Raw genomic sequence first — 130,383 nt, 5'->3', positions numbered from 1 at the left:
CATGCCATAGATTTATTAGAGAGTTCCCAGGTAATGTGTGCCAGTAATACGTATTCTGTGCTTATTATGGAATGGAAGCTTTGTTAGGAACTTTTTTGTACTTGAACATTTTGTTAATTTTTAAATCTTAAACTTATCTTTATGGCAATGGCTATTTCTGTAAGCATAAATTTTGAAGCAATTTTCTTAGAAATTGAATAACCTTGGAAAACAGCTGCATAGCTAGGTAATAATAGGATTTGTGTTAGAAATCAGGTTTCCTCATCTCCAGACTGGAGGTGTGTGTATCAGAAAGTGCTACTCTGTGCACTACTTTTAGACCAGGAGAAAGGTCCTGAGAAAAGCAGTGTTACAGAAGTTTTCTATCACATAGGAGGTGATGAGTTATCAAATATAAATGTACATGAAACATGTAACCCTGCCCAACCCACTTCTACAAATAACTTCTCCAAAATCTAGGAAGGAGCTTAGCAACAAAATGAATTGCTGCCGTGACCCTTATTTGTTCCTAAGTCCTTGGGATTCAGCTGGATATGTGTTTACACATGTACATTACATGTCACTATACATGTTAACACATGCACCTAGTGTTACAACTATTTCACAGAAAGCAGGAAGACTGGGTGCAATTCATTGCCATTACCAGAAGGATAAAAAAGCCTGTGTTGTTAGAATAAGGTCATCCTTGTAGATAAATGTCATGAACTATTTCTGCTGTCGTGCTCTCTCATGTAATCTGAGGGTAAAAAAGAAGCAGGGTTGCCATTGTCTATATAGTTCCTTGTGAAAACTAGTAAAAGATACCTTTTTCTCTGAGCAGGTCTAGCCCCCTCCTATCAAGAATTTTACCCCCACATCTTGGCAGAATGTCTCATTCAGGGTTTAACCAAACACGGTGGCCCTATAGGAGTACTAGTCAACCATATAGTGCTTGAAAGAATTAATGGGGGGGGGTGTCTGCGGTTGTAGCTCAGTAGTAGAGCACTTGCCTAGCATGTGTGAGGATTGGGTTTCATCCTCAGCACCACATAAAAATAAAGGTATGTTTAAAAAAAAAAAAAGCAAAGCAACAGCAGCCTGGGAGAATGGCGCTTACTTGTAGTCTCAGCTACTTGGGAGGCTGAAGCAGGAGATCATTTGAGCCCACTGTGGACACAGTAAAATCCCATCTCAAAGAGAAAAAAAAAAAAAACCATACTTTTAAAAATTGGGACGTTTCACATAAAATTTAACATTTCCTTTTTAAAAATGAGAAGCTGGCAACACTAGTTTAATTCCTCTAATAATCAGCTGGAACCCAGTACAGGTGGTCCCTTTATTCTTGTTTTTACTAATGTGAGTAGTGAAACAATTCAAATAGTACAGTAAAGTCCCTTTTCCAACCTGTATCCCTGTAATTCTTATTTCTAAATGCAGTTATTCTGACTCTTCATTTTTCCTGTTATGTGAAGAGTTTGGGACTTGGAATTTTGAAATTCTCATTTTTCAGAAACACTTCTGCATTGTCCAAATCAATCAATTGCTTTGACTTTTTCATTTCAAATGCTTTGTTAGAAGGGTTCTTTGCATTTTTTTAAAATTCAAAAAAACCTATATACATATATATCGCAGTGCTGGGGATCAAGCCTTGGGCCTTGTGTGTATGGCGCATGTGCTCTAGCAGTCATAAACATTTTCACTTTTTTGAATGCCTTCACAACTATAGTCCTTTTTTTTCCTAAAGGGATATTCAATATAGAGTAGATGATATCTCCATTTTTTAATTCTGGACAGCATCCAGTGGACTTTTAAAATGTCAAATTATTGATTCTGGGGAAAAACATTATTTGGTTTTATTGCAAGGTAAGAAGTATTGGCTTGCTCCTCTCCTGATAAGCTGATTTTGTTGGTGTCTAAAAGTTCATGTGACTCAACTTCTAAAAATTGACAGACAGGCAAAACAGGTATGCTCCACACCCTAATTCTTGCTGTTACATGATCTAAATCAACAGATTAAGGAATCGAAATGTGTATTTCTAGTTTACTTGTGAGATGCTCATTTGATCTGAAAGTATACACAATTTGCTGAGACTTTAATGAGTAGAACCTAAACTAGGCTTGGCAGATTTTGAACAGGAGGAGGCATTTCAGTTGCCATGTTTGCAGAGGTGTTTTATACCAGTGTTTCGTGAGATTGTTTGCAGGCTAAAGTATTTTCATCACATCAGATATTTCAGAATTGGTCTGATACCTACAGTGGCTTACCACAAATATTTACATGCAGGACTGACTGATTTTTAGACATTTCCTCTCAAATTTACTTAATGCATAGGTAAAAACTGATCTCATTCTTTTGGAATAATGTTACAAATTTTATAATTTTAACTGAAAAGTCACAATACTAAATTTTCTGTATTTTCTTGTATCTCTTGGAATGATGACTTTCAAACAAAAATATTTTAAGTAGACATTTTAAAGTAAATGTCTAAGTTAAGATATTTAGTTGCTTTACCGTAATCTTTTAGACTCATAATTTACATCTTAGATTATGGAGAAACTGAATAGCCTTGGAAAATTATGGAGACAAAAAGGTGATTTCAGAAAAAACCCTTAAGGATTGTCTATTTAAATATAGGCTAAACACAGGAATAGTTATTAAATTGATATTTTTGAGCACTTCTGGAGGAAATTAACCCCTGAATGAGCATGACCTCTGTAGAGCAAATGATGTCAAACTGGTTGTGATATGTTTTTTAGTCTAGAATAAGGGAGACATTATAGATAACATGTTAATTCCATCAAGGCTTATGATAATCATTTGGTGTAAACATGAGAAAAAGTCTTTTTGAACTGTTGGTCTCAGTGGTTCATGTGTTGAGGGCATGGTCCCCAGGCCACAGTGCTCTTAGGAGATAGTGGACCTAATGGAAAGAAGTTAGGTCGTTGGGGGCATCCCTCAAATGGGCTGTTGGGTCTGGGTCCCCTTTTTTATGTCTCCATCTCCTTTCCTCTTTCTGTCCTCACTGCCATAAGGAAATAATAGGCAGCATAGGCCTCCTTTGCAATGTGCTCGCAACCGTGCTGTACTGTGCTGTCACCCAAAAGTGACAAGCAACCTTGGAGTGAAACTGTGAGCCAAAACCAACCTTTTCTCCTTTTAATTTGATTCTATCAGGTATTTTATCCCAGTAATGGAAAACTGACGAACAATTGTTACATCTGTGTATATTTTTTGTATGTATGTTTAAATAACTTGGGAGATACTATCCATCGAGCCAGCTCACCATTTGCTCAGATGCCAGGTTCTTCTCACCTAGCAATATAATAGTGAAGAAAATGGACAGTACTTTCGTAAAACTGACATTTCAGTGATGCAGTGCTTAATGAAGTAGAGCTCTGAATTAGAACAGGTTGATGAGGTTGTAGAGTTAAGATTGAGGTTGTTAATGTGTACAGGATGATCAAAAGAAGTCTCTAAACGGACCCTTGTGCATATTGTGGGCTCTGTTTAACAGAAGGATTAACAAGTGATTGAGTGAAATAAAGCCATAGTAACCAGTATCATTTCAAAATTATGTAGATCATGACTGTTTCAGATCGTTGTTTCTAGTTTTCGAAATTTAAAATTGACTAAAATGGAATTTTTAAATTTAAATTTGGAAATTTTAACCAAAAAGGGATTCTCCAAATAAACCCTCATTCTCCATCATAAGAGGGATTATTGGGGGCTGGGGTGATAGCTCAGTCAGTAGAGTGCTTGCCTTATAAGCACAAGGCCCTGGGTTCGATCCCCAGCACCCCCCCCAAAAAAAAGAGGAATTGTTGGGGGGTGGGTATTACAGAGAAAATTGTTACAGAAGGAGGACAGTTTCGCAGACTTAGGGTTTCAATTGATCACTTCCTGAGGAAAGAATTGAAGTTCAATTAAATTCTTGATGGCCAGACAATAAATAGAAGGGAAATTGAAAAACAAAGTAAGTTTGGATGAGGTAAAAAAAGAGATGCAGGAGTTCTGAAAATTGGAGCTTGAAAATGTGTAGAAATTACACCTGGAGCAGTCTTGAGGGGGGAAGCTTGAGAGTCTGGGACAAAAGGAATTCCATTGCTTCAAATCCCTGTTTTACTTCCAGAAGAATCAAAAACCATTGAGTCATTGAGTTACAACTAAATGTTACCTGTGCTAAATACTTGGAAAATTTTGGTGTGGGGGGAAGGAACTATTCTGTGGTAAGCAGGGTAAGGGAAATTTATGGGACTAGAGTAATTAACCATGTGGTCTGTGCCTGGCACCAGGGCCTGTCCTGGACTTGCACAGCCCTAAGAATGTGGGCCTCCAATTTTGCATCGTAGGTACTTTTGTTCTGATCCCTCCCTGATGCAGGGCATCAGGAGTTTACGAGTCTCTTTGACCATCAGAGTTTTCCTCCCTCCCACCTCTGCCTCTTTTCCTTTCCAGAAAAACCTTTTATCTGCTTGCTTTTCCTTCCATAATTAACTTTCAAAGATTTGAGTGGCAACTAGTGTTAATAGGGAAAAAATCTATTTCTCTACTGTACCTGCTATGATAAGAAATTGGTCCATTCTTCCAGCAGTTACCTCAGACCTGGTTGATTCTCTCTGTAGAAGACAGTGGAAAAGAAACTGGGGATAATTTGGTTTGGGCATGTTATATAGTCAAGAGATTACAAGCAGCTGATGAGGTGGTATAGGAAGAGAAGTAACAAAGCCAGAAGAGGAGGGTAAAATAAAAATCAGGTAGCCAGGTGAGGGTGGAGGCTAGCAGGTGAGGAATGGCCATCCAGAAGTCCTTGCCCAATGACATGGGCCAGATGGGTGGATGGTCTGCGTTTCTTGTTGGGTCATTATCCAGGCTTGAGAAGGACTGTCACTCAAAGGCTATGATAGGTGACCTAAGTGACCACTTGGGTGTGCTGAGCCTAGAACAGAGACTCCTTGCAGTAACATGAAAGACTGACAGGCAGTGCTTCTTGTCAAGAGCATGGCAGTGCTGGGCAGGATTGTCGTGGCAGTGACCCATGCCCAAGTAGAACCAACTGTACATCTTAAAACCTACAGATCTGCTGAACACAACACTGATTACTTAACCTCTTTTAAAAATTTTTATTTTTTGTGGCGCTGGAGTACCTTTTCCTTTTCTATCCTTCTCTAATTCAGTGTGTATCCCCCTCAGCTGTTCCGTCCTTGCACTTTGCTCATGTCATTCTCCCACATTTTCCCTTACCAATAAACCTCCATGGGTGCCCTCTTGGAGCGCGCTATTGAAGCCTGTCTATTCTCCGAGCCTTTGCTAAGTAATCTCTTGACTCACTCCCTCAGCTGTGCCCCTCAGACACATTGTGAGCACTCCTTTGCTGTTAAAGTGAATGAAAAGAACTTGGGAGTTTGGCAGACCTCAATTGGATTTCCTATCTGTATATCTGACTAGCTTTGTGATCTATAATAAGCCAATTTCTCTGAACCCAGTGTCTTAATCTGATAATTTGAGAAAACTTACCTTGCAAGTCTGTTGTGTGATGGGAAATGTGTAAGATGTGTGGAGGAAGTCTTTAGGACAATTCCTGGTAGATAGTAGATATCTAGTACACATTGACATATGTTGTTAGTTTTTTCCTTGCTGACACTGAGCAGAAGTGGATTTAGAAAAGAAATCAGGAAACCAGGAGTGGGAGAATAAAGGTAAGATTGGAGACATGTTGAGGCCATGTATGAAGCATATACAGAGCATTCCAAGTTGGCATATGCCCATACCCAAAGGTAAGACAGAAAAGGATCAGATGCCAGAGGAGTCATGAGAGATTGTGCAAGATGCCAGTGACCAGTGGTCCGGGCCAAGATGTGGTGGCCACTGACAGTGCTGAAATCAAGAAGTACATGCACCAAATGTGTTCTTGATCATGGTGCAGTTAAAAAAAAAAAAAAAAACACAGGTAGTATTGTACACCCTTGGCCAAGTCCTGTTCTAGATGTACCATCTCATTTAGTCCTCACGATAGCCCTGTGAGTTAGGTGTCACTATAACTGTTCCCAGTCTAGAGATGAGGATACTAAGGCAGGTAGTTTAAATGACTTGCCTAAAGCAACATAAGTAGAAGAGACTTGATGCCAACCTAGGCATTCTGGCTCTGGAACCCATGTATTTAACTACCTACTGCTAAATATCTCCAACCAGAGATATTGCTATTCCAGAGGTAAACCAAAGGATAGGCAGCTAGCCAAGGGCCAGCCAGCCAGAGTCCTTTATGGTTATTAGTATAACAAATGATTAACATTCCACTTGTGAAGGTCTATTTTTTTCCTGGTCCTGTGCCAACAGATTTCGTCTGCCTTCTCTAAGTCCCATAAATATTATTCAAGTCATTATTGTACTTATAAATGAAAAGGAAGAAATGGGGTGCATGTCCCACCCACTCTCCTGGCCACTGAGGGCAAACTTTTTTTTTTTTTTTTTTTTGCGGTGCTGGGGATGGAACCCAGGGCCTTATGTTTGCAAGGCAAGCACTCTACCAACTAGCTATCTCCCCTGAGGAGAGAGGAGAGAGCTGGTGGTTCCAGAAGGGTGATCTGGATGGTCCAGCTGGGGGGTCCCAAATATTCCCAGGCCAAGAAGACAGACCTGCAACCCTGCCCTTTTCTCCAAGACTGAAGCCCCCCAAGCCCCATGCCATGCTTGTTGCTTTGAGAACAAACTGAGGCTGGAACTTTGTGGTCCCTGCTGAGTTCCATAGGGGCGGCTGTCACACACTTGTGCTCTTGGATGCCCCAAGGCCCACGTCCAGCTGGTCCCTTTTATCTCCAGGACTTTGGAAGATCAGGGGAGGGCTATCTGACTCCAAGTCAATGTCAGGATCAGAAGTGCTATCAGTTCATTCTGCACCTAGAATCCTTTACAGCCTTCTCTATTTTTCCTCATTGCATTCTGGGAGCCCAAATCTGACTTTTCTTGACCACTTTTCATCCCCATGAGTCTTGGGAAGTCCTGTTTTTTGTCTTTCCAGACCAACCCTGCCTAGAGAGGTCAGGATAGAACTACCTCATTTGGCAAATTAGTTCCCAAGTCAGAGAATTGAATCATGGTTCCTATCAGACCAGGAAAAGGAAAGAAAAATGGGGCTCCTGGGATTTTTTTTTTTTTTTTTCATCAAAAGAGAACTACTTTCTCCATTTGTTCCTCAACCCACAATTATCTAACTTCTGATTCAAGGCCTCCACTGAAACACCTCTTGCTGAGATTACAAGTGACTTTCCAGTGCTAAATTCAGGGGACATTTTTTGATGTTCAGCTCACATCCTCTTCTGTACTCTGCTGTGATAGTCACTTCATCTTCCATTGCTTCCAGGCCATAGTTTGTTTCAGGATCATTTCTCTGACCCACTCCCCTGCCCCAACCCATTTGCCTATTTCTTTTTCTCGCCCTGGTCTATAAATGTGGGTCTTCTTCAGGGGCCATTCACAACCCTCCTGAACCTACGTTTTCCTTGGATGATCTTACTACCAATGAAATGCCGGAGGCATGGGGGATGCTACCATACCCTTGACTCCATCAGCTTGATTTGTTTGGGGTTTTTTTGTTTGTTTTAGATAGGATCTTCTGTATTACCCAGACTGGTCTTGAACCTGTGGGCTCAAGTCATCCTTCCCACTCAGTCTCCCTGAGCAGCTAGCACTGTAGGCATGTGCCACCCTGCCTAGCTTACCCATCACCTTAAGATAAAGATTATTTGCATATAGGAGACTTCTGCCCATATAAGCATCTCAAATTCAAGTGCATCAGTTGAACACATGCAGGCTTTTCCTGCACCACCCCAACGTGCCCTGCCCTGACCCACCCCACTCTGTCCTCTCTGTTGCTGCAGTTGAGGTGCTGCCCTCCACCCAGTTACCCAAACACAGAACCTGAAAGTCATGTTTGGCTTCTCTTCTCTGGCCCTCCCAACTCTCTCAATATCTAGGAGCTGAAATTCTACCTCCTGAGTATTTTGAATTTGTCTACTTCTCTCCACAGACAGGAGAGACCTAGTGTCGGCCAACATCATCTCTCATCTAGGTGACCAACAGCCTCGGTCCCCTCCAATCTGGTCTCCTCTGCTTCCTCCATCCTAGTCAGAAACTTTTTAGAGCTCAAATGCAGGGAATACCAAGACCAGATTTCAGCTTTCAGCCCTTCCTGTGACCTTCACTACTCTCAGGATAAACTTGAAGCCCCTCAACAAGACATTGAAAGCTCTCTGTAATTCTGTTTCCCATTTTTCTTGGCACTCCAAACTTGCTCTCCATTTGTGCCAATTTTCTTCTGGTTTCATAATCACAGTGCCTGGCTGGTTTTTTGTTTTTTGTTTTCCCTCCCAGAGTTTAATAACCTCAAAGTCACCTCCTCCAGGGAGCCTTCTGTGATCCCATAGACTGGATTAGATGTTTCGCCATAGTGCTCCTATATTCCTTGTGAATATTTCTGTCACTGAATTTTCAATATTGATTTATGACTATTTCCATGGGTATCATCACTAGTTGGGGAATTCTTGTTGATGGCAGGACCTGTTGAATTCCCAGGATCTAGCAGTGGATGCTTGTTGAATAAATCTGAATGAATTTCCCGAGGTTAAATTGCAAAGAACTTCTGAAACTGGAATCAAACTTTCTTCTACTCTAAAACCCATATTTATTCCACAATTGTATTTGCACATTAGTGTGTTTAAAGTCATTGAAGAGTTGAAGTTTAAGAGGCCAGACTCTGTTATAAGGTTTTCCTTCCAAGTTTCAAAATTGGTTTTAATTTTTCAATAATACATTCACATGACTCAGTCACCAAAAAGTATTAAAAATACCTAGTAAAGAGTCTTATTCCTATTTTGTTTTTCTTTTGCCTCCATAGTTCCACTTCCCACTCCCTTTGCCTTGAGGTAACCAATCTTGTCAGTTTCTTGTATCTCTTTCTAGATTTACTTTTTGCAAATGCATGTAAATACAAAACTTTGTATTCTTTGCTTCTTAAAAAGGTATTGATTTTTTTTAAACTTCCTTACTTTTTCTGAGGTGGGTATTAGCAAAAAGTGCTAATCAGTACCCAGCTTGAATGAACTCACTGAGGGAGGGAGACTTAAAAGAAGACAGTTATTGGATGAGGGAAGAAAATCATGCCTGCTCACTGACCTCTTGGGACACGCAGGGCCCCCAAGACAGAACTTGAGGTCCAGATAACTCCTTCAGGCAGATTCTCAAGCTCCCTAGAGTTACCTTTTCTTTGGAACTCTCCTAGGCCACTCCCCTTTATGCAATATCTGGGTTTGGGCAGAAAGGAGGGTGCTGCAGAGCCCGCCCCTTCTGAGCTGTTTGGGCCAGCTCATCTTTCCAGAACAATTCAGGCTTCACTGCGACTCAGACCTTGCTCCAATCTCTGTTCTGAAGCAAGATGGCTGAGATGGACAGAATGCCTCATTCTGGAAGGAAACGGTTTTCCAGGTCAAACTAAGTCTGCTAAACACAGACCCTCACCAGGTTCTAGAAGGAATCTGAACAAGTTTTATCATGAGGCTTTTCTACGCGTTGATTTCATGTTTCTTCACAGGTAAGTATGAATTAGAATACATCTAGTTATTTGGGCCTTAAATATAGATAGGTTAAGAAGGTGAAAAATAACTTTCCCAGGATTTGGGGTTGAAATACAGGTATAGCACATCTTATGTCTGTTTTTAAAAAGATTTCTCATCTCCTCCATTGGCATCCCCCACATCCCAAAGAAAAGAAAAGGCCTGCATTGTGTTTGGAAACCTCTCTCCTAAGCATCCTCAGAACTATCTAGAAAGACATCATTAAAATAGTCTAAAAGTTGGCATAGCTCTGTGCATTTTGCTTTTTATCTCATTAGCTGATATTACAAGGTGCAACGGAGTTCTCAGTCTATCTGTGCTGATTAAAGTAACATAATTAAGGATTCTAAAAAAACACACATGAATAAACAGACAATTTGAGAACTTAATATTGGGTACAAGACTTGTAAAAATTGGATTTGTCTCTTGGTAATTGCAGAAAAGGTATTCCATAGCATTTTTAAAAACATTTGGTTTGGTAAGATTACAACATTTTCTCTGCTCCACTCCTGGTTGCTGAACCTACCTGCTTTATTGGTCCAAAAACTGCTTTATTGGTCCTTAGCTGTTGGTGTTTCTTCCTGTCAAAATGCATTTAAGAGAAATTTTTAATTTTAATACTGTGAGATACTGGTCACTTTGTGATGTTAGTGGGAGCCTCAAGTTTCTTTCTTTCTTTTCTTTCTTTCTTTCTTTCTTTCTTTCTTTCTTTCTTTCTTTCTTTCTTTCTTTCTTTCTTTCAACACAGAACTAATTATTGTAGTTTATTTAAGTCAGACAATAAATCAGTGCTTAGGCAATTTGCAAATGTTTAGAGCTGGTTTAAGCATCCAACTTGGTGTACCTTCCTAGCCCCAAATCCTTCACAGCTCTCAATTGCATAGCACATGACTTCCAAATTTTGCATGTTCTTTTCTCATGACCCAGTACATTCAGACCCCACCCTGTATTTATTTTGATTCTCATTCTCCTTGAAAATAAATATGGACTGCAGGCAGCTGCTGTCTATACATTCGATCTCATTTCCTCCTCCTGCCCTTTATATATAATTTCCCACCAGAAACACCACCTCCAGTTCTTCTCCCCATCCCAAGCCCATGTCCCCGTCATCATTCCAGGCAGATCATCCTTCCTACAGACCCTTCCCAAAACTCTATCCTTTGACATTTGACCCCATGTGCCCTAGCTTTGCTGGGTTGCTTCACTTTTCAGCACAGAGGGAAGAACCTGGGTATCTTCTCTGGTGTCTCAACCCCCCTAGCACATGTCAAGAATGCTGTTTGTTTGGTAAGTTAGTTGGTTGATTGTTTAGTTTTGGGGACAAAAAGTTGCCAGGGAAACACTCCTCCTCTGAGCCAAAAGGAGAAGATGGGAGGCCAAATAAGAATCAGAAAGGCCAGCATTTTTTAACCTGATGTTTTCTTCATTGAATTCAGTCTTTTGAGTCTTTTCTTAAAAGCCCTGGTTTCAAAAGACTTGGGGGTAAGTGTTCTCTTCTGACACTTAGAGACTTACAGAAAAACAAAAAGAAAATGGTGGTGGAAACCACAAAGATGTCTGAGTCAGAAAGACCCGAATATGAATTTTGGCTTTATCACTCCCTGGTTCAGTGACAAGATCATATAACTTCAGTTTCCTCACGTGTGAAATGGTTATAACAGCCACCTTGAAGTGTGGAGAGTTAACTAAAGTGATGCAAACCAAAGCACTTTGAAGACTTTGGTGATGCCAACAGATGGTGGTTTCAGCAGATAAGTGCTTTAGTCCAGGTTGCTTTTTTGCAATTTTGACCATTTCCTCTGGATTATGCAGGTGCCTGTGATGAATTCTGCAAATTTTAAATGAACTTCTGTTGGTTACTAGGCAACTGAACAGATGGGTAGTTTTGTTACTTTCTTTCATAGAAATCCTTTGCCTTGCTTTGTCCCTTCCAATAACAGTATGATTTAGGAAACTGATACTTCCTACCAGTGATAATAACGACAATAACGACAGTGACAATCAAAATTGCTGTTTCTGTGCTTTAGTTTAGTAAAAGTGTACTCTTGACTTCTCACATCAATCCTTCAAGGCACGTGTTATTTCCCCCATTTCACACAGTAGGAAGTGAACTTGGAAAGCTTCGGTTATTTGTCCAAGTACACATACTTCTAGGAAGAGGGGGAATTGGGATTTGACTCTGGTTTGACCAGCTCCAGAGGATCTTTGCAGTTCTGTGCAGAAAAAACTGAAACGTTAACATAGGCCCCCAAAGGGAGGAGGAACAAAGTAAAGGAAATAGTAGTGCTTTTTCTGATGCATTTGACTTGAAGATCATTGGAGGAAAAGGTGGTGGAAGAGGACCCAAATGAAGGGAGTTGATGTCAGACCCTGTACAGGGAAGAGGTGCAGATTTCTGCCTAGAAAGTTTGCCCAGAGTTTCATGGTGGCAGCCTCATGCTCCCTCCCTTGATCTGACTCGAGATTTTAGGATATAGGTGTTCAGCATAAACTTTAGAGCAGGAGAAAGACTAATTTAAGACAGATGGGAGATTAGGGGGGAAAAAAAGTCAGGCCTAAGCTAATTTCCCCAAGGGACTCAAGACTTGCTTCAGTTATTCTGTTTTCATTCATTTAGCATCTCTGAGCACCAGGTTCTGAGCTGGGTGCTGATTAGCAGAGAGATGAAAAAAACAAAAAACAAAAAAACAGTCCTTTGTTTTCAGATAACATAAAGCCTGCTGGAAAATACACTGAAGTCTTTGACATCTGGAGATGAAATGTATTTTTAATTATTCTTTTGACCACCAGAAGTAAGGTCTAGATCAGTGGTTCTCAGTCCTGAATGAACATCAAAATCACCTGGAGAACTTTTTAAAACATAAGTGCCAAGACTTCACAGCCAGAGATTCTGAATTTAAGATGCTGCCTAGGCATTGGGGTTTTTCAAAACTTCCTGGGTAGGGCTCTTTAAGAGAAGTGGTTGATTACAGGGCTGGACAGGGAAAATACAAGAGGAGACAGGAGCATCCTGTGGTAAGTAATGAAGGGCTCTGAAGAGGATAGGGGAGGTAGATTCAACACCACAAACGGGATTGGATCCTGGAATGGAAAAAGACATCAGTGGAAAAATTGGCAAAATCCACATAAAGTCAGGAGGTTAGTTACAGTAACATACCAACATTGGCTCCTTAGTTGTGATGAATGGGTCATGGTTAGATAAGACATTGGCATTGGTGGAAGCTGAGTGATGGCTATATGAGAACTCTGTGTACTTTCCTTGCATTTTTTTTCCTGTGGATCTAAAATTATTTTAAAAAATTAAAAGTCTATTAATAATAATAACATGAAAAGGGATGAGGGATAGGGACAAGTCAAATGGACCCAGGACTCAACCTGAAAGAGTCCCCAGTGACCAAAGCTGGAACCATTTGAATAATAAAATAATACCAATGTATTGGATTTTAATCATAGAATAAAATAAATAAATAGAATAAAATAAATATCTATGAATCCATACTGACAGAAATAAACAATTGAATTGAGTAATAAACAGTGGAGAAGAAACACTCTTACAGAATTCCAATTAAATAAAAAGTCACTATTAGAACATAACAGCAATTGTTGCAAGAACTCTCCACCAATAAATAGGTGCAAAATTAATATGTGGAAGTCTGAAGAAAAACAGAATATTTACATAGCCTCAGAGCGTCTGTTAATTAACACTAAAGGGGAAATTGATAGCTTGCCTTAACCTAGGGATCAAGATTAACATCACTGGTAAAAAGACATACTGACATCGTGTGTTCCCTGTGAGGACATGGCAAAATGTATAACTTCAGTCAAATCATGTGAAAGCATTAGACAAACCCCAACTGAGAGACAGTCTGCAAAACGGCTGACCAGTACTCCTCAAAAATGTCAAGGACATAAAAGACGAAGACATACTGAGAACAGATTGGAAGAGACTAACTAGATACGACAACTGAATGGGGAATCCTGGACTGGTTCCTGGGGGCAGGGCAAAGAGCCTTAGGGGAAGAACTGGTGACATATGAATAAAGACTGAAGCTTAGTTAGTCATATTCATCAATATTAATATCAGTTTTCAAAATTGTACTACAGTCATGGACACATGAATGGCTGGGTGAAAGGTATGTGGGAACTCGCTGCTATCTTGCAATTCCTCTAAAAGTCTGAAATATTTCAAAATACAACTAATCTGTTCACCATTTTACTGAGCTAAGATCAGGTGTTGGCAGGACTGTGTTCCTTCTGGAGGCTGTAGGGAAGAAGCTGTTTCCTTGCCATTCCCAGCTTCTGGTGGCCACCTGTGTTCCTTGCCCAGTGCCCCCTTCTGTGGTTTGTATGTTCCGCCATTTGTTTAACCATTCACCTGTTGACGGATCTCTGGGCTGATTCCAGTTTGACTATGCACATTCATGTGCAGGATTTATATTTTGAAAGCTTTCATTTCCCTAGGATAAACACCTAAGAGTGCAATTGCTAGGTCAGACAGTAATTGCATGTTTAGTTTTACAAGAAACTGCCCATTTTCTGGAGTGAACGTACTATTTTACATTCCTACCAGTAATGTATGAGGGATCTGCTTTCTGTCTCCTTGCTAGATTTTGGTTTTGTTATTTAAAAAAAAAAAATTTTTTTGCCATTCTGATATCTGTGTACAGTGCTATCTCACCGTGGTGTTAATTTGTATTTCTACAATAACTAATAACATTCAGCATCTTTTCATGTGCTTATTTGCATATGATATATCACCTTTGGTGAAATGTCTCTTCATACCGATTGCCCATTTTCTAATTGGATTGTTTGATTTTCTGCTATTGAGTTTTGAGCATACATTTATTATGTATTCTAGATTATAGTCCTTTGTGAGATAATGGTTTGCAAATGCTTTTCCCCACTATTTAGTTTGTCTTATCATCCTCCTAACAGGGTCTTTTGCAGAGCAAAAGTTTTTAATTTTGATGAGATTTAATTTAAATTTTTTTCCTTTTATGAATCTTGCTTTTGGTGTCAAGTCTAAGAAACTTTTTGCCTACTCCCAAAATTTTTCTATTTTTTTCTCAAGCTTTAAACATTTCACACTGAGATCCATTATGTGCTAATTTTTGCATAAGATGTGAAGTTTACGATGAGGTTCACTTTCATTTTTCCTACAGATGCCCAATTGTTGCAGTGATTTGTTGAATAGATTTTCTTCCATTGACTTGCTTTCATACCTTTGTTAAAAAGCAGTTGGGCATATTTGGGTGGATCTATTTCTGGGACCTCCATTGTGCTCCATTGATCTATGTGTCTATTCCTTTGCCCACACCACACATTCTTAATTACTATAATTCTTGGAATTGAGTAGATTGGTTCCTCTGCTTTATTTTCAAAATTATTTTGAGTTAGGAGTGTATGTAGCTGCTCGACACATGTTCAGCATGCACAAGATCTTGTGTTCAATTCATAGTATACATGCACACACACACAAAAAAAAAGAAAAACAGCTTTGGTTATTCTAGTTCTTTTGCTTTTTAAAATAAAGATTGTTAATCTCCAAACTGATATACAGGTTTCACACAATCCTGTCAAATGATTGTCAAGGTTTTTTGTAACTATCTCCAAACTTCACTATTTTGAATATTCCAATCCATGAATATGGTATGTCTCTCCATTTTTTTAGATCTTCTTTAGTTTCATACATCAGCATTGAGACATTTTCCCCATATCAATCCTGATATATTTTGGTGGATTTGCATTCATGCATTTCACTGTTTTTTGAGTGGTTGTAATTTTAATTTCCATGCATAAGTCTTCATTGCTAATCTATAGCAATATAATTAATTTTTGTTTATCTTGTATCTTGTGAGCTTGTTGAACTCACTTATGAGTATCAGGAATTATTTTTGTTCTTGTTTTAGATTCTGTTGGATTTTCTACATACCCTATTATCTCATCTGTAAATTGAGGGAGTTTTACTTCTTCCTTTCTAATCTGTATTCTTTTGCTTGCCTTAATACAGTAACTGGAATTTCCAGTGTTCTGTTGAATAAGACGGGTGAGAGTGGACATCCTTGACTATTCTTGGTCCTAGTGGGGAAGAATTCAGTCTCTTAAAAATAAAATGCTGGCTGTAGACTTTTAGTATAAAGACTTTATCAAGTTCAGATAAACCCCTTGCACTTAATTTGAAGAGAGATTTGTTCTGTTTTAATCATGAATAAGTGTTAGGTTTTATAAATGTTTTTTCTGTGTCAACTGATAAGATTTTTTTTTTTTAGCATATTAAGCAGGTTTTATTTAAAGATAATAATACAGACTTCTCCCGGCAGGAAGAAGGGGCCATGGCTGATGTTCTAAAGTCCCAAGAAGTGAGTGCACCCTACATCTTTTATAGGTTAAAGTCTCTTTTCTTCTCCAGTTCTCTCCCCACTTATCTCTCCTTCCTGCCTACGTGACTAGGCCTGGTTTTGCATTAAGTGAAAAGCCACGGGGAAGGGGGAGGGCCAAGGTGATTCAGGCAGGTAAGGGCCAAGGGGGCATTAATTAGCAGCTCCTTTCTTGCAGTCCTTGATAAAGGAAGGTAAATTTGGTTATCAATGGGCTCTGGAGCTCCTTGACATTCCATTCTTCCAGGGGCAGTCTCCAACTTCCAGAGGCAGATGGCTTCATGGCTTCATTTCCTGGAATTGACCCAATTTCCTATTTCTACACTAACTACCTGTTCTTAATTCTGGCTTCATTCCCCCCTTTAACTTTAGGAACTCCTAACTGCTGTAAGGAAAAGAAAGGGGGCGTCGATCGTTCTGCTGCTTCGAAACTGGAAGGGGGCAGCGAGGGGCAAGCAGTTTGGAGTTCCTTTTTTAAAAATCAGGTCAATCGAGGGGTCCAAGGTAGAAGGCTGGTTGGGGAAGAGCAGGTCATAAAGGCATCTGGGGGTGGGTGCTTCTATGATAGAAGAACAAAAAGACATGAGTACTGAAATGAGATTAGTTCAAAGTAAATGTTGCAGCATCTGGAACATGCCACTGAGTAGCATGAAAATGACAGAAGTCAATAGTTCCTCACCAGGTGGTGGAAGAACTGAGAAGTTGTTCCCATAACTAGGCCTAACAAAGGCTGGAGAGGACAAGGCCTTTATTTGGGGACTTTAACATTGTCCAGGTTATCAGGAATGTAAACACAACATTTAACTCTTAATGTTATAGATGTCCCCAGAAAATATAGTTAAGCTACTTAATGTCATCTGATTTTTGTAAAATATCCCTTTATTGGTATAACCTGTGTTTAGTAGAGATCTCTATACTTCTGTTACTTAGGGATAGATAATCATTCGAGCAAACATAGATTAAGTCTACCTGTGTAGCTTAGGAAGGTCTGCAGGCCTTATACTGATAAAAACTTCTGACTCTGGCAGTTTCTCTGGATAGTTATCAGGCACATTTGCCTAAGAATCTCTCTTTTGTAGCTTTTAGTCTTTATTCTAGTGGACTAACACAAGTGTACATCTTAAGTTTCATTTAACTATTATTTCTTTTAAATGCCCAATAATGGCTATATTTTGGTTTTAACTGTTTTGCTGGGTGTCTAAGATCAAGCTGGTCAAATTGACCTGGTTCCTGTCTTGTTAAAGAGTCAGCTGAGTTCCCACAGGGATCGCTCATAGAGAACTTAAGAGCGGCTTCTTAGCTCCACCAGTGCCTTTGGTTAGGCAGGGTCTTCTCGATGAGGTGGCTTCCTTTGGAAGCATCAAGGGATGTCTCCCTTTTTCCATGACCCTCCTCTGCAGCAGATGCACTGAGTGATTTTTCATCCTCTAGGGTCTCAACAATCTCCTTGATCAGGAGGTTGTGTGACCCAGAGTTGCAATGCTCCTTAGAGAAGTTCTCTTGTTCGTGGGTTCAGGCTGACTGAGGGCAAAAGATCCAAATACTGGTCTATCTTGCCCTCTGTATTTAATTCCAATCTCTAAGTTTGATCTTAATCATCCAACAAGCCAGTCTCACCAGTCATAAAGTAAGAGTACTGGGCTTTCACTTCAATGTCCATAACTTTACGGTTATTTACCTTTTTATGTAACTGGAATCTGTATTAGTACTGGAAGTTACCACTATCTGTTCTATAGGTGATGGCTTATTATCAAAAGTTACCTAGGTTGTGTGTTCTTGAAGCAGCTACTTCTGCAAAACATTAACAGGTAACAGTTTTACAAAATGAAATTAGCAAGAGTAAAAATATATTCAGCTTGTATAATAGCTATCTTGAATTTTGACTGAGAACCACATTATATCCCCTATTTGAGATCATAGTAATTTTACAACAAAAACTAATCTTTTGACTATAACTTTAAATAAGCTGAAGTCTGACTTACTTTGGAGCCGTTCTAATATGTAGTAAGGTGGGAGGCAGAGCCTTATCTCAGGTAAGGCATGGCTCTTTACAAATCTTAAGTGTTCTAATTTGATGTTGATCTTTGCTTTTTTCTTAAATGTCATTTTAAGAAGTTTTAACTGATAAGATCATGTGGTTTTTCTTCTTTAGCTTATCGATGTGGTGGATTACATTTATTGATTTTTAAATGTTGAACCAGCCTTGCATACCTGGAAAAAAATCCACTTGGTCACGATGTATAATTTTTATATATTATTAGATTTGTATTACTAATATTTTATTGAAGATTTTGCACCTAAGTTCATGAGATCAAAGTTCATAAAAATACTTATGCAGGGCTGGGGATATAGCTCAGTTGGTAGAGTGCTTGCCTTGCAAGCACAATGCCCTGGGGTTCAATCCCCAGGACTGCAAAAACAACAACAACAACAACAACAAAAAAAAACTTATGCAAATTATCTTTGTTTGGATTGGGTTGTATCTCAGTGCTAGAGCATTTGCCTAGCATGTGCAAGGCTCTGTGTTCAATCTCCAGTACTATAAACAAGCAAACAAACAAATAAAATATAATTTATCTTTGTGTGATTTTGCTATCAGGGTAATACTAGCATCATAAAGTAAGTTGGAAAGTGTTTTTTCCTCTTCTATGTATTGAAATAGTGTTTGTAAAGTTGATGTTAATTCTTCTGTAAATGTTTGGTAGTATTCTCCAGTGAAACCATCTGGGCATGAAGATTTAATTCTTGAGGGCTTTTAAAGTATATAAGTAAATTATATTAGGTAATGAACAAATTATATTAATACATTATTTAATTTTATAAAATATAGCTTTACATTTATACAGCTTCATATTCCCAAAATAGTTTCCAGAGAGGAAGGATGTCAGAGGAGACCATGCTTCACCCTCCTGTACCACCCCACCCCCAGATGTCCTTCTTCCTTTCCATCTCTTTGATGATTTCAGAGTGAGGACTAGGGAGGTCAGGAAGCCTCCCTTGTGGGTGCCCCAGGTGTTTCCTCATAGGGCTGACTGTGGTTAGTAAGCGTGAAATGAAGGTGTGTCACCAGTGTCCTACATTAGAGAAGAGGTAAGGGAACCAGAAGCCCCCCAGCCCCATTTCCTTGTGGTAAGAGGTCTTGATAACGAACAGCGGGTGCCAATATGGAGGTAGGCATAGAGGGCCCCAGCTGTCCCCTCATTCCACTGTGCTGTCGATGTTATCACGGTGACTACAACAGCAAAGGGAGGCAGGTGTTGGGCATTAAAAGGGAGTATGTAAAATGGAGAAGAGAGGACTGTATCAAAGGGTCAAGTCTTCACCCTGGGGTTACCTTCAAGGTTGAGCTTTGGAGTGCCCACAGTCCTTAGGAGAGCAAGTTCAGCTTCACGGACCTCTTTCATTCTGAGCGAACCATTCTGGATGCATTGCACATACCTACGTGAGCAGATGCTTATGGTACAGATTGGCTCATGGCCTTGCAGTCCTCCTCAGGTGGAGTCTCTGGGCTGGCTTGGCACCTCTGGACTCACGGCATAGCTGACCTGAACCTGCCCCCCCACCTGGAAGCCGATGCTCCATTTGGCATTGTTGGAGGTCACGAAGGGATGTGCTTTCATGCCAAAGGTTAGCAGCAGCAGGAGAGGAACATGATGAGAAGCTGGCAAGAGCCTGCAAGGGTTTGCCATGAAGGGGTGGGAGGCTCAGATTTATGCAAGTTGCTTAAGGTGACATAGTACATGACTGAGTCAAAGCCTGGATCCAGGACTTGTCATAAATAATGTACCTCAGGATTAATATTCAGAATATGTAAGGAATTCAAACAACTCAATAACAAAAACAAACAAAATCCCCTAAGAATCTGATTAAAAAATGGAAAGTAGATCTAAATAGACATTTATTTTAAAAAAGACATACAAATGACTAAAAAGTACATGAAAAAATGTTTAACATCATTAATCATAAAGTAGATGCAAGTCAAAACCACAATGATTTAACACTTCACCCCTATAAGAGTGGCTATTATCAATCTTGGGTTGTAGCTCAAAGGTAGAATGCTTGCCTAGCATGTACAAGACTCTGGGTTTGATTCCCAGGACAGACAAAAAACAAAAAAAAAAGTCTATTATCAAAAAGATTAAAGATAACAAGTACTGATAATGAGGTGAAAAAAAGGGAATATTTGCACACTCTTGTTGGAAATATAAATTAGTACAGCCATTATTGAAAACTGTAGAGCTTCCTCAAAAAATTAAAAATAAAACTACCATATGATCCAGCAATCCTCCTACTGGGTATATCCAAGGGAAGTGAGCTCAGTATGTTGAAGAGACATCAGCATTCCCAAGTTCATTGCAGCATTATTCACAATAGACAAGGAATGGAAGCAACCTAAATGTACATCAACTGATGAATTTATAACAAATGTGGTACATTCATAGTGGAGTACCATTCATCCATAAAAGGATGAAATCCTTTTATTTGCAACCTCATGGATGGAACTGGAGGCTATCATCTTAAGTAAAACAAAGACACGGAAAGAGATACCTCATGATCTCACTCAGATGTGGAGTCTTTTTGGGGAAAAGTGGACTCATAGAGATTTAAAACAGAGTGGTGGTTACCAGAGTGTGGGGAGAGTAGGAGAGGGGGAGGGAGAGAGGGGAAAGTTTGGTTAACAGGTACTAAATTATAGTTAGATTGGAGAAAGAAATTCTGATATTCTATTGCATAGTAGAGTGAGTATAGATAATGAAAATGTACTGGATATTTCCAAAAGGCTGGAAGAAAGAACCTTGAGTGTTTTTACCACAAAGAAATAATAAATATTTGAGGAGACAGATATGCTTACCTTGATTTGAACATTACACAATATATATGTGTATCAAGGTATCACATGGTAGGTTCCCCATAAACATGTACAATTCTTATATGTTTGTTAAAAATAAGTGCATACATAACATGCATACATAAATAATGGACCTTGGTTTTCTCATTTGTATACTGGATAAACCAATGGTCCTTAGTCCCAGTTTAGTCATGAGGATTAAAGGAACAATCTAGCACATAGCTTGATAGAATATGATAAGATCTTGCTAAAGATTAGCCATCATTACTGTTAATATGCCATCCTTCCACAAAGGCAGAATTATATAATGATGGTAGCAAAAATTTAGCATTAGCACAAGAATGATAAAATTAGAGTTGTTCTGGTTCATAAATCTTTGAGGTCTTTCACTGGACACCAGTCTGAAGCTGTGACATTCCCCACTGTCAGCCACCCTTCAGCCTTCCTCTCTGCCTTCTCCTAGATGGAGTGGCCAGTCTGCCCGCCCCTCAGAACCTGTCTGTGCACTCAACCAACATGAAGCATTTCTTGACGTGGAGCCCAGTGATCCTGCCTGGAGAAACAGTACATTATTCTGTTGAGTACCAGGGGTGAGTGATTTGTTTTTGTTGTTTGAATAATTTTTGGTTCAAGGAGGCCTTGTGAGCCCAGGGATGGATCATCTCCAATGATCTGTCCCCTCTGTGTGAGTGGGCATTGAAAGAGTCAAGGAAGCAAGGAATTGCCCTCTGGATTTGACAGTGAACTCTCTGAGAACATAAATGTGTAGACATACATTTTGGTGTGACTTCTTTTGAACAGTGAGTCAACTGTCCAAAGAGTTTGACCCTGACTTGAGATGGACAAGTAATTGGAGACACAGATCCTTTGGGAATAGAGATCTTAGTTTTCCTGACTATGGTCTTGTACCTAGAAACCGAAACAAATATCCATCCTAAAGATCAGCTGGCCCTGGGGCCAACAAGGCCCTAATCTTCTCTGGGTCTCCAGGCATTTGCAATTGTTGAATTGTGACAGCAGCAGAGAAAGTGCTCAATATATTTCATTAGCAGTGAGTACAAACTGAGCACCTATATGTGTGGAAATTCTTGGCTCAGGATACAATGTTTCTGGATATAGGGAACTTAATATCTGAAGGAGGAGACAGGCGGAAAATACAATAGGTCCATTTGCTCCAGTGTGGTATCCTCTAGCCATAGGGAGTTATTTAAGTTTAAATTAATTTAAATTAAATTACATGTCTGCTTCCCAGTCTCACCGGTCACAGTTTGGATGCTCCAGAGCCATGTGTGGCTAGCCGCTGCCATACTGGGCACCACCAATGTTGAACGCTTCCTTCATCACAGGAAGTGCTACTGGGCGGCAATGCTTGAGGCAACTTTGGAGAGTGATCAGTGCTAGAACACACTAGAAGGCTGAGGTGATAGAGCTACTCTGTAGCGCCTTTATATGAGGTGGTTGGGAAAGGTCTCTCTGAGGAGGTGATGCTTACATCAGATCTGCAGGACAGGAGGGCCCATCCTGTGAACAGCAGAACATTTGAGACAGTGAAAAGCTGGTCAAATGTCCTGTGGAAAAAAGAGGTCAGCATTCTGGAGGAATGACCAGGAGGTCAGGGTGGCAAAGATATCACTTTTAGGGACAGGGTGAGAGAGAAGGCCAGAGTCTTGTAGCAACGGAACAAGTTTGGACTCCATTCTAAGTGCCATAAGAAGCCATGGAAGATGGAAATGTGGTGGTCTGCTGAGGAAGGTGAATAGCTTGAAGGACAGCAAGGGTGGAAACCAGAGACCGCAGTAAGGCAGGGCATGAGGCTGGCTGGGATTAGGGTGCTGACCATGGACAAGGAGAGAAATGGACAGTTTGGGGTTTAGGCCTACATTTCCCCTGGCTGGTGACAAATGTAGTGAAGGAGAATGGATGGTTGGTGAGGGAGGAGAGTGGAGCTGGGGTGGGGAGCCAAGGCTGACCATAAAGTGTGGGAGAATGGAGGGGTTCCCATCATCACTGGGCCTGGGTCAGGGATTGGTATGACCCTGAGCACTCTTTTCCTTGGCCAGGGAGTACGAGAGCCTGTATATGAGCCACGTCTGGATCCACAGCAGTGGTTGCTTGCTCACTGAAGAACCCAAGTGTGACCTCACTGATGACATCACTGCCACAGTCCCTTACCAACTCCGTGTCAGGGCCACGCTGGGCTCCCAGACTTCTGCCTGGAGCACGCTGAAGCGCCCCTTTAATCGAAATTCAAGTAAGGCTCTTTTCTCCTTATGTGCTCCCCTTCCCACGTTCACCAAGACGTTCAGGACCTTTATAGCATTAAAATAATCTTGCAAAGCCAGAATATCGTGAGCACGAACCACCTTACTGATACATGTTAGAAATTGCTGATTGCTTCCCACAGGCTCCCTCTCTCTCTCTGTTACGTTCTTTGGCTTTGGAAGTCACCGCTGACTGTCTCTCTCAGGGTCTGAAGATGGTGGAGACACTGGCATTGGGAATGTGTTCCGGAAATAGGGAGATAGATCTAGGACTACTTCTGACTACACTGATAATCCTCCATTGATCTTACACTCCCCTCTGGTGCCTCATGAATTCCATCTTTACTGACTGTGAACAACTTCATTGTTTAAAAAGATCTATACATTTAATGGCCACTAAAAATAGTTCCTGTCTGTGGTTGCTGGGAGATGACTCTTCTATTGCTGTGGTACCTGGAAAATGATTAAGAAGAAAAGAATCCAAGTAGGTGACCACATACAGTTGAGTGCAAGCGTTGGCCAAGGTCATAAAAGGATGTGCGGATGTGGGATACTGTAGAAAAAAAGCAAGGGAAGGCTGACTGGCTGCAGGCAGCTTGTCAAGTCAGCAGAAGATAGTGATGGAAAAGGGAGGTCTAGGCAAGCTCTGTCTCACACCACGATCCCTCTGGCTGCTGTTGGAAACTGGCCTGGAGGGCAAGCCTGTGCAGGGCGGGGGAAGAGTGAAGAGGGAGTTGCAATACTCCAACTGGTTCGAGATCCATCCCAGCCTCAAGCATGGAGGAGAGGAGGGGGAGGAAAGGAGGAACTCAAGAGATGTGGATGAGTTCGAAAGGACAGGACTTGGGGACCAGTTATTAGGGTAGGGAGGGACGATGATGGTGTCCAGCTGCTGATTGGAGTTGGAGAGAATGCCATCCGAAGCAGAGACACTGGAGGAGCACCTGGTCTTGAGGAATGAGAGACAGCTCTATTTTCTGGGCTCTTTGAGATTGACATTCCAGCAGAATAGCATGCCTAGGATGTCTGATTGGCAGCTGGACGTCAGGATCTGGGCCTCAGTGAGGTCAAAGCCAGAGACACATAGAATAGAGAGTGGATGAGATTATCCAGGGAGAAGATATGGGGGGCAAAGAGACCCCAGAGTCCTGGGAACCTCAGGGTTTAACATGTATATGGAGGGAAGGACACTAGTCAGTGGAGGGGCTGGTGGGTCATGGAGGGAGAATAGGCTGAAGGAAGCCCCTGCATGGGTCCTCAAGAAAGCGACCTCACGGAATGGAAGGGACGACAGTGTGGTTGCTGGGGTGGGGGACCTGATGGAGGAGGGAAGGAGCAGGGCAGCTCCCCCTGTGAAGCAGGTGTGGGTGGGAATGCAGACATTTTGGACCTGCAGGAAGAGCAAGGGGAAGGACCTTTGGTGGCCTGGTATTCAGATGTGGCAGAAGATCCTCTGCTGTGAGTGAGGGCAGAGGAAGTAATGGAACAAGTCAGGGTTACTAAGGAGCTTATGATACTGGGGGGAAATCAGGGCAGTTTAGAGGTGGGGGGGCCTAAGCAAGAGCCTGAGGAAGATGAAGACAGCTTTGAAAGGGAAGCTGGCCCTGTGGAGCTTGAGGGATGTGATTCAAACCCCAGTTCAGTCACTCAATAGCTGGGTCTCTGCCTCCTCATCTGTAAAAGGAGCAATGGGTTGCCTCACTGGAAAGTCGTAGGGACCACATGAGAAGAAATGTGTCAACTACTCAGTGCAGTGCTGACCTATCATAGCACTCAACTGTAGGCTGGTGTTATTGTTATTTTTGCCCTAGGGATACCTGGAGCTGAGAGCCAGAGAACAGAGGAGTGGAGGGGTGGGGCAGGAATAGGATTGTTGGAATGAAATATCAGTAGGAATTTTGGTGCCAACTAAGTGTTCCTCAGTCAGGTCTTCTTCCCAGGCACTGGGAGGACTTGGTGAAAATGGCAGGATCCCAAGCACTGGGGTAGGGCACTGCGACTCTGTCTCTGCCTGCAGTAACCAGGTAGTACCCAGCACCACCTCCCTCTGGTACCTGGGAGATGCCAAGACTAGTGCTGGGGACTAGCAGCTGCTGAAAGACTCGGGTCAAATGGAGATAAGGGAGTGCCTGTAAAACTATGTGGGCAGGGCTGCATGGTCAAGCGTGCCGAGGCGGCCAGAATAAACAGGAAAAGGTCTTGCTGTAGGGGGATCTGAGGAAAGGAGCCCATGCCTGCATCAGAGGGCTCAGGCTGTGGTCTTGAGTGACCCCTGCGCCGTGGAGTCAGCAATAGTGCTGGGGTGGCATGGTGATCTCTGAAGGGTGTTCTCTCTGTCCTTTTCCATTTGCAAAAGACCATTCTGACTTTTCCCCAGAAATGTGAAAAATCCTGTTTTAAGGCTCCCCTGTAGAGGATCTTCTGCCCTTAACCTTGTTGGGAGCAGAAGTTCTTAGCCTTGACTGCATGTTAGAGTCAAGGATGAGCCTGAGAACCATGCAACTGGGACTCATCCCTCGAAAGTCCAACTTGACTGATTTGTGTGCATCCTGGTCACTGGGAGTTCAAAATTCTCCCTAGTTATTGTCCTTTATGTCTGGAATTGAAATTGCCTAGTACAGAGAATAAATGCCCCCCATGGTAGAGGCTAGAAACAGACATGGGCTCAAATTCTGGTCACTAACTATGTGATTCTGGGGAAGTCCCTTAACTTTTCCATAGAAACAGAATAATATTTACCTTCTTAAGTTTCCTGGGTGGATTAAATGAGACAGGTATGCAGAATGCATAGGACAGAGGTTCCTGGTCAAACACCTATCAAAAAATTCTTCTCCGAACTGAAACTTCAGGTCATTTTCTCTAACTCTATCCTCAATAAAGATGGAGGTCAGAGGACCCGATTCTAATCACATGTGACTTGAGAGTGGAAGGGTCAGATATCTTTTCCTTCTGGAGGTTTTCCAGAGGCAGTGCTAGTGGTGCTGTCTGAACGGGTATGTTCACCCAGTTGGCCTGACTTCTCCAGTCTTCCTGTCCCCTACCAAAAGCGATAATGTCTACTTGAGTATGTAATCCCGTTTCATCTTTTCTTGAGTATATATTCTTGCAGAAGAACAGGAATAGAAAACTTTACTGAAGTTAAGAGGAAAAAAAAAAAGAATTGTAGTAAATCTTTGCCATTTGTGTATCATTCATTCATCGTTCAAAAAGCATTTTCTGAGCACCTACTGAGCACAAAAGAGTATTTGTGTACATGTTTCCATGTGCTGTGAAGCTACAATGGGCCCCCTCCCTTCCCCATGGGGGCTGGCTGTTTCCTCTGATGACAAAGGCATGGGGAAATGACCAGGGAAAGGGGTCCTGTCTGGGACTGGCTTTGATTCTGCCCTTGCCTTGCCAACAGCCATCCTCACACCCCCCAGGATGGAGGTCTCCAAGGATGGCTTCCACCTGGTTATTGAGCTGGAAGACCTGGGGCCGCAGTTTGAGTTCCGCGTGGCCTACTGGAGGAGGGAGCCTGGGGCCAAGGTGAGTCAGGCTCTGGGGAAGGAGGCACAGGAAAGCCAGGGCCTGCTGTGCTCATGTCTGGGCGGCTTGAGGATGAACCGCTCTGGGTGAAGCCTGTGATGGGAGAGATGACCGGATGCTGACCATGCCTTGTTCCACTCTGGCCTTGGCTGGGAACATTTTCAGGCAAATCTGCTGAAGTTTGGGGACTGCCTCATGCCCCAAACTCTAACCTAGATTGTCCCATAACTTCTTTTGAATGGATTTTTTTTCTCCCTCCTTAGCTGATCTCCTCAGCCAGTTAGGGGCAGCAGACCAGGGTACTCCAGATCAACTGGGTGTTTTCAAGAGCTTACAAGTCTGGCACAAGCCTCTTGAGGGTGTGTATCTTGGCAGGAACAGAGTGGGGGCAGCCAGCCAGGAGCTGGCTTATGAATAAGCCCATCCAATTATGAGCAGGTAGGCCATGCAGAGAGCCCAGAAGGCGCTGCCCCTCCCCGTGGGAAGTGTGTGAGTGGAGCCCAGCCTCACAAAGGGAGTGTAGAACAAACAGCAGCTGCAGAAGGGGCGGAGCATCAGTGGAAAGTGGGGGACACTCAAATCTGTGGAGCCCCTGTCCAAGCTGAGATGGTGACTCGGCCTAGAGGCCCACGCCCGACAGCACTAGGAGGAACAGGCTTTCTCATAGGTTTCATATGGTGCAATTATGGGTGCTCGCAGAATCCCTGAGCAGAGCTGGCAGAGTCCCCCTTCTCCAGGATCCCTGCCTGTGGTGGGTCCTCTTCCTGTGGCCCTCTCCCCAGCTTACTCCCAGGCCCTGCCCCTCAGCACTCCTTTCTACAAATGCCTGTGATTGTGCCTTCCCAGCCACTCAAGGCCCCTCAGCCTGATGCCCCTCACCCTGTCCTCTCCCCTTTGTCCCCACTTCCAGTTCCAGGTATTCAGTTTCCCAACACCAAAGGAGGGGAATCCCATTGTTCATTCTCCTCAGTCCAAGCTTAGGGGTTGCAGGTAGCTAGCTGGCCTCTGATTGAACCCTTCTCATGCTGGGGGGTATCCAGGTCACTTAGCAGTGTCCGAGGGCAGTGCATGTGCCCCTCCACACACTCAACAGGGGCTACTGGTTGGGAAGTGTCCCCTGGAAGATGGTGGGGGCAGGTCGGGTGGGCAATCACACCAGGTTCCAGCACTTACCCTGTGAGGTCAGGGCTCACTCACAGGACATGGCAATGTCAACCAGGCAGGTGGAGTGGTGTTGGGGACAGGTTGGGGCCTGGCAGGAGGCAGCTTCAAGCCTGGGGACTGAATCTGACACAGCTTCCTCAGATTCTTTGGGATGGAGTGGCTCCCCACCCTTGTGACTGGCAGGGCCAGTGCTGAAAGAGGAGCGTGTGCCCTGAGTCACCGGGGCTTGGCCCACACAAGCCTCTGCAGGCTCAGAGGCCGAGCACAGCCTTGGGCAGGGGGTGAATGTGGAAGGGTGGACAGCTGGGTGCATAGGCAGAGGGCTGGGTGGGCGAGTGGGGAGGCCTGGCTGACCAGCTCACTGCTTTTATGCACTGATCTCTGTGGCAGGAGAGGTCATACCAAATCCTTGCTCTGTCAGATTTCCAACCTTCAGGTCTCTGCCCAAATGTCATCCTTTCAGAAAGCCTTCCTCTAACCACCCTTCTAAACTAGTGCCTCCCTGCACTCTCTGCTCTTTGCTTGGCTTGTTTCTGCATAGTTTTTATAGTCACTGACATGTATTTATGTACTGTCTCCCCACAAAAGCTCCACGAGAGCAGGGACTTTGCCTCCTTTGTTTGGTGCTGTGTCCCTGTTCCTGGAACAGTGCCTGATATTTATTAGGTGCCTAATAAATGTGAAGTGGAAGAATGCACATGAGTGCACACATGCATGAGTGACAGGGAACATTCTGTTCGCACCCCAGAAAGGAAATCCCTGCAGTTTTCCCTCCCTGGCTGTCTTTGCCCTTTCCAGTCCTGCTGTCCTCAGGGAGTAACTGTGTTTTCTGGTCTCCCAAAGGAACAGGCCAAAGTGGTGAGGAGTGGGGGCGTTCCTGTGCATCTGGAAACCATGGATCCAGGGGCCACATACTGTGTGAAGGCCCAGTCCCTGGTGAAGGCCATCGGGAGGTGCAGTGCCTTTAGCCAGGCAGAGTGTGTGGAGGTTCAAGGTAAAGAAGGCCCGCCTGTCCCTTGGGTCCCTGCACAGGTGACAGCCCCTCTTGGTGCATGCTCAGGTGCCTTTGATTCTGAGCTTTCTCTTGATTTCACTTACCTGGGTGGGTTCCTGTGGTAAAAGTGTGCAGGAGTCCATCCTGGGGCTGGGTGGGGTCTCTTGAGCAGCTGACTAGAACACTCTCCCCATGAAAGCTTCCTCCTCCTGGGGCCAGATGTGCCAAGGCTGATGAATACCGCCTGTGATTAGAGGGGGCTGTGGGAGAGGCAGCCAGCGTCCTCAGCCAGCCTGGGAAGGAGGTCCGACACTGTAGCAGAATATAGTTTCTTTCATCTGGAAGGGGGCTTATGGAGAGTCTCCAGAATCCTCTTGTTTCTCCCACCTTTGACATTAAAAAAAAAAAAAAATTGTTTTTAGTTGTAGATGGACACAGTACCTTTATTTTATTTTATTTATTGATTTTTATTTTTGCTGAGGATCTGAACCAGTGTCTTACACATGCTAGGCAAGCGCTTCACCACTGAGCTACAGCCCTAGACCCCCCTTGAAATTTTTGTGGTCTAAAAACTTACATCGCTTGAAAACACTTTGGAAAAAATAAACCAAACAAAATTCTGCATCCTATGATCCTGCCACCCAAATACTACTACATGTGTATGTTTAATCTTTTAGCCTTTTGAATATATAGTACCTTCATATGTTGCAAAAATATAAGCTACACAGGGATATTTTCTTTTCCATATGTCTTCCCCATCCATATAGTTCCTATACCCTCTCCCATAGATATGAACATCTTGCATATACTTCTGAGGACTTAATGCATAGACAAGTAAATGAGAATATACTTATATATGTTGCCTTTCCTTTTAGCACAAATGGTGGCATGTTCTATGCATTGTTCTGGATCTTGTCTTTTTCATTGTATATATCTTATAGATTTTTCCATATTAATAAAGTAGTTCCTTTATCCTTTTTTACTGCTACATACTATTTCATTATTTGTGTATGAAATGACTGATTTAACTAGTCCCCTATTGATGGGCACCTAGTTTTTCCCCAAATATTTTGCTATTATAGCCCATATGCTAATTAATTTCCTCTTATACATTGATCATTTTTCCAGGGCTGGGGATGTAGCTCAGTGGCAGAGTACTTGTCTAGCATGCACAAGGCCTAAGTTTGACCCCCCAATATTGTGAGAAAAAAAGATAATCTTTCTGGTATATGTTTAATTGAAGGATAAATTCCTTCTGGTAGAATGACTTGGATAAAGGCATAGGCATTTAATTTTGATCTCTGTTTTCAAATCGCTCTCCAAAGGAGCATAACCCTTCAGTCATTACCCACATGCAGGAATATACACACTGCGCCTGTTTTCCTGTTTTTTTCAGAAAAAAATAACATATCCATAACATTTCCCATGCAGATTTTCTGATTATCACCTTATACACTAAAAAAAAAAAAAAAAAAAAAAAAAAAAAAAAAAAGCCATATGTCTTGTTTAGAAAACCCAAAGAACACAGAAATAAAAACAAGGTCAGAGTTAAATATTCTGTACTCTTCTCCACACCATTCAGGAGGTTTCCTGAGTGAGTCTGGCATTTATTCTTCCCATCACTGTCTGTGTGATTCCAGTGCTCACACACACCTAGGGGACTCTCCTGAACCTACTGTTCTGTACCTGACTTGTTCTCACTTAGCAGAATATCATGAACATCATTTTATGTCAGTGTATTGGGTCCACCTCAGTTTTTAAAAATGCTGCATAGTAAGCCAGTATATGTACGATCCCCTTATAAATAAGGATATTTTGTGTTCTCTAGTCCTTTGCCTGTATAAACCATGCTGTAGTAAACAAGGGTGCATTGGTCCTGATTCTCATTTTAATAGCTACATTACTAGGCTACCATGCTGGTGAATCCCTTACTTTTGAGTATTTAAATCACTTCCATTTGCTTTTGAAGATGATGTTCACTCTTTTATTAAATGACAATTAACTGAGAACTCACTGACTGTATGCCAAATCCTGGCCCGTGCACTTGGAGGCAGCAGGGAAATCCGTGCCCTCATGGAACCTCCCCTCTGGAGGAGACAGGTGGGATGGTATCAGTGGGTGGCATGTGCCATGAGGAGAATGTACCAGAACATGCCTGGAGGGGTGGGGAAGGCAGGGTACCACTCTGGCCGAGAAGGGGATCTGCTGAGTTTGTTGCTCTATTCCAGATGTTTCCATGAACAGACTGATGCATATAATGGTTTCCTTCCTTGGAATTATTTTTTGGAATTAAAATCATAGGAGTGGATTGAAAGGATGTGAACATTTGTGTAGCTCTTGATGTGCACTGCCAAAATATTTTCCAAAAGCTTTGAAACAATAGGAATGGCCCCAGCCACACGTGTGACCACCAGCTTCTCCACGGCCCCCCGGCTGAGTTTCCCTTCACATTGTGAGTGAACTCCGACCGGGGGCTAAATGAGTTTGTTACGCCAGGTTACACAGAACAGAGTGGGAAAACACCACAGCCCCAGATGCTCAGACCTGGTGCTTTCTGCTACATTTATTTAGTAGAATGATTGTGGGTTTTGGAGCTGGCCCGATCTGTGTGACCTGGGGTAAGTCGCCTGACCATTCCAAGCATAGAATCATCTTATCAAAGCTGAGAAACTCATGCCCATTGTGAAGAACGTCCAGACCCCAGTGTGGAGCTGGAAGGGGTAGCCACATAACAGAGGCTTGAAATAGCATAGTTATTATGTGACTGTTTTCCGGACTCAATATTCTCCTCCATAAGAGGGATCAGTGCCAAGAGCAAATTGTGAAACACTTTTGTTTTCGGTTACCGCCCAGCCCAGTCTGGGGCCTGGCACCCTGCCTTCCTCTGGCAGCTCTGCCATGGACGTGCTAACATGGCTCTTGCCTTCACATATGATGCTCCTCCCTTCCCTTTCCCAAGGAGATTTTAATCTTCCCTGGGGCTTTCTGGAAACCATACCTTAATCTAGAGTCTAAAAAATGGTGGTAATTTTAGTCACCAGGGCACACTTCGCATCTCAGGTTGTTGGCTTCTGTCATCTTGACTGATGTGTGGAACCAACACCAGGAGCCAGGGATGGGGGACTTGGGTTTGGAGGCTCCCCCTTCGCTGTGGGTCCTAAGCATGTCTTGTCCTTCTGTCTTCAGGAGAGGCTCTCCCGCTGGCGCTGGCCCTCTTTGCCTTTGTTGGCTTCATGCTGATCCTTGTGGTTGTGCCGCTCTCCATCTGGAAGATGGGCCAGCTGCTCCGGTACTCCTGCTGCCCCGCGGTGGTCCTCCCAGACACCTTGGTAAATAGGGTTCTTTTTTCCTTTCAGCATGACTCTGACCAGACGTTGCTTGGGCCTTCTTGGGCATGGCACACTTTTTGTGGGTTTTTAGGGTTTTTAGGGACGAGCACTCTGTCTTAGTCTGTATTGCCATAACAGAATACCACAGACTGGGTAATTTATAAACAGTAGAAGTTCATTTGGTTCACAGTTCTGGAGGCTGGGAGGCCCAAGATGGAAGGGCCACATCTGGTGAGCACTGCCTGCTGCGCTGTAATGTGGCAGAAGGCATCGCCTGGGTGAGAGATGACAGCCTCAAGCCCCTGTTTTTCTTTTTCTTTTTCCTCCACATTTTGTGTTGGTGGATTATAGTTGTACACAATGGTATGATTTGTTCTTACCTATTTGTACAAGTATGCAATGTAACAATATATGCCCAATGTCACTCTCCAGCTCTACCCGCTCCCTCCCCTCCTTCCACCCCTTGGTCCCTTTCCTCTACCCATCTCCCTTTGATTTTCACAAGATTCCTCCTTACCTTTCTTTCCCTTCTTCCTCTTTAGCTTTCATATATGAGAGAAAAATATGACCTTTGACCTTCTGGGTTTGACTTATTTTGCTCAGCATAATATTCTCAATTTCCTTTCATTTTCCTGCAAATGACATAATTTCATTTTTCTTTATGACTGATTAAAACTCCATTGTGTATATATTCCACATTTTCTTTATCCATTCATCCATTGGTGGACACTTAGGCTGGTTCCACAGTTTGGCTTTTGTGAACTGTGCTATTATAAACATGGGTCTGCATGTATCACTGTAGTATTGTGACTGATTCTTTAGGATAAATACTGAGGAGTGGTATAGCTGGGTCATATGGTGGTTTCGTTCTTAGTCTTTTGAGGAGCCTCCATACTGATTTCCAAAGTGGTTGTAGTAATTTACAATTCCACTAACAATGTAGAAGTCTTCCTTTCTTTCCACATTCTCTCCAGCATTTATTATTGTTTGCATTCTTGATGGTTGCCATTTTAACTGGAGTGAGATGTAGTTTTGATTTGCATTTCTCTAATTGCTAATGAGTTGAACATTTTTTCCATATATTTGCTTATCATTTGTATTACTTTTGAGAAGTCTGTTTAATCCATTTGCCTATTTATAAATTGAGTTTTTTTGGGGGGGTGGTACTGGGGAATTGAACTCAGGGGCACGCGACCACTGAGCCACATCCCCAGCCCCATTTTGTATTTTATTTAGAGACAGGTTCTCACTGAGTTGCTTAGCACCTTGTTTTGCTGAAGCTGGCTTTGAACTTGCAATCCTCCTGCCTCAGCCTCCTGAGTCACTGGGATTACAGGTGTGCGGTGCCCAGCTGAGTTTTTTTTTTTTTAATGTTGAATTCTTTATATATCCTAGGTATTAATCCTCTGTTAGAAGAGCAGCAACAAAGATTTTTTTCTCCCATTCAATTGGTTCTCTCTTCTCATTCTCAATTCCTTTTTCAATGTGCCTCAATCCCTTCGTGAAGACCAAACCCTCAATCTAATCACCTGTCAAAGGTCCCACCTCAGTGCTGTTGCCTCGGGAGTTCGGTTTCCAGCACATGCTTTTGGGAGGACATATTCAAACCACAGCAATCTCTCATCAGAGGGTCTAGGAGGGAACTCCCTTCTCCAGGGCATAGTCACTGCCCTGAGGTCACCTCTGCTTTCTCCCGGGTCCTGGCATGAACTCGAGAGCAGGTGTTTGCCCTGCCCAGGATGCTCGCCATTTCAGAAGTCATGCACAGTTTTCCTCTTCTCAACTGGCCTGCTGAACGTTCTTGGTCCCTTCCCACAATTCTAACAGCAGCTACATCCAATAACATCTTCCAACACCATATATTCAACTCACACGCCACGGGCATCATGGTTCCCAGGGTAAAGAGCATGTGTGGGAAGCCCGGACTGGGCTGTGCCTTTGGTAGGGGTGGGGTAGGGAGGTGGGGGGCAATTTGGACTTCACAGTGAACTCCCAAAGTCTAGGGGGGTCCCTACCTGTGGTTCTAGCTCTGCACTAGCCGAGGATTCTTATCTTACTCCAGGGAACAGAGACCACAGGTGTGAGTGTCTCTGGAGGGTATAGGTTCCCTGTGCCTGTGTCATGGCCGAGAAGCAGAGCCAGGCCTCCGCAGCTCCCTCATGCTCCAGCTGGCTGCCTCCCCAGATGCTCCCCTGGATCTTTTAACTTGTATTCTGTTTTCACCCCTGGATTTCTAAAGTGGACCAGTTCTCTGAGTCAGTGCATTTCTCTGTGGTGTGCTGTGAGAGATCATTAGTGTCCACTATATCCCAGACACATTCTGGAGCCGCACATCACCGCCACCATCTCCCTTCTCTCAGCCTTGACTTCAGCACAACCTGGCTTCTCTTGGACATTTGTATTATTTGTACATAATCCTCCAAATTTAAAAAAGCGATTTCCGGTCAGCTTTGCAAAATCCACTCATCTTGCCAATTAAACTGCAGAAAATTACCAATCAGAAGTCCTTGGCGATTCTCCAAAATGTCCTTCCAGGTTTGTGTTTAATTTATCTGCATGGGTGAGATGTTACCTGTCCACATCTACAATTCTACACTTGGGATGGTCGCACTCTGAAATGTACCGTGAAGAATTCCTTTCCATTAAAGTTTTTATCACCTTGTAACAGTCAAAGCAAAAGTATCCATGGAAGGAAAATCATATTAATTTGGCCCAGTGTATATTCTCTATTTAAAAACATAATTTCCCCCATGTCTTTCATCCCTAGTTGCTTCACAAGGGATGGGGGGCTTCGGCACCCAAGGGTCTTCCTCTCCTTTCTGTGACTGACTTCATTCTTTCTCTTCTTGCTATCATATTCTACTGCAAGCATAGAGATGGCCACGAGTTAGTAACTCTTCAATGGACCACTCCAAATGTGACCTTGTGTGCTTCAACAGAAAGTGGCATACGTAGGTTCAGATGTTTAGGGGCCAAATAGGTACTAGGGAAAAAAATGTCCATGCAGTGCAATGAATGTAACTCAATAGGGAGAGGCAGGGCCCCCAGGGAAAATTATTCCATCTAAAGAAAGCAGCTGCTTCTTAGCTCCAGAAGGTGGCCACCCAGAGATCTGAGCCAGTGCTGCCAGATCACCAAGATTGTTTATTTATTTATTTTTACAGTGCTGGGGATCAAACCCACCTAGGCATTCACTTTCCCACTGCGCCTGAGATCTCCAAGTTGTAAATAAAAGAAATCTAGAAATCCAGATTGTTATGAGAAATCTCATGATTTTTAAATATTGAAAACTAACTCATATTTTAAAAATATCATTTGGAGCCTTGCTTGAAAGTTTATTGCACAATTCCGCTGTTTAATTTTAATGTTCTAGAGTTGTGCTGTCCATTATAGTCATATGTGATGAATTTTGAAGACAGTACCAAAGATTTGAAAATTTTCAGTAAATTTTTTTGCATGTTAAATGGTAATATTTTGGTATATCGGTTAAATTAAAAAATCATTAACAATAATTCCACCTATTCCTTTTTACTCTTCAAAATGTACTTTAGATTTTAAAAATTGCATAGGTGGCTTCCATTGCTTTCATTGGACAGCACTGCTCTAGGATTGAAAAATAATCAAGCAAACCACTACAGATTCAGGCAGCCAGTGTCCTGACACTCCAACTAGACCAGCAGCTTGAACCGATGGCAGACTCCACGCTAACACTCTTGCTCAGGGAGCCCTTCTTTTGTCTTTTCTTGTTGACCTATGGACACCACAAATAAACCCCTGAAGCTGCCTCTTTAGAAACAGGCTCAAGGGTGATTGGCCAGATGATGTGATGCCTCTAGGGGACGCAGGTGGAGGAGCCATCATGCCTGTTCATTTGTGTGCATGTACTTAGGAGTGATGACCAGAAGTTCAGGGGGAGGTAACTAGAGAAGAACCTAGAGGATTTGTGGAGGTGAGCAGACTAGCAATGGAGTCCCTTTGAAAAGTTGGTATCTGCCTGTTTATAACTAGCAATGATTATGTACTGGGATCTCAGGAAAAATATGAGTAAGGAAGAGACTCCATTTATGAGCACCTTCTCTGGCCTGGGCTCTGTGATAGGTGCTGTTCATGAAGCATCTTAGACCAGTTTCTTGCTCTCAGAGCTCTTTGGTGGAAATGGTTAGGGTTTTTTTTTTTTTGCCAGAATTCTGGGATTTTGGAGACTGACCCAGCAGGGCCTGGAGGGAATTACTTGGCAGTGAACTGGGAGATGATCTCAGCAAATGCTGGAAATCACTGAACTAGGGGTTGGACTTATCTTTGGAATTTTTTAACAGCTTGAATTTTCATCAAATAATCGGGGGGATTTTTGTGACATTCTTTACTATCACTGCTTACTACTAGTGAACCTAATGATGGTTGATGAAAATTAATTTTCAGAAAATAACCAATTCACCCCAGAAATTAATCAGCTGCAGAAGGGAAGAGGTGGATGTCTGTGCCACAGCCGTGCTGTCCTCTGAGGAACTCTTCAGGGCCTGGATCTAGTAGGCTTAAGGAAGGGCCCCCAGACTGGTCTGCAGGACTCAGGAGTCGTGAGGGCTGAGGCTGTGTTCCTGTTTTCCTCCATGGACAAAGGACAAGAGAAGTATGACGAGCCTGCGGTGTCCATGTGTGGAAGCAACTGTCTGCAGCTGAGTGGCTGCCAACAGCCCTGGGGAGGGGTCAGGAGATGTGACTTCCAGACCCAGAGCTGACATTGGTTAGCTGAGTGACCTTGGGGAAAGTGACTTCATTCCTCTGGTCCTCAGATTTCTCATTTGCAGTGGGATGAACTGCTCACCTGTCTCCGCTCTCTGTCTCTCTTCCTACGTATGTAAATACTTCCAGCACTTGCAGGTCGGGAGACCCGTGGCATTGTACGCTGTGATGGGCCAGTGCTGACGGAAAGCAGGACATAAACGTGTAGTAAGAATGACCAGAGTCCACACATGGGTTGGCTTGGGCTTCCCACTTTCCCAGAGGAAATGGAAGAGGAAAGGAAGGATGGGAGCAAGTGTTGATCTTGCTTTAAGTCAAATGCCCGTGCAGAGATGGAGAGCTCAGTCATCCGTGGTGGCTGACCTGGAAGGCTGCAGTCCCCCAACGTGGGATGCATACCAGTGCTGTGGATCCACAGACCGCTGTCAAGTGTGGATCATGCGCACGTTCTGAGGATGGCAGGTAAAACGTGCATGTGATGTGATGAGAGGGCAGGAGGATGCCCATGCTAAGTATCGTCTCTTTTTCCTATGGAGTTGCCAAAGTGCAGGAGTCAAATAAAAGGAGTAGTCTTTTTGGTTCCTGAACAAAATTGGGCTTCAGGGTTTTAGTTACATCATCAGCCTTGGGTCCAGAGAAGCATAAAATACACAAAGTGCCTCCAGAGCCCATAGGCACAGGCTGCCTGCTTTGGGGACAACCTCTGCTGCACAAGAGCCCCAACTGAGTCGAGACAACAGGCTCACCTGACCAGGGTGCGCCTGGTTTTTCCTGGAGGCCCCTTTCCCAGGACTTCTGTGGGGACCTTCTTTTCCTTAAGGCAGCCCGCTTGGGGATCAGATTCTGCCCCTTCCATTCTGCCTGTCCTGGGCTCAACTTTGGAAGCCCCTTCCCACTCCTCTAGTCAACCAGGTGAAGAAGAAGAGCCTGAGGCTGGAGAAGGAGTGGAGGGAGGAGGTTTCTTGGGACTGAGGGATTGATGAGCAAGACCCACGCCTTTTTAACCCCCACCCACTCCCAGGTTGGGAGTCTCTGAGTTGGTTCCTCTCCACCTTCCTGGCCTTTCCAGCCAGCCCGTGGTGGGGACAGTAACCACTTCAACCAGGTGTTTCTCCTTCACAACAGAGCCCCGCTACCCTCTCTCCACCTAGCGGGGTCTCCAGTAGATGGGGGAGGGCTGTCCCCCGGGTTGGCACGGCCTAAGAGCTTTGCCTTTATGTACTTCTTATTGGTTTGACTCCTTTATGGAGAGTATGTGTGAATTTTAAACTTCACCTGAACTGGAAACACATGTCCATTTTATAAAAAAATAAAGACCATACTACTCCATGAGTGGTCCTTGTTCTTCCCTCTTCCCTGCCTCGTTCGTCTGTGGGCATTGTTCCTCTGTCACCTGACTAAGCCCAGAACCAAGAAATGACCCCTGACCTCCCTCTGCTCGAATCTCTCACAAGATTCATCCATTTTTGCTATATAAGTACATGGAAATTTCTCTCCATTCTTCTGTTGTCTCTCCATGTCTCGAACACCTGTGTTTATTGAGCCCCAACCATGCGCCAGACACTGAGACATGGAGGGGCTGACTCCTCTGTAGTTGATGCCTCCCTCCCTCCTGGAGTCTCCTCTCCTCCCCTCCAACTGATTTATCTCTGTCACTTGGTCCTTTAAGCTGGGACACTCTAATGAGTGGATGGCAGTGCACTTTAATTATAACAGGACAACAGCTATCAACTGGGACTGTTCTGGTGGACCAGGAGCGAGGTCACCCTAGTTATAAGGCACAGCTCTGGCCTCATTCCTTCTTCCGGAAGCTTCAGTCTTCCAGATGCTCAGTTACCAGACCCAGAAGCAGGCTTAGCACTAAAGCTGGCTTTCCTCTCACTGTGGTCTTTGGGACCTACAATCTAGCAAAGAGTTGGAGGGCACTGGGTGTCTGTGAGCAGCCCGGGTGGCTTCTGTGGTTCAGTGGTGTCTCCTGAAGCTCTTGCTGCTGCCTATGCAGGAACTATCCCCTAATGCCCTAGAGTCAGACCTAGCTGTCTTGGTTCTGCCTTCAGGGAACATCTACCAATGTCCAATGAAGAAACCCTTCTCCACGAGGCTTATGCTTCAATAGGGTAAGGGGAAAACACCAGCAACGCAATAATAAAAAGTAATATTCAGTGAATTAGCTAGTATATAGGGAGCTTACGAGTCATGGAAAAATGAAAGATAGAGCAGAAAATGGGGGCTGGGAGCTGGTTGCAGCCTTCTCAAAATGAAAGTGAACACAAACAATGGAATCTAAACTATCTGTCGGTAAGTTTTTTCATAATCATTCAGTGTGACAAATTACCAGTGATTCTATAACAAAAGCAATTCTGCAACAAATCTTCAGGGATATGTAGTTAAATGCAAAACTGTTATTCAGTGTTTGTACTGTTAATATTAATAGTGCACTTAGAAAATGTTATTTGCCTGAATTATCAGATAGAGCAAGTAAATTGGGAACCTAGCTTTCAGGATTAGTGAAAAGGATGGTCAGTTGTCGACCTCACAGTCTGAATAAGAACTGTATGCTGTTATCACTGATTCAAACGAGTTAATATGAAGTCACGCTTATATAAATCATGAACTCAAAAGTATTTTGGCTTTTTATTCCTCACTGAAACAACCCAGAAAGTCACTACCACAATGCGCCCTGATTCCCAGGTTTTGGTTTCCAATTTTATTTTTCTACAAGTCTGGGGCTGAAAGGTATAAGGTAATTCTAGAACAACTATACTTTGTTGGGTCATACAACAAAGCCTTAAATAATTGAGTCATTCAAACTTATCCACGACCAATCTACAAAGTGGCTAAAGGTTTAGCAATGTGAGCATCAAGAGAGGGTTGGCTGGCATCAATTGATACATTTGAAGTCATCAGTCCATAATGACATCTAATAAGAGATGACAAAATGAATTTTCAAAGATGAATGGAAGAGAATGTATTTCAATTGTGTTGGGCTTATTGATTCATTTATTGTGCCAATAAAAACTACTAGTAAATGTAAATGCACCTGTCAGAAGGTATTTTCTCCATCACCACCAATCCCTGGCCTCAGTCACCACTCTCTTCCACCTGAAGGCCTGTAATTGCCTCTCAGGCCAGTCTACCTTCAGTCTGCCCACACTTGTCCCCATCCTGTCCTGCCAAGGGGTTCTGTAGCAAAGTTCTTTTGAATTCTTTTTGTAAAGACTTTCTACTACTCCTTCCCATCTCTTTAAAAAGGGTGTTTCTTATTTTCTGCGCCCCTAATTCATCCTTTGGCCAGAGTGACTGTGAGTGCTGGTCCCTTGAGTTTCCAGCGCCAGCTTCTGGGGCCGCCTGGAGGGAGGACCTCATGACGTCCATTGGTGTCTGGCGCCACCTTGTGGTGAGTTCTGGAAAATTCCCTCTGCTGTTCCCACGCGCAGTGAAACTCCTGGGCTTCCTGGATAAACAAAGACTCGAACCAGTTTCCTAGAATGGGACTCGCCTGGAAAACTCCCACGGGCTTTGCCTCTAACAAACCTCCATTGTCAGTAGTGAATTTAGACGTTAGTGGCCTATCTCCTCGCTCAGTGTCTGTCCCTGGCACAGTGGGGGCTTCACTGAGCGCCTGCTCTCCCTCTGTACTGCGCTGCCATTCCCTACTTCGTAAAAAAGGAAGCAAAAAGGGCTTCCTTTGATGTCTTTTTTGCTGTGTGTCCTATTTGCTCCATCCTGGGCTCGGCAGACTTTCTGGGGGTGTTCCTCTGGCTACGGATCACTAGGGGGCGCCACTGTGGTACCTCGTCTGTGAAACTGGGATCTGAGACATCAGAGTTGATCCCAAACTATAGTCTTTTTCTGGCTCCTGGGACCTTTAGGTTCTCAAGCCCGGGAAAAACCAGCTGAGCCTGGAAAACCCACGCTTGCCAGAGGTGAAGGATGAGGCCTGCCGACCGAGGACGGCGCTTCCTCCTTGCCTCCCTCAGTGAGAGGCTGAAACCCCATTCAGGCCTGGAGGAGAAACTGAGCCCCAGCCCTAAAGTCCCGACCCCCTGCTGTGGGGGAGGTTCCTGGTCTTTCCATGGAGAAAAATTTAAAAACGACTTCCAGGTTAAAAAACCCGGAAGCTTGGGAAAACGAGTAGCTCCTGCAGTTTGCTCCTGTACCGAGAGGCCGCGCGCCTCCGGGTTTCACGGGAGACGCCCGCGAGTCTTTCCTCAAGTCGCCTCAGTACAACGAAGCCCACAAAGCCTGCGCTAGGCGCTGGGTTCGACGCCGGGCACCTCCACCAGAAAACACCAGCACCACCGCCACAGACAGAACCAAACCAAACCAAAACAACACAACACAACACAACAACAACCACAGACAGAACCAAACCAAAACAACACAACACAACAACAACCACAGACAAAAATCAAACCAAACCAAAACAACACAACACAACACAACAGTAACCACAGACAAAAACCAAACCAAACCAAAACAACACAACACAACAATAACCACACAAAACAACACAACAAGAACAGACAAAACCCAAACCAAACCAAACCAAAACAACACAACAATAACCACAGACAGAACCAAACCAAACCAAAACAACACAACACAACAATAACCACAGACAAAAACCAAACCAAACCAAAACAACACAACAGACAAAAACCAAACCAAACCAAAACAACACAACAAAAACAGACAAAAACCAAACCAAACCAAACCAAACCAAAACAACACAACAGACAAAAACCAAACCAAACCAAACCAACACAATGCAACAATAACTACAGACAAAAACCAAACCAAACCAAAACAACACAACAATAACCACAGACAGAACCAAACCAAACCAAAACAACACAACAGACAAAAATCAAACCAAACCAAACCAAAACAACACAACAACAGACAAAAACCAAACCAAACCAAAACAACACAACAACAGACAAAACCAAACCAAACCAAAACAACACAACAACAGACAAAACCAAACCAAACCAAAACAACACAACAACAGACAAAACCAAACCAAACCAAAACAACACAACAACAGACAAAACCAAACCAAACCAAACCAAAACAACACAACAGACAAAAACCAAACCACACCAAACCAAAACAACACCACAACAACAGAGAAAAAACAAACCAAAACAACAACAGCAACAACAACAGCAACAACAACAAAGATTAAGCCTCTGAAGAGGTCACATCCCAGAAAGTAGGCTCCCTGGGGTGGTGACACCTACGCCAACCTAAAAAAACTATGGCGTGCTGAGGGTTTTCCCAGTGAAGCCACATCATCCACACTAACTCCTCCTCTGCCTCACCTTAATTTTGAGTTTTGCCACTGGAAATAGACCTCCCTGAGATTAAGCCTAGATTAGGGGGAGACAATGATAGTATTTAATTAATTAATTTTTCAAACTGGAGAATGAACCCAGGGATGCTCTACCACCAGCTGTTTTTTATATTTTTAATTTTGAGACAGGGTCACACTAAATTTCTGAGACTGGCCTCAAGTTTGCCATCTTCCTGCCTCAGCCTCCCAAGTCGCTGGGATTACAGGCATGGGCCACCGAGCCTGGCGCAATTACTATATTTTAAGTGAAGAGTTTTAATTCAGTGGAGAGTTGCAAGTAGATACTTAAATTTAAACTTAAATATAACTTTAAACTCAGTTTTAGTTTATGAGATAATCTCTTTTTCAGTTGAAAGAATTTTTCTACTTACGAAAAGTTGGAAAGTTCTTAACAGTTTAAATTTACCAAATTAAAAGCGATATTTGGAGGCAGCAGGGTATCTATCATCTGCTTGGAAATATGCCCTCCCCACACACAGTGAGGCTGTTAAGTGTAAAAAGTCCAAAATGCATTGGATTTGCTTTTGTTTACCTTACTGACTACGGCTTATTTATTTTTAGCCCTGTAGACTGGCTGATTCTGCATATCTGTGAGGGATTAAACAGTATATGCAAATGGCTTTTTTTTTTTTTTTTCTTTTCTTTTCTTTTCTTTTTGGTACTGGGGACTTGATTCTAGAGGTGCTTTACCGCTGAGCCACATCCCCAGCCCTTTTTAAATTTTTTATTTTAGACACAGGGTCTCTTGCTAAATTGCTGAGGCTGGCTTTGAACTCCTGATCCTCCTGCCTCAGCCTCCCCAGCCGCTGGGATTGTAGGTGTGCCCCACTGCACTTGGCTACGAATTGCACTGTTTTGAAACAAGTAATTCCCTGCATTTCCTTTTTTCCTTTCCTCCTCTCCTGCCTGCCTACCTCCCTTCGTCCCTCTCTTCTTTTATCCTCCTTTTTTTTTTTTTTTTTCCTTAACTTTTCTAAGAGTTTTAAAGCCTGACGGAGTTTGACTTTGGGTTGGCACAGAAAAGCCTCACCCTGAAGAACGGATGGCCTGAGGCGTGGTTCTAAACACGTTGCTGAAAACCGAAAGCTGAACTTTTTTGGGGTGGTAGTGGTGGGGGACAGGAGGAAGAGGGGCCCACTCTTTTCTTTTGACTAAGGACTCATTTAAATAGTCATTTCCCACCTAATGTATTTATTGCAAAATTGGGATTTTTTTTTTGAACCAAATGCTATTTAAAACTTTAAAAAGGCCTGGTTGTTGAATAATTAAAACTAGATGACATTAATTTGCCTTTAGTTCAAAGAAGATGATTTTATGGTTTACTCTAAAGTTACAGAGGCAGCTCTTACAGAATGCAAAGTCAGGAATTTGGGGCCTGATATAATTTATTCCAGGGAAATATTTGGATTTCTCCACTAATACTAAATATCTCCAGCCTAGGTCTGTTGCTATGTGATCTGACTATAAACACTGGGGCCCATCTGGAAGTTGTCAGATTCTGTAGAAATGCTTCCACGTTAACTTTCTGAGATGATATCCAGGTGAAATAATCTGACACATTTTTCAGTTGATGAAAAAAATTCTTCATGATATAATTAGATATATCTGGCTATATATTTTAATTTAAACTTTAAATGTAACTGGTTATATGACATTCTTATTTGGCTTTGTGCACTTTGAATTTTCTATGGAATTAAGGTGATTGGTAATTGTGCTTTCCAAAGACTACTGAGAATATACCTTCTACATGCTGTTGATCTCCAGTTAAAATAAGGATAAAACTAATATACATGAAGTGAAGTCTGATTATTGTTTTACAAGTCAAAAGACAGTTCATAAAAACATTATATTGCACTTAAAATACAGTTTTGGGCTAATCATAAAGAATACGATCTCCCTGTGAGAAAATGAAAAACTTTGACCGGTTTTTGGGAGAATGTCTTAGCTATTTTGTCGTTGTCACTGAATGACTCAACCAGCACAACTGTAGAGGAGAAAAAGTTTATTTGAGGGGCTCAGTTTCAGAGGTCTTAGTCCATAGAAGGCCGGCTTCATTCCTTGGGGCTCAAGGTGAGGCAGAACATCATGGTGGAAGAGCGTGGCAGAGGGAAGCAGCTGGCATCATCAGGAGGCAGAGAGAGTCTCCACTCTCCAGAAACAATATATACACCCAAGCTACACCCCAATTCCCACCTCCTCCAGCCGCACCCCACCACTTCAGTTGCCACTCAGTTAATCTCTATCAGGGGATTAAATCACTGATTGGGTTAAGACTCTTACAACCTAATCATTTCTCCTCTGAACCTTCTTGCATTGTCTCACACATATGCTTTTGGGGGACACTTAACATCCAAACCACAACAGATAACCATTCAATTCTTCACTGTGGACCTTGATGTAACCACGCACAACATGATGTACTGGTTTATTAGGTTGAATATTACAATGGAAGGAAGAGTTTATAGCTCATGAAAGGAGCAAGATAAATTTAAAAACTTGGAAAATAAGAACAGGACTTAAAAAAAAAAAGACCCCCCCTACCTGTGAAAGTAATGTAGGAAAAGATAGATCAGATAAGTGGGGGGAGGACAAAATTGTTCATTCAGCCTGAAATTGTGTGAATCAATCCTGATCTTATCCCTGTGTATCAGCAGCCACTGATGATGAACAGGTGACATGCAACCAGCATGCAGAACTTTGGCCTTTGTGCTGTTGGAAATTTCTCCACCATCTTGCAGTAGGGAGAACACTCTCCAGTGGTTGTGTTCACCTTCTAAGAACTGTGACCAGCTGTTCTGATGCCAGAACCCTCAAACTGAAATAAAAAGAAAACAGTTGAATCAAATCTCTGAACCAGATAAAGACTCACAGAGCCCAGGAGTGAGAGATGAGGAATGACTTTAGAGCAAGGAGAGTTTTTACAAATCCTTTGTGGAGTGCAGTCTGAAAACAAAGTAAGAATTAGAAAAATTGAACTTTATTTGATAACTGAAAAATTTATTGGATTATTGGATAATATTGTAATGCTATGTTAGGACTATTTTCTTTTCAAGTGATAAAAATAAGTAATTATGTTTTTACTTGGTTGGAAATCTAGATTTTTTTTTTTTTAGCATAAGAGAAAAGGAACTACAATTGCAGAATGAAGAGTATGAGTTTTTAGAACTGTACTGGAAAAATCAACATACACTCATGCTTTTAAAAGAACAAAATAGTACATTAAAAGCACATGGCTGGGTGTGGTGGTGCACACCTGTAATCCCAGGGGCTCAGGAGGCTGAGGCAGGAGGATCTTGAGTTCAAAGCCAGCCTCAGCAAAAGCGAGGTGCTAAGCAACTCAGTGAGACCCTGCCTCTAAATAAAATACATAATAGGGCTGGGGATGTGGCTCAGTGGTTGAGTGCCCCTGAGTTCAATCCCTGGTACCAAAAATCAAAAAACCAAAAAAAAATCACATAGATTTTTTTCTCTGTGTCTATTGAAATGGCCATGGAGTTATGTTACTCCACAATCCATTGTGGCTCCCATTTTCTTTCCTTTCACCTTCTTCCCCACTGGGAGTACTTTGGTAGAAATGAAAGATTCCACACAATGAGCTGGAAGTTCAAGGTGAACAAGAACAGTGAACCACAGGGCCAGAAATCAAGAAAACTTAAATAAATCAATGAAATGCAAAGGGCACAGGAGCCAATCTAAAAGGGGGTCCTGCTGGCCAGAGTCAAGATAACTAGAGTATCAGAAATTGGGCACTGGCTGAGGTCAGCTAGCATACAGTAAATCTGAAAAGTCATGAGTCCAAAATGGTGCATGAAAAGAGTGAAAGTCTACAGCAAGTAGTCTAAGAGAAGGTGGAGAGTGTATTTTGTGAGTCTTTTATCAATATTAGTATTATGTCGGTGTCACAAACTCAACTTCAGTGAACGAAACAGAAACTAGGAAACACAATCACACCAAACTCAAGGGGAATTAAGTGGACCGACTTTGTAAGTTGTGACTTGGCGACAGACCATGGGGCTGGGGATGGAGCTCAGTAGTAGAGCGCTTGCCATGCCTGTGAGGCCCAGGGTTCAGTACCCAGCACCGAGGATGGAGTAGGGGAAAGAGACAGGCAATGCCACATAAAATATTAAGATTCAGGGCTGGGTCGTGGCTCAGTGGTAGAGCGCTTGCCTAGCATGTGTGAGGCACTGGGTTCGATTCTCAGCATGGCATATAAATACATAAAATATAATCCATTGACAACTAAAAATTATTTACAAAAATATTAAAATTCAATTAGGATATGTTTGATCAGACTCATGCATTAAGAGGACCCATAAAATTAATGCTTAGGATTTGAGGTTCAATGGATCCTAGCTTCTGACTGGTAGCAGTCCCTGTCCTTTCTTCTGTATATGGAAGATATAAGTATCAACAAAATTGTTGAAAACAATTTTTTGTCTGTCTCGTTTCCACACCATTGATCAAAAAGGAAGTTTTCCCCCAAGAAACAAATGAATGCAAACCTCATAATAAACCCCACAAATTGGCGGGCCAAGATGGCGGACTAGAGGGCGGCTGCATTTCACGTTGCTCCAGGATGCAGGATTCAAAAGAGGAGATAGTGAGAGACTTGGGACCAACTCAAAGCCACCGGGTGAGTCTCTCCCGTTGGGGAGGCGTCCCGGATGGGGCGGTAGCCCCCGAACGCAGGGAATTTGTGAAGTGGAGTTGCTCGGCGAGACGCCCCTCCCCCTGCTGGAGCGGTAAACACGGACAACTGGGATCATCGTAGAGGAGGCAGCTCAGCACAGCGCTTGGACTCGGAGCAACCACTGGGGCTCCGGGCAGCTGCCTGAGGAGGAGCTGCGTGGCGAGCTGTGTGGACGCAAAACGACCGCTTCTGAACACCGGGGGGTTGCTCGGAGGAAGAGGAGAAGCACGGCGGGTCGCTCAGTCTGGGAGTGACTGCATCAGAGCCGCGGGTGGTTGCCAGAGGAGGAGCTGCGTGGTGAGCTGTTTAGACTCAGAGCGAGCGCTCCTGAACACCGGGAGGTTGCCCAGAGGAAGAGGAGGAGCGCGGCGGGTTGCTTAACCTAGGAGTGACTGCATCAGAGCCACAGGCAGTTGCCAGAGGAGGAGCTGCGTGGCGAGCTGTTTGAACTCAGAACAACTGCTCCAGAACACTGGTGGCCTGCCTGGAGGAGGAGAGCAGTGGGACGCTTGGTCTGGGAGTGACTGCATCAGGGCTGCAGGTGGTTGCCAGAGGAGGAGGCAAGTGGTGAGTTGATTGGACTAGAGGCGACCGCTCCTGAACACCGGTGGCCTGCCTGGAGGAGGAGCGTGGTGAGTCGCTTGGTCTCCGAGACACCGCTCCTGAACACCCGGGGGGCTACCCCGAGGAGGAGGAGGAGGAACGGGGCGGGTCACTTGGACTTGGAGTGACTGCCTGGGGCTGCGGGTGGTTGGAGGGAGGAGGAGACCCGAAGTGGGTTGTTTGGACTCCTGGTGACTGCGTCGGAGACCGGGCGGCTGTCCGGAGGAGGAGGTGTGTGGCGGGTCTCTGGGTCTCGGAGCTATTGTGCGGGGCTCCAGGTGGTGGCTCAGGGGAGGGGCTGCATAGCCAGGCTATTGGTGCAGAGCAGGGTCCCAGGAGCTAGGTGGCTTCTTGCTGGAAGAGCCGCACAGAGACTCGCCTAGGGGCAGAGCGAAGTTTCCAGGGCGGCGGGCAGATTCTCTGGGAGAGGCAGCCTAAGGAGACTCGCCTGCGAAGGGTGAGGCTCCCAGGCCCAGGACGTAGGTCCGGGCCCCTGGGATCGTTGCAGAGGAAGACAGCCCAGCCCAGGTGGTAGTTGTAGATTGAGGGGAACCTCTAGGAGGGCACCTGACCAGCGAGACGTCCCCACCGAGTGAGTCTTCCCGGCCAGGGGAGGTTTTCCCACAGGGACGGTAAAACCAGAGACACAGGCACAAACAGGCCTTGCCTCAGCCCGCAGTCTAGTTCCCCATTGGATGACCATTGGTCAACAAGTGGAGGCACCTCTGCCCACTAGCAGGGAATATACGCCACCTGAGGGTCACCACCCCTAGAGAGGCAGCTTTTTCGTGGAGCTCTGCATTATCAACCTCCTCCAAGACTTCAGGCTACTGAAGGATAAGAGGGGATATACTAGCAATCTTCAGGGACATTATAAGTTGATAGAGGAAATCTGCAATATCTTAATGACCCACTGATTCCTGAACAATATGAGAAAACAAGGGAAGAAAATGCCCCAAACAAATCTAGATGTTACATCAATAAAATCCTACGACAGCATGGCAGAAGAAATGACAGAAAGGGAGTTCAGAATGTACATAATTAAAATGATTAGGGAAGCAAACGATGAGATGAAAGAGCAAATGCAGGCATTGAACGATCGCACCAATCGACAGTTAACAGAGCAAATTCAGGAAGCAAAAGATCATTTCAATAAAGAGTTAGAGATATTGAAAAAAAACCAAACAGAAATCCTTGAAATGAAGGAAACAATAAACCAAATTAAGAACTCCATAGAAAGCATAACCAATAGGATAGAACAGCTGGAAGACAGAACTTCAGATATTGAAGACAAAATATTTAACCTCGAAAACAAAGTTGAACAAACAGAGAGGATGGTGAGAAATCATGAACAGAATCTCCAAGAACTATGGGATATCATGAAAAGGCCAAATTTGAGAATTATTGGGATTGAGGAAGGCTTAGAGAAACAAACCAAAGGAATGAACAATCTATTTGAAGAAATAATATCAGAAAATTTCCCAAATCTGAAGAATGAAATGGAAAATCAAGTCCAAGAGGTTTATAGGACTCCAAATACACAAAATTACAACAGACCCACACCAAGGCACATTATAATGAAAATACCTAACATACAAAATAAAGACAGAATTTTAAAGGCTGTGAGAGAAAAGAACCAAATTACATTCAGGGGGAAGCCAATACAGATATCAGCAGATTTTTCAATCCAGACCCTAAAAGCTAGAAGGGCCTGGAACAACATTTTTCAAGTTCTGAAAGAAAATGGATGCCAACCAAGAATCTTATACCCAGCAAAACTTACCTTCAAATTTGACGATGAAATAAAATCATTCCATGATAAACAAAAACTAAAAGAATTTACAAAAGAAAGCCAGCATTACAGAACATTCTCAGCAAAATATTTCATGAGGAAGAGACAAAAACAAAGAAGCAAATCAGCAAAGGGAGGAATTATCCTAAAGGAACTGTCAAATAAAGGAGGAACCAAGATGTGTCAAAATTTTAAATATGAACCAAATGACTGGGAATACAAATCATATCTCAATAATAACCCTGAATGTTAATGGCCTGAATTCATCAATCAAAAGACATAGACTGGCAGATTGGATTAAAAAGAAAGATCCAACAATATGTTGCCTGCAAGAGACTCACCTCATAGAAAGAGATACCCATAGACTAAAGGTGAAAGGATGGAGAAAAACATACCATGCACATGGACTCAGCAAAAAAGCTGGAGTATCCATCCTCATTTCAGATAATGTGGACTTCAAGCCAATGTCAGTCAGAAGGGATAAGGAAGGACATTTCATACTGCTTAAGGGAAGCATAAATCAGCAAGATATAACAATCATAAACATCTATGCCCCAAACAGTGGATCATCCATGTATGTTAAACAAATCCTTCTCAATTTTAGAAACCAAATAGACCATAACACAATAATACTAGGTGATTTTAACATGCCTCTTTCACCACTGGACAGATCTTCCAAACAAAAATTGAACAAAGAAACCATAGATCTCAATAACACAATCAATAATTTAGACTTAACAGACATTTATAGAATATACCATCCAACCAAGAGTGAATACACTTTCTTCTCAGCAGCACATGGATCCTTCTCTAAAATAGACCATATATTATGCCACAAAGCTAATGTCAGCAAATACAAGAAGATAGAGACACTACCTTGTATTCTATCAGATCATAATGGATTAAAGTTAGAAATAAATGAAAGAGTAAAAAACAGAAACTACTCCAACACCTGGAGATTAAACAATATGCTACTATATGATGAATGGATAACAGAAGATATTAGGAAGGAAATTAAAAAATTCTTAGAGGTAAACGAGAACAAAGAAACATCATATCAAAATCTCTGGGACACTATGAAAGCAGTACTTAGAGGAAGATTTATTTCATGGAGCGCATTTAATAAAAGAAGTAAAACTCAAAAAATAAATGACCTAACACTACAGCTCAAAGCCCTAGAAAAAGAAGAACAGACCAACACCAAAAGTAGTAGAAGACAGGAAATAGTTAAACTGAGAACTGAAATCAACGAAATTGAAACGAAAGAAACAATACAAAAAATTGACAAAATAAATAGTTGGTTCTTCGAAAAAATAAACAAAATTGATAAACCTTTAGCCACACTAACAAAGAGAAGACGAGAGAAAACCCAAATCACTAAAATTTGGAATGAACAAGGAAATATCACAACAGACACGACTGAAATACAAAACATAATTAGAAGCTATTTTGAAAATCTATACTCCAACAAAATAGAAAATTTTGAAGACATCAACAGGTTTCTAGAGACATATGAATTGCCTAAACTGAACGAGGAGGACATACACAATTTAAATAGACCAATTTCAAGTAATGAAATAGAAGAAGTCATCAAAAGCCTTCCAACAAAGAAAAGTCCAGGATCAGATGGGTTCTCAGCCGAGTTCTACAAAACTTTTAAAGAAGAGCTCATTCCAATACTTCTCAAAGTATTCCATAAAATAGAAGAGGAGGGAACTCTCCCAAACTCATTCTATGAAGCCAATATTACCCTGATTCCTAAACCAGACAGAGACACATCAAGGAAAGAAAATTTCAGACCAATATCCTTAATGAACATCGACGCAAAAATTCTCAACAAAATTTTAGCAAATCGCATACAAAAACATATTAAAAAGATAGTGCACCATGATCAAGTGGGTTTTATCCCAGGGATGCAAGGTTGGTTCAACATCAGGAAATCAATAAATGTCATTCACCATATCAATAGACTTAAAGTCAAGAATCACATGATTATTTTGATAGATGCAGAAAAAGCATTTGATAAAATACAGCACCCCTTCATGCTCAAAACACTAGAAAAAATAGGGATAGTGGGAACATTCCTTAACATTGTAAAGGCCATCTACACTAAACCCATGGCTAATATCATTCTAAATGGTGAAAAACTGAAAGCATTCCCTCTAAAAACTGGAACAAGGCAGGGGTGCCCTCTTTCACCACTTCTATTCAATATCGTCCTTGAAACTCTAGCCAGAGCAATTAGACAGACCAAAGAAATTAAAGGGATACGAATAGGAAAAGAAGAACTCAAACTATCCCTATTTGCTGATGATATGATGGTATACTTAGAGGAACCAGGAAATTCCACCAGAAAACTTTTAGATCTCATAAGTGAATTCAGTAAAGTAGCGGGATATAAGATCAATGCACATAAATCTAAGGCATTTTTATACATAAGCGATGAATCTTCAGAAAGAGAAATTAGGAAAACTACCCCATTCACAATAGCTTCGAAAAAAATAAAGTATTTGGGAATCAATCTCACAAAAGAGGTGAAAGACCTCTACAATGAGAACTACAGAACACTAAAGAAAGAAATTCAAGAAAACCTTAGAAGATGGAAAGATCTCCCATGTTCTTGGATAGGAAGAATTAATATTGTCAAAATGGCCATAGTACCAAAAGTGCTATACAGATTCAATGCAATTCCAATTAAAATCCCAATGATGTACCTTACAGAAATAGAGCAAGCAATTATGAAATTCATCTGGAAGAATAAAAAACCCAGAATAGCTAAAGCAATCCTTGGCAGAAAGAGTGAAGCAGGGGGTATCGCAATACCAGATCTTCAACTCTACTACAAAGCAATAGTAACAAAAATGGCATGGTATTGGTACCAAAATAGAAAGGTGGATCAATGGTACAGAATAGAGGACACGGACACAAACCCAAATAAATACAATTTTCTCATACTAGACAAAGGGGCCAAAAATATGCAATGGAGAAAAGATAGCCTCTTCAACAAATGGTGCTGGGAGAATTGGAAATCCATATGCAACAGAATGAAACTAAACCCATATCTCTCACCATGCACGAAACTAAACTCAAAATGGATTAAGGATCTCGGAATCAGACCAGAGACCTTGCATCTTATAGAAGAAAAAGTAGGTCCAGATCTTCAACATGTCGACTTAGGACCAGACTTCCTCAACAGGACTCCCATAGCACAAGAAATAAAAGCAAGAATTAATAACTGGGATAGATTCAAACTAAAAAGCTTTCTCTCAGCAAAGGAAACTATCAGCAATGCGAAGAAAGAGCCTACAGAGTGGGAGAAAATCTTTGCCAATCATACTTCAGATAGCGCTAATCTCCAGAATCTATAAAGAACTCAAAAAACTCTACACCAAGAATGTAAATAATCCAATTGACAAAGGGGCTAAAGAAATGAATAGACACTTCACAGAAGAAGATATACAAGCAATCAACAAACATATGGAAAAATGTTCAACATCTCTAGTAATAAGAGAAATGCAAATCAAAACCACCCTAAGATTCCATCTCACCCCAATTAGAATGGCGATTATCAAGAATACAAGCAACAACAGGTGTTGGCGAGGATGTGGGGAGAAAGGTACACTCTTACATTGCTGGTGGGGCTGCAAATTAGTGCAGCCACTCTGGAAAGCAGTGTGGAGATTCCTTAGAAAACTTGGAATGGAACCACCATTTGACCCAGCTATCCCACTCCTTGGCCTATACCCAAAGGACTTAAAATCAGCATATTACAGAGATACAGCCACATCAATGTTCATAGCTGCTCAGTTCACAATAGCCAGATTGTGGAACCAACCTAGATGTCCTTCAATTGATGAATGGATAAAGAAAATGTGGTATATATATACAATGGAATATTACTCAGCCATAAAGAATGATAAAATTATGGCATTTGCAGGCAAATGGATGAAACTGGAGAATATCATGCTAAGTGAGATAAGCCAATCTCAAAAAACCAAAGGAAGAATGATATCGCTAATAAGTGGATGATGACACAATGGGGGGTGGGAAGGGTTAGTGTTGGGGTTGGAGTTGGGTTTAGGGAGGGGGGCAGGAATGGAGGAAGGAAGGACTGTATAGATGGAGGGGAGGGGTGGGAGGGGAGGGTGGGAGGGAAAAAATGGCAGAATGAATCAAACAACATTACCCTATGTAAATTTATGATTACACAAATGGTATGCCTTTACGCCATGTACAGACAGAGAAACAACATGTATCCCATTTGTTTACAATAAAAAAAAAAAACCCACAAATTGACAAACTGGGTAATGAATTTCATTGGTTCAAAGAATGTTTAAATATTTAGCTTCCGTCAGAAGCTAAACATGCTCAGGATGGGAAATGTCCTGGACACTTGGCAGCTAACTAGCAAAGGAAATTTTTAAAGGTTTTTCCAAACTTGATACCAATTCTGAAAGTGTTCATGATATTACCAATATCTACTGTGAAAATAAGAGGAGTTTTTCTAAACTATTCAGTAACAGATGGTGAATTTTGATCTAGTAGGCTAGAGGAAAGATTAAATTACCTTTTCATCTAAAGACAGACTACAGAGTCAATATATGAAGATGGGATCAGAAAGCACAGTCCAGGAATGTGAGAAAACTGATATTATGGAAGTGTGTCAAATAGTGTGTTTGTACCATTATGATTTACTTTTGTATTTCCAAATAAATATTGACTTTTAAAACTAAATTTGGATCCTGCTCCTCCTGCAGGGGTGCCTACCACTGAGCTACATCCCCAGACTTTTTTGTTTTTTATTTTATGACAGATTTTGCTAAATTGCTGAGGCTGGCCTCAAACTTTCGATTCTCCTGCCTCGGCCTCCCAAGTTGCCGGGATTACAGACGTGTGCCACCACTCCTGGCTGTATTCTTTTTCTTAAAGCTGGTGCTGAGTCATTTCAACTTCCCTTCTCACAAGACATGGGGTAGCCCTGCCCGCTGCCTTTGATAGCCAGCACAGCTCTGTCCTCTCTGGCCTTGTGGCCTGTCCTGTGTTGCTTCTTCCCTCTGTGGGTCTGGTTCTTTGTCCTTTCTCAGCACCTCCCGAGGTTGACCCCTCCCAGCCTAACTCCTGTGCTTCGTGACTTTGTCAGCTCCAGGGACCATCAATGACTAACTTACAGATCTGGGTCCCTTGGTTCAAATTCTTTTGAAAGAGAATCTGCTTGAGCCAGTGCTTGGGTTGGGTGTCCATCCTGGGTCAAGGAGATTTTGACTCAGAGGCAGGACCATGTGGTGCAACCCAGGCACAAGGGCCTGCTCCAGATGAGAGTGGGTGAGGAATGGCGGAAGTATCTCTCCCAAGGGCCCCCGTGGTCCAGCGAGGCTGTGTGGAGTGGGAAGGATGCGGTCACTTGTCTTGAACCTTCTCAGTTGTGTGGGTGCTCTCTGGGGCTCCCCTGGAGAGACCGGAGGCTGAGCAGCAGCCCAGGGTGGGTGGGCAGGGTGGTCCCAGTCAGGCAGGGCCTTGCAGGAGAAGGGACCACCCTGATGCAGTTGGTGGCAGAGCCATGAACTGGAGGGTTGACCCGAGGAAGGGAGAGGAGCCCAGTGGCTGCCACCATCCAGGCGAGGCGTCCCCCAGGAGTGGTCAGACCTGTGGTCAGACCTGTGGTCAGGGCCAGCTTCACAGGTACGTGGCCAGCGGGGGTGCACAGGGCCTGGACTCAGGAGGCCTCCTTCGCTCTGCAGTTCAGTGATCTTTGGTTGCTGTTTTGATCCTGTTAACACTTTCATCTTTGAATTCACGTTTTCTAAGAGAAGTCCTATGGCGCTCATGCCTGGACTTGCAGCCTCAGCTCATGTGGGTCCCTGGCGCAGGTTCTCAGCTCCACCAGAATTTGTCTCTTGTCCCCTTCCAATTGGCTTTCCCTTCCCTCCTTCACCCCAGGGCCACCATGGTCTCCATCTTCACAGGGGCCCCTAGGTGTGGGTCCAGGGAGGGTTTGCTGCTCACACATTTGTGTCTTGGGGCATGGTGCGGTGGAGCCCGTCTCCACCCCAGGCTGGCACTACCATGATGTGTCTGAGCCTCTCACCACCCATGATCCAGGTACCAAGGGCATCCCATGTGGAGGTTTAGAGCTCAGGACACCCATCTGCTATGGGTTGGGGCAGTGGTCCACCTGAATGGGAAATGCCTGGCTTGACTTTCCTCAACCCCACCCCCAGGAGAGTTGAGGTGCATTGGCTGGCTGGGGGGCTGGACCGTCATGGACAGAGCCCTCAGGTGCCTGTGGCTGAAGTGCTGCCTTGCTAGTGCCCTCATGCCTGGGGGAATCTTCTCTTCCTCCTTCCATACTTCCCGAATCTGGCTTGTTTTTGCCTCTGGCCAGCTCATGGCACCCCACAGGGACAAGCCATGAAATAAGAATTGCATGATTCCAGTGATTCTGCACACCTGCTACATGCCCTGATATTTGCATTTAAAATTGACATTGCACAATATAAAGATGAGCAATAAACTTTGTACAAATAACTTAAAAACTTCCTCTTTTTCACTTTGAACACTATTAAATATCAAATAAAAGTCAAGCCTAGAAAGGGAAAACGTTTTACATACCTGTGGTGACACATTTTCCACTTCATGCACAAAGGGTCCCACACATTATAGAGTTAGTCCCGCTTTTGATTGACATGCCAGTGAAGGAGCTGGAGCAGCCGAGTGCTGTGGGGACAGGGATGATGAGTTCGTTTTGGGATGTGATGGGTTTGAAGTGCTGGGTGCCCAGAGGTGATAGGAGGAGGGGTCTCAGGACACAGGTGATTGTCAGGGTGTTGGGTTTGCCGGGAGGGCTGTGCCAATGGAGGTCAGCTGAGCGTCCACTGCAGGGAGCTCGGAGGGCTTGGGTGGTGAGGGGTGGAGGGGTGACTGACAGTCTGCTCCTTCCTAAACAGGCACAGGAGGAAAGAGCCAAAGAGAAAGTCAAGGGCAGTTGAAGTGGCATGTCAGAGTCACCTTGGGAATGTTAAGGACAGGTGTCTGCCCTTCACTCCAGAACACTTGAAGAAGGATCCAAAGTGCTTGAGGAAGGATCTCCTGTCAAGGGTTTGGAAAACACTACGAGACTGCTCCTGTCTAGACATGCATCTGTTTAGAGTGGGCATCTCACTGTTCCTTGTCTTACGTTGGGTTCTTGCCCCAGGGAGCAGAGGAGCTTGGACCAGGTGTACGGAAGGGTCCCGCTTGGACTCTGTGGGGTGGGGCCTCTTTCTCCTGCTGCAGGCCTTCTTCCACTCCCCATTGCCTGGATGCTGCAGCCCAGGTTCTGCACGGGCTCTCTCTTCCCTGCCTGGAACAGAAGACACTTCTCAAGGGAGCTGATACAGGGTGAAGCAGCTCAAGATCCTGGACGGTCAAAGAGCCAGAGGCGGCATAGAAGAGGGGCCTAGGGTGCTGTTTATGGGCTTAGAATCCTGTGTTTGAGTTCTAACTCTACCATTAAAAGCTGTGTGATCTTGGGCAAGTTATTTAACCTCTTTGAACTTTAATCTCTCATCTGGAAGATGGGTCTAATAATAATACCTCCCACATCAGGATGGCTAGGGGTTAACTGAGATAATGTATGTGAAGTGCTTAGTGCAGTGGTTGGTGGTGTATGGTTGGTACTCAATGATTCCAGTTGGTGGAACTTTCTGCTGATTGGTCAGCAGCTGTGTTTTCACACAGGGTGACACATGCGTGCTAAGGCCTGGGGGGTGTGAATATATGGGCTGCTACTGTACCTGCAGTTCCTGAGGCTTCCATGTTGCCTCTCTGGGTCTAGATGATCCATTGACCCCAGTGGACAGTGCCCAGGTGCCTCTTCTTGCCCCAACTCCCCTGATTGGTTGTTGGAACTTTGGGGCCTGGGCTGGTGGTGCAACCACAGGAGGGAACAAGAGCTGGTGAACAGCACCTTTGAGGCCCAGGACCTTCTGAGCCTGTAGAAAGAGGGTTTGGCCTGTGTGACATCAGCATTTGCATCTGAGATTTTTATCTGAAAGTCCTGAGTCCCCGCTCAGGTTTCTTGCTGTGAGAGGGAGGATCTGGAGAGGCCTTTGGCACTGTGGCTTTTCAGGATACTGAGCCAATTTGTCCTACATCAGCTTTCATGGAGAGGAAGGTCAGGACAGGGAGGGGGCCATTTCTGCCCAAACCACTCATGAACGAATTCCTCCCATCACAGAGGGGAAATGCTGTCCACTCTGTGGGAAGACTCTGGAGACTTGGGGCTGGGCCACACATCTTGCTTGTCTAGCTCAGTAGTGTCTCAGACATGAATGGAAGACACCTGACCGGGATGGTGGAGTGCGCAAGCACCAAACGGTCCCTGAAATGTCCTCCAAACTCCGAGGAATGACAGGTCTCCCCTCACCCTCTTTGTACTAAGACTTAAAAGTGAACCTATAGGGTAAGTTGATGGAGAATTGAATTATGGAAAAAAATATATTATGTACATCTGTGTTACACTGCTTGAAAAATGTGGTATTTATTATTATTTTTTGCTGGGGTGGGGGTGGTCAGTACTGGGGAGTGAATCCAGGGGCACTCTACCACTGAACTACACCCCAACCTTTTTATTTTTACTTTGAGTCAGGGTCTCTCTAAGTTGCCCAGGTTGGTCTTGAACTTGTGATCTCCTGCCTCAACCTCCAGAGTCCCTGTGATTACAGGTGTGCACCACCACACCCAGCAAAAATGTATTTATCTAGATTAATATATGGTGTTCTTTTCTTGCTATTCCAAATAATGCTGCAGGGACTCTTACATGCTGTGTGAGTATGTGTAGGACACAATCCTGGGTCAGGGGCATGTGAATTGGGAAGATGAATCCCATTTATGCTTTTGATTCTATTCCTTCATTTCTTCTTCATGACCTGACTATCCTGGGATGGATTAAAGAATTATGACTTCAATTTCTCTCTCCCCTTGCCAAGTTCATATACTTAAGCATGAAGTGTTGGTTCGTCTATCCCCAAAGAGCTGGTGAAGCCCCACATTTATTTCCTTTTTCTCCTTTTTTTTTTTGGAATATTTGTCAGCATCTGGACCAGTGGAGTTTGACCCTCCCCAGTGATTTCCCGGGGAGCGCGCAGAACCCGCTGTCGTTCTAGGATCTTCCACTAGGTGTCAGTGGAGGTCTGGGTTGGTGCCGGCTCCGGGCTATGGTTGATTTGGCTTGGTCCCAGCGGAGCTTTGGCGTCCTCTCGCGCAAAATAACAAATGTCGGTGGTGGTGCAGGGCACTTTCTTCTGGAAGTACTCCAGGGAGCTCAGGAGTTTGCATACGAAGCCGAGGGGGCGAGGGGCTTCTGATAATGACATTCAGCGTGGAGCGGAGCCGCTCTTAGGCAGAGCCGGAGTCTCTCCCAGCTTTGATATATGAGATGCTTATGGCGAGGCAATGCGGGCCAAGTGATGCTCGCTCTGCAGGCTGAGGGTGTGGAGTCCTGTGTGGGTTGCGATGCCCGGCACAGCACAAGTGTCGCTGCACAGCGCTGACGAGGGGTTGGAGTGCGGTGGGGACCGCCGGGGACCAGGACCGCCACAGGAGGGCCCCTAGGCTTTCCGTTTGTTCTTAGCATCGCGGAGGTACAAGGTACAAGGGAGGCAGAGCGGCTGCGCATTTCTCCTCAGTACTGTGCTGTAAGGCCACCCAGTCCCCAGGCATTCTTGGGTGAGGTGGCCAGAAGGGATGCATGGATGGATGGACTCCAGGACCCTGACCTTAAACAGTGTTAAGCTCATTGGAGGAGCTCTCCAATCCAGCACTTTATGAAGCTGGTCACACCCTTCCTGGAGGCTGGGCCCGCACCTCAAATTGAGGCCTCTGTAGAGGCTCCTGCGCACTTGGCCTCAGGACCAGTGGGGACAGCGCTGGAAGGAGTCTCCTTAGGAGATGGCGGATTCCCAGGCAGCGCTGCCCACAAAGCAGCCTTTCCACTTTTTTCCAAGTTCTGCCAAACCTCCTCCACTGTCCATTCTATTAGACTCATTTTTTGGTTCAGTTTTAAGGATTCAGCATTAGGTTTGAATCACATCACAAATATGGAATTAAAATTCCAAACTTTTGCTTTAATGTTTAACTCACCTGCACAAGTACCCATGGGCTCTTACTCCTGGGGTCAAGAGAATTGCCTCTTAAGCCTCCATACCCCACCTGTGCTGTTCCTAAACCACAGATGGTTCACCCATGTGGTCACTGCCAAAGTCTGTTCCTGGATGGGTAAATGCTTGTACTCTGCAGAGTGAATTATCAGCTGGCATCAAAGTTATTTATGCAGCTGTTATTCCCAGAGTCTAGCACAGGCCCCAGCCAAGCACCATGCTAGACTTAATTCTCCAAAACTCTCAGACACTCCCTTGCAGCCTGAGTCCCCACTCCACCTTAGGCTTCCCTGCCTCATGACCTGTCTATCCTGAAAACTTTCCTAGCCTCAAGTCTGGATCTTAACAAACTTTTTACTCCAGGAAAGCATGGGCTCCTTCTGCAGACTGTCTACTCTTCTGAGCTCAGCAGATCTAGGACCTCAGGCAGGAGCATGCCTTCACAGTAACACAAAGTTTTTACAATCCTCCAGGGCATCAATGGTAAGGGGTTGTACATCTTTTTTTTTTTTTGCCATACTGGGGATTGAACCCAGGGTCTTGTGCTTGCGAGGCAAGCACTCTACCAACTGAGCTATATCCCCAACCCCGGTTGTGCACCTTATATCCCTGAAGTCCTCTGCATCATCTACTGAAATACATAAATATACATATTTATATAAAATGTATATCTTTAATTGGCATAACTAATAATGGTCCACAAGGGTCCCAAGATGACATTCTATCTCACTATGTGGACAAAAATTCAATCAATATAATTTTTTAGATATTGGACTCACTTTTGGACCTAGTTACCACAAGCTGTTTTTGTATTTGCAGAAGTTCAAAGAAAAATATCTAAACACTGACTCTTTATTTGCTGATTTTTATGAAAAGGCACACAGTAGGCACTTGATATCTGTTTTTAAATTTGTGAATGCTGTGTCTGTGCTCATAGGACAGGTTGGCAACTTGACAGGATAGGTGGGTGGATGGGTGGTGGGCTGTGCTCATGTTCATCCTCCTCACCACCGCCCGCCACCTCTCCCTCCCATCCTCTGCCCTCTTGTCTCTAAACCTGAGCACTCAGTTTGTTTGGGGGTCTTTTTGTTGGTTCCTTGCCCTGATTGCTTAGTGTTATTTGCTGCTACAACCAACAATGAAGGGGCCTTTATACCTATGTTGGGAAGAAGAGTCTTCATTTGGGGTCTGGGGCAACACATGGGCCCCATGGCATGGTCTGCATGACACCATTTACTCTGCTGCCAGCAGCAGAGGGTGGGAAGGAGATTTGTGTGTGTAGGAGGGGAGGGGGATCCGGGAGTTCCGACCGAACCATTTTATACTCCATGTTCTGGAGAAGGAAGTTCACCAATGAATGGGTGGGTAGTCAGCTGGGGGATGGGAGCAGCAGAAGGGCAGAGGATTAGGAAGCACTGGGAATGTTAGACTTATGGACTGGAAAGAATCCTGGTGGTCTGGAGTTGACTCTGGGATTGACTAAGATTCTCTCCTAGTGTCCACTCCTATCTAGAGCTTAAAGTCTGGAGGTGGAGCACACGAGGCAATTAGAGAGAGAGCCTAGTGAAGCCAGGAGAGGGGCGCACAGAAAAGGTGAGAGAGATCCTGGGGCTGAGAGTGGGGCGCCGAGTCTCCTCCCTCAGGCTTTCTGCATGCTGTTTGAACTTGAAGCTGTCAGTGTGCACCTTTTTGAGGCTGGTGAAGAAGCAGAATGCCACCAACCTCTGCTGAGGCTTCCTGTTGCTTTGGAGGCTGGCTTGGCCTTGCCAGTCTCCGCCCCTGTGCCCCGACCCACCTTTCTGGCTTCCCAACATGCGCCTTGTGTCCCTTTCTCTCAGTATCAGTGCTCATCAGGCTTCTGGGCTATTTTCAGGTCAGAAGGCTCAGCCAGGGCTTGAGTGCGGTCCCTGGCCAGCGTTTCAGCCGCCCCATGAGGAAGAAGCTCTGAATGCATCGAGAAGACAGACTAGAGAGGCTGTGAACCTGTCCAGGAGGATGGCATGCATGCAGTCAGAATGCAGAAGTTGTCATTGCTCAGCTGGGTGAGGCCCAGAGAGGTGATGTCCTCAACCTGCCTCAGCTTCTTCAACCCCGGGAGCTTCTGGGCCTGGCTCCGGCGGCTTTGGTTGATTTCAACACTGTTTATCATCGTTCCGGTTTCTGCCTTCCAGTTCGGTAGAATGGGAAGCACTGTTACCGTCCCACCACTGCGTGCACACATTTAAAACTGGTGCGGGATTGTGCGTTACCCTGTGACTCTGAACCCCCCAGGCAGATGGGGGTCTTCAAAGGAGGGACATCACAGTTCCCCCAACAATGTAGCTGGGACTCATTCTGCTGAAGGCTTTCACTGAAACAGGAATTAAGTGAACTGCCTCAGTTTCCCTAGGCTCAGAAGTTCCTGGATGTTGAAGAAGAAATAACCCAGAGAAGATAGGAATATTGGCCCCCACTTTGCTACTCCCAGAACTAAAAGAGCTCATAACCAAATCCTCCTCTTCTCTTTTGGGAGGGGGGAACACCTCCACACATTTTAAAACAGTAATGAAAGTCAGAATCATAACAGACAGTGTGGAGCTAGTTCATCCAGCCTAGTCCCAGCATCCTGGAAATACTGCTGAACCATACTGAACTATCGAAAACTCCTTTCTGAAAATCTCACAAATTGAACTAATGCATGTTTGATGTTCCAGTTTTATAGTTTTATACATCAGGAATGATATGTGGTATGCGTTGACTCTGCAGCAAAACTTTTTTAAAAAATAACAAACAACAAATGACATTCTGTGGTCTCTTTTGCTTTTTTTACTTTTTTTTTTTTTTTTTTTTAACCACGAGTACAATGCACACCGATAAAAAAGATGTACGTGGCATGTATCTGTGATAATAGCCATGGCAAAGGCAGTCTAGGCATATTAACAACAGACTTATCTATGGAGCAGCACCTTATGTAAGATGCATTTTCCTCTAGAGCCAAGCAGCAAAGAATTCACCTACACGAGTAGATAAGTGGCCCCTGGGCCCACACACAGTCCAGCGCTGGGCCCGGAGGCATGGGGCTTCTCACCTACATAATTGGCACAACAAGGGGAGGATTTCCATTTAACACTGCAGAAGCTGACATGTAAATTGGCTCCACAGTCTAGCTGTACTAATGTCACCCAAGTTAATTTCAGTGGCATCTTTCTTTACTCTGGGGGGCAAACTGTGCTTTTGGTTGGTGTCCGTCTGACCAGCCTGGGTAAATATTTGCATGGCAATGGAGACACCTTTTTAGGTTTTGCTTGAATTTAGCCATTCAAGATGTCTTATAAAAGCATTCCCTTCACTCCTCCTGAAAAACATACAGGATTAAATCATGAAGGAAAACTAGGTTGAAACTGACAGATGATCTTGAGTCCCTTCCTTCCTGGTGGCCAGGAGCTCACCAGGTTAGGTAAACGAATCACAACTTCTTCCTCTGGTCTGAGGATCCCTCAGATTACAGTCTTCTCCTCGTCTTCATTGCTAGACTTCTCCAAGGAGTGGTCAGCATTTCTGCCTCCTTTTCGGTACCACCCAGGCACTCCTAATCCCTTGGCATTTAATTTTAACTCCTACTTTATTCAAGTGATGTTTTTGAAGAAAGCAGATCAGATGCTGGAGCCTAGACCTGGTGGCTGTTCCTCAGACCAGTGGCAGGATTTAACCCATGTGATCACCGTATACCTCTTGGGTTGGACCCTCCAAAGATGTCTACGTCCTAATCCTTGGAACCCATGAATCCGTTGCCTTATGTGGCAGGGACTTTGCAGATGTGATTGAGTGAAGAATTTCAAGATGGGGAGATTATCCTGCATTATCTGAGGGGACCCAGTATATCCATGAGGCTCCTGATGAGAGAAAGAGGGAGACAGGAGGGTGTCTGTCACATCAGAGGAGATGAAATGATAGAAGGAGAGGCGGGAGTGATGTGGGGTCACGAAGGGGGTGTGGGTGAGGCAGGTGCCCCAAAATGTGACAAATACAGTGGTATTCTTGGACATATAGACTTATTCTATGAATATTCATTGTGAAAATAATAAGTGTGGGGCCATGAACCAAGAATTGCTGGTAGCCTCTAGAAGCTGGGGAAGGCAAGGAATGGGTTTTCCACTAGAGCTTCCAAGAGGAATGCAGCTCTGCTGATGGCTTTCTTTTTTGGTACTAGAGAAAGAACCCAGGGGCACTTTACTACTGAGCTACATCTCTAGTCCTCCCTTGTTTTGGGGCACCCGGGATTGAACTCAGGGGCACTCAACCACTGAGCCGCATCCCCAACCCTATTTGGTATTTTATTTAGAGACAATGTCTCATTGAGTTGCTTAGTGCCTCACTGTTACTGAGGCTGACTTTGAATTCATGATCTTCCTGCCTCAGCCTCCAGAGCCCCTGGGATTATAAATGTGTGCCACTGGGCCCAACCTAGTCCCTTTTTCTTTGAGATGAGGTCTTGTTGAGTTGCCCAGGCTGGTTTCAAACTTGTGAATCTCCTGCCTCAGCCTCCTGAGTTGCTGGGATTACAGGTGTGTGCCACTGTGCCCGTCTCTGCTGATACCTTGATTTTAGCCCACTAGGCCCATTTCAGACTTCTGACCTTTAGAACTATAAAGAATAAGTTTGCTTTGCTTTAAGTCACTAAGTATATGATAATCTGTTAAAGTAGCAATAGGAGAAAACAATAGAATTTTCAAACTTCCCTTCTCTCCAAATTATTATATCCAAACAACAGAAAATTTCTGCTTTTTCTGCTGTCTTTTTCATTCTGTTTCCTCCTAAACAGGGAAGTTTAAAACCTCAACTCTCTTCTCTTGTCTTGCATTTAGCACTTTAGCAATGAATATTGGCAGGATAAATCTGTACATCTAAGAATATCACTGTATTTGGCACATTTGGGGACACCCGCCTCACCCACACCCTTCTTTTAGAGACTCTTCTTCTGTTCATAGTCCCAGAGGAGTAGACAGCAGGCCACTTGACCCCACATCAGTCATATCTGGTGGGTGTCAGGGTCTTCTCCATCCCTAATGGGGGCTCACTAAGGAACGGGGCTGGCTCAGACAAGATGAGTTGGGCTGATCAGATCCCCACTCTGAGGAGTCTATTACAAGTGACCAACATTTCCTCTTCATGGTTGACATTGGGACAGGAAGGCTGTGGTAGAGTGAGTTGTGTCTGGGTGGCAATTGGGGCTCACTGAAGTTAGAGAGGAAGGGACACTCAGAGCTAGCTGACTGGGAGGATGGATGGGAGCAGAGGGAAGTGGAGAAGCTGAGGAGTCACTCCAGGGTTGAAGAGGTGAGAGTCTGCGTTTTGTCTTTGCCTGGGCCCAGAGTTTTCTGTAATTTGCTGAGACGGTTTGTGTCCTCATAAAATTCTATCTAGTTTGCATGCATTTCTGTTGCTTGTGATCCAAAGTTCCTAAGTAGAATCTTCTTTTGTCCAGTTGTCCAAGCCAGAAGCAAGGGGGTGGGAGAGTCGGCTCTGACTCCTTCCCTTCTCTCTTGCTCTGGAGGCCGAATATAGGAGAAAGAGTAGCACCTTGGCAGCTTCCAAGAAACAGTAGCATTTGAGAAGAAGAATCTTCAAAGGATGGTGAGAAGGAGCAGTAAGAAGCAGGAGGAAAACTAGGAATGCATACTGAAGCAAAGGGAAGGAACAGTCCGAGGCACTAAACGTTATCAGGTCCTAGGCCAAGTGGCTTTTGTTTCTATGTCAATAATAGTTTGAAGTGATTTGAGAAAACAACTATTTTTTTTTTCAAATTTGGTAGCACAAATCAGGGAGCCTAATGAACATTTGGATAAGGGAACACATAAGTCATCCTCCAGTGGAAGGCATGGAGATTCTTTATTAATGCCAACTGCAAAATATGTTCTTAACCATGACAAGAAAAGATGATGTGGGATTTAAACGAGGTCTGGCCCACATAGAGTCCTCAGGGCTAAGCCCGAGTCTTACCCACCACCTACTTGGGGTACCTAGCTTGGCACCTGGCATCCATTCACTCTTTCCACAAATCTTTATTGTATGCTGAGGTGCTAGGCACATAGTAGGCACTCAGTGTATACATGTTGGATGAATTAAGCTGTTTACAAATCATATTCTGAAAATTGTGCATATGAAAAACTCCAAATATACCTGCCTGACAATTTTAGCTTGGGAAGAAGGGACAGTTTATTTAGATGTACAACCGTTTTCTACTTGCCCATGAGAGAATTCAGATTTTGAGCAAGTCTTGAATTGTGTGATAATGACAATACTTAATAAACATTGTTAATCTTGATAAAAATTCATAAAAACACTTAATAAAAATCACTGTTATTGGATGGATTCATACAACTAAAATTGTCCTCTGTGAGCAATTAAAAAATAAGATATAGGGATATCTCTTAATCAAAAAGCTGTTTTTCAGTGCGATGGCTTGAACCCAGAGCCTTGTACATGCTAGGCATGTACATACTCTGCCACCGAGCTAAATCCCTGGTCCTCCTTCATCAAAAATTTTAAGGATAAGTGCCACCTTAGTGTTGGGTTGTGTGTGTTCCTTAGTGAAGGTGCTGTCCCGAATCGTCCCTGTGGATTCCTTTGTCCTACCAAATGAGAATCAATGAGGCTCTGGATCTTTGACTGTGGAAAATAAACTCCCTCCTCTTCTTTGCTCATTTTGGGAAAAAAAAAAAAGAGAAGAGGAACTCTATGGTAAAATGGCCTCTTCTGGAGATTCTGGGAGCTGCAGGGTAGAAATCTTGCAGGTAGCCTGCTTGGGATGGGCTGGAACGCAGCGGAGCGCGTGTCCATAGGAAGCCCTCAGGTTGGTCGCAGCCTGGCTTTGCGAGAGCTGATTAGGATGCAGAGCAGTAATGCAGGCTTGTTCATAGAGCTTGTCTCACCTCTGTCCCCTCAACTCTGCCTCGGCCCATTCCTGAGTGTGAAAGTTCCGATTGTTATCTTGGTTACAGAATCCCATTCCTTGTCTGTTTTCTTTTGCCCTTATCCTCACATTTCTTTGAATGTCCTTTCATGGGACGCCTTGATCTGCTCCCAAAGAAATGCAATTATCAGAAATCAACCTCTCTCACCCATTTCTGCCCTAAGCAGCTTTTGCCCACTGGTGAATTTCACATTGTACTGAGAAAGTCAGCAACTAATACTAATAACAATAAAATATGTTTGTATTTTTAGATGACTTTTTCCACTGGGGACTCCCTGGTGAGAGCCAGGCGCTGAGCAGAGTGAGGGTGTATATGAGCTGGAAATAGAGAGCGAGAAAGAGACCTGGCCGGCTGAAGCCTTTTCTTGACAGCTAATTTCCATTTTTTGGTATCAAGGGGTCTGTGCCAGTAATTGGCATGCAGATTGTGTCTGATGGGCCTGTTATACAGAATAAAGGAATCTGCTAGTTAGAATAAGCCAACCCCAGGCTGATGGATGGGGCATAAGGAGGTCATTGCAAAAGAGAAATTGTGTGTGTGTGTCCCTGTGCGTGCGTGTGTTTCACAAGAATTCCTACCCCCTCCCCTCTCCCTCTTTATCCAGCAAACTCTAATCTTTCATATTGCATTGAGACAAATGTTGCTCTGTTTCTCTCCCTCTCTCTGTTTTTTCCTTGAAGGGATATTTGATGGAACCCACTCTAGGTTTTAATAAAGTATGGGGGCAAAGGAGAAATTAAAGCAGTGTCATGGTTTGTTAGCAGCCCAGGATCGTCCAGGATGGGCCCAGGCTACAAATTATACTCTGGAATTAATTGGCAGAAGGTAGCTGTCCTGTCCATCATTCTTAATCCAGCAGCTATGGGACAGCAACAGGAAAATGTGTGCTGTTATCCATCTCTTTTTTGCTTTGTCTAAGTCATTGGTCTGATTAGTTGGTTGTTTCCTTGGTCCCCACCCCATCCATCCATTAGGCAGGCATTGTGCTAGCTGCTGTTACCTCTTAATGCTAGGCATCCTCTTAAGGGAGGGTGCTCCCAGTTCAGGTGCCAGTCATGGGTCACAGGGGTCAGTCAACAGCAAGACTTCCAATAGCTATGGGAAGCTGCAAGAGAATTTAGCTTCCCTTTTCACAGCTCCGTTGAAACTAAAACCACAGCAGAATTAACTCTTACTAACGCAACTTATGTGTGTTAGACTACTATGGCTAGGATAAGATTTAAAGAAATATAAAGAAGAAAATAGGAGAACCAGCTAGCTTCTGCTCGCCTGTCCATGGTTCCTACTCCCAGGTTACGGTAGATGATGTTGGCTCTTGCTTGTCTGGGATGTGCCAGAACCTTGGTCTCAATGGCCTTGAGACAGTTTGGGGAGTTTCATGCTGTCGGCCCACACTTAGCTTCCCCGAGGAGCCCAGATCCTGACTCTTTGTACAAGGGAGAAGATGTGTTTATTTTCAGTAGACCTGACCCTGTCTTTCTTGGACACAAAAGGGAAGCATTCTTGCATGTTTGACCCCAGAAATCTGTAGGTTATACCTTTCCAAGTTAGAAAGGAGTAATCTCCTGCCTAGTTCTTTTCTCTCTGAGTACAAAACTTGAATTTACCTCAATTGTTAAGATGAATTTTTGAACTTTTATTTACAGTGTTTGTGGCCTTTCCAAAGCTTTCAGACCTTTTATTTGATAGGACTTTTGACAAAAAGGCAAGGGAGACTTTTAAAAGGGCCTTTCTTTCAAAACACATTTGAACAGAATATTATAATTTTAAAAAAGTTTATGTTAACTGATGCATAAAATATAAAAATTATTCATATTAATGGGATACCATATGCTATTTTTCAAACAATTTTTTTTTGTTTTTTAAAATATCTTTTTAGATGTCAATGGATTTTTCATTTTGTTTATTTATTTGTGGTGCTAAGTATTGAACCCAGGGCCTCACGCATGCCAAGCAAGCGCTTTACCACTGAGCCACAATTCCAGCCCTAACATATACTAATTTGATACATAGATTCATAGCATAATGTTTAAATCACGTTAAAACATTTAAAAGGAAATAGATGAGTCTCTCCTAGAAAATCTTTGCTTTCTTATGTTCCATTAGATAATTCAGATGTGTCATTGAGGTTCTAAAACTATCCCTTTGTCTTTTGATCCAGAAGGAGTAATTACTTCAGGCCATCTTCCCCTAAGAATGCCTTAATAGGTGGATTAATAGGTGGATACGGAGGGGTCAAAGTCATCTTTGGCTTAGTCCTACTGCTTTGCTTGGCTCTGCCATTTCTTCTTGTATTGCTCACTCTCTGAGGATAGGGTCAGTGTCTCCTATTTCTTTTTTCACCTCCAATAGCATGTAGGAGAGTACTGTCCACAGTGGTTCTGGAGAGAAAGGAAGGTGGAAGGGAGATGGAGGAAGAAGAAGGAATTGGAGGCTCAGGAATGGGAAGGAGAGGCAGGTGAAATGAAGAGAAGGGGATAGAAAGAGGACAAGGAGAGGGAAGAGGGGAGCAGAAAGAGAAGGGAGCTGCATGGCCACTGGTTCCAGATGGAGCTGGGCCTTTTGCAGACCTGCCAGGGAGTCCCCACTGTCCTAGGATGTCACTCCTGAGCCACCTTCAGGGATCTGGAGATCCATCAGGAGGAAGAAATTGTCTCTGCCATGGTTTCTTTTCACCTTGCTGGTCCCCAGCTTTGCCTTTCTCTGCTGAGGAGAGCCACCTTTCCTCTACCAAGTACACCAGACAGTGTGTTGTTAGATACTGAGTTCTCTGTTTCTCTCTGTCAGACTTACCAGTGTTTGATTTGCAATTGGAAGAGCAAAGTGTGTGTGTGTGTGTGTGTGTGTGTGTTTGTGGCAGGAGGGGGTAAAGGAAGAAGAGGAGGAGAATAAGTGGGTGTCACAGTGTCTGCTCAGGTCACCATCCAGTTAGCTTAGGGGACTAAGTGTGAAGCCCTGTGACCAGGGCTGGGAGCTCTGCAAGACACAGAGATCCCTGCTGGAGCTCGGGTCTCTCTAGGTTGCTAGGTCCAGGGCTGAGGGTGGGGTGGTCCAGGAGTTGATGGAGATGCTAGATGGGACTCTGGGTATCATCTAAGCTGCTTCTGGGACCTGGATCATGAGGTGGGACACAGAGTTGGTAAGGAGATCACTTCCCCACTTCTGCATGGACCCCAGAACTGTGAGGGTAACTGAGGAAACTTATCTCTCTTCGAGAGGATGGAAGGTCCAAGATCAAAGTACTGGAAGAATTGGTGTATGACAAGGCCTAGTTCTTGGTTCCTAGATGGTACCTTCTTGCTGTATCCTTACATGGTGGAAGGGATGAGGAGCTCCCTTGAGTCTTTTTTATAAGGGCACTAATCTCATTCATGGGTGCTTCCATCTCATGATCTGATCACCTCCCCAAGGTCTCATCTTCTAATATCATCCCCTTGGAGGTTAGGATTTTTAACAAACTAATTGTGGAGGGACACAAATATTCAGACCACAGGATGTGAGGAATAGGACACTTGTCAAAAGTGTGGGGTCTCCTTCTAAGGAGGCCTCTTCCAGTGGACTCCTGTAGGCTTCTCCAGAGGACATACCGTATGTTTGATGCTCCAGCCTCGCTCCTGGACATCCCTTAAACATCCCTTCCCCTGCGTTCTTGGGAAATTAAAACCTTGGACAAAGCTCTCAGGTTTCAGGTTGGCAGCATTTTAGGCTCTTCAGTTATTTCTTCACGTTCCTCTTTATCTTCCACCTGGCTGCCATGACTTTTGGCAACTCTGGACGCAGCCAAGACTAGCCCAAGCCTAGACTCTGGGAATTAGAGGCAACTTTGGGAAATCTTTGTGCAAGTCATAAAAGGAGCCTCTTTCTTGGGGGAAAAACCCCATACAGGGTGCACAGAGAAGTGAGGGGAGCACAGGCTGAACTGAGCACCCCTTTGCTCCCTTGTCCAGGTGCCACCCTCGTCCACCTTCCCACTTGTAAAGGGAGCTGCCATTGTCACATGATCACTATGTCTCATTTTCAGTATCATCTTATTACCTACTTTGCACTTAAAAAATTTCTACCCCAAATTTCCTTTGTGTCTGCCATAGGTTTTTAAAGCCTAATTCCCTAAGGGTATGAGTTGATTATTGCTTTAGCCATGTGGCCAGTTGGGTTTTAACTGAGAAAAAAAAAAATTCTTCAGTTATTGCCACAGAAGGAATTTAATGTAGGACATGGTTTAAGCAGGTGATAGAGGAGAAGAGAAGACAAGCAGCGGATGAGGAAATCCAGAATTTAGCACCTGTAGATTGGAGGGGAAGAAGGAGGATATGGTGTGACCACTGACAGTCATCGTGCAAATGTGAGCTGCAGATGTAAGGGCCAGGAGCAACAACCCAGGAGGAGTGTGGACAGAGAAGACTCTTGGGTCTCTTAGGGCATAATTAGGCTGTCATACAGACTCTAAAATCACCTTTCTCCTATCTTCTTATTTCCAAATAAATGTCTGCATATTTTGAATCTGTTAGCCATATTTTCAGTTACTTAGAGATAAATACATCTGATGCAATATTTATCCAAGTTCTAGAAAAGTCTATTTACAATAATAGTTGCATTACATTAAATAACTGCACTTATATTCAACCAACCCTTTTTTTTTTTTTTTGGGTGCTAGGGATCGAACCCAGGGCCTTGTGCTTACAAGGCAAGCACTCTACCAACTGAGCTATCTCCCCAGCCCCCTCAACCAACCCTTTGAAAGCTGAGGCCACAGTGATCTTTGGCTTGGCCTGTGGGGGCAGCTGCTGTTCCCAGGCCTGTGGCGGGGGAACTGGAAGTGCTGGTCAGTGATGAGAAGCTGCTGTGAGAGGCACATTGGGATTCAGTTCCAGAGTCTCCGCTGGATGCCATGATTGGGAGGTTCATTCAGCAAACCCAGTCTCTGTATTTCTGCCAGGGGTCCCCAGGGAAGTCACTTCCATTTTCTTTTGGCCAGTGTGCATGCAGGGCATCCTGACTGGCCCACACAATATAAACACACAATTATAGTATTTATCCTGGAAATTCCCCTGAGCCTTAAATTCAACCATGCATTCAAAGATCTCCTCTCCTTTCTCTCTGGTTCTGTGATCTAAGAGCAGTGAGTTAATGAAAAGAGAGATTCCTCGAGGCAAGGCCCCATCTCCTGTCTTTGCTGATGATTGTAGACTGTGGTTGATTTTGCTTGTTTATTGTGAGCTCTAGCGGGGTATCTGCAGGAAGTGTGTCTTGCAGATGTGAAAGGACCAACATTTGTTATAAGAACTATTTAAAGGTAAGCTCATTTTGCTTACCCCCTAGGTTCAGTTTTTCTTTGAACAAACTAGGCTCAAATATTCCACAAACTGGTGGAAATTGGTCTGGCAACAACCAGAGAGTAAACACTTTTGGAGGAATTTGATATTCTCCTTCACCTTTTGTATTTTATGAAGTTTTTAATACTTTGTCTCACAGTCATTTAGTGATCACTCTTACTTTACATTTTATTAACCCAGGACATGAAAGTTAGCAAGTTTACATAATTGTCAACATTATCATCATAGAAAAATGTTTCCTATTTGCCAGGTACTGAACTAAGCACTTTACAAAAACTAACTCATTTTAATCCACACAATAACCTTATGGATAACTCTCAGCACCTCAGAATGTGACCTTATTAGGAAGTAGGGTCTTTATAGAGGTCATCAAGTTAAAGTGAGGCTATTAGGGTGGATCCTAATCCAATATGAATGGTGTCCTTGTAAAAAGGGAAAATGTAGACACGAAGATATGCATACAGGGAAGATGATGTGAAGGGACCCAGGGAGAAGGTAGCCATCTATAAGCCAAGCAGAGGAGTCTGGAAAAGAGCCTTCCCTCGTGGCCTTATGAAGGAACCAACCCTGCTGAAACCTTGATCTTGAACTGCTTGTCTCCAGAACCCTGAGGCAATAACCACGTGTTGTTAAAGGCGCTCAACTTGTAGTACTTTATCTGGCAGTTGTAGCAAATTAATACAGTAAGTACACTGTTATTACAATACTTTAATTCTCATTTTCAGACGAGGAAGCTGAGGCAGAGAGGAGAAGCTACTAACCTAAATTTACAAAACCCAGTAGAGGACTGATTCCAGTCCCCTGGGTGGTGGGTGGTTAGGGTGGGGTTCTAGCTTCTTAGGCACTCGAATGTGTGGGAAGTAGTTAAATCCAGGACTGAATAGTTAAATCCAGTTCCACACCTACACACAAACACACCTGTTCTTACAGGTCTTTCCATGAATGCGCATGTGCATATACATGGCCAAGGACACACGTGTGGTGAACTAACCCTCTCTGTCTCATCACAGTGTGAAAAGCAAGTGTGCAGCCTTAGGTCAGGTTGCCCAGGAGCAGATCTGAGATGAGAGGAATGCGTGGGTGATTTATGAAGGAAGTGCTCCTGGGGGAGACCAGTGAGGGAGTAGGGCGAGCAACAGAGAAGAGGGAGAATGAGGCTTTGCGTGGAGCTGCGGACGTTATGGATGTTGGTACACTCGGGAGCCCAAACCGCCCACCATGTTGTTCCTCATCAAGGCAATGGAGCTGGTTTTCAGACTCTTGCCCCAGCCATGCATGGGCTTCAGGCAGCGCTGGGACTTCAACTCTGAGGTTCTTCTGTGTGTCAGTGTGACCAGGGGAAGGCTCCCGCAGCCCAAGTGTCATCCTTGGAAGACTGCAAGGTGAGAGCGCTCAGAAGCAAAGCAGTCTTGGGGAGGAACCTGGGCACTGACACTCAGACCTGGCAAAGGGGGTCTGGGCAGAGCTCAGTGTATGTGTGTTGGGGAAGTGCGAGGGCTGGAGGTGGGGGGTTTCTTTCAAGGAGAAGAGGGATGATGCAGGGGATTGGGGAGAAGCAGAGCCTTTGGGGTTTGGTTCTGGCCCAAGAAGGACAACTGAGCAGAAGCTCGAACAGGTAGGTCAGTAACAGTGGCCCACTAGGCAGAGGCTACTGCCCTCCAGGAGTCTTCATGTTCCTTAGCTAGATGTGAGAAGACCAAGGTTGGTCTTGGTGCCAGCGGCTACTCTATATGCTGGGGGTGGGGAGAAGGGACAGTTCATGGGAAGATCTCTCATATAATCTGGGAGGAGACATGCAAGCTGAGGATCTAGGCACACAGCCATATCCCCCACCCCTGCCACCACCCTGTACCCAGGGCAGAGTACCAGGCTGTCTCCACACATGTTAATATCTCACTGGTTACTGCAGACTGATTCTGCTGGTGTGTCCATGGGAAGAATGGGCAGGGATTTCTCTACTGCTAGAAGCTTAAGAATATCAATGTTCCATGTTTCAAGTTCTTCCCTTGAAGCTGGTGCTCCACTTTCAAGGAAGCCTTCCTGGACTGCTGGAGCCTCTCCCCAGCCCTCTGGTAGACTGGAGGGCAGCTTGTGTGTACGGGATGGCAAAGTCCCCCAACCCAGGGCGGGGGCAAGGGCAAGAAAGTAACCGTGCTTAGCACCCCTCTAGTAAGTAATATTCCCCACCCCCTGTTTTGCAGATGAGGAAACTTGAGACAGGGGAATTTCTCAAGGTCACACAGTGGCACAATGGAGGAATTGGGGTTCAAATCTACATTTGTTCTATTTATTATTGGATTGTTTCGGGGCCCTGGGACTGTGGTGGTGGAGGCAGAAACAGCAGCAGGGACAGTGGTTATGGAGGCAGAAACAGCAGCAGGGACAGAGGCTCAAGTGAGTTGTCCCAGCTGTTCAGACTGGGGGGCACTAGTCCAGCACAGCCAGGGTTCTGACTCTGCACTCTGCCAGGTAATTGGGGCTTGTTTCACCTGGCCTGAGCTGGTCTGCTGATCGGCTGGGAATAAACATTGGGGATTAAAAAAAAAAAAAAAGAAGGAATTATGTCTCATAAACAAGCAATACTTTTCTTGGACTAGAAAATTTAAATTCACATTTTAAAACAACTGATTTGCAAGGGCAGTCCTGTTGAAATATAAACCACATTTTCATTAGTGAAGAGAATACTTAACATCTGTGTCTGAAGCACTGACTTGGTTCTGGTCTGTCTCAGAAAAAGAAGGAAGAAATTGCTTTATCAGTTCGCATGGCTAAAAAGGTCACTGGGGTGGGCCCTGCCAGCAGAGAGGGAAACCTACCCAAGGACAAATTTCAGCTTAAACTCAAGGATGCGAAACCCACTTGGTTACCCAAATGACAGCTTCCCAGCTTCAAAAATTAAACTTCAGCTGTAGCAACAGGAAGGAGATGTTAGCAGCTTAAAAATATTAATTTTCCCTGTTCCCAGTTGTTTACTTGACAGCTGGTGTTCCACTTTTAAGCAAGATTGCTTGTGGTCCTTAATAAATGTCTGGTAATTTGGTTAAAAACTAGCACTTTGAAAACTGCCTTTAGCCTTAACATTGCAGCGTGTGAAGACTGATTCCTCAAATAAAGTTTTCATAACCTGGTGGCCCTTGCCATGAGTATCAGGGAATTGATGATAAAGAATAGCTATGCTCTGAGCTCCTAGACTTTTATTGAGAGTCAGGATATACAATTGGAAATTTACATATTTAAAAGAAAACATTTTACTAAATGTTCACAAGTTTTTTTCTCAATCGAATTTTTCATTTTGAGGTAATTATAGTTGTAATTCACATGCACTTATAAGAAATAATTCAGAAAGATATATAAATATGTGTGTGTGTGTGTGTGTGTGTGTGTGTGTGTGCATTTTCTTTATCTTATGATGCTTGTGAGTACCCCTCTACTTACTCTTTCTGGTTACTAAGCATGTTAGTCAGCTCTTTGTTACTGCGATCAAAATACCCCCAAGAACAATTTGGAGGAGAAAAGATTTATCTTGGCTTTCAGTTTCAGAGGTTCAGTCCATGGTCTGCTGTTTCCAGGAAAAAACATCATGGCAGAAGGATGTGGTGGAGGGAAGTTGCTCAGCTCATGGCAGCCTAGAAGCAGAAAGAGGAGGGGAGCAGCGAGGGGCCAGGGGCTGACAGAGTCCCCATGGTCACTTCCCCAGGGGTCTACTTCCTCCCGCCATGTCCCCATCTGCCTATAGTTGCCACCTAATAGTCCATTTAAGTGATTAACTATGTCCCTCACGATCCCATCATTTCCTAAAAGTCCTACCTTTGAACCTTGCCACATTGGGGGACCATGCTTACAACACAAGGGCTTTTTGGGGGACACTGAAGGTCCAAACCACAACACTAAGGAATCATGCATTTGGTACCAGAGCATCCTAGACCATGAGCTGCTCAGTGCCGGCCTTCCAAGTGCAGAAATAAAGGCTGTATGTTCTCATTTTCAAGTTAATGTTGTAAGGGAAGGATTTAGCCATGTATTTCAGAAGTCCAGAAAATAATGAAATTTACCTCAGGTTTGCCCTTACAAATGACCGTAAAACAAACCATAAAAAAATCAAAAGAGGATGAAATAGAATATTTATATCTACAATGAAAGAGAAATATATTTGTGTTATTTAAGGTAATAGAAGATATCATCAGAAACAAGGTGAATTGAATCAACCATTAAAGAATTTTGACTTTTGGGAGTAAAAAAAAGGACTGAGTGAAATGAAGAAATTAGAAAATTATTGTAACTATTATGAATAAGGCTTAGAGCCCAATATAGATAAAGAATGACACAGTTTTATGGTTAAGATCTGAATTCTGAATGATGACTTATCAAAACTATGAAGACATTGTTTACATATAAAGAAATGCAGGTGACATCTTTCATCAGTATTATCTAATTTATGTCACTAGATCATGTAGTAGATAGATTTGCTCTATGGGCATGTCTTTTTTACTTTATTGTTTTATAAATGGTAAACGAACACGAAGAAATGTTCACCCTAAATAAGAATTAAAGAAACGGGAATTTGAATAGCTATGGAGTGTCAATGTTAAGTTAGTAAAACTAAATGAGATGGATAAAATCCACTGTATGAGGCTCTGCAAAGAATACCTACATACATTGCTGGCCACCCTGCAAGTTGTTCCTATTTTTCTGGAGTGCAAGCTGGCAATTTGTAATAAGAACTATAAAGGCATTCATACCCTTTGACTTGGTAATCCCACTTTTGGGAATGTGCCCTCAGGCAATAATCCAAATTGAAAAAAAAAAGTCATTTGTACAAAGATATTTATGGCAGCATATTCATTCTAGAGGAAGATGGAAAATGACCAAAATTCCCAGTGAATGGGAATGGTTAGGTGAACCATCGTGTGTCAGAATTCTCTGTGACCACTAAAATTGACAAGCATGTGAACTATGCTCTTATGTGAAAATGTGTCTCCATCACAGGCAGAGAGCAGACAAAGTAGAATGCAGAACAAAACCCTGCTGCTACATCTTCAAGGAAATGGTGCCTGTGCTTTGAAGAGTCTGGAAAAAAAATGTAGGCAACTATAAAAATCCGGGAGTTTTAAATTCATGGGAGTACTTTTCCCTATAAATTTTATTTATTTAAACATTTATTGAACATCTATTGGATAAAGGTGAAATGGAGGCTAGACTTCATTGCATAAGTTCTTACTTTCCTACATCTGTGTGTCTAGCTTCCTGTGGAGAGCTGACCTCACTATTTCTGTAGCTGGGTCATCACTGTGGGAGAGCCTGTGACTTGTTCAGGAAGCCATTTCAGGGATGCTGCAAGTACCTGTGGACCCCCTTCCTTCTCTGTTCCAGACACTGTCTCCTCATTTTTTCCTAAAGTCAACCTATCCTTTGAGCGTTGGGGAAGACTTATGTAATATTCGGCTGGGTAGTTCAGGATCTGACCCTTGCTTCTGGGCTAGCAAGCTTCTTGTCTTGCATGTACCTTGTGAGACTTTACTCTTAGGTAACCTTTGACTTCAAGTTCCATAAAGTTCTGCTTCGATGACTCAAAACATAAGAAAACATGGTCTCTCCTGGTAAGAAGCCCTTGGTAATGCACTCCAGTTTGGTTTATTCCATGGCTCCAGTTCTTTCAGTTTTTTCCGATTCAGTCTGTCTCAAGGTCAGCTTTGCCCTCTGCTAGCTCTGCTGGTGGTCACAGCTTGGATGCTGTGGTTCCAGTCCACAGGAAGGATGCATAGGACTGTCTTTTCCTCTTTCCTTCCTAGAGTAAAGAAACTTTACCAAAATCTGCCTTCTCTCCCCATTCCCCAGCGCCTCCTTTCATTTCTCATAAACCAGTGATTGATAAACCAGTCACTGTCCCAGCGCAGTGATTGGGTAGGGTTAGACCTATCTGGACCTGGCCCTGTTGCTGGGGACTGAGTCCCTTTCCTACTACATACTCAGTAGTGTGCTGATTTTAAGTCCTTTGGGTATAAACCAAAGAGTTGGGTAACTGAGTCACAGGTTCCTAAGGTCCTCTGCTCCTGGTCTTTTGGCTAGAAAGCTCAGTTTTCAGCTTCCCCGCTCTGCTGCATACTTTCTGTGACCATGTTTGCACTGAGAGCCACGAGGTGAGTGAATATGTAGAGAAAAACAAACAAAAAAGCAATGGGAATTCTCTTCATGATATGGAGACCCCAGTGTCTCCAGCTAGAGAGAAGGGACCTCTCCTCTGGAGTTAGGCACCTGCCTGACTGCTGTTGCTACTGGTCATCGTTGCCATGGAAGTGCCTGGGTTGTAGCAAGCCAGGAAGTGGAAATAATGAACAACCACAAAACACCCAGGGTATGTCTCCACTCTCTCTGACCCATGGGAGCTTTCTTTTTCAAGGCTTGAGTAGGAAGTAACTGTTCCCCTGGGAGATTTTTCTCTCCTCATCTTGTACACACTTGAGGTTTTGGACTGGCTTTGAATATACATTCAGAGATAATGAAGAATAAAACAAGGAAACTCATCTTTTTTTTAAGGTGGTTCCTTTGAACTCTGGTTTCCTTTCCTAATCTCTGCTAGCATTTACTTTTCAGAATCCTCAGATAACTGCCCCATGCACGCTTTCCAGGCAGAAGTTATCCAGGGTCCTTGGGGGATAACTAGATTGTTTCCCAGTTTCGATTTCCAAAGGAAACACTCATGTCTGACCTGGCTCACATGGCTGAGAACCGGCAGAAGCAGGAGTCGTCCTTGGTCTTTGGAGACCAGGTCCCTAGTTTTCATACTGTCTCATGCTGCCTCTGAGTTCAGATCAGGCTTGGTTCCTCCTTACAGCTGTCTTGGGGGCTCCTTCTCGCCTCTCTTTAGGGTTATGTTGCCTTGTAATAAAATGCTACAAAGATGTGCTTCTCTTTTGTCTCTCATCACCGTTTTGGGATTTGTCATTGATTGATCCATAAGATCCAAAGGAGGATGTTCGTTTTAAACTTTTTATTTTTTAATTTGTTCTAATTAGTTATACATGATAGTAGAATGTATTTTGACATACCATACACATACGGAGTATAACTTCTCATTCTTCTGGTTATACAGGATGTAGAATTACATTGGTCATGTAATCATATATGCACATAGGATAGTAATGTCCAATTCATTCTACTATCTTTCCTATTCCCATTCCTCCTCCCTTCCCTTCATTCCCCTTTTTCTAATCCAAAGTATTTCTATTCTTCCCTTAGCTCCCCATCACCCCACCGCCCCTTATTGTGAAATTAGCGTCCACACATCAGAGAAAACATTCAACCTTTTGTCTTTTGGAATTGGCTAATTTCACTTAACATGATATTTTTTAGTTCCATCCATTTACTGGTAAATGCCTTAATTTAATTCTTTTTTTTATGACTGAGTACTATTCCATTGTCTATATATACCACATTTTCTTTAGCCATCCATCTGTTGAAGGGCACCTAGGTTGGTTCCATAGTTTAGCTATTGTCAATTAAACTTCTATAAACATTGATGTGACTGTGTCACGGTAGTATTCTGATTTTAAGTCCTTTGTGTATAAACCAAGGAGTGGGATAACTGGATCAATGGTGGATCCCTTCCAAGTTTTCCGAGAAATCTCCATAGTGCTTTCCATAGTGGTTGCACCGATTTGCATTCCTACCAGCAATGTATGAGTGTACCTTTTCCCCGACATACTTGCCAACATTTATTGTTACTTGTATTCTCGATAATTGTCATTCTATGGGAGTGAGATGAAATCTTAGCGTAGTTTTGATCTGCATTTCTCTAATTGCTAGAGATGATGAACATTTTTTCATGTATTTGTTGATCGATTATATATCTTCTTCTGTGAAGTGTCTGTTCAGTTCCTTAGCCCATTTACTGATTAGATTTTTTGCTTTTTTGGTGTTAAGTTTTTTGAGATATTTCCATATCCTGGAGACTAGTGCTCTATCTGAGGTGCAGGTGGCAAAGTCATTCTGTAAGCTCTCTCTTCACATTCTTGATTGTTCCCTTTGCTGTGAAGATCCTTTTTTGTTTGATTCCAGGGAGGAAGTTCTTATAGAGCCACGTGAGTGAGAGGACATCATTAGTCCCAGCCCTTTGCATCTAGTCAGGCTGTCCCAAAAAGGGCATCTAGAAAATAATTTGTGTTAGGGATACACAAGCCTTAGGATATAAGCCTGGCTTATTCTCCTGGAGAATTAAATATGCACTAGTGTCAGTTAAGATTTTATTTGAGTATTCAGATAAGTAAATATTATGGGGTAGAATATAAGAATTGCATTAATTTCAGGCTTAAACATAAAAAAGGTTGAATTGGAGGTAGGAAGGATGCTACTGAGACCATCGAGTTTTCTGATCCAGACCAGGGCTCCTAGTATCAGCAATGATCATGGTAAATGGGCTGGCCTGTGTGAGGAATGTCTGGGGAATCTTGGCTCTGGAGTCAGTGTCCTTGTGCCTGACTTGAGGAACCTGAATCCGGCCTTCTGACAGCATGGATGTCCCTGCTTTCCTCACTGGGTGGCTTTGCTTGCCGTCTGTCTCATACGGCGCTGCCATTGCAGTCATCAGCTTCATAAAGAGCAATATTTACTTCAGTGACTGAGATTTTCACAGGAGACACATTTAAGTAGGTGGCCCTTCACCTGCACTTGGTGTCATCTTGAATGTGGGGAAAGTTGAGCTGGTTCTTATTATGGATTGAATTGTGTATCTTAGAAAAGGTGTATAGAAGCCCTAACCACCAGTACCTCAGGATGTGACTTTATTTGGAAACAGGATCTTTACAGAAGTAATCAAGTTCAAATGAGGTCACTACTGGGGACCCTAACCCAATGTGGCTAGTGTCCTTGTAGAAAGGGGAAGTTTGACTATGCAGAGACAGACACGGACAGAGAGAAGGCAGTGAAGGGAGAAGTCGACATAGGGCGAAGACCTTGTGGAGATGAAGGCAGGGACTGGAGTCACATGTCTCTAAACCAAAGATTTCCAGCAAACCAGCAGAAACTAGGAGAGAGGTATGCATAGCCTCCCCCCAACAGCCTTCAGAAAACAACTCTGTCAACATCTTGTCTCCAGCTGTGAGAAGATGAGTTTATGTTTTTTAAGACACCTAGTTGTTGGTGCTTTGTGATGGCAGCCCTAGGAAACTAATACACCTCCTAACGGTCACAAGAAGGAGGGCTTCTCAGATAGACAGGATAGATGGAAGGAATTAAAAGACGTGGAGGATTCCCGGTTAGAGAGGGTAGATTGAGTGAAAAGACATGTTTTTACCCCTACTTCTTTCTGTGACCCCACTGATAAAAAAGTAGGTTTTTTTTTTTTTTTGAAATTCACAAATTCAACAAAGACAAAAAAAGGAGAGTCAACCAGTTCAACCAACCATCAGAGGTTGGAAAGTAGATGGGCCAGTGACAATGACTTTGACAGACCTGAGGAAGCTGAAACGTAACCTTGCAATGGAGAATTACAAGAAGCTACTCAGCTCAGCACAGTCCTCACTGCTCATGTAGGAAGCTGGAAGAAACTTCTCTGAGCAGTTTGATCAGGCTAAGGGGAAAGACTTAAAGACCCGGACATCATGGATGTCCAACGAACAGTCCTCATCATCTGACTCAGAAGGGGACAGCTGAACTCCAGCCACACTCTTAGGATTAGGTAGCATAGGATCTCTATATTCTAAAGACATCCTCTTACATGTAAGAGAGAGACCAAAACAACAGATAGAAGACTTTAAAAACAAATAGTCTGCAGTAGGGAAAGGTATGAAAAACAACTATTTATAATATTCTCAGGGAGATAAAAGAAGATATTTCATTTATGAAACAAGAAAAATGCTATTAATCCAAAACTATTAGAAATTAAAATGAGAGACAAAATTAAAAGCACAAGAGAAAGGTTAGAAGAAAAATTTGATAAATTTTCTCAAAAGGTAGAAGAAAAAGTCTAGTGGTAGAAGATAGGAGGAACAATATGAGAAAGTAGAGGAGGTCCAATAACCAAATAATAAAAGTCAAAGAAAGAGAGAAGAAGGACAACAAAGAAGAATACATCATTTAAGAAAGAATTTGAGAACTTTTCAGAACTAAAAACTCAAGTGTCCAAATTGAGAAGTTCCACTGAGTGTCAAAAGTGATACATCATGAAATTTCAGAACACTGGGGGTGAAGAAAGATTTAGAAAGTTTTCAGAGAAAAAATCCAGTTATGTAGTGAAGGTCAGTAAATGAATAGTTCTGAACTTCTCAACAGCAGCACACACACACACACACCCACCCACCCATATATATATGATCACAGTAGGATATTGGATAAATAAATATCCAATACATTCTATTAACATTACAATGCCAATGTTAAATAAATATATATACAGATGTAAGCTATGTAAGGATAGATTAATTTTAAGGAATTGTCTCACATTATTGGAAGGGCTAGCAAATCTGAAATCTGTAGTGCAGGTTGGAGTTACAGGCAGGAGTTAATTTTGTTTGTAATCTTGAGGAAGCATTTCTTCTTCTTCAGGAAACCTCAACTTTTACTTTTAATACCTTTCAACTGAAGAGGATGTGATTCACCCACATTATCAAGGGTAATCTCTGTTTTTAAAAAATTATTTTAGTTGTTACTGGACCTTTATTTTATTTATTCATTTATATGCAATGCTGAGGATTGAACCCAGGGCCTCACACATACCTGGCAAGCACTCTACCACTAAGCCACAAACCCAGTCCTATAATCTCTTTTAATTAAAATCAACTGATTGTAGATATCAATCACATTTACACAATACTTTCATAGCAACATCTAGACTAGCATTTGATTTAAGTAACAGGGTAAAATAGCCCAACCAAGCTGACACATGACACTTAACATTGCACCAGCCAAACTTTTGAGTGTGACAGTAGCACAAGACATTTTCCAGGATAGAAGGTCTAAAGATTTTGTATGTCATACACCTTTCCCAGAAAGTTACTGGAGGATGTGTTTCAACAAACCAAAGGATTAAGCAGAGCAAAAGATATTTGCCTCAGTTTGGGCTCTCTCAGAGACTTTGAGATGTGAATTCTTGAGCAATTGATTTATTACTGAGAACTGTAGGGGAATGGAGAAAGCAAGACAAGAGGAAGAAAAGGAGCTAAGCAGAGCATGATTCTGGGAAATGCTCCATGAAGCTTGACTTCAGTCTGATCTCCAGGAGAATTCGCAAGGGAGCTGGCCTGTGCACTCCTATGTTTAAGTAAACTCAGTGCTTAAGGGCTGCTCTGGAGAGTGGGGGTATAAATTCCCAGGCACTTGGATCTCTGGCTTTAGACCAAGCACCTCTAGTAGCTAGCAGCTAGCGAAATTCTCTGAAGAAGAACTGCAGATGTGAGCTATTGGAAGCAAAAACACCCGGAAGCCATCCAGGAAGTGTGTGTGTGTGTGTGCATATCAAAACTGGTGAAATAGGATATACTGTAGGAAAATGGGATATAGAGACAGGGAATCACAAACAGGAGAGAAACAAAGGAATCCCTGGGATGGTTGTTTTTTAAGCACTGTGATCAAAAGACCTGATAAGAACAATCTGAGAGGAGGAAAAATTTATTTGGTACTCCCAGATTTAGAGGTCTTTTGCTAATGTGGTTCTTGCTCTGGGGCCGAGGTGAGGCAAACATTATGGCAGAAGAGCGTGGAGGAAAGCAGCTCAGGACATGGCAAACAGGAAGGAGACAGAGAGAGAGAGAGAAAGTGAGGGAGGGAGGGGGAGAGAGAGAGAGCAGAGAGAGAGAGAGAGAGAGAGTGCTGCACTCACCAGGGACAAAATATACACCCCAAAGGCACCCCTCCAGTGACTCACCTCCTCTAACCATACTTTATCTGCCTATGATTACCACCCAGTTAATCCCTTTCAAGGGATTAAAGCGCTGATTAGGTTAAGGTTCCATAACCTGATCATTTCACCTCTAAACTTTCTTGCATTGTCTCACACATGAGCTTTTGGGGGACATATCTTACCCAAACTATAATAATGGTAAAGGGAAATTCTAAGATCATAGTCACACTGGATTTAGGCAGCAATTCAGACCATTGGAGAAGATCAGAAGACTAGGAGAGAAATATTCAAGAATGTAAAAATGATGCAATGCCTAATGATTCTGAACATACTGAGAAGAGATTTCTGCATATAGTTGAATTAATAATAAGAATATAGAAAACAGCAGATGAAAGATCAAGACCATATTAAAACTCCAGAGAAAAGAAAATGTATTAGAAAATATAAGTAGTCATAGTCTATAAACCCTAGGAATAAGTTGTGAACAGTATTTATATGATCATAATAATGTAAACATTGAGTTTTTCAAATTTAACTAAAAATGAATGAACTTCATTGGGAAGATGGGAATAGGCAGTAGATGTGTGTGGTGCGGTTGGGAAGAATGGGGGAAAAGTCCAAAAAATAGCAGTATTAGCATGTTACTTACAGATAGGGATGAAAAAACCCCAAACCAAAATATCTGAAAGTTGAAAGTGGTTTTCTCTGCATGCTGAAATGCAGTAGTGTGTGCAACTGCTATTTTTTCATACCAGTCTTATAAGTTGATTGGATTCTTAAAACAATGCATATGAAAGAAAGCCCTCAAGGCAGGGATGCAAGAAACAAGAAGGAGTGCAAGGCCAATCCAGACATATAGGTTATGTTCTCTCACTCCCCAGTAGGACCCCAGGAGAGAACAATGCCAGCAAGGAGACCTTGATCTTCAAGCTTTAGGAATAAAGAAACTTAGAAACTTAAAAAGTCAAACTCATAGAACCATAAATTTTGAAATCTTTTATTTGTAGAATCTGGATTTTCCTTCCTTCCCTCCCTCTCTCCTTCCCTACCTCCCTCTTTCCTTCCTTCCTTTGCTCTCCTGGGAATAAACACCTACTAGGCAAGTGCTCTACCACTGAGCTACATCCCCAGATCTTAACTCCTCCTCTAAAACTCAACTCAGATGTCACTTCCTCCAGGAATCCTTTACCAGATCCTTCCCACATCCCAAGATTCCTGTGTTTCCAGCCACCCCAGCTCCCAGAAGCCTACAGTATCAGGTTGTTTACTTGTCTTCCTCCGCTACTGATGGCAAAACATGCAACATAAGCATTTCCAGGTAAAGACGGTCATCTCAGGTTTGAACATCATTTTTCAGGATCATCCCCTCAACTCCCATCCTTTCCTTAGAAGAGCATCGAGTCTGAGGAGTTGTAGGTCCCTCAGCTTCATGGTAAGCCACTCATCTCCGGTCACAGCAAGTCCCTGCTGGCATCTGAGAGGTGCAACTTTGCTCTCTAGTTCAGGTTCTGGCATCCATCCCGGGGTACCTGCTGAGATGTCTGTGTCATTGATCTAGGGTCTTCCTCGACCTGACCACAAGACCCCTCCTTGTCTGCTGTCCTTCCTCAGCCAGGCCCTTTAGCCCCTTGGCTGTACTCCTGAACCTTGGCAGAGCTGAGGAAGACTTGGGGGAAGTGACGCAGGTCCTATTTGGTGAGCTTTAGCTGGGAGTGACACATATCCCTTCTCCCACAGATTCCTAAACTAATCCATATCAGTTTTCTATTTTTTCCTAACAACATTACCACAAACTTAGGCGCTCTATTATCTCATGGTTTCCACAGGTCAGAAGTCTGGTCATTGTTTAGCTGGGTCTATTACAAGGCTGCGGTCAAGATTTCAGCCAGGACTGAGTTCTCATCTGGGCCTCAGCTGAGGAAAGATCTTCCAAGCTCATACGGCATTTAGCAGCATTTATTCCTTGGAGGCTGCCAGATGGACGGCCTCATTTTCCTGCTGGCTATTGGTTGGGGGCTGTTCTCAGTTCCTTGCCACATGGTTTTCCCAAAGGCAAACTCACAACATGGCAGCTGACTTTTTATAGCCAGCAAGATAGCGTGTTTCCTTGCAAATGGGCACTGCAATCACAGCGACATAATCACATACAGGTAATCATGTTCTGTTGGTTGGAAGCAAGTCTAAGAGTCCATCCACACTCAAGAGGAGGGAGTATGTGAGAGCATGAACCCCGGAAGGAGGGATACCTCAGAGTGTCTGCTGCAGGACTACCTCCGGGACCTAGTGTGCCCACCTGGCAGGGCCCCACTTCTGCCTTCTTGTGCTTCTCTGTCTCCTCAGGGCTGGTGGGTCCTGTTTGTGGGAACTGACTTGCTCTTCCTCAGGTTATATTCTACTGTTTACAGAATGCTGCCTTTTTGTACTCAGACACCAGGATTTTGAGATCTTACAATATTTCTTTTTCTCCCAGAAGTTCCAAAACTTAAAAGCTTGAAATTCACTTTTTTGTTCTCTATTTTTTCCAATGTGGTCAGTCCAGACTGTCCTATCTGCTGTTCGAGGAGTGGGAAAAGGTCATGGACAAAGGCCAATGACTGGGAATAACCCACCGTGCCTTGCTGTAACACTTGCTGAAATGAATGTGGACATAGCATCAGAGACATGGTCTCAGTCCTGGGTGCACACTACTAGCTCTGTGCTCTTGGGAAAATCTCTTATTTCCTATGAGCCCCAGCTTCTTCCCCTCTGAAACAAGGATATGATGTCTATTCTTACGTGCGAGAACAAGTAGTAGTAAAGTTGTTCAAATCGCCTTTGTAAGTTGTGAAATACCTTATGTGTATGTGTTATTATTACAGTAACTGAGTCTCTGTTGGGGTGTTCGAATTGGCCCAAGTATACATGTTGTTGCTCTAACAGTGATTGTAGATGGTGCTCAATTCTGATGAGTCTTCTCTGTGTTCCTGGAGTTGGCTGAGAGGCCCAGCACCTCTGCTGCAGGTTAAATGTATAATAACAGATGAAGACTGCAGACTCATTACTGTGTCTTGGTCAAACCCTGGTTTGACTTGAGACTTTACCAAATCAGTGTCACAATGTTAGATGGTAATATTATGTGTGTGGATGCCTCTGGTACATTATAGAGGTGTCATGCTTTGATTTCTTGTACTTTGGGAGTCTTGTTTAGCAAGTTTTTTTTTTTTTTTGTGGTGCTGGGGATCGAACCCAGGGCCTTGTGCTTGCAAGGCAAGCACTCTACCAACTGAGCTATCTCCCCAGCCCTTGAGGTGTCATGAATGAACAGTCAGATTCCTAAACCCAGGCCCATCCACCCCTGGGACGGTTATTCCAAGATGCCATTTAGACAGAGTTTATTCATTCCCTGCACAACATTCTTTCCATTGCAACAGCATCATAACCCATCCTACTCTTGATCCCAGGCTTTGTACAGGGAAAGTTATATTATGCACAGACTTGCAGAAGAATTTTCTTCACTTTTTGACTCAAACAATATTATTTTTAGTAAGTATTTATGAAGGCCCTGCTGTCATTGGGTGGTACAGACAACACAAATAGGCTATAAAATTCCTTTAACTTTCCCCTGGAAATCTCATCTTCCGTTGCTTAGTAGCTCATCTCTTTCTAGAAGGAAAAATAGATGCACATTGCAGAACTCACTGAAGGACTATAAAATGAGGGAAGCAGACAATTACATGGGAATGAAATTAGGGCCCTCAGATGGTAGAGGACCTTCTAGACAGGACTGTCTCATTTTGGTCATAGAAGTTTTGAATTTGCCCTCCTGGAAGTTGATAGAAAGATTTTTGTTCTCCCCAGTGGGACCTTCTTACATCTTCTCTCTTTAAACCGGGCTGTCTTGAACACACACTGCCTGAGTGAATGGCATTACTTAACATTGACGTCAGAGTGTCTGTGGGTTCACATTGACATGGGAAAAAGAGAGAAGGTGCTCACTGGTCCTAAGTGGTGGTGTTTTGGATCAACTGAGGACTCAAGCTTTGGTGGACAAAGGGACAGAATAAGCCACGGGGGCCAGATGGAGAATCCCAGCCTGCCTGACTGCAGAGAGGAGATGTGGGGGTGGGGTGTCAGTGTCTGTGAGTCTTCACCAGCCTGAGGAACATGGGCGGTGGTGGGAGAATCACTGACTCCCAGCCTGGGAGGGTCTACTCCCTGCATGAGTTCACATTCCTTGCTCTAGCCCACAGGTGCTAAGTCTGGAAGGAGGAGGTGAAGGCAGAGGGATACTAATAGTTGTGAATTTTTATTATGTACTTTGTAGACAGAGCCTCCTTCAGTCACAATAAAAACTATTTGAAGCAAGTACAGTGACCATGACTTTAATAGTATAATAGCCTATAAAATCAGATGAGAAGAAACAAAATCAAAATTTTCTCATAAGCACCAATTGCAAATCTCTATTTCTGCTCCTAGGAGAAAATGTAATCTAATGATATTTCAAGACTTCAATGCAATATGTTAATTTTCTTATGACATCTGGTTCAAAACTTGACCTTTTTAAGATCTGCTGCTTGTTCCCCCATACTTCTGCATTTTGGTTAAAGGAGTCTTCAGAAGTCAATGGCCTTGGGGTGTGGGGCACCTGGCCTGTGGTCTCAGAGTCTGCTGCAGACACTCCTCTTTGTCCCATCTTAGTATGGCACAGTGCTCATTCTGGGGGCTCAGGTATCTTCCTCTATTGGCTTGGCCCCACTTCTTCCCTGGTGTTACTGTGCTGTTGACACTCTTGAGTTCAATTTCAGAGAGTCTCCCTCAGTCTCAGCTCTCACGTCCTCTTGCCTTGTGCTGTATGTAAGGATGGTTGGTGTTTTCTTTTTTCCCCTTTCTTTCCTTTCCCTTCCTTCCTTTCCTCCTCCTCCTCCTCCTCCCCGTCATCGTCCTCCTCCTCCTCTTCCTCCTCCTCCTCTTCTTCCTCCTCCTCTTCTTCCTCCTCCTCTTTCTCTTCCTCCTCCTCCTCATCTTTCTTCTTTTGGTCCCAGCCTTTTTAATGTTTTATTTTGAGACAGAGTCTTACTAAGTTCTTAGGGCCTTGCTAAGTTGCTGAGGTTTGTCTTGAATTTTTGATCCTCCTGCCTCAGACTCCCAAGTTGCTGGGATTACAGGTATGTGTCACTGTGCTTGGCTCCAGGATGGTTCTTGGTGCTCATTCTCAGTCACCTTCTGCTCTCCACTTGGGCCCATGCAAACTTCTGGATCTCCTACCACCTCTCACTGTCAGCTCTGTGAGGCTGCTAGCTGACTCTCAGAGATCCAGGATGGGCAGGGTACCAGTCCTTTCCACTCTCAGACCTCTCTGCCCAGTCTGGGGTTGACCCAGGAATAAGGGACAGAGAGTTGATCTCCTATGATGTGCCTCCTCCTTCCTCCCAGTTTGGAATTCTTCCATTTGTTGTAGAGACAAGACAAACTTGCTCTCTCTATTGGCATCTCCATTTCAAAGTTTTCCTGTATCCCACCTTTGGCCTCAAAATATAAAGAATGAAGTCCCTTGGTTCCCAGAGGTAGCTGTTACTACATCAATGGATGCCCTTTCCTGTTAGAGTTGCAGAGCCTAGGTAGTACACCAGCTCTGTAGCAGTGCATCACCAAAAACTGTGAAATATAATTTCATGGTACTAATGTTATACCCATTTCACGCATGAAGAAATTAAACCTCAGAGATGCTGAGGCCAAGTTGACATTCCAGCTGGGGCAAAACCCAGAGGTGTCTCAAAGCAGATGCTTCTCCCTGCTGCTCCATCAAACCATGCTACTTCTCAGAGGAAATCACTGCCAGGTTCTGAATGGGTGCCAGGAAGGGTGGTATAATGAGTGACAGACCCCAAAGCCACACTGAAATCATTGGTCTTGAGGTGCAACAGAGACAAGAGTCATCACTGGAAGACTTGGTTCTGCCAGGCAATGCTGTGAGGACCATGTTAAATGTGCAGGCAATAGACAAAACAAGGTCTTGCGGCTTAAACCAAAGCAGGAAGGAAGAGCTGGTGAGGAATTCTCAACTATGTAGACTGCTGTGCACTCAAGGAATCAGAGAATCCCATAGGAATCTCCAGTAGGTTCTATCCAGTAACAGGGTTGCAGAGACAAACTTGGAAAAGATAAGGGGACATTCACAACTTCTGAGGGCTGCCTCACTATAGGCATGAACACAATTTGAGGTGCCCATGGATAGCACACAACCTCCAAACTTCCCAGAGAGAAACATGAATTATTATTAATGTAATAGAAGGCTTGAAGCTCAATGATGTGGATTAAATTCATACACTTATTTCTTTTTCCTACTCAAATTTCACTGAAATAACAGAAGGAATGAAAAAGGTATAACATCTCCAGGACAAAGAGTACAAGAAAGAACAGACCTTCAGGCACTGTTGTTTGAAACCCCTGCACAAAGTGACTAGGTCACCACATGATCTCCTTCTATAAAACCTATCAACCAGCAAACTCAGCCTGGCACAAGAGCATTTTGGACTTCACTTTTAGATAGGAAACAAAAGAACCAAAGATCATCAGGCACCGGAGAAAAGCCTCCAACAGAAAAGATAATGATCAGAACAAGCAAATAACACAAAGTAACTCCAAGGAAACACAAATGGGAAATGTATAAGAAAATTTCAAAACAACCAACTCTGAAACTAACTATCCTCAGAGAGATAATGTTATATAAAGTATCTTTGCAGAGAAAAAAGATGATACAGTGTGGAAGTGCTTCTGGAAATTTAAAATATGGTAATATGATATATTCAATAAAGGTGTTGGGAGATAGCATTGAGGAGGAAAATGTGGAAGATAACCTCTAAGAAGTAGAACAAAAAGCCAGAGATGGAAAAGAGGGGGGAAAAAGATAAGAAAACTGAGGAATGAGTTTGAAATGTCAACAGTTGACTGATAGGAGCCCTGAAGAGAGAACGCTGAGGATAGGAAATTATCACAGAAATAATACAAGAGAAATTTTCAGAATTACAGGATAGGAATTTCTGGATTTAAAGCCCCAGCACAATGAATAGATGGGGGTTTGGCTACAAAGCACATCTTATGTAATTTCAGAACACCAGAGATGTGAAGAGCCCTGAAGCTTCTAAGGAGAATAAGCTGTGTATGTATCATCAGATACCAGAATGGCCATGGAACTTATCCTCAACCCCAGAAACTGGAGATAATGAGTAATGCCTTAACAATTCTAGGAAGAGTTAATATCAACCTAGGGTTTTTTAGTCCACCAAACCATCAGTCAAGTGTGAAGGTAGAATGACTTTTGAAAACATTGGAGTTCTCAAACACATATTTCTTTTGCCTGGTGTTCAGAAAGATACTGGGTGTGTGTTCCACAAATGAGATTGCAAACCAAGAGAGAGAATGTGAAGTCGAGGAGAGGAAAGGGAACACAGAGACAAAGGGAATTCCTAGGATTATAGGAAGAGAAATTCCCGGATGGAAGACATAGCAGGCCTAGAGAGTACCAGTTGGGATTTGAGCAGCAGCATGTAAGGCTGCAGTGGAAACATTTCCAGGAAAACAACTGGAACAGGGACAATATCCAGTGTGTTTGGTGACATTGAGATGATTCATGCTTCCTGTAGGAGGAAGTTCACATATAAAGTATAAAACAGAAATCTCAAGAAATAAGAATATACTGATATTATTTAGAAATAAGGAATCAGAAGAAACAGTTTGAACAATGAAAATGTTTCCCTCTTGGGGAGTGTGATTCAGGGGTACAGAGGGCAGGGCCCCAAGGAACTGATGTTTTCTATTTTAAGTCTGTAGATCTATTTAAAAATACATATATGTATTATTTTGAAATTTGCTGATTATATTTGGCAGTTTTAACTTATGAAAATTGCCTTCTCACATGGTTTAACTTAATAAAATTAAATAAACATGTGAGGGAGTCCTTAGGAGTAATGCAACAGAAAGACAAATACTGCCTGACCTCACTTATATGTGGAATCTAAAAAAGTCAAACTCAGAGAGAGTAGAAGATAGCTGCCAGGGGCTGGCAGGGAGGGGTTGTGGAGTTGTTGGTCAAAGGACAGGAAACCTTCGGTTAGGAGGAAGGAACTCAAAGAGACTGATTATACAACATTGCAACTATAGTTAAGAATAATGTATCCTTGAAAACTACTAAGAGTAGATCTTTATGTTTTCTCATCACAAAATGAGTAGTATATGAGGTAACACATGTTAATTATCTCAATTAACCATCCCACAAAACATTCGTATTTCAAGACATCCTGTTGTATGCCATAAACATATATCAATTTGCTAATGAAATAAAAAAAGTCTGAAGAAAAAGAGCAATGCTATACAAAGTAAGATTGATTTGTTACATGGAATTATAAAAGTCAAGAATTTCCGGGGACTGGGGAGATAGCTCAGTCGGTAGAGTGCTTGCCTTGTAAGCACAAGGCTCTGGGTTCGATCCCCAGCATCCAAAAAAAAAAAAAAAAGAATTTCCCATCTAGTTGGTGTGGTGGGAGCATGCCTGTAATTCCAGTGGCTTGGTGGGAGGCCAAGGCAGGAGGATTTCCAGTTCAAAGACAGCTTCATCAATTTAGTGAGGCTCTAAGCAACTTAGCAAGACCCTGTCTCTAATGTGGCTCAGTGGTTGAGTGCCACTGGGTTCAATCCCCAGGACTGACTCCCCCACTCCCAAAAAAGAATTTCCCATCAAGATAGGAAGAGGAAAACAAAAGGAATTATAACCAGTGAATAAGTAGTTCTGACTTCTCTGTGTTCTAGTGTTCTGCATGTCAGTATGTTAACTATTTTTCCATAACAATGTTGCAGTTTCCTTTTTCAACTGTCTACAATTTCTGCTATGGTTGTGGCTTCCTTCTTGATAAAGGATTATTTAAAAGCAATTCCTCAGCAATCCCTTCATGTCCATACTTGTTATCTATCTATCTATCTATCTATCTATCTATCTATCTATCTATCTGCCACCTGTCTATCTTCATCTCCTGCATTCTTTTCACCATCTCCTTCCTCGCTTGATTCAGATTTCCTGGGAGGGGTTAAACAGGACTCAGCACTGCTAGAGTTAGGAGAGACGCAATGGTGCTCTCTCCAGTATTGCTTCAGGACCTCGGACAGCGCACAAACCCTGCTACCCAGGGAACCGCTTCAGGATACTCCGGGGAGGCCCCGGAGCAGTCCTGTTGGCACTGCAGGATGTATCTCTTTAGCTGCAGCTGGTGGGAACAGAGATGATAGCCCTCCACAGACTGGGAGGGTCAGATTCCTCCTCTGGGAATTCGGAATTAAACTCGAGGGTACATCAGTGATTTCCTGGTGCCTCAGACTCTGGGTTGTGCACCCAGAGAAATGCCAGTCTGCATGGACAGGACAGTGAAGCATATGTGCAAAGAGGGTCAGAGAGATGAGAGTTGGAATCGAAATCATGATGGATTTCTACTTTTTAATTCTTTCTTGAGAAAGGCTGCATTTTTCCTCTTGGGTTTTGTAATACAGCTTAATGGCCTTGAAATAAGTAAACATATCTCCCTTTCTCTGCCTGGGCTAGATGGAGTGGGCTTCTGTTCCTTGCAGTTATGAGAATCCTAATGCGCACATGTTAACCTCTAGATTTCAAGAATTTGGTGTCACAGAGGACTGCTTATATTTTGGGGAGGTAGGGAGCAAGGGAACTGGCTGTTCTGGGCAAAAAGTTTTGCAGGGTACTTGGCATGGTTCTGTGAGAGTGAATTGTACTGGACTTAGTGAATATGATCAGGGAGAGAGCCTAACTAGATTCATTAAATATTATTTTCCTTCAAGTTTTGATATCAGTATTTGAAGTGCAGCAGTTAGCTCTAAAGCCTAAATGAGCCCAGCTGGTATTTAGCTGTGGTGGGAGGAGATGCTTTTTTGATGAAGATTTTTCTTTCTGGTCTTCAGTGTGTGCTGTATGGAATCCATTTTAGGAAGTGCCTGTCTGTATTAATTTCTTCTCATGCTCAGTATTTTTCTTCCTTCCTTCTGCTCTGTCTGACCTGATATGATGTCATTTGGGCTGTATTAAACAGTTTTTTTTTTTTTTTAAAGAGTGAACATTATACATTTCATCCAAAAAATGCTATTTCTGGGTCTACAATTCATCTCTGCCACGGCATTTTCTTGGTTCCTAAAGGACTCTGGTACAGACATACCCTCTCCCCCTCCTCCCTTTCACCTTGGATTCAGCACTAAAAAATGTAAAAGACGTTAATAAGGCAGGAGGTGCTTTATGCCACAGGGTATAGATGATACTACTGGAAATGAGGAATCTTCTTCCTGAATGTTGTCAATTTGTTACTTTTCTGAGTCTGCTGGTGGCAGCTCAGCGTGGGGCCCCGTTATCTCCTGGCCCAAGCAGCTGGCTTTGGGCGCAAGTCTGGACTGGGAGAGATTGCTTCATGGCCCCAGTGGGACATTTCACAATTTCCTTTTCCTGAGAAACTTAAAAGAGCCATCTAGGCTCCACCACCTGTGTACTTCATTTAGAGCTTTGACCATGTGACAGTTCAAGAAAAGCAGCAGCCAGATCCCCTGCTGTGGAGAGGGTGAAATATGGTACCTTGCTGTGGGCTGGTGCCTGGGACCCAGGGTGCAGTGGGCCGGGAACCAGAACAGTTTGGCTCAATACTTATTTGACATCCGCTGTGTGTGAGCAATTATGCTAGATCTAAAGATACAGAAATTGATAAAAGGTGGTCTGTGCCCTCCAAGAACTCACAGTTCAGTGATGAAGATGGAAAAATAAGTCATATATAATGGGTGAAGTGTAGGCAGAGAAGGCATAACAAGTACAGGAGGAGAGGGGATTGGGGGTTGGTAGGTGTGGAAGGGTGAAGAATGTGTTCTGGAGGGAGGTGACTATCTGATCTGAGTCTCGAAGAACCTGCTGGAGTAGCCAGGACTGAAAAAAGCATTCATGACAGAGGGAACAGCATGGACAAAACATGGAGATATGCAATGAGTGACCTGTTTGGGAGACAAGGAGGCTGCTAGACTGTTCAGGAGAGGAGGGGTTATGAGAGAGGGCTACAGAGGTAAGTGGGTCAGGCAGTTGAGTGCCATGTTGCAGGGTAGGGGGTTTGGACTTTCTCTTGTAGGTTCTGGGAAACCAACAAAAGCAAGGGTGAGTCTTGCATAGACTGGGGAGCTATGCTGCAGGGGTAGCCTGAGCCAGGAGGAGGGCAGGAGACTAGGGCAGGAGGGACAGTAGGTGGACACAGGCAAGGAAGATCCAAACTGGGAGCAAGGCCTTGAAAACCCCACATCTAAAGTCAGCCTGTAAGGTTAAGTTCAAAGATGGAGGCAGGGATTGAGTCAGAACAAGCCTGGGGAGGGCAGAAGAGGTCAGAAGTCAAAGTCCAGCTCAGTAGTTGGAACAGAAAGGATCTGTAGGAATTGTGACCCCAGACAATTTACCACCTTCCCCTATCCACTCCTACCTTGATTTACCAATGTTAGGCAATGACAAAGTTCCACTATCAAGTTCATACCTGCTGTGCTGGAGGGAACTATTAACTATACATGATTATCAGATGGCTGATATGGTTCTAGTCAATAGATATTGGCCATGAAGTGGTAATGGAAGTGGAGAGAGGTGGACAGATTGAGATTTTTTTGTGGCTTACTTGGCTATGAGTTGGAGGTGGGATGAGCAAGATGTCTCAGGACTGACTCCAAGTTTTCTGGTTTTTAGCTACTAGGTGTTGGCAGTGTGCTATGAGTTGTTTATATGGTCTATTAGATTTCTAGGGATGCTTTAACAAAGTATCATGAACTAGGTGGCTTAAAAATAATTATTAAAGCATAAAAATTATTTTTTCATAGTTCTCTGCACAGTAGAAGTCAAAGATCAAGGTGTTAGAATGGGCCTTGTAGATGACTAGCTTCTCCCTGGGTCTTCCCATTGTGTTTCTTCTGTATGTGTCAGTGTCCAATTTTTTTCTTCTTATAAGACATTAGTCTTAACAGACTAGGGTCTATTGTAAGGGCCTCACTTAATTGTGTCTTTAAAGATCCTATCTCCTGCTGGACTCTGAGGTGAAGTCTGGATTGGAGACACAAATTTAGGAATATTACTGGACTTAAATTCAATGTAAAGCCCTGAGAGTTGGCCCTGTGTGTGTATGTGGGGGAAGGGCATTTGTATACCAGGAAGAAGGATTCAGGTTTTATGCAACGAAAGTCCACAGAGGGTCCTCCACCTACAAAAGACCCATGACTTCCAGCTTGCCACACAATTGGTCCTGAAGGCCAGTTGCAGAGTAGACATTAGCTTGACAAGAATTGTGGGGCTGGGGATATAGCTCAGCTGGTAGAGTGCTTGCCTCACAAGCACAAGGCCCTGAGTTCGATCCCCAGTACCGCAAAAAAAAAAAAAAAAAAAAAAAAAAGAATTGTGTAGTGCTTGACAAAGGACTTTCTCATTGAAAATAGATGTTTATTTAAAATGAAGAATCCTGACTATAATATCTTTAAAGTGTGACACATGCTTATTATAAAAAAATTCCAGCAAATTAAAAAGTGAAAATTACTCCATACTGGATACTTTATATTCTGTTTAAGCCCTTATCCCAGCCTCAGCTTTGGCAAATGACTTTGTACCTGTACAAAGATTTGACCTTCAATTCATAGGACATTGACTTAAGTTACTTGACCTCAGCCTTCTGTGACACCATGACCTGGGACACCAATGGGAACCTGCTTGACCCTCACATAAGCACAATACTGACAATGTAATCAGTGGGAATGGAAGCTGACTGATACATAAAACTCCGTGTTGATGCTTGGGAGAGGGGAATAATTCTGAGAAAACTTCTGTGTATTTCCTCATGAGAAACTGGCCTGGTGATGCTCGACTTGATAACATCTTTATATTGACTTTCCTTCCTTGTTCCATTGCCTGGTCTCTAGAAATAACTTCTTGAATAAATTATCTGTTCATCACCCTTTCCCAGGATGCATTTTAATCACTCAACCCAGAAATAACCATCTTCAGTATGAAAACCATTCTAGAACCAATGTACATACATAGGACTGGTAGATAATTGAAATAAGTTTATAGAAATTTTATATATCCTTGAATAGTATTGTTTTTAGAATATCAAAAGGCCTTAAGAAAAGCCAGGTTTGGGAGTAGGATGAGATGATAGGACTTGTAGGCACAAAAATTAAGGTATCACTTACTTCCAGTATCATGTAAATGTAAGGTCAGCTTCTCACCTAGTCACAACTCGAAGAGATTCAGTGGGTCTTTTGATGACTTTAGTTCCAAAAGCTTGTTCAGGGACAGAGCACAATGCTTGCAAAGTAGAGGAGATCTTTTGGGACAGGACATTTTTTTCCTTGTGACACTTATATGGGTAAGTGAAGACAGCACAGTCAATGAGTCTCAAAGGGCATAGGTTTTGGGGCCAGAGGGACTAGGCTCAAATCCTGGCTCCACCACTCACAAGCTATAGGACCTCAGGCACCTACATGAGAATTTATCTGTTAATGAGTGGTGGGTGAAGTCTGCTGCATTGTTGGGAGTTTGATCTGCTTCACTGGAGGTCTGATTATGACTCTCTCTTATGAGGTGAATATTCTGGGAACTCCAGGATGGTAAGAATTTCTTTGTCCTGGAGAACTGGCTAAAAATACTGTATAGTAAAGGAAAGAACCTCCTATTCCTCGTCTGTTAGAGGGCCAATCCTGGATCCAGGGAGATCCAGGGAGAAGATTGTGGGTGGAGGAGAGAAGGGGATGGGTCAAGAAAGTAAGTGTGGGGAGGGTCATGACTGATTATTTGGGGGAGAAGCTGCTCCCCAGGCCCTGCTTTTAACTTCATGGCATGAATTGTGGTAAAGTAATAAGGCAGATGCCCATCACCTAGTAAGGCAGTCACTTTCTTCTTCCTAGGCTTAAGCGTTCTTGAGGAGGCATGAATACATTTCTCAGGGGCATAGAGAGCCTGAGTTTGGAAGTAGTAACCTTAAAATGACAACTGTTCACTTTACTAAAATATCAGCACAGTTTGGGCATCAAGTCAAATCTCTGTCTCCACTGCTCCAAATCAACTCTTTTTTATTCTTGACTTTTCTGTGACTGACATCCAGTATCCAGCCATGACCCTCTTCATGTTCACATTGTCAGTCACAAAATTTCAGCCATCAACAAATTGGTGATTCATGTAAGAAGTGTTTGTCACTCCACAGTAAAGCATATTCATCTTTCTCTGATATTAACAAAATACCCTTCCTTGACCCCATTCTATTTACCTTTCTCTGTATTCCTTCCAAGTTCTTTGGAGAAAATGGAATTTTATCATCTCCACTTTATATCTTTCTACCTTCTTTTCACAAGAGTGCAATCACCTGGTCTTCACCACCATCACCCCACAGACCCTTTTCTACCAAGATCCCTACCAGATCACTACATCCAATGAGCCTCTCTCTGGAAGTACTCACTCAGCGGTACCGGATGCGTCAGCCAAGTCTCTCTTCTTGGTTTTCTTCTTTGCTTTCTGTACTACTACTCTCTCCTGTGTCCCCTCCATCTCTGACTGTTATTGGTGGATTTCTTTAGTTTTGTTTGTCCTTCAGATGTTGTTGTTCCTTAACGGTTTGTCCTGCCCTCTTCTTTCCTTTCTTAACCTGGGTGTTTTTGACCATTCCTGTAATTTGACTAGAATCTATCAGTCATTGACCCCCACATCTATGACTGCATCTATCTCACTCCTGACAATTCATACCTGTGTATAACATTACCTACAGAGTACCAGAAATGCTTGAAACTCAAGGTGCCCAAACTGGACCCATTTTGTCCTAGGAGGCCTGGTCTGTTAATACCATGTGTTCAACTGCCAGGGTCCTGGACATCATCCAAGACCCCTTGCTTTCCTATTCTTACACACAGTTGATGATCAAATTCTGTTCTTTCTGCCTGCCCAATATCTTCCTGTTTATTTCCTCTTCTCCATAATCTTTTCATTGGTCTTCTCGGAGTGAGTCTCACCACAGTCAAAATATTCTTCAAATTCTTATTGATGTGATCTTCATACACACCTGATCACTACAAAGACAAATCTGACTATTCACTCTCTGTTGTAAAACTAGTGAGTCTTCTCACTACCTAGAGAAAAAACCTAGGCCTCTTAGACTGGCCTACTCGAGCTGCCATAATCCAGCTTCTATTCATCTTGCCAGTCTCATCTTTTTATTTTTATTTTTTATTTTTGGTGCTGGGGATTGAACCCAGGGCCTTGTGCATGCGAGGCAGGCACTCTACCAACTGAGCTATATCCCCAGCCCCACCAGTCTTGTCTTTAGGAGAGGTCTCTGTACATACTATGCTCAGTGAAAGGTTGAATCCATCATTAAAATCACTAATAAACACAACAAGTGTACCAAGCAGGTCAAGGTCTGCCCCTCATCAGGTTAATAGGTCTATAGGATGTTCTAAATTAAAAAAAAAAAAATTGAAACAAGATAAAATTTTATTCTTTACAACTCTGGAGGGCAGGAGCAAGGAATTTCAGGGAGATAGTATCTAACTCAGCACAACTTTCTAGAGAGGAGACCTGACCACATGGGGATAGATTTCCCTACAGCAGAAAGCTCTCCACATCTGGAGGTGACTGAACAAGTAAGTGCCTAATAACTATGGCAGGTAGGATGGAAAAGGGACCCCTGCACTTTGTGAGGCATTGGACTATCTTAGCTCATCTCTTTTCCATGAGAAGGGGAAATAATATTTATTTATTTAACAGTACTGGGGATTAAACCCAGAGCCTTGTGCATACTAGGTGAGCACTCTACCACTGAGTTACTTCCCCAGTCCTTTTAATTTTGAGATAGGGTCTTGCTAAGTTGCCAGGTTGGCCTCCAACTTGCCATTTTCCTGCCACTCCTGAGTGGCTGAGATTTCAGGTATGCACCACTACACCTGACTAGGAACTAATACTTATTGAATACCTATCACATGCCTGGAAATTGTGCTTGTGAGATGTGTGTGTGTGTGTGTATGTGTGTATAAATATATATAAATACATATATATATTCATATTCATTTTTCCTTACAATTACCATAGGGGAAAGTGTCATTATCAGCTCCATTTTATTGAGGAATCTAAAACTCAGAAAAGTTAAATAACTTTCCCAGCATCACGCAGAAGACAAATGACAGAGCTGGGCTTAGACTCCACCCTGGAGTGAATCTTAGTGTGTTTTTCCCTGAGTGGCACCGTCAGTATCACCTGGGATCTTGTTAGATGCAGATGCTCTGACCTCATTACAGAGCTACTGAATTAGAGGCTCTGGGGGATGGGACCAGCAATCTGTTTTTGACAAGTCCCAAGTGATTATGATGCTCACTAAAGTTTGAGAATCATTGCTCTGATGAACTTTCTATCATATCTGATTGTGTACATAGGAAATTCTTAGGAAGATGATTCCCTTCAAATTTTCAGGTAATTTAGAAAAAAAAATTCTAATTCCACTTGCATGGAATCAGCATTTGGTCTACTACCTTCCACTGTGGCTGGGGGCTTCATGATAGGTCTAAGTGTCCTGCAGCCCCCTAGCTGGCTACAATTCTGCATCAGAACCAAATTTTCTCTAGAGCATCTTCTTGTAGTTTTACAAGAAGATGTTCCTGCAAAAGGAACAATATGATTCTGAGTAAAAGAAAAACAAAACATTAAAAACAGAGAATAGTCTCCACTTCAAAATATGAAGAAGATGCCACACACCTCCTAATAATCTCCTTTTTTATAGAATGAGTTCAATAAAAGCAAGAGAAAATTTTGAGTTTTGAGAAAAAAAACAGATAGAATTGCTGGTGGTATGCTATCATTTATTTTGTAAATTCAGCAACATTTCGAGTGAGACCCAGACACTGTAGCATTTAAAAATAATGCAACCTTGCTCCCAATGCAAGTGGCAGGAGCGAGAGGTCTCCATGGAGCTTTGCTAAAGGGGGGAAAAAGAAATTAAAAACCATCCACTAATGTGCCGGCTAGTAATGAAATAAGAATCTGACACTTGGTGCATTGAAATGCAAACAAGATGTCCCTGTGTTACCCTGGCAATTCATCATAAAGGCCAGTGCATTTCTGCTTATTATACATGAGGTGCAGTGAATTATTACCAGACTGGTTCTTCTAACAAACTTTTCAAACTACGTATATGATAGGGTCGAAGAGATTTATATATGTGTTTGCATATGTGTGTATGCTCATGCTAGGAAATACACATGGAAGTGTATATTTCTCTGCTTGTGAGTACATGGAGCCAAATGTATTTGGATTATAAATGAGAAATTCAGGTAATGACCTAGGTGTTTGGAGACATTCTCTCTCTCTCTCTCTCTCTCTCTCTCTCTCTCTCTCTCTCTCTCTCTCTCGTTACCACTGTATATGCATGTAAGTATGCATATGTGTGTGCATATGCATACATAAATTTTAGATATATACCCGCTGTGCAGATGTTTCCCTAGATAAGATAAAATCTAGTGTCAAGGATCACCAACTCAAGCAGGTTTTGGAAAATGTGTTACAAGTGGAGTTTCAGTGGGCTAAGACGGTCTCAGAAAACTTATTGTTGGAGGTACTGTATCATTATAGGAAGGGTTGAAATAAATTTGTGAAATTATGAGAGTTGAAAAAGAAACAAGACCAAAACCTGAGAAGTGATTGTTAGGGTACTTGGACTTTTAGAGAAGCAGTTTGGGACAAGTGGATATTGACATGAACATGTGTCTGTCCATTTCCATCCCCCACCCTGCTGCTCCAGTGGAAAGAGAGCTTTGTGTTGGGAGGAGGCTGGGAAAAACAAATTCTTTGAATTCTTGCAGTTATCATATTTTTTAGTGCAACAAACCCCTGACACTTTAGTCTATTTGTGGAGCGCGTGTGTGTGAAAGGTTAGAACTGGGGTTTGGGCTTGAGAGGCAAAAACACAGAGAGGCAAAAACATATTAATGAGAGGATTCTGGACCAGAAATTAAATTTTACAGATGTTACTTATCACTGCATCTTGACAAGCTGGCTCTGTTGTTAGCATCCTGAGGCTCAGGGAGAATGAGTGAAGTCCCCAACTAGAAAGTGGTGAACGTGGGGTTTGAACTCAGTGTCTGGCTGCTTTCAAAGCCTTCACAGTTCCTGAAGAGGGGAGAACCAGAAGAGAAACCACCCTGTGGGCTGTAATGGCTCTCAGGCAGGTGGATTGGGACTTCAGCTGCCAGTTTCTGCTTTTGGTTGGAGTGAAACAGCAGATGTGGGTGTGAAGGAGACAGAAAGAAGGTAGGTGGTTTCTGGTTTATGGTGATTTCCCCAGGAAAAATTTCTAGTCACATCTCCTAAACCAATTTCATTACAGGATCTGTCATGAGGTTGGCACCTAAGTGGAATAAATAAGTGAATATTTCAATGAAGTATACACAGAAAAGTATCTGGAAGGTTATATAACCAATCCCAATAACAGTTATTACTGGGGAACAAGAGTGTGGGAAGGGAGAAACAGGAGGCTTTAGTTACTACTTACATGCCTCAGTTTTATTTTTTTAAAAAACTTCTAGTCACATACAAACATAGAATAAAGTAACAGCACTTATGCTCAGTCCCAGCTTCAACGGTGATCAATTCATGGTTAAACTTGTTTGTTAGAACACCCCGCCCCCAATCCATTTGTCAACTTTCTAGCTTATTTTAAAGAAGCTCTCCAACACTATAGCCCTTTACCACTAATGCATCAAGTTAGAAAAGAAAAATCGTGTTCTAATATGAAAAGGCGAGAGAACTTAATTTGGCATCCATGATAATTCAAATAGGATTGGAGTTTCCATTGTTTATTTATTTATTTTTCAAATGCATTGATTCTCATCCCTGGATAATCACTGGAATTTCCCAGGAAACTTTTTAAACATGTCGACTCCAGAACCAACCAGGACCCAGGAATCAGAAATCTCCATGGTGGGTCCAGGAATCTCTGATTATAAAGTACTCCAATATGTTTCTGAGGATGAGCCACATATGAGAATACTTGGTCTACTTAAGATAAACTGTTTCAAGAACCTTCCAGCACTTTGGAAAGACTTAATTCCATATAAGCAGTTGATACGCTAATTACAAATTTGCCTTATCTAGTCATTAAATTAGGTTCCCTAAGGACTACTTTGAATCTTTTGGATTAAAGGAGTAGTTGAAAGTAGTTAACCTAGTTCTGATTAGTATATAGCTATAACATAAAAACCCCTCATTTTCTTAGAATAGCCTACAATTCATACTTATTACCAATGTAATACTAGTCTTTGCTATAATTAGTGCAAAAAAATATGCCTGATGTTTGTCAGTAGATTCCCTTATTTTAACATGAGAAAATGGAATCTCAAGGCAATTAAAAAAATTGGCCTGAGGATGTGTAGGACAAATGGTAAACCTGTGCTTGCTGTGGTAGGCACTGATTTGCCAATGGCAAATAATAGGGATTCCAGTGTTCCAGGAACTTAGGGCATAGTGAAGGAGTCAGACAGGTAGTGTGGCCCTAACTCTCAGTCAATAGAATCCAGAGATCTGCAGACTAGGGTGGGTGACAACGGAAATAGTGCACTGATTTTATTACACAAATTCAGGTGCCCAGAAGTGAAACCGTTTTGCTGTCTTCAGAATGGAACTTAATTTCTATCTTGAGTTCTTATTCCTATGGGAAATGAATGATTTTAACAAAACATGTGGTCAGTTCAGATTTCCTGCCCGCTCCCCTTCCGTGGGATTGCAGTTGAGTTCTGGGGGTCAGGTGGGCATCAGAATGCAAAGGCATTCTAGTGTCGTGTTCTATCTGGCCTCTCCTGAGCACTTCATGTCCATCTGAGCCCTAAAGGCTGAGCCGTGTAGAATGCAGCTGTGTCTGTCCTGACCACAAAGTTTGTCCCAGACAGTTGGCTGTTCTGTGCACTGTGCTCAGAAGCTTGAGAACTCTAGAAGGCAGCTCGGGGCCTATCCTCTGAGGACCCCAGGTGACCATTTTCAATTTTACTTTCTTACACATTACCGGACTTAGGGAGATTTGATGGTTTTGTGGAGTGTTGATCACTACCTGGGAGTTGAGTACAGTCTCATCCTCAGACCTATACCAGAGTTCTCTTATATATCTTACTTCCAAAAGACTCTTGCATGCATTTGGGTGTATAGAGGTAGATGTGGGATGTGGGAAAGTAAATGGCAGGGCTACTCTTTCAGGGAGCCACCAGGATTCAAATTTCTTCCTTCACACTTAGTGCAATATCAGCTTTTGATATCCCAATATTCTTGTAGGGTACACTGATTTTTCAGTAGCATAATGCCAGCCTGTTTTTCTTTGTTCTCCTCTTTTGTTTGCCTCAGTTTTCTGAACTATAGAATATTCAGAATATTATCTGGTTTACTTTGGTTGGGAATTGGAATAAAATTATCTTTGCATGACCACAAGAATTCTTTTTTTTAAAACATAGTTTATCATTTGCATTTATTTAAGCTTAACTGAACAACAAAAAAAATCTGCTTCATATACTAATAGTGCTCACTGAAATGTAAATACCAGTAAGTGACACGTGGAGAAGTAAATGGATAAACTGAAAAAAGAAAAATGCATTCCCTTTATATAGCCATTTGTCTTCTGATAGCATGAGCAGAAGAATTCCTTAAAAAAACTTTTTTTTTTTGGCTCAACCTAGGGGTACTTTACCACTGATCCACATCCTCAGTCTTTTTTTTTTTTTTTAAATTTGAGACAGGATCTCACTAAGTTGCTGAGTGCCTTGCTATGTTTCTGAGGCTGGTCTTGAATTTGTGATCCTTCTGCATCAGCCTCTCAAGTCCACCTGAGATTACAGGTGTGCATTGCTGCATCCTGCTTTAAATCTTTTTATTGATAGCATAAATTGTGCCTTGACTTATTCACAGTTCAGAATGTCAGTGCTGCCCAGACAAGACCAATGGGAGTGCATTTGAGGTTGAACAGATTGGGTTTATTACTCAGTGCAGTGCAGGGTTGCATATACCACAGGAAACTGGGGGTATTGTTAGTAAGAGTTAGAAAGGACTTGTAGGATTTGGGCTTGTGTTAAGAGGTCTTGGAAAGGCTTTAAGGAAATGGGGTATTGCTCTAGATTGGATGCTTTCAGGAAGTAGGGTAATTGTGATTGAACCTCTTGCACATTTGATCTAGGAGGAATGACTAGGTAGAGGCTAAAACAATAGCTGGTAAAGAGGCAGCAGTCGCTGGTATTAGCTAGGAGAAGCAGATGTTAGGTATTTTTGCGGTTTTGGCAACAATCATGTTCTGTGTTCAGACATGCCTATGAAGTGGTCTTGTGTTTGTCTGATCCATCATGATCTCAGAGGAGCTTTGTCTAGTATTGATGTTCTGCAAAATTAGTTAGGTTTAACAGGCTGCCTTTCTGTAAGTGCCAGGCCAGCTCCTCCAAAACCAGGGCCAGGTTGATAGCATTTAGCCAGTTTCCGATTATCAGGGGCAGTTCTTCTCTTTCTTGGTAATATGAGCAAGCTCTGAAATCTAGGTTTGTGTTCTCCAAATGAATTTTAGAAATACAAAAGTCATGAATAAGGCACTTATGATTTCCTATGTTCTCAAAGTATAGCTCCTCAAAATGCGGGGAGCTTTGAGGTATTGGGAAATTCTGCAGAAATTGCATCAATTAAAATACAAAAACATTGCCCCATCTTCCCAGTAATCTTACCAGATGGTTGGTGCTGTGACAGAGGAAGAACTGTGAAGGGGGACTGTAACACAATCTCCTCCTGGAATAGATGACCTTTGAAGAAGCCCTTTCCAGCAGAGAAAGGGAGAGGGAAGAAAAGGACCTCTAGGCAGAAAGTAAAACAGGCATTTTTTTGTGTTGGGGGGAAACAAGTCAGACATAGGGTTTCCCTTGCTCACAGTCCCTTTTTAAAAAACAACAACAACAACAACAAACAAAACAAAACAAAACAAAACAAAAAACAGCAAGGGATCCCATCCTGCTTGTAGTTCACAGAATAGAAAAGTGCTTACTAACCACAGGGCAGTCAAGTGGTGGGTTGTCAGCAACCTGGGAGGTTAACCTGCACACAGAGAGGAACTGGGCCAATCAGATTCTCTCTTACGACCTTGGACTAGGAAACACCAAGACAGAGAGGCTGTGAGGAGCCAGGGTGGAAGCTGAAGGACCGTGTGAAGGGGAACCTTGAGGAAGAGTGGGAGCTCAGAGGGGCCATGGAGAAGCAGAGTTATGAGGAAGTGGGGACCCAAGGCAGAGAAATGACAGTGGGGCAACTGTGACAGACAAGTTACAGAGGGAAGCTACCCGACAGCAACTGAGGGCTATGATCCTGGAGTGGCAGAATGAAGTCGCGCTCTCTGGTGGTTCCCCCTTTGATGCAGTTGGGACCTGACTTGACCAGACTCTCTGGTCCTGGACTCCTAGCCGTTTCCTCTTTTCACCACTTCACATACATCCTTTCACTGGTCTTCCCCCCACTCAAGTTTAAGTTCTTTGAAAGAAACTAAAGTGAGAGTAGAGGGGAGCAAGAACAGATCAGGTGAGTGCTGACTACTAAGACCTAGGTTTATAAATGTTCCAAAAGAACTCATTCCATTTTGAGTGACAGACAGCCCAACTCAACCTGACTCAAGACCAAACAGCCATGTATGATCTCTCGTAACTGAAAAGGCTGGGGGTATCAGCTTCCGGCATGCTGGATTCAGGGCCTCAGAGATGTTGGTGAGCTCCGTCTCTTTCCATTTCTGCTCAATTTTCTCTGTGTTGTCTTCCTTCAGGCAGGTTCTCCTCTAGATTCTTATCCTCTGGCTTCACACTAAAACAACTGGCTGCAAGTCTCTGCAAGGGAGCCTGACTATAGCCATCTTGGGCCTGCCCTGTAGTCATTTATTCATTTAGTTGTTCATTGCACTTTCTTCCTCTTAGAAATGGAAGCTTCTTTGAGTAAAATTAGAAACCACTGAGGGACTGGAATATAGATGTATCCCCAGACCTTAGTTGACATTAAATATAATTGGTTATAAAAATATAGTTCTAAGAAGGGGAAACACATTGTTTCTGATAAAGGGAAGCATACCAGCACATCGGGAGAAAGATATTATTTTGTGATTTGCTCAACAAATGTGTTTCTCTAATTCAGTGGTTTTCCAAGTATGGTGCTTGGACCAGCAATGTCAGCAGCATCCAGGAACTTGGGAATGCAGACTCTTATCCCCTCCCCAAACCAATGAATCTAACACTCTGGATAGGGTACTCAGACATCTGAGTTTCCTCAAACCCACTAGGTGACTGATGGATACTCACATGTGAGAGTCAACATGTGAATGTTGTGCTCAAGTGCTTATTATTGCATTGAAGCCTCCATCTTCTTTAGCAGTCCTCAGCAACCAGCAAATGCCTGTGACCCATTTCTTGGTCTTCCCCAGGTCCCTGGTCTTTTTATTATACTGCAGTAGGGATGCCAGAGCTGTCTCTCACCAGTTATATTCTCATCTCACTTGTCTTTAGGAAGATGATGGTTATTTTTGGAGGATACATTCTGTTAGAGTTCTTTTCACCTTCAGACTTGGAGTAATTAAACATAAATGCTCTTCTACCTTTTTTTAAAACTGTAAATCTTTGTCAGTGTTGTCAGGCAAAAAGATATAAAATATAACTATACAGTTTCTTGATTACTATGTAACTTACCATCTTGTTAGGAGTAGAAATTTCAGTTCTATCTGGTAAATATAATCAAAATTTCTAATTCCCTATAACACATTTGTTTTTGTCTTCCCTCTTGAGATCCGTACACTAATTTATGAGGATATTTTCAGAACAACTAGCTTTGTTCTGAACAACTAGCTTTGTTCTGAACAACTAGGCACTTTATGCTTTCCAAATTGTTTTCCTAAAAGCAAACATAGTGAACCATATTATTAAGAGAAAATGCAAAATCAGATTATTGTCTATCAGTTTCAAAGACAAATGAGAGACTCAGTGTTTTGATTTTTACTTAGGTTTATCATATTACATAGACTCACCTAAATCTTATTACACTGTTGAAACACCTTTGGGGATTCTATATTTATCATATTAAAAATGTTGACCAATGCCAAGTAGAATATCACATGTGTGATTTTTCTTCTTTAATTCACCATACCTAATGAAGATTGTGTACAGTAGCTACATTATAAATTTTGAAATTGGATAGACCAATTTCTCTCACTCTCTTCTTCCAAAGTAGTTATTTTAAATTCTTGTGTTCTATATAAATTTCAGCATAAATTCTTTTTGGAACTTTAGTAGGAATTACATTAAGCTATATATAAATTTAGAGAGAACTGACATATTTATCACACTGAATTTTCCAATCCATGAAATGGTATGTTTTCCCATTTATTTAGATCTTCTTTGATACCATTCATCTGTTTTGTGAACTTTTCAGTATACAAGTCCTATACATATTTCTTTAGATTTATACCTATTTATTTGAGAGATTAGAAATCATATTGTATTTTTAAATTTGTTGCCAAAATGTTAATTGCTGGTATATAAAAGTATAATTAAGGACTGGGGAGATAGCTCAGCTGGTAGAGTGCTTGCCTTGCAAGCACAACACCCTGAGTTCGATCCCCAGTACCGCAAAAAAAAAAAAGTATAATTAAAATTTCTATGTTTATCGTGTCTCCTATAATCTTGTGGAACTCATTTATTAGTTCTTGAAGTATTTATTATTGAGATTCCTTGGAATTTTCTATGTAGATAATTGTATCATCTGAAAATAGGAACAGATTTATTTCTTCTTTTCTGATCTATACGTATTTTACTCCCTTTTTTTGCCTTATAGCTCTGGATAGAACTTACAGCATTCTGTTTACTAAGAGTGGTGAGAACAGGTATCAGTGCCTTGTTCCTAATCTTATGGGAAGAGCATTCAGTATCTTACCATTAATTATGCTAGAAACCTTAGGTCTATTAGTATTTTTTAAAAATTTATTTTATTGTAAACAAATGGGATACATCTTGTTTCTCTATACATGAAGTAGAGGCATACCATTTGTGTAATCATACATTTACATGGGGTAATGGTGTTTGATTCATTCTGTTATTTTTTCCTCCCCTGCCACCCCTATTTTCCCCTCTATACAGTCCCTCTTCCCTCCATTCTTACCTCCCTCACACGCCCCATTATGTGTCATCATCCACTTATCAGTGAGATCATTCATCCTTTGTTTTTTTTGAGGTTGACTTATCTCAAAAACATGATATTCTCCAGTTTCATCCATTTGCCTGCAAATGCCATAATTTTATTTTTCTTTATGACTGAGTAATATTCCATTGTATATATATACCACAGTTTCTTTATTCATTCATCAATTGAAGGGCATCTAGGTTGGTTCCACAATCTGGCTATTGTGAATTGAGCAGCTATGAACATTGAGGTGGCTGCATCACTGTAGTATGCTGATTTTAAGTCCTTTGGGTATAGGCCACGGAGTGGGATAGCTGGGTCAAATGGTGGTTCCATTCCAAGTTTTCTTTTTTCTTTTTTCTTTTTTTTTTGTGGTGCTGGGGATTGAACCCAGGGCTTTGGATTTGCAAGGCAAGCACTCTACTGACTGAGCTATCTCCCCAGCCCCATTCCAAGTTTTCTAAGGAATCTCCACACTGCTTTCCTGAGTGGCTGCACTAATTTGGAACCCCACCAGCAATGTATGAGTGTACCTTTTCCCCCACATCCTCGCCAACACATATTGTTGCTTGTATTCTTGATATTCACCATTCTAATTGGGGTGAGATGGAATCTTAGGGTAGTTTTGATTTGCATTTCTCTTATTAATAGAGATGTTGAACATTTTTTTCATATATCTGTTGATTGCTTGTAGATCTTCTTCTGTGAAGTGTCTGTTCATTTCCTTAGCCCATTTGGATTGGATTATTTGTATTCTTGGTGTAGAGTTTTTTGAGTTCTTTATAGATTCTGGAAATTAGTGCTCTATCTGAAGTATGAGTGGCAAAGATTTTCTTCCACTCTGTAGGCTCTCTGTTCACATTGCTTATAGTTTCCTTTGCTGAGAGAAAGCTGTTTAGTTTGAATCTATTCCAGTTATTGATTCTTGCTTTTATTTTTTGTGCTATGGGAGTCCTTTTAAGGAAGTCTGATCCTAAGCTGACATGCTGAAGATTTGGACCTACTTTTTCTTCTATAAGGTGCAGGGTCTGTGGTCTTATTCCAAGGTCCTTGATCCATTTTGAGTTGAGTTTTGTGCAGGGTGAGAGATAGGGGTTTAATTTCATTCTGCTGCATATGGATTTCCAGTTTTTCCAGCACCATTTGTGGAAGAGGCTATCTTTTCTCCATTGCATATTTTTGGCCCCTTTGTCTAGTATGAGAAAATTGTATTTATTTGGGTTTGTGTCCGTGTCCTCTATTCTGTACTATTGATCTATCTGTCTATTTTGGTACCAATACCATGTGGTTTTTGTTACTATTGCTTTGTAGTATAATTGAAGTTCTGGTGTTGCAATATCCCTTGCTTCACTCTTCCTGCTAAGGATTGCTTTAGCTATTCTGGGTTTCTTATTCTTCCAGAGGAATTTCATGATTGATTGCTCTATTTCTGTAAGGTACATCATTGGGATTTTAATTGGAATTGCATTGAATCTGTATAGCACTTTAGGTAGTACGGCCAGTTTGACAATATTAATTCTTCCTATCCAAGAACATGGGAGATCTTTCCGTCTTCTAAGGTTTTCTTTAATTTCTTTCTTTAGTGTTCTGTAGTTCTCATTGTAGAGGTCTTTCATCTCTTTTGTTAGGTTGATTCCCAAGTATTTTATTTATTTTTGAGGCTATTGTGAATGGAGTAGTTTTCCTAACTTCTCTTTCTGAAGATTCATCACGTATGTATAAAAATGCATTAGATTTATAAGCATTGATCTTATATCCTGCTACTTTACTGAATTCACTTATGAGTTCTAAAAGTTTTCTGGTGGAATTTCTTGGTTCCTCTAATTATAGAATCATGTCATCAGCCAATAGGGATAGTTTGAGTTCTTCTTTTCCTATTTGTATCCCTTTAGTTTCTTTGGTCTGTCTAATTGCTCTGGCTAGAGTTTCAAGCACAATGTTGAATAGAAGTGGTGAAAGAGGGCATCCCTGCCTTGTTCCAGTTTTTAGGGTCTATTACTATTTTTTGAGAATTTTTCTTTTAAATCATGAGTGAGTATTGGATTTGTATTGATTAATATGATCATGTGATTTTTCTTTAACTTGTTACTGTAGTATGCAAGTTAATTTTGCATATTGAAATAGCCTTGTAACCCTCATTTGGTCATTGTATATCATTCCTTTTATATACTACTTAATTTTATTTGCAAAATTATGTTAAAAATTTTCACATCTATACTAATGAAGGATATAAGTTGGTCATATTCAGGGTATTGGAGTAATATTAGCTTCACAAAATGAATTGGGATGTGTTCCATTCACTTCTGTTTTCTTGAAGAGATTGAGTACAGTTGGTATTAGTTCTTTAAACACTGCTAGAATTTTCCAATGAAACTATCTTGAGAAAGTGGGACAGTTTATCTGTTGTCATATCTGTGTGTGGAATTGTTCACAATATTTTCTTATGTCTGCAATGTCTGTTGTAATATCACCTGTTTAATTCCTGATATTGGTAATTTGTGTATTATTTTTAAATTGATCTTTTAAAGAACCAGCTGTTTGATTTCTGCTCTCATCTTTATTATGCCTTCTTTCTTTGGGTTTATTTTTCTTGTCTTTTTGGGTTCTTGAGTTGGGAGCTTAGATTATTGATTTGAGACCTTACAGCTTTTCTAATGTATACAATTAGTACAGTAAGAGTTCCTCGAAGCACTGCTTAGCTGTGTTCTACCATTTGATATGTTGTACTTTCATTTTCAATCAGTTCAATTTATCTTTTGATTTCTTTAAATACTTCATCTTTGATTCATTCAAAATTTGGAAGTGTTTTGTTTGAAGACTTTTCTGTTATCTGTTATTGAATTTTAGTTGCTTACCTTGTAGTTAAAGGCACTCTCTATGATTTCTTTTAAGTTTGTTAAAGGCCCATTGCAAAATAAAAAAAAAGGATAGGAATATAGCTCAGTGGTAAGGACATAGTCTACCTTGGTATATATTCCATGAACACTTGAAAAACATATATTCTATTATTGGGTGGAGTGTTCTATAAATATTGATGAGATTCTGTTGAATGGATGTGTTGTTGAGTTATTTTATGTCCTATTTTTTATCTAGCTTTCTCATCAATTGCTGAGAGAGGATGACTGAAGTCTACACTGTTGTAGATTTGTCTAATTTTGCTGCTCTGCTCTTGGGTACATACATACCTAGGATTACTATGTCTTCTTAGAGAACTGTCTCTTTTATCATTATATAATGCCACTTTCTGGTTTTGGTAGTTTTCTTCATCTTGAAGTCTACTTTACCTGATATTAATATAATCACTTCTGTTTTCTTTGATGGATGTTTGCATGATACATACCCTTTTACTTTCAACCTTATTATATCCTTATATTTGAATTGAACTTCTTGTGTACAGCATATTGTTGAGTGATTTTTCTAGATCCATTCTCTTTTAATTGGTGTATTTAAACACTTTACATTTAGTATCATTATTTATATTCTGTCAATTAAGTCCTCCTTTTATTTGCTTATTTGGTTTTGTTTTCTGTTATCTTTTTTTCATTTCTCTGTACTGTCTATCTGTGGGTTTCATGAACACTTTTTAAAAAACAGAATATTTAAGAGCTTTTATGTTCACAGAAGCATTGATTAGAAGGTACAGAGAGTTCCAAGACATCTCCAGCACCTATACATGCATAGCTTCACACATTATCAACATCTCCCAGAAAAGGGAGATGCAAGCTGGTATGAATTTATTGTTTCCTTCCTTCTTTCTTTCCTTCCTTTGCAGTACTGGAGATTAAACCAAGGAGTGCCTTACCACTGAGTACATCTGCATCACTTTTTATTTTTTATTTTGCCATGGGGCTTACTAAGTTGCCCAGGCCAGCCACATCCCACCTGCCCCAGTCTCCCAAGTTGCTGGGATTATGAGTGTGCTTCTCTGCACCTAGTGTTTGGTATGGATTTCTTGGGCTTTAAACTATTTAAGATTTGGTTATTATCTTAGTCAACTGTTTTGCTGCGGTGACTAAAAGACCCAACCAATACAATTTTAGTGGAGAAAAAGTTTATTTAGGGGCTCATGGTTTCAGAGGTCTCAATCCATAGACAGTAGATTCCATTCCTTGGGGTTCAAGATGAGGTTGAACATCTGGTGTGGTAGAGAGAAGTAGCTCACAGGATAATCAGAAAGTAGAGAGAGACTCCACTTGCCAGATACAAAATATATACCCCAAAGCCGTGCCCCCAATGCTCTACCTCCTCCAGCCACACCTCTCCTGTCTCCAGTTACCATTCAGTTAATCTCATCCAGGATTAATTCACTGATTAGGTTAAGGCTAATTAATTATCAATAATTTCTCCTCCAAATCTTCTTGCATTGTCTCACATGTAGTTTTTAGGGGACTCCTCACATCCAAACCATAACAGTTATTTTCTAAAACCTGTGGTTTTATGACTTTTGCCAAATATGAGAAATTTTCAGCTGTAATTTATTTGCATACTTTAAAAAATATCCTACCTTTTTTCTCCTCTCCTTTCATGACTCTGACAATGTGTTTTAGTCTCATAGGTTCCCAAAGCTCTTTTTTTCTATTGTGTGTGTGTGTGTGTGTGTGTGTGTGTGTTTTAGATTGGGGAATTTCTATTGTTGTACCTTTCAGTTCATTGCTGCTTTCCTATATTTCTTCTGTTTTTCTGTTGAGCCTACCTACTGAGATTTTAATTTTGATTATTGAAATTTTTCAGCTATAAAATATCAATTTGATTTTGCTTTACATCCTTTGCTTATTTCCTGAGAATTTCTATGCCTTTGCTAAGGATTTCTATTTTGTCCTAGTTTCATGTGTTTTTGTAATTGGTCTTTGAAGTATTTTTATTATGGCTGTCTTAAAATTGTTAGATAATTCTAACATCTCTATTACCTTGTTTTGTCATCTTTCATTGTCTTTTAACATTTAGTTTAAGAGTATAGCTTTTTCACATTTTTATCAGATTTTTTTTGGGTGTTTTGTTTTATTTTTTTGCTGCTGTTAACAATGAGCTTGTGTGCCACATTCTGGGACCTGAGTCAGGATGGCACTGATGAAGGGTCATATTCCACCGAATAAAAAACTTACACTGAAAATCCTCTTTTTAACTTCTAGTTAACACTCAGCTGGCCTTGTGTCTCCCAGTTGGGTCCTTTTATTTATTTCCCTTTCCAGAGAATAGGACCTCACTCTTTTGCTGGGGTTTAGGAAGGGGTATCTTCAGGAAGGGGGAAAGGAAGAGAAGTCTTAGGAGGTCAGTTACTTCTTAGGCAGACTTTCAACTAGCCATGTTATTTCTAGCATCATCTAGTATCTCTTTCTTCTTTCAGAGTTACCTGAATTCTAATTTCTGAAACTTTTAAGGGCTTTGTGGCATGAGTTTCATTGAAAATTTGCTTGTTTTTAGTCATTGTCCCAACACCCCAAATCACTGGTTTATCAGTCAGGTGTCTCCAGAGAAACAGAAACCTTAAGAGTGGATTTATTAGATTAGTTCACATGATCAGAGAGGCTCAAAAGTTCCACAATAGCCAGTTACAGAAGAGCCAGAGAGCTGCTAGATGCGGTTTTAGTTGACTTTTTCGCTGCTGTGACCAAAAGACCTGAAAAGAACACTTTTAGAGAAGGAAAAGTTTATTTAGGGCTCACAGGTTCAGAGGTTTCAGTCCACAGACAGCAGGCACCATTGCTGTGGGCCCAAGGTGAGGCAGAATATCATGGCAGAAGGGCATGGTGGAGGACTACAGCTCAGGACATGGCACTAGGAATGAGAGAGAGAGAGAAAGAGAGACAAACAGAGAGAGAAAGAGAGACACTGTGTTCTCTAAGGACAAAATATATACCCCAAACCCATGTCCCCAGAGACTCACCTCCTCCAACCACACCCTACCTGTCTATACTTACAACCCAGTCAATCCATTCAAGTGGATAATGCACTGATTAGGTTAAGGCTGTTATAACCCAATTATTTTACCTCTTAACTTTCTTGCACTGTTTCACACATGAGCTTCTGAGAGACACCTTATAGCTAAACCATAACAGATGTTCAGTCCAAGAAACTGGAAGTCTCAGAACCAGAGAGAGTCCAATGATGCCACCTCAGTCTGAGGCTGAAGGTCCAAACCTCCTCTGGAGAGCTGCTGGAATTCCATGTTCAAAGGTTAAGAACCTGAATCTGATGTCCCAAGTGCAACAGCAGCAGAAAAATGAGAGAGAGAGAGAGAGAGAGAGAGAGAGAGAGAGAGAGAGAGAGAGAGAGAGAGAGAGAGAGTGTGTCAGAGAGCAAGTTTCTGTTTTTATGATTCATCTGGATCCCCAGCCTATTGGGTGGTGCTTCCCACATTCAGAGTGGGTTCCCCACTCAGTTTGCAGACCCACATGCCACTCTTCTCTGGAAAATCCTCAGACATACTCAGAAGTGTGTTTTACTGATACTCTAGGCATCCTTCAACCTGGCCAAGTTGACACCCAAAATAAGCTGGGTGCAGCGGCACATACCTGTAATCCCAGTGACTTGGGAGGCTGGGGCAGGAGGATCACAAGTTCAAAGCCAGTCTCAGGAACTTAGTGAGGCCCTAAGCAATTTAGTGAGACTCTGTCTCTAAATGAGAAATAAAAGAAAGGACTGGGGGATGTAGCTTAGTGGTTAAGTGTCCCTGGGTTCAATCCCAATACCAAAACAACAAACAAACAAACAAATAAACACACATCTAACCATCACAGCTGGCATGCAACAGTCAGTATTCTTTTGTGTTTTTGCTGGTTAGTCCATACAACTATCTGGTTTTCACCTTACTGATTATTATTTACTGCTCTCTGCATTGGTTTCTCTCCCCTTTTCTTGTCTTTGAATGTTTGTGTATGTTTAAAATTCTATATTATAATTTGAGTGGAGAGTCTGAAAATGTTTATGCAAATGTTCAATCTACCACTGTAACCAGAAGTCTTTCCTATGTGTTGATTTCACTATCCTGTTTTTTCCATCTTCCAATTTCATGATCATGCTCTTGCAAACATCTTCAACGCACTTGTCCTTCTCTCTTTCATTTCCCCATGGTTGTCCCAAGCCTGGCTAAACTCAGTTGCCTGTCTTCTTCATGCTTATATTAGAACAGACTATTGCTAGAAAAAATGCATTCAGGCTGACTCGTTACACTTGAAGTTTGTGATCCCTGATTTTAAATAGGCATAGGACATTGAAATCTTGCCCTTCTCCCTACCAGGTTTCCTTTTTACTCTCTAAGGTGACTTCTATTTTCTCAAACTTCCTGTAACATCCCCCTTCCTCTTCTGTTGGTAAGTGACCTCATTGCCTCCTTCAGGAACATTCTCCTTTCTCGAGCTCAGACCTTCAAACCTCTCCACTCTCACATTCACGTTCTTTGTTTTCTGCTGTAGTGAAAGACGCATCCTTAGTGTGGGCTAGAATACCTTCCCTTCGCCTTCCCGATAACTTTGTTCATGCAATCGTTTTGTTCTTGTTTCATCTTTGATTTCTCCCTTTCTGTTGGATCATTCTGTAATCATGCTGACATATTTCTCATCTCAAAGATTTGAGAAAGCAAAACAAGAACCTACCTTCCTTGATACAAATTCCTGCTTCTGTCACAACTCCATCTGTGCTCTTTGCCTGAGCAAAACTTCTTGAGCTGTTTACTCTGGCTGTCTTCATTTTCTTATCTGCCTTCTAAGAGCTAATATTAAATTAAAATTAAGTTATATCATGCAACATTTCAAATTGAAAAGTTCATTCGCTTTTCCATCTCTTGGCTTTTACCTGTGCTCTGCTATGGATACTGCTGTAGTCTTAATCACTAATGATCATGTTGTCAAATCTAATTTAATTACATCTTCCTTTTACTTGTTTCACTGTTGAGTTTGGTGACAACCTCGTTTTACTTCTACCCATCCTGCTTTTCCACTGGGGCTCCCTCATGTTTGGTAGGTGAGTGCAGGAGTCTTGCCTTCTTTCCTTTACCTACTTCGTCTCATCATGATCTTATCCAGTCTTGGCTTGGATGCCTCCATGTCTGATCATTTCCTACTTTATCTCTGCAGTGCTGACTCCTTCCCTGAACCCTAGGTCCAGGTGTCCAGTTGCCTTTTTGACATCTCTGTTCAGACATTTAAGTGACTCCCAGACTTAACAGCAGTAAGCACAGTTTGGGTGAACTCTGGATTTTTGACATCCATCCTCACCAGCTTCTCTCTATAACCTTTCCTGTTCAGTCTTCTGAATCCCTGTAAATTTTGTCTTCTCAGCTGCTTGACTTCCAGGCCCAGGCATAACCTTGATTCTAATTTTTCCTTCAATTCCATCCACAACATTAGTGCATCCTCTGAAATACATGTGGAGTGCATTGGCTTCTAATTTCATTGCTTCCATCTGGTTCAAGGCACTATTGAATGCCCTCTGTGGGACCCCACTGTTAACAGCCTTCTCTGTTTCTTCTCTTGACCCTCTACAAAGCCAGAATCTTTAGTTTAATATGGAAAAAGACGGAAACCTCAGAAAATACAGTAATAACAACCAGATACCCACCACCCTGAACGCACAAATGTAGACATGTGGTCAGGTGCCGCAGTTGAGGTAAGAGGATCAGAAGTTTGAGGCCAGCCTCAGCAACTTAGTGAGACCCTATCTCAAAATAAAAAATAAAAATGGCTGGGGGTGTGGCTTGGTTGTAGGGTGCCCTGGGTTTAATCCCTAGTGTAGCAAAACAAAACAAAAAAAGAACAAATGTTAACATGCAGGTGCATTCTATTTTACTTCAAATTTTATTTTTCTCAGGTCAAAATAATATTTTTGCATTGAACTCCTTATTGAACCCTCGTGCCAATCCCCCTGTCCCTTCTTTCCTGATGTCACCACTTTGGACTTGGTATTCAGAAAGAAGGTCACTATGGAATATGAAGATAGTTTGCTGGGGATTTGAACAATGAGAGGGAGAGAGTGCTATCTTGCCTGTCTATAATAAACAAGTAACTATACATAAGCAGGTTGTGGGGGAAAGGATATGATTTATAGGAAGCAAATGGAGAGGGCTGAGGATGGTCTAGGAAATCCTCTTTGAGGAAGGAGAGTGTGACCCTCATTCTGATGACTCAAGGATGAGCTGAGAGCTGGAAGTAGAACTGACCAGAGAGAAGATAAAAGCTTTAAGGCAAGTCAGAGCTTGGCTCTGTGTTCTCAGGTTCACAGGGCCTTTCTTGCCACGTTTTATGCTTTTATTTTCTATATTTGTATCAAATGTCTAGCATCATTATGTTTAGTATGGTTTTGCATATTTTATTTTTGACAGTGCTGAGAATTGAACCCAGGGCTTGTCAAGTGAGTTACATCCCCAGTCCGTGGTTTTGCATGCTTTAAATAATTTATATATCTAAGAGATCAAGCTTATTAGTTTTAAGAACCAAAGAGAATTACATTAATTTTACCAGCATGGGTCTTCTTGTTCCTCTATATTCTCCAACACTTGAGATTGCCTGACTTAAAAAATATTTGGCAATATAAAAGATGTTAGACAAGTATTCTTTAAAATTAAAAATCATTGAAAGGATTATGTTACATCCCATATTGCAGGGAGCAACCAACTAGCAAAATCACTGATATGTAAAGTCCAGTCTACCCATCTCCTAAATATTTTCATTTAAATTACAGTCAGTTATAAAATTATTGGATAATTTCATTGCTATTTATACCATTTTGACAGATTAATTTTGTCTTTAAAAAGGGAAGAGATCAGTGACTTATTTTAAAATTTAGATTTTTTTTATTTTTATTTTTTATTTTTGGTACAAAATAAATGATTGAACCCACTGGTGCTTAACCACGGAGTCACACCTTTAGTCCTTTTTATTTTATATTTTGAGATAGGGTCATGTTAAGTTGTTTAGAATCTTGCTAAATTGCAAAGGCTGGCTTCAAACTTGTGATCCTCCTGCCTCAGCTTCCTAATTGCTGTAATTACAGGTGTGCACCACCATGCCCAGCTAATTTTATTTTTAACTGATAAGTAAAAACATAAAATTATATACATGTGATGTTTTGATACATGTTCACATATACATAATGTTAAAACCAGTTTGAACCTGTCTGTCTTCTCAGACACTTATTTCTTTATGGTAAAGTTTTCAAAATCTTTTCTTCTAGTCTTTTGAAATACGTAGTACAAAGTTGAGCATGGTGGTGCATACCTGTAATCCCAGTGACCTGGGAGGCTGAGGCAGGAGGATGGCAATTTCAAGGCCAGCCTCATCAACTTAGTGATTCCCTCCCTCAAAATAAATAATAAAAATTAATAAAAAAAAAAGACTGAGGATGTAGCTCAGTGCTTAACACTCCTGGGTTCAATCCCCAACAACACCCCCAATAATAATATAAAGGTATCATTATCTATACCCACTGTAGAGGGCAGTAGGGCACCAGAACTTACTATTTCTATATAATTATAATTTAACCATTTTTCTTTTATCTATCAACCTATTCAGAAGGCAGATAACTGTCGCCCACTCAAGCCACGCTGATTAGCTGGGGCAGGGCACCTCAGCTACTCAGGTGCGTCAGTTGGGTGACTCTCATAGTATTTCTCAAGCTTGCTTGAGGGTCAGTATCGCCTAGGGTGTTGGTCAAAAGCACATATTTCCAAGTCACTTTCCAGGAAACTTGATGCATCTGGTTTAGAGAAGTGTTGGAAAATTGTTTTAAAATGATCCAAGCAACTTTTATTTTTAAAGCAAATTTGGGAAACACTATCCTACAAGAACTTTTGATGGAGGGACAGCTAGCGTGAACTTGAAAAAGAAGGTCCCTGGAGTTTTAGGGAGAAGGGCAGGGGATGCAAGGTGTTCCTTGCATATGCAACCAGTTCTTGTGACCAAATGTTATTTAGATGACTGAATAAGAAGCAGAAACGTGAGTATTCCACTAGCCAGGTTAGAAACAGGAAAAGGAAACACTATAGGCATTTTAAGAGAGAAAATTTATCCAGGAATTGGTAATAAGGGAGATGGATAGGGATTGGGAAACAACCAGAGGATGGTGAGATGAGTCCTAACTGCAGGAATCCACTAGCAGTTCCGCTGGAGGATCGGAAGTAGAACAAGGCAATCAAAACCAGGAGGCCTCTGAGGTCCTGCTTTGGAGCAGATCCCATGCTTAGAGACTCCCAGGCTTAGTCATTGGTGGGGGCACTGCTACACTGGAAGAGGGAGGAAGGGAGCAGGTGAGAGAGAGAGAGAGAATGAACAATGGCGTCCGCCCTCTCCAGTGGCTCTCCTTGGCTGAACCTAACTGGAATTCAGCTAGGAAGCCAGTGTGGGAATTGCAGATTGCAGGAGTTTATTCCCTGTGAAATAGAACAGAACACAGCTGGCCTGCACAGGACTGAGAGCCAACAGGCAAATACCCAGCTGGAGGCGCCAGTCAAAATAGCATCCTCACCCAAGGCAATCGGAGGTGGGAGAAGAGAGTAAGTCACCGTCCAAACTAGAGGCTGGTTAGTTTGGCGCTGTGCTCATTTTCCATAGAAGTATTGGTTCCCATTGTCCTGTATTGAAACCAGAGTTTTGAGATAAGACTAGATTCTCCACTTGGACAATTTCCTTCTGGGTTCTTGTCTTGCTAATTTGAAGAATAAAACCCACAGACAATAATTAAAAGGAAGAGTAAATTTAAGTGAGAAGAGATGGAACTCTCGCCATGCAGGAAGGGGTCAGGTAGCAGGAAAAACCCATTTTGCTGTGCTAGCTTAGGAGCTTATATGGTTTGGGGTGTGAGCTTGGATCAAAATCTACGTTAATAGGTGTTGAAAAGTATTAAGGCTATTGGTTGTGTCCTTCAGGCTGAATATTAATCCTTCTGTAACTCCCATCTGGGTTCATTCCCACCTTCCATTTTCCCACCTCTCTGGGACAGAGCAGTTGGCTGGTGTGTTCCCACAGGGGAACCTCTTGGTCTTTTACATTTGAAATAGGCCTTCATGATGCCCTTTAATATTCCTACTGGTTGGCCTCCTGTGTGATCTCTGCCTTTGAATAAGACCTCAATGGGGGCCCATCACTTTTGATTGCTGACCATTGACTATTCTCATTCGGTATGATATAGTTTACGATTTAACAAATGGAAAGAGGAGATCTATTATCCTTACTAAGTCAGAAGTAGTAGTCCTTGAAATGAGTCAGGATCACAGTCTTATTTTGAAAAGCTTACACATTTTTAAAACAAGTTTGAACTGGTTGTCAAGTATAAAGATTATGACATTTCACACAGAAACGAAGTTTCTCTTGAAAGATCAGGGAATTTGGTAACAATGGAGTTGCATGCCAAGGTGGCCACAGTCTAAAGCAGGACAGTGGCAGTCCTACCAGGGCATTTGATCTTCATGTGTCTTCCTGCCAGTGCATGCCTGGTCTGTGAGCATTTGCATTTTCTGCTAGCACTCTTAACAGACCATTTCATTTTAATACATAATTTTGTTAAGTTTTAGTTTTTAAGTTTATAAAATCAAAAAGAGAGTCATCCATGCCTGAGATAATTTGCTAGTGTTTGTGTGCCATATTGAGAGGGAATGACATGACAACACAGACAGGATGAGGAGGAGGACAATGAAGGACATGCCAATCACCAGGGGACAATATCTAGAGGTGACTACTGATCCTCTGGGAAGATATCAAATTCTTCTCTAGTTCTGTAAACTTAGCCTTTTAATGTGACCAAAATGTCACATAGTTGGGCTTTTGTTTTTTAAAAATTTGAGTCTAGTGTCAAATTTCTCCTAAGATCACATTTAACGCTCGAGTTCCTGCACCTCTCACCCTTACATGGAAAGGAAGGACCACTGGACTATGTGATCCTCTGACAGATTTCCTTAGTCGGCAAATAACCATCACACACTTAGAGAATAGCTTGATCATCCTGAACAGGAAGAAACTTCAAGAATCAACTTGTAGCTACCCGAACAGGAACTTTGATGAGGAACTCTTTGAAGATGCTTTTCCTTTACAGCAGCATAAAGTCATGAGTTGGTTTTGCTAGTAAGGTTTTAAGAACTGTTTGAGCATAGTTGACTAAATGGATGAATGGTTTACTGGCATTCTGTGGGAACAGATTAAAGTGAATTTGTTCTTGGCTTTTCAGTCTCAGAAAGGCTAAGTTCCTTACTGGGGATTTAGTCTCCGCTGCAGTGTGGCCTGATGTTAGTAGGATGGAGTGACCACAAGAGGCCGCCAGAGACAAAAGTATTATGCTATTGCTGACCTGAACACTCTGAAAACGGCATAAAAGGGAAAGAGCCAGAGATCTGAAGAAAGAAGAGGAAGGGATGAATTCACTGATGTAGGGTTGCAAATTCCTTTATAGTCTTGGGAGCAAAGCATTAAAATTACAGAACAAAACAAGATCTACCCACTATGTAACTAGAGTCTGCTTTAAAAGATTTTAGAGGACTTAAAAAAATGTTCTCTGCAGTAGTTTGTGATTTGCCTCCAGACCCTGGAAGCGTTTGTGGGTGAACAGACCCCTTCTTTTTGGAGACAATGTCTTTATCCAGCTCTAAGTGAAGGTAATCCCTGAGTTTTTACTCCTCAGAGTGCAGGTCAGGAAGATCTCAGAATGTTTCCTTCTATTTTCCTTAGTCTTGTCCTGAGACAATTCCAGCAGAAAGATGATATTCAATTTCAATGTACTTTAAATGTTCAGGAGCCACATAAATGGCAATACCTGTTTCTTTTTCTCTTTTCCCAAACTAAGGGGATTAGTCTGCAGTGACTCTGCTTTTATTTCTGCAATGTTAATAATACCCACAAGGTGAAAGAGCTTTTATAGAGTCTCTTGATTTTAAGATTTTAAAAATTGTTTCAAAATGCTTGCCTTGCAAGCATGAGGCCCTGGGTTCAATCCCCAGCACTGAAAAAAAAAAAAAAAAAAAGTTTCAAAATACTTGTTTGGATGATGGAAAATTAAATCTTTATACTTGTACTTTCCCAATAGTTTATGTTTAAAACATCTAAAATGCTAACTTTCCTTAAAATAAATGATTGCAAGAAGTCTTATGGCCCATGATGGACTATTTGAACTTTTTATTAAACAACATAGGGTTTTATCTTGGATTTTTTAAAACCCAGGAGCATAAAATAAGAATTACTTCTTTAAGGAAATGGAGCTCTTTCTATGTGGTGCAAAATCTCCCAATAAAAGCAGAGGAATTGAGACTATAAATAACCGCCCATACTAACACCCATAAGCAAGTCCAAAAGGGATCCAAAACCTAAGGCTGGTCAGTCTTCTTGGGTACCCAGAAAACTCAAAATAGATTCACCAGTGAGGGTGAAATAACTTGTCAGATTGGAAAACCGGGTCTAGACTGTGAGCTCCTGCTTCATTAATCATGTATATATGTGTATGATATGTATATATACACATATACACATGTATTACATACATACATATGATATAGTATAAAAGATATATTTTTCCTTCTTCTTTTCTTTTCTTTTTTTAATGAGAGCATTTAAAAAAGTTGTGTGGATGTGATACAGGTAATTGCCTAAACTTAAAAAGCAACAGCCCCACTGAACAAGAATCTCTGATAGTGTTTAACATGGGAAGCCATTTCCATGGAACTGAGGAAACGTTTTAATCTTAGGGAAGGGCAGGACACAGACCATAAGCAAGGTTAGGAATAAATGGGTATCGCCTGGTCAGAGGACTGGGGTCCTCCAGGGATCAGTGTTTTGATGCATGGGTAATAAATGACCAGAAAGAGACAAGAATGATGAACTCTGCAAATTTGTGGAAGACACCAATTGCACAGAATCCTCCAGTCCAAGGAACTCAAAAAGGAGGAGAGGAGGCTGAACCCAGCATCCAGTGTGTGAGTGTGTGTGTGTGTGTGTGTGTGTGTGTGTGTGTGTGTGTGTGTGTGTGTCAGGGGAGGGCGGGTAGGCGTGGCTGGGAAACTAGAGCTGAGTGGGCAAGCCAAGTTCAAAGTTACGGAAGAGGCTGCGCAGTGTGGAGGGCTGGTCGCGCGGGCTGCCTGCCTGCAGTGGGAAATGTAGCTCATCAGTTATCCACGACTGCCAGTAGGGGATCTGCGCGGCCTGGGTTCCAGAGCACAGATGGTTAACTCCCACTCCCCTACGTGCTCAAAGTTCCGTATAAACTGTTTAAAACAGATTCTTTTAGATAAAACAGAATGTTCTTGGGCTTTGATAGAATGTTCGAAAACAAAGGGAGTATTTTCTCTTTCACTAGGTTCACGGTTGTGAGCGCGCTGCTCATCTCGGAGAGGCCCGCGGCGTTTGCATTTGGAAGGGGCGCAGCAGATACCCGTGTCACCAGTGGATGACACGTGGGTCCCCTGGGAGCCAGGAGAGCGTGTCCAGGATCCAGCGCTGAGTTGTTCAAACTATTGCATCTTACTCTTTTTTTCCCTGATGTGTCTTGTGTCTTCCCTCCCCCTCTCTTTCACAAAATTTAATATACAGAAAAGAACTGAGAATAGTTTAACCATTGTTTCTGTATTAATATTAGCATAACATTTTTTGTAACAATATCAACATTTTGTTGTGTTCCTGTTAGGCTATTTTAAAAGTACATATGACATTTGATATTCAGTGGAAGACTGGTGGATTTCTCAAAATCCTTTTCTTTCCCTCCCTCCTTCCTTCCTTTCTCCTCCCCCACTACTAACCACATTCTAAAGTTCATACAAGTTCCTTTTTTTAATTAAATTTTAAAAAATTTGTTCTAGTTATACATGACAGTAGAATCATTTATGCATTTTGATAAATCATATATAAATGGGGTTTAATTTCTCATATTTCTGATTGTACATGTTGTAGGATCACATTGGTCATGCAGTCATATATGTAACATGTTCCTTTTGTCTGATATATTCTTACCACATTAGGGATGCTTGTTTCAAAAAGTAACATATGACTTTTTGCAGGGATTATTTACAAAACTTCACCTAAATGGTCACTGTGTATAAGTATGTTTCTGCAGATTGCTTTTGCCATTCAGTGTTATGATTTTGCATGATATTGCAGTGAGATAGATTCAATTTATTCATTTTAATTTACTGTTTTACAGTTCATTTTTAATATAATAGAATTAATTTAATTTCTTCACCTTTTGGTGGACATTTAGATTGTTTACAATTTTTCACTATTTATAAGCAATGCTGGAATAAATGTCCTTTGTGATTCCATGGAGCATATAGCTGAGAATTTTCTCCCAATACAGTAGCCACTAGACACATCACATTAAGTGTGTCTAGTCCAAATTGCACTATGCTTTAAGTGCAAAATACATGTTGGAATTTGAAGACTTAGCGTAAAAAAGAATATAAAACCACAATAATTTTAACACATGGACTGCATATTGAAATGATAATATGGCTATATTAGGTAAAATATATCATTAAAATTAATGTTAGCTGTTCTTTTTATTTTTAGTGTGGCTATTAGAAATCTTAAAATTATATATGTGACTTGCATTCATGGCTCACATATTGAACAGTACGGCTATTAGCCTGTTTTTCTAGGACGTGGGTTTTATGTATTCTCATTTTCTGTCCCATTCCTTCTTTTTACTCCTAATGGCAATTGATTTCTAGAGCCATTGCCTACCTATGAAGAGGTTCCTTTCATTGCAAACCCACCAATCATGTCAGTCCTTCTATAACCTTCCTTCCTAGGTTCTACCTGCCTTTTTAATTTCTGCAGGAGCCGGTGACTGCTAGGGATACTTGTGTGTTTTCAGATGCTCTGGATAGCCAAGGGGGATGCTTGACTAGTGGATAAGAGAGGTGCAACTCCATTATTTATGGAGTTTTGGGGTTATCACAGCACTCTGTTATGCCTTCTCAAAACTATTGGTTTGAGATTCTGCTTAAGGACACAGATTTAGTTCTAAGCTATCACACCCAAACTTACAGTATCTGTGAGTCAGCGTCTCTACCCAAGAAACTGAATAAATCTCTGAAATGCTAATCCATCTCTATGGAGCCCAATAGTCAAGGTTTCAAGGGAGAGGTTCCCCTCCCCTTCTCCCCCACGAACTCTTGCCATTATTCTCTAAGAAGGCAGGGATTTGAGACACTCTCAATCCTGCTTGAGACAGGGATTGGGTATGCACTATTCTCCCTGCTATCACAGCTGCCTAAAAGATGGCAGCTGAGCCAAGCTGGAAGGAGCCTCTGTTCCCTATAGTGGTGGCTTCCCCATGTGTGACACGGCTCCGCTCTCTCGGCATCACCATTTCCAATGAGAAAATAAATTGCCTCTGTGCAGTCGCATGCAAAGCAGAGAGCCCTTTTTGCCGGCCGGAGCCGGGAGGTTGATAGAGAGCTGGAGTTCTGCTCACCGATTGTGAGTGGGTAGAGCTAGGGATGATTTTTCATTGTCTGCTCAACTCCAAGCACACCCTCGTAGAGTGGGTCTCAAATTTGAAAACAAATCTTCATAGTGGCTTTTCCAACATGCTTGATTTTAGAAGGATGGAGCCGTTGCTCAAATTTTTCAAAAGCCCAGAAAGTTGAGTGACACTTCTTGTATCTTAGCAGAAATATTTCTACTTGACATTTAACACTCCTGTCTTCAACCAAAGCTTTGTTTACACAAAAGGAGGGACGGTACTGGGTTGAAACGGGGGCTTTATCCTTAGATGGAGCTAGATTTGAATTGCACCTCTGCCACTCTCATTAGCCCTGAAAACTTGGACGGGGCTGACCTGCATCTATAAAATGGGTACAACAGTAATACTTTATAGATTACTGGAATGATGCAAACTATTCTTACAACTGCTATTATAATGTAAACCAACTTGAAAAGAGTCCGTTGGATCAAGCCACTGGGAGCTTTGAAACCAAATGTCTGGTTAGTCCATTTGAACCAGTTGTTTTCAGGCTCTGAGATGTCTGCATCAAGAACTTTTTTTAAAAAATTAATTATTTATTTTTAAATTTTTTACAGACTGCATTTTGATTCATTGTACACAAATGGGGTATCCGTTTCCTTTCTATGGTTGTACACGATGTAAATTCACACCATTTGTGTAATCATACATGTACATAGGGTAATGATGTCTGTCTCATTCCACCATTTTTCATACCCCCCTCCTTCTCATTTCCTTCTACATAATCTAAAGAACTTGTTAACTCAGTCTTTCCAGAAGAGAGTCCTTCCTTTCACTTGAATCCCTGCAGTTCTGTTACGTGCCACTAGATGTACATGAGTGCCATTAAGGACAGAACTCGGATCAGGAGAATAATGCATCTATTCCTGGCTAGTTTGTTCTGCTTACCTATGAAAATATAATTTAATTTTATGTGTTGATTGTAGTTAGAAGAAAATACCAGCTCAGGCAAATAAAGGAGAAGACACTGTGTTGGGGGCCAGGCTACCTGTTCTCAAAAAGGGGTGAACATGGATTCTCAGAAGGCAAAGTCTTGCTCTTTTATACGGAGAGCACCGATACATAGACATGACCTAAATGGATGTGCAGCACATGTGTGGCTTAAAAAATCTAATGAGGGCGCCATTAGGGGATGGTAAATGGAAAAAACTGAGAAACCCTTTCAGGGTTTACGGGATGGTTCCTCGGCTTTTTTTTTTTTGGGAAGTGATGAACCCCTGAGGCCCAGATGGTCACCCAGCTCTCTTGAGGGCTTAGAGCTTTCAGAGGCTCAAGCCCACATCTGGCCTCTGTTTCCGAGGGTTAGTGTGAGAATTCTCAGCAGCTTTTATATTCCTACAGCATGTTACTTTAATGAGCTTGCTTACAATAGCTGCCTTACCTATTTTCTTTCTGCTCTTCAACTTGGCCTTCAAAACTTATCCCTGCTATGGCTATTTACTTCCAAAACAAGGAGGAATGAAAGGAGGGAGGAGGAGAGAGAGAGATCCATTGATGGGTGAATCTCAGTTTGACCCTGACCCTATGACCCTTAACTTTCCAATGAGATATAATTAGTCGGGCGAGTTAGTTACTGTGTTAATCCATACCTGACTGTGAAGAATAGCTGTACAACCAACTCCACCCAGGACTGGGCTTCATGGGGAAAGGAGCTGTCTGCAGCCTCTGGCATGGTGGCCTGTGCTCCTTCCTTCCCCATAGCCAGGCAGGACAGATTGGCTCTCCTTCTTCCACCACAGGATCTTTTATAGGCTCCTGAAGTTTTTGTTCTGGTCTCACCATTTCTAAATGATGTCAAAACTGATGTGTGGCCCACATCTCCACTTCTTGGAGCAAAACATTTCCATTTCTATGATTATCTACACTTCTTTTTAAAGACTAGTAAATTGAGACATATTATTTCTAATTATCAGTAAAGTTGAGAACACCTTTGATTATCAAAATAAAATGAGATATTAATATAAAGATGAAAAATGGAAGAGTTGCTTTATGTTACATTGGAGCTGTGGAAGGATTTTACTTTTCCTCTTGGTGCTTTCCACTTTCTTTGTAAGTTATTTTTGTCTGTGCTTTGGATATCTGGGGCGGGGGTGCAACTTCAGCTATAACATGTCCTGGGAATGTCAGCACCAGGATATGGCACAAGGTTCCTCCTGGGGTCAGATGCTCTGGAACGAGGCCAGGAAAAGGGGCCTTGGTGGGAGGGAGGGAGGAAGTAGTCTCTCCTGATGGTTTTGTCTGGTTCCGGCACATGACCAATGGAATCATTAAGTCCCACAAGATAAATAGATGAGTGGTGGGAAAATCATCTATTAATGTAGGAAGAGGTAACCATGCCCCATGTGAAAGGCAGACCCCTGGAGTCCTAGGAACGCCTGGCACTGTGGAGTCTCTATTTGCCAAACCACTGGGTTTCCATGTGGATTTGTGCTGAGCATGCAGAGGAAAACTGTTTTGGCGGCGGGTGGGGTAGAGTGGGGGAGGTCCAGATTTGATGTTTACTTGTATAGGGAGAAAAAGTTTTATCTTTCCTCATCCACTGCAAACTTCAGGGTTGATACCCCTAAAACAAATGACAGGTTAGCAAAAGAAAAACAGCAAATTTATTTAATGTAAGTTTTATGTGACACAAGAGCCTTTGGAGATGAATACAGACAATGGGAAAAACAGTATTTTTCATTTAGGTATGTAATTACCTTCTCAAAGGCTCTGCCTCCAAATGCAATCATATTAGGGTCAGAAATTCAATATATGTATTTTGGGGGACACAATTCAGTCCCCAACATGCGCCATTTACTGTCATCATCAGGCTCTATGTTCTTTGAAGTCAGGCACTGTATTATTCATCTTTGCATCTCCAGTGCTCAGCACAATCCTCAATGCATGGTAGGAACTGGTCTGGTCTGAGACACCTTGTTTTGCTCTCTCTCTCTCTGACTATCCCCTCCTCCTGTCCTTGCCTCACATGAATCTTGTCATGGACCAATGTCTATACCAAGTGTAGAGACTTTACTGCTGCTTGCCAGATATCCCTGGCTCTCCACATTCTGAAAACTTGATAGGGTTGTGTTGCTTGGGCCCTCTGTGACTGTATGGAGCCTTGGAATAGCATTGGACCATGAGTTGTGAGTGCAAGTGGTAGGAGTCCCTTCCACACTGGAGTATTTCATTGATGGTGTGAGACCTCCAGAGATCTTGCCCTCTGTTGTGGGGGCCAGCAATGTTCCTGAAGGAAGCTTCCTCATCAGCCTGCATCCTCAGTGAAAGAGACAGAGTCCTCAGTTAATGCGATGGACATGAGTTGATCACGATGTGTTACTCTTGTAAGCTACAGAGATTTTTTTTTTTTTAGTATAGCGTAAATTGGTTCATTCTAATGAGTACATTGTGTCCTCCCCTTCTTTTCCCGGTACCATCCTCTTAGGAAAATCCTTAACCACCTTCATATCTCACCCTTTCAGCCTACTGAAATCCTTCTCACTCTTAAAGCTCAGGTTAATCATTCCTCCATAAAACATTCCTATGCCTTACCCAGTTGGAACCTGGCTTTCCCTCTTGTGGGTTCCCCATGAATTTCTACTGTAACCTCACTCATACTGGAAGTACGGTAGTTTGTGTAAAGTCTGTTTTCTCTACAGTATTGCAAGCTCCTTGAGGGTAATAATCCTTATGCCACATGTCTTTCCTCACAGCAAACTGGACACATGATGGTTGAACTGAATTGAAACTTTACCTCCACACACATCTCTAGGCTTTTGGTGTCCTCAAAGAAATGGTGGTGGTGATGCATATTTTAGCTTCCTGAACCAGAAACTCCATGGAATTTGTACTTAGAGAGATGCAGGTTTTGATTTTTGGATTAGCCATGCACTAGCTGTGCAGCCTTGGGCAAGTCACTTATCCTGTATGAGTTTTGCTTGCCTCATTTGTAAAATGGGGATTATTCTTCTCTTACAGGGTTGTTAGGAAAAATTAGATGATCATTTTTGCCAAACACCCAGTGGTGTCTGGCATGGCAACTGCCAGCTAGCTTCTTTATGTCTTTCAACAGTCCATTTGGGAAAGTAGGATTGGAAGCTGAGGGCAGAGAAGACTTTCTGGAACACCCTGGCCCTTGTAATTTCCCTTCAGAAGGACACTTAGGGATCCTGTAGAATTCTTTCTCATTTTTTTCTTGAATTTTAGGCAGCCTT

The 130,383-nt window shown here is 42.4% G+C and overlaps 1 protein-coding gene across 8 annotated transcripts; it reads left to right on the top strand.

Annotated features, from left to right (window-relative positions):
• The first annotated feature begins 9,345 nt into the window (after positions 1-9,345).
• On the top strand, positions 9,346-124,183 carry Il20rb (interleukin 20 receptor subunit beta). Of its 8 annotated transcripts, none has more exons than XM_047565320.1 (8): positions 9,346-9,563; positions 19,448-19,589; positions 21,275-21,401; positions 22,872-23,062; positions 26,476-26,600; positions 28,608-28,758; positions 31,945-32,087; positions 124,025-124,183. In XM_047565320.1, exons 2-8 carry the CDS (start codon positions 19,571-19,573, stop codon positions 124,166-124,168), a joined length of 900 nt encoding a protein of 299 aa, XP_047421276.1. In that variant the 5' UTR covers positions 9,346-9,563; positions 19,448-19,570; the 3' UTR covers positions 124,169-124,183. The 8 variants fall into 8 exon arrangements, with proteins under 8 accessions (XP_047421276.1, XP_047421270.1, XP_047421269.1 ...); XM_047565314.1 differs by having other exon boundaries at positions 19,428-19,589; XM_047565313.1 differs by having other exon boundaries at positions 19,413-19,589.
• Positions 124,184-130,383: the final 6,200 nt, after the last annotated feature.

This window comes from Sciurus carolinensis, chromosome 9, assembly GCF_902686445.1.
Source record: "Sciurus carolinensis chromosome 9, mSciCar1.2, whole genome shotgun sequence".
NCBI classification, from domain to species: Eukaryota; Metazoa; Chordata; class Mammalia; order Rodentia; family Sciuridae; genus Sciurus; species Sciurus carolinensis.
The sequence above is the reverse complement of the archived record's forward strand: the minus strand, read 5'-3'. Positions and strand labels throughout refer to the sequence as shown.

Bases quoted from the DNA above. Each gene is read 5' to 3' on its own strand.
- Il20rb (XM_047565313.1), top strand. From the start codon at position 9,524: ATGAGGCTTTTCTACGCGTTGATTTCATGTTTCTTCACAG. The intron at 9,564-19,412 runs GTAAGTATGAAT...CTACGTGAGCAG, and splicing joins GATTTCATGTTTCTTCACAG to ATGCTTATGGTACAGATTGG. The intron at 21,402-22,871 runs GTGAGTGATTTG...TTCCTTGGCCAG, and splicing joins TATTCTGTTGAGTACCAGGG to GGAGTACGAGAGCCTGTATA.